This window comes from Neovison vison, chromosome 6 (assembly GCF_020171115.1).
Source record: "Neovison vison isolate M4711 chromosome 6, ASM_NN_V1, whole genome shotgun sequence".
NCBI lineage: Eukaryota > Metazoa > Chordata > Mammalia > Carnivora > Mustelidae > Neogale > Neogale vison.
In genome coordinates this window covers 134,010,810-134,154,988 of record NC_058096.1, presented here as the reverse complement: position 1 = coordinate 134,154,988, position 144,179 = coordinate 134,010,810, and the positions used below count along the sequence as shown (strand labels likewise).

The 144,179-nt window shown below is 40.1% G+C and overlaps 1 protein-coding gene across 5 annotated transcripts; it reads right to left on the bottom strand.

Annotated features, from left to right (window-relative positions):
- Positions 1 to 61,555: 61,555 nt before the first annotated feature.
- On the bottom strand, positions 61,556 to 119,540 carry MFSD14C (major facilitator superfamily domain containing 14C). 5 transcript variants are annotated; one of them, XR_006385044.1, is made up of 8 exons: positions 71,548 to 71,575; positions 70,692 to 70,734; positions 70,331 to 70,551; positions 63,353 to 63,413; positions 63,210 to 63,245; positions 63,061 to 63,130; positions 62,845 to 62,939; positions 61,556 to 61,746 (listed from the first exon to the last, which is right to left on the bottom strand). XR_006385044.1 is itself a non-coding variant. In XM_044252403.1 (6 exons), exons 1-5 carry the CDS (start codon positions 119,244 to 119,246, stop codon positions 71,566 to 71,568), a joined length of 498 nt encoding a protein of 165 aa, XP_044108338.1. In that variant the 5' UTR covers positions 119,247 to 119,540; the 3' UTR covers positions 61,556 to 61,746; positions 71,548 to 71,565. The 5 variants fall into 5 exon arrangements, 1 of the variants encoding a protein (XP_044108338.1); XR_006385043.1 differs by having other exon boundaries at positions 70,331 to 70,734; XR_006385046.1 differs by lacking the exons at positions 70,331 to 70,551; positions 70,692 to 70,734 and having other exon boundaries at positions 71,548 to 71,574.
- Between the last annotated feature and the right edge of the window lie 24,639 nt (positions 119,541 to 144,179).

Genomic DNA, 144,179 nt, shown 5'->3' with positions numbered 1-144,179 from the left:
TGTTTTTTTGGAATGTATAATCTTGGGTGGAGACCGTTCAGCCTCTAGTACATGAACGCTGGTTTCATTCACGAGAATGGGAAAATTTTCATGAAGGACTTGTTCCACGATATCTTCTAGACTTCTTTCTTTCTCCTCCCCTTCAGGGATTCCAATAATTCTGACGTTGGAATGCTTCATGGCATCATTTATTTCCCTGATTCTGCTTTCGTGGGGTCTAAGCTGTTTGTTCCAGGCTTCCTCCTGATCCTTTCTCTCTATCTGTTTGTCTTCCAGATCACTAATTCTATCTTCTGTCTCAGTTACCCTAGCTTTGAGAGAGTTTAGATTAGATTGGAACTCATTGAGAGCATTGTGGACCTCCTCCCTGGTAGCTTTGAGCTCCGCCCTAACATTGTGAACATCCTGTCTCATCGCTTTCAGTTTGGCCCTAATCAATTCTGTTTGGTCATCCATGGCTTTCTCCAACCTAGCTATTGCCTGGATAATTGTTAGCCTGAATTCTCTTTCCGACATATTGTCTATGTTGATAGCCGTTAGCTCTGTTGCAGAAGGTCCATCCTCTGTATTTTTCTTCTGTTGGGCATTCCTCCTCCTAGTCATTTTGGTGGGAGATGACTGATCAGATGTAGCTGGATGTATCAACTCTGGTGCAGTCAAGGTGCACCCTGGAACACTTCTGAGCAATCAGGATTCCCCACACAAATGAGAGACAAAAGAAAAGAAAAAAAAAAGGAAAGAAGAAGAAAAAGAAAAAAACGAAAAAAGAGAGAGAGAGAGAGAGAGGAAAGAAAGGGAAGATGAAAAAGAAGGTTTAGCCCAGATGGGCCCCAAGGTAAGATTTATGAAGTACACAGACAAAAAGAGTTAAAAAGTCTGATACAAGTATATGGCAAGAGAAAGAAAATATATATATATGCAAGTAAAGAAAGAACCTCGTCAAAAAGAACCACAAGTATAAAATTTATATGCTGTCAGGACAAACACAAGAAAAACACAGAAACACTGGTGGAAGAAGATGGGAGAGTTCCTATAAATTCTCAGTGTGGGCGAGGAAGGTTGTTTTGATTCTTCCTGGATGTATCTTGATATCTTTGTTAAAGGACTCAACTTTCCTAAGATAAAGGGGATTAAAAATTGGTTTACCTATAGGGGTAGTATTGATTGGGGAATGGAGATTATTTTGAAGTTTAACTCTATATGAATATTAGAAGATAAAGATAAAAAGGAATAAACTAGACTAAACTAAACTAAAATTTTAAAAAAGGAATTCAAAAAATAAAAATGCAAAAGAAAAACAGAGGTGTATGTATCAAAAAGTTCAGGTTAGAAACGTATTATGGAATTTGATGTACTGTACAGCTCTCTGTGATGGTAAATCAGTTAAAAAAATTACCTATGTGTAAAAAAAAAAAAATGAACCGGAATACTGGAAATGAGTGAACAATACAAGTTTTCTTATGAAATAGTGGTTGTTCTCTTGTAGTCCTTTTTTTTTCTTTCTTGGTTTGTTTTCTGGGGGTGGGGCCTGCCACGTGGGTTGTCAGTCAATGATGTTTCCTGAGTTGAGTTCTCCCGCCCCCCTCAAGGGGGTGGGCTCTGGGGAAACTGGTTTTTTTTTCAGGCTTTCAGGCATAAAAAGCAGTTTTTTTGCTTGTTCACTTTTTTCCTCTCACCTTGACCGCCTTTGATGGTTTTTGTAGTATTAGAAGAAATCAAATGGCAACCTGATCTCCCTCTCTGAGAGAAGCCTCCGTCTGGGTGCAGAAGCTGAATAAATCCCCCCTTGGCCGCCGGCAGAGCAGGTTCCAAGTTGCAGACCCTAAGGGTGCAGGATCTTTTGCTTGTACCCAAAGCCAAGGCAGTGGCGGCTGTCTGGGAGCTCCCGGCCACCAGAGAGGTTCCAAGCAGCGATCGCACACTGAGATTTTGCCACCGGCCCGGGCTGGGAGTGCCCGGCTTGCGCGCACCTCTTTCAGCGGTGGCTGTGGGTCTGGCGAGCCTCTGGGGCACTGAGAACGGGGCGCTGCTCCGTAAGCCCCAGGCTTGGCTTTTGCACGCCTCTGTGGGGGGAAGAGTTTCGCGCGCGCGGCTTAGGCTTTGAAACAATGGCGCAGGTCAAGTAGCGCCGGCTGGGCCTCTGTCACTCAGGGGAGCGTGAGGGACATGCGCCCGTATCTCGAGCTTTGTGGTAGGGCTAGCGCGCGTTCTGCCGACCGGCGCGGCTCCCATCCCCTCACAGGAGCTGGAACCCACCCATTCTCGGGCGCGCTGGTGGCTTAGGGACCAAGAGCGGTTTCTCCACCGCACTCTCCCTGCTTCCGCGCGGGGGAGGCTGTCTGGGACCGGGGACTTAAGCCCCTGTCCCTAGCGGCCCCGATTCCCACAATCTCCCCCCACAATCCTTTGCTCTTTTGGAGTGCTTTCAACCAGTCTCCGAGTTACTGCTGGTCCCCAGACACAGGGCGCTCTCGCTCGTATTGGGGTATTACTCTCCCACTGGTCGCCTCTGGTGGCTCCCTCCCCCTTTTGTTTATCTTCCGATACCAGTCCGCTGTTCCCATTCTGCTTTACCTGCCCACTGGCGTCTTCTGCCCCTGTAGAGATCCAGAGGTGTATAATTCTGATCTCAGGCTGATTTCATGGGTGATCGGAGTTCTTTGGTAGGTAGTCAGCTCACTTTGGGGTACGGCTGAAAAGGCGGCTCTTCCTACTACCCCGCCATCTTGTCCCCCCCTCTAGAGGAAATATCGGGTATTCATCCTTTCTGATGGAGGCATAATACTCCATAGTGTATATGGACCATATCTTCCTTACCCATTCATCCGTTGAAGGGCATCTTGGCTCTTTCCATAGTTTGGCGACCGTGGCCATTGCTGCTATAAACATTGGGGTACAGATGGCCCTTCTTTTCATGATATCTGTGTCTTTGGGGTAGATACCCAGGAGTACAATTGCAGGGTCATAGGGAAGTTCTATTTTTAATTTCTTGAGGAATCTCCACACTGTTCTCCAAAGAGGCTGCACCAACTTGCATTCCCACCAACAGTGGAAGAGGGTTCCCCTTTGTCCACATGCTCTCCAACACATGTTGTTTCCTGATTTGTTAATTTTGGCCATTCTAACTGGTGTAAGGTGATATCTCAATGTGGTTTTAATTTGAATCTCCCTGAGGGCTAATGATGATGAGCATTTTTTCATGTGTCTGATAGCCATTTGTATGTCTTGAATGGAGAAGTGTCTGTTCATATCTTCTGCACATTTTTTGATGGGTTTCCCCGTTTTGTGTGGATTGAGTTTGAGGAGTTCATTATAGATCCTGGATATCAACCTTTTGTCTGTACTGTCATTTGAAAATATCTTCTCCCATTCCGTGGGTTGCCTCTTTGTTTTTTGACTGTTTCCTTTGCTGTGCAGAAGCTTTTGATCTTGATGAAGTCCCAGAAGTTTATTTTCTCTTTTGTTTCCTTTGCCTGTGGAGACGTATCTTGAAAGAAGTTGCTGTGGCTGATATCAAAGAGATTACTGCCTATGTTCTCCTGTAGGATTCTGATGGATTCCTGTGTCACGTTGAGGTCTTTTATCCATTTTGAGTTGATCTTTGTGTACGGTGTAAGAGAATGGTCGAGTTTCATTCTTCTACTTATAGCTGTCCAGTTTTCCCAGCACCATTTATTAAAGAGACTGTCTTTTTTCCACTGTATATTTTTTCCTGTTTTGTCGAAGATTAATTGACCATAGAGTTGAGGGTCCATATCTGGGCTCTCTACTCTGTTCCACTGGTCTATGTGTCTGTTTTTATGCCAGTACCATGCTGTCTTGGTGATCACAGCTTTGTAATAAAGCTTGAAATCAGGTAAGGTGATGCCGCCAGCTTTATTTTTGTTTTTCAACATTTCCTTAGTGATTCGGGGTCTCTTCTGATTCCATACAAATTTTTGGATTATTTGCTCCAGCTCTTTGAAGAATGCCGGTGGAATTTTGATTGGAATGGCATTAAAAGTATACATTGCTCTAGGCAGTATAGACATTTTAACAATGTTTATTCTTCCGATCCAAGAGCATGGAATGGTCTTCCATCTATTTGTGTCTTCTTCAATTTCTTTCATGAGTGTTCTGTAGTTCTTCAAGTACAGATCCTTTACCTCTTTGGTTAGGTTTATTCCCAGGTATCTTATGGTTCTTGGTGCTATAGTAAATGGAATCGATTCTCTAATTTCCCTTTCTATATTTCTATTGTTAGTGTATAAGAAAGCCACTGATTTCTGCACATTGACTTTGTATCCTGCCACGCTGCTGAATTGCTGTATGAGTTCTAGTAGTTTGGGGGTGGAGTCTTTTGGGTTTTCCAATTAAAGAATCATGTCATCTGCGAAGAGAGAGAGTTTGACTTCTTCATTACCAATTTGGATACCTTTTATTTCTCTCTGTTGTCTGATTGCTGTTGCTAGGACTTCTAATACTATGTTGAACAAGAGTGGTGAACGTGGGCATCCTTGTCTTGTTCCTGATCTCAATGGGAAGGCTGCAAGCTTTTTCCCATTGAGGATGATAATTGCTGTGGGTCTTTCATAGATAGATTTGATGAGGTTCAGGAATGTTCCCTCTATCCCTATACTTTGAAGCATTTTAATCAGGAACAGATGCTGGATTTTGTCAAATGCTTTTTCTGCATCAGTTGAGAGGACCATGTTTTTCTTCTCTCTTCTCATATTAATTTGTTGTATCACATTGATTGATTTGCGAATGTTGAACCATCCTTGTAGCCCAGGGATGAATCCCACCTGATCATGGTGGATAATCTTTTTAATGTGCTGTTGGACCCTGTTGGCTAGGATCTTGTTGAGAATCTTAGCATCCATATTCATCAGTGATATTGGTCTAAAATTCTCCTTTTTGGTAGGGTCCTTACCTGGTTTGGGGATCAGGGTAATGCTGGCTTCATAGAAAGAGTCTGGAAGTTTTCCTTCTGCTTCAATTTTTTGAAACAGCTTCAGGAGAAGAGGTGTTATTTCTTCTTTGAAGGTTTGGTAGAATTCCCCAGGGAATCCGTCAGGTCCTGGGCTCTTGTTTTTTGGGAGGTTTTTGATCACTGATTCAATCTCGTTTTTAGATATTGGTCTATTCAGGTTGTTGATTTCTTCCTGGTTCAATTTTGGGAGTCTATATTTTGCCAAGAATGCATCCATTTCATCTAGGTTGCTATCTTATTGGCATATAACTGTTGATAATAATTTCTGATGATTGTTTCTACTTCCTTGGTGTTCGTTGTGATCTCTCCCATTTCATTCATAATTTTATGAATTTGGGCTTTTTCTCTTTTCTTTTGGATTAATGTGGCCAGTGGCTTATTGATCTTATTGATTCTTTCAAAAAACCAGCTTCTAGTTTCATTGATACGTTCTACTGTATCTCTGGTTTCTACCTCCTTGATCTCAGCTCTAATCTTGATGATTTCCCTTCTTATGTGTGGAGTTGGTTTGATTTGTTGTTGATTCTCCAGTTCTTTTAGGTGTAGAGACAGCTGGTGTGTTCTAGATTTTTAAATTTTTTTTAGGGAGGCTTGGGTGGCTATTTATTTTCCCCTTAGGACCGCCTTTGCTGTATCCCATAGGTTTTAGACTGACGTATCTTCATTCTCATTGGTTTCCATGAATTGTTTCAGTTCTTCTTTGATCTCCTTGTTGATCCAAGCATTCTTAAGCAAGGTGGTCTTTAGGTTCCAGGTGTTTGAGTTCTTTCGGAACTTTTCCTTGTGATTGAGCTCCAGTTTCAAAGCTTTGTGATCTGAGAATATGCAGGGAATCATCTCAGTCTTTTGGTATCAGTTGAGTCCTGATTTGTGACCCAGTATGTGGTCTATTCTGGAGAAGGTTCCGTGTGCACTTGAGAAGAATGAGTATTCTGTTGTTTTAGGGTGGAGTGTTCTGTATATATCTATGAGGTCCATCTGGTCCAATGTGTCATTCAATGCTCTTGTTTCTTTATTGATTTTCTGCTTCGATGATCTGTCTAATTCTGAAAGAGGCGTGTTAAGATCTCCTACAATTAGTGTATTCATATCAATATGACTCTTTATCTTGAGTCTTACTTAAGAAAACTTTCTTACTTAAGAAAACTTTAAGTAATTGGCTGCTCCCATATTGGGAGCATAGGTATTTACAATTGTTAGATCATCTTGGTGGACAGTCCCTTTATGGATGATATAGTGTCCTTCTGTATCTCGGACTACAGTCTTTAGTTTGAAGTACAATTTATCTGATATGAGAATCGCTACCCCATCCTTCTTTTGAGGCCCATTGGCATGAAAGATGCTTCACCATCCCTTCACTTTCAGTCTGCGTGTATCTTTAGGTTCAAAATGGGTCTCTTGTAGACAGCATATGGATGGGTCCTGTCATTTTATCCAATCTGCAACCCTGTGCTGTTTTATGGGTGCATTTAGGCCATTCACATTGAGAGTGATTATTGATAGATACGTTTTTATAGACATCGAGTTACCTTTGAAGTCTTTCTTTCTGTAGACTGTCTCTATATTTCTGTTCAATGCTATTCTTGAGATTTTTCCTCTTTTATAGAACCCCCCTTAATATTTCCTGCAGTGTCGGCTTGGTGGTTGCATAGTCTTTTAAGCCTTGCCGGTCTTGGAAACTCTTTATCTCTCCATCCATTTTGAATGTCAGTCTTGCTGGATCAAGTATTCTTGGCTGCATGTTCTTCTCATTTAGTGCCCTGAATATATCTTGCCCGCCTCTTCTGGCTTGCCAGGTCTCTGTGGACAGGACTGATTTTATTCTGATGGGCTTCCCTCTGTAAGTAAGGAGCCTCTTTGCCCTGGCGGCTTTCAAGAGATTATACCTACAATTATAATTCCTCAATTTGACTATCAGGTGTTGTGATTTTTTTTGGAATCTTGGGTGGAGACCGTTCAGCCTCTAGTACATGAATGCTGGTTTCATTCACGAGATTGGGAAAATTTTCATGAAGGACTTGTTCCACGATATCTTCTAGGCTTCTTTCTTTCTCCTCCCCTTCAGGGATTCCAATAATTCTGACGTTGGAATGCTTCATGGCATCATTTATTTCCCTGATTCTGCTTTCGTGGGATCTAAGCTGTTTGTTCCAGGCTTCCTCCTGATCCTTTCTCTCTATCTGTTTGTCTTCCAGATCACTAATTCTATCTTCTGTCTCAGTTACCCTAGCTTTGAGAGAGTTTAGATTAGATTGGAACTCATTGAGAGCATTGTGGACCTCCTCCCTGGTAGCTTTGAGCTCCGCCCTAACATTGTGAACATCCTGTCTGGTCGCTTTCAGTTCAGCCCTAATCAATTCTGTTTGGTCATCCATGGCTTTCTCCAACCTAGCTATTGCCCGGATAATTGTTAGCCTGAATTCTCTTTCCAACATATTGTCTTTGTTGGTAGCCGTTAGCTCTGTTGCAGAAGGTCCATCCTCTGTATTTTCCTTCTGTTGGGCATTCCTTCTTTTAGTCATTTTGTTGGTAGATGACTGAACAGATGTAGCTGGATGTATCTACTGCGGTGCAGTCAAGGTGCTTCCTGGAACACTTCTGAGCAATCAGGATTTCCCACCCAAAGAAGAGACAAAAGAAAACAAAAAGAAAAAGAAAGAAAAACAAAGAGAGAAAGAGAAACACAGGAAAAAAAGGGAAGATGAAAGTGAAGGTTCAGCTCAGATGGGCCCGAAGGTAACTTTTGTGAAGTAGACAAACAACTAGGGACAAAAAGACTTATACAAGTATATGACAAGAGAAAAAAAATATATACATATATGCAAATAAAGAAATAACCTCGTTAAAAAGAACCACAAGTGTAAAATTTATACGCTATCAGGACAAACACAAAAAAACCAGAAACACTTTTGGAAGAAGATGGGAGAGTTCTTATAAATTCTCAGTGTGTGCGAGGAAGGTTGTTTTGATTCCTCCTGGATGTATCTTGATATCTTTGTTAAAGGACTCAACTTTCCTAAGATAAAGGGGATTAAAAATTGGTTTACCTCTAGGGGTAGTATTGATTGGGGAAAGGGGATTACTTTGAAGTTTAACTCTATATGAATATTAGAGGATAAAAATAAAAAGGAATAAACTAGACTAAACTAAACTAAAATTTTAAAAAAGGAATTCAAAAAATAAAAATGCAAAAGAAAAACATAGGTGTATGTATCAAAAAGTTCAGGTTAGAAAAGTATTATGGAATTTGATGTACTGTACAGCTCGCTGTGATGGTAAATAGGTTTAAAAAATTACCTATGTGTAAAAAAAAAATTATGAACCGGAATAGTGGGAACGAGTGAACAATACAATTTTCCCTATGAAGTAGTGGTTGTTCTCTTGTAGTCCTTTTTTTTTTTCTTTCTTGGTTTGTTTTCTGGGGGAGAGGCCTGCCACGTGGGTTGTCAGTCAATGATGTTTCCTGAGTTGAGTCCTCTCGCCCCCCTCAAGGGGGTGGGCTCTGAGGAAACTGGTTTTTTTCAGGCTTTTGTTCTCTGGCGGTTTCTATGCTTGTTCACTTTTTTTCCTCTCACCTTGACCGCCTTTGATGGTTTTTGTAGTATTAGAAGAAATCAAACTGCACCCTGATCTCCCTCTCAGAGAGAAGCCTCAGTCTGGGTGCAGAAGCTGAGTAAGTTCCCCCTTGGCCACTGGCAGAGCACGTTCTAAGTTGCAGACCCTGGGGGCGCAGGATCTTTTGCTTGTACCCAAAGCCAAGGCAGTGGCGGCTGTCTGGGAGCTCCTGACCGCCAGAGAGGTTCCAAGCAGTGATCACACACTGAGATTTTGCCGCCGGCCCGGGCTGGGAGTGCCCGGCTTGCGCGCACCTCTTTTCAGAGGAGGCTATGGGTCGGGCGCGCCTCTCGGGCACTGAGAATGGGGCGCTGGTCCGTAAGCCCCAGGCTGGGCTTTTGCGCGCCTCTGTCAAGGGAAGAGTCTCGGGCGCGCGGCTTAGGCTTTGAAACAATGGCGCGGGTCAAAGAGCGCCTCCCGGGCCTTTGTAACTCAGGGGAGCATGAGAGACAGGCTAGGCTTTTGTGCGCCTCTGTCAGGGGAAGAGTTTCAGGCGCGAGGCTTAGGCTTTGAAACAATGCCGCGGGTCAAAGAGTGCCGGCTGGGCCTTTGTAACTCAGGGGAGCATGAGGGACGTGTGCGCGTATCTCAAGCTTTGTGGTAGGGCTAGCGCGCGTTCTGCTGACCGGCGCAGCTCCCATCCCCTCACAGAAGCCAGAACCCACGCATTCTAGGGCGCGCTGGCGGCTTAGGGACCAAGACCGGTTTCTCCTCCGCACTCTCTCTGCCTCAGTGCCGGGAAGGCTGTCTGGGACCGGGGACTTAAGCCCCTGTCCCTAGCGGCCCCGATTCCCACAATTTCCCCCCGTGATCCTTTGCTCTTTTGGAGTGCTTTCAACCAGTCTTCAAGATAATGCTGGTCCCCAAACGCAGGGCACTCTCGCTTGTATTGGGGTATTACTTTCCAACCGGTCGCCTCTGGTGGCTCCCTCCCCCTTTGTTTATCTTCCGATATCAGTCCACCGTTCCCATTCCGCTTTACCTGCCCACTGGCGTCTTCTGCCCCTGTAGAGATCCAGATGTGTATAATTCTGATCTCAGGCTGATTTCATGGGTGATCGGAGTTCTTTGGTAGGTAATCAGCTCACATGGGGGTACTGGCTGAAAAGGGGCCTCTTCCTACTCCCCTGCCATCTTGTCCCAGTTTTTTGTTTTTTTTTTTAATAGAAGGATAGTTGACACACAATGTTACCTTAAGCGTACAACATAGTGATTCCACAAGTTTATACATTATGCTATACTCACCACAAGTACAGCTACCATCTGTCTCCATAGACCACTTTGACTATATTCCCTATGCTATATCTTTTATCTCCATGACATCTTCATTCCATAACCAAAAGTGCCAGGCACTGTTTTAAGTGTTTCAAATATATTAACTTATTCTCACAAGAACCCCAGACTAATGGATTAAAAAGGATATATGTAAAACATACATTATTTTTTATCCCATTTCACACATTAGGAAGCTGAAATAGAGTTACCTTGGGTAACTTATCCAAGATCATAAAGCTAGGACGTGACAGAGATTAAAGGAAAACTGTGAGATATTTCAAAGGGAAAAAGAAACACAGCTTGACAACAGTCATGATATAATGGGATGAGAGAGGCATAGGCCTTTAGGTTTCTCACCCAGGAAAAGAGAAAACTGAAGAAGTCAGGGTAAGAAGTCAGTTTGTTAAGAGATGTTATGGTTGCTGGGGACAAATAAGCCTTGATGTTGTAACTGGACATCACCATAAATATTCATAGCAATTCTGCATAGACCTACTGAAAGTCTACTATAACCTACTTGTCTAGGTCTAAGGAGTTGCAAACATGGATTTTATAGGACATTTTTAAAGGTATTGGCATTATATTCTGTTGGCAAAGGGGAGTCAGTGAAGCATCGTAAACGGCAGGTAAATGTGATTTTAGTTCATTTGAGCAACCAAGTGAAAGCTGGAATTGAGAAGGACTTGGTGAAGTCAGGGACATGGGTTAAGAGTTAAAGGGTTTCTACACTTAAAAATGATTGAAGTGGTAAATTTAATATTACATATATTTTTCCACAATAAAAAAAGTTAAGAAGCTGTTTTAGGAGTCCAGGTGAGAGATGATGAAGGTGTGATCTGGGGAATGTAATAAGGAATATTTACTGAGGATATGTAATAAGGAAGGAGAAATGTAAGAAGGTCAGGGGAAATGTAATAAGGAAGATTTACTGAGTCATCCATCCCCGCCCCAGTTATTCTAGTTAGACTCATAGGAGTTATTTAATATTTAACATTTATTGACCTGGTACTAAATGCCAGGCACTGTGCTGGGGCACAAAGATGAATAACAATCGGTATCTTCAACTGCATAATGCACTCAATTGTCTAGTGAGATAAACAGATACATATGCAATATTAATAATACAACATATCAGGGCAACATTGCAGACAAGTCAAAGGCATTATGGAAGCACAGAGGAGGGCAACCTATTGGTTGTAGCAAACAGGGAGGAGTTCTGAGACATGGTGGCTCCTGAGTTGGTCTTAAGACAATAAAGAAGATTTTGCCAGGAGAAGGAAAATTGGAGGGAGGAAGGGCATTCTGAGTAGAAAAGAACACATGAGGTGTTGTTGAAATATTTGCTGGGATACATAGAGGCACAAAGGAAGGGACTGAGAGGCCTTGTCACTCAAGGTACCCATGTTACTCCAGCACACCCACTCTTATCTTGACAGGACCCATTCCTTTTGCCCATAAAAGGTGGTGAAGCCCAGAATCCCAATCACCGCAGGTGGAAAGAGCAGCCCTATCAGGCAAGGCAGACAGCTTAATGCCTTTGGAGGCAGTGGGAGGCAGCCCTTATGAAGTTCCTGGGTTCCACTCCAGAAGGCAAAGCAGGGGAGAGGATCTTTAAGACGATTTGGAGGACAGTGTAAACCTCAGGAATGGTGTAGTTATCACCAAGAGAAGATTATGACAGAAGAATAAACATTGTTAAAATGTCTATACTGCCTAGAGCAATCTATACTTTTAATGCCATTCCGATCAAAATTCTACCGGTATTCTTCAAAGAGCTGAAGCAAATAATCCAAAAATTTGTATGGAATCAGAAGAGACCCCGAATCACTAAGGAAATGTTGAAAAACAAAAATAAAGCTGGCGGCATCGCGTTACCTGATTTCAAGCTTTATTACAAAGCTGTGATCACCAAGACAGCATGGTACTGGCATAAAAACAGATACATACACCAGTGGAACAGAGTAGAGAGCCCATATATGGACCCTCAACTCTATGGTCAATTGACCTTCGACAAAACAGGAAAAAATATACAGTGGAAAAAAGGCAGTCTCTTCAATAACTGGTGCTGGGAAAACTGGACAGCTATAAGTAGAAGAATGAAACTCGACCATTCTCTTACACCGTACACAAAGATCAACTCAAAATGGATAAAAGACCTCAATGTGAGACAGGAATCCATCAGAATCCTAGAGGAGAACATAGGCAGTCATCTCTTTGATATCAGCCACAGCAAGTTCTTTCAAGATATGTCTCCAAAGGCAAAGGAAACAAAAGTGAAAATAAACTTCTGGGACTTCATCAAAATCAAAAGCTTCTGCACAGCAAAGGAAACAGTCCAAAAAACAAAGAGGCAACCCACAGAATGGGAGAAGATATTTGCAAATGACAGTACAGACAAAAGGTTGATATCCAGGATCTATAATGAACTCCTCAAACTCAACACACACAAAACAGTAAATCATATCAAAAAACAGTCAGAAGATATGGACAGATACTTCTCCAATGAAGACATACAAATGGCTATCAGACACATGAAAAAATGTTCATCATCACTAGCCATTAGGGAGATTCAAATTAAAACCACATTGAGATATCACCTTACACCAGTTAGAATGGCCAAAATTAACAAATCAGGAAACAACATGTGTTGGAGAGCATGTGGACAAAGGGGAACCCTCTTCCACTGTTGGTGGGAATGCAAGTTGGTGCAGCCTCTTTGGAGAACAGTGTGGAGATTGCTCAAGAAATTAAAAATAGAGCTTCCCTATGACCCTGCAACTGCACTCCTGGGTATTTACCCCAAAGATACAGATGTCGTAAAAAGAAGGGCCATCTGTACCCCAATGTTTATAGCAGCAATGGCCACGGTCGCCAAACTATGGAAAGAACCAAGATGCCCTTCAACGGACGAATGGATAAGGAAGATGTGGTCCATATACACTATGGAGTATTATGCCTCCATCAGAAAGGATGAATACCCAACTTTTGTAGCAACATGGACGGGACTGGAAGAAATTATGCTGAGTGAAATAAGTCAAGCAGAGAGAGTCAGTTATCATATGGTTTCACTTGTTTGTGGAGTATAACAAATATCATGGAGGACAAGGGGTGTTAGAGAGGAGAAGGGAGTTGGGGTAAATTGGAAGGGGAGGTGAATCATGAGAGACTATGGACTCTGAAAACCAATCTGAGGGGTTTGAAGAGGCAGGGGCGGTGGGAGGTTGTGGTACCAGGTGATAGGTATTATAGAGGGCACAGCTTGCCAGGAGCACTGGGTGTGGTGAAAAAATAATGAATACTGTTTTTCTGAAAATAAATAAATTAATATTTATAAAGGAGAGAAGATTATGAGTGGGGAAATGGAAGATTCCTCAGGTTAACTTTAGAATTTTGTTAATGAGTGCTCATGGGACACAGCTTAGAGATTACCCGAATAACAATAGTAGTCACCCAAAGGGAAACGAACTTCCAGGGGTGTCTCTAACAGTGGCTAAAGGCAGAAAAATGCATTGTGTACTGGATAAAAGCAGCCCTCTAAGTCAAGCATACTTGCTTTAAAATTTGCTCTACCAGCTAATAACTATCTGAACTTTTGTTAAGCTTTCTGAGCCTCTACTACTTTTTCTATAAAATGAAGATTATAATAGTATCTGCTACATGATGCTTCCATGACAACTAATAACAAGAACACCCCTGTTCTTTGTATAGTCCCTAACACACGGTAAGTAAGGTTAGTCACTACAACCATTAGTACAGTCAGAAGAAGGAGACATACAGAAATGGGGAGATGAGTGGTAACATTTTCATATTTATAAGGTAAATCAGCTATCTTTTTAAAAGAGTTAGTTTTATAGATGTTTCCCTCCCATGGAGTGAAGGATACCTATGTAGTAATTAGTCTTTTTAATGACTAAATATCTATTAATGAAGCAAAAAATGGGGGAAGTTATAGGTTCTTGAGAAATTGCTTTCAGTTTACTGGAAATACAAAATAAAATATGTCAACTATGCCTCAACCTTAACTTTGGAGTGAACTAATTGACAATAATTTTCTATTTCTGTTCTTATTTTCATAGTTTCCTTGTTTAGTAAAAACCAGTTGGTCCAGTTAATGACGTTAGTTCCATAAATAAAGCTGATGTCCTCAGAGATTCTTGGAGGGGAAGGGCTGCTGTTTCACAAACAGGGTAAAGGAGCACACAGCAGCTATTTCTGGAGCTGAAAAAGGGAACATCAACACATTTCAGTTTTTCCCCTTGGGAAATAGTTCCAGGTACACATTTTACATTTTCACATATTAGGAAGCTAAATATCTTAAAATAAAGGAACTAACTCAGTTCCAGTGCTATATATTAACAATCCTAAATCACTCTTATCCTGTAAACCCAAAAGTTAAGTGAAATGAAACTTTCTATTTTTTTTATAAAAAGATAAAAAAGCCAAGGAGGGAAATGATGCCTGCCTTCTTCAGAAGTAGAATTCTAAATAATAAAAATATAAGTTATAGGGAAAAACATAAAATTCATCTATGTGAAACTCAATCTTGTATTCATTTTGGAAAACAATACTCCCAGTACTGTAATGAAACTGATGCCTTAAAAAAAATTGAGAGTACATGGGGTGGCTCAGTTGGTTGATCGTCCAACTCTGAATCTCAGCTCAGGTCTTGATCTCAGGGTTGTGACTTCAAGCTCTGCATTGGGATCCATTCCCAGCCTGGAACCTACTTGAAAATTAAATACATACATACATACATTCATACTGGCGGTATAAAATTATCTGACAATGTTAACAATTTCTGCCTTGTCCATTGAGACAAAAGATCTTCAAAGCATGCAAACAAGTCAAATATAATTAAGAAGGAACTTAATTCCAAGATATGGAGAAGAGTGAAAGACCACTGTTTATTGGTCACAATAAATATTACCATACTTTCAGACCAAGATATATCACAGGATACAAAAGGAATGTGCAGGTGCAGTCAAGGACCCAGGTAGATTATTAGTGAGAAATCATAGAGAAATAAAGAATCTTAAGACTTGAGAAAAAAAGAGCTCTGTCTTCCAAAAAGGTTAGCCCAAGAAACTACCCACAAATAAACTTTGTATCTATACCTAACAAATCCTAAAATTATCTATGACTTGCCAATACTTTGGACACAAAAAAGTGGGTGTCCAGATGGGTTCACTAAAGGAAAGAATTGCTCAACTAAGCAGCAGTTAAGGATTTTAACAGATACCAAATACTAGGATTTTAAAAATGCAGTTTAAAAGCTTCTCAAAAACCCTCACGAACCAAGGACATATTCACATGCTTAATGTAGGTGAATTCATAGGTTGTTGAATAATGTTAGAGATGAATGAGAATCTACTTAGAGGCTTAAGGAGTTTTGATCTGATCTAGTTCTTTTCTGTAATGATGGTGAAAGGACACCAAGAAAGGACACCAAGGACACCATAAATCTCAATTGTATGATTATTTCATTGAATGAGAATAAAAAGACTTTTTAAAATTATAGAATAAATACTTCTATAGAGGCAAATAGATCTTTGCCTTTTTTCCAAGACTGGTGAAAAATTGGGTCCAAAATAACTAAGGTGAGATTTATGAAATATAAATAGAGAATTTTACTACCAGTTCAGAAGGCAAATAAGTAAAGCATTTCTAACCTTATCTTTAGAATGACCCTGTGAGGTACGTATTATATGGGTCGTGTTATAGATGACAAAACCAAAGTTTGCTGAATTAGTAATTTTCCCAGTCATATTACAATTTCTTCCATTGTAATATCTCCATTTATTCAGTCTGACTTCCTCGTACCAGGAAACTTGTGATTACATTGGGCCTGCCCAGGTAATCCAGGATCATCTCCTCATCTCAAAATCTCTAATTTGGGACGCCTGGGTGGCTCAGTTGGTTAAGCAGCTGCCTTCGGCTCAGGTCATGATCCCGGCGTCCTGGGATCGAGTCCCACATCGGGCTCCTTGCTTGGCAGGGAGCCTGTTTCTCCCTCTGCCTCTGCCTGCCTCTCTGTCTGCCTGTGCTCGCTCTCTCTGACAAATAAATAAATAAAGTCTTTTAAAAAATTCTCTAACTTAATACTATCTGCAGAGTCTCTTTACATATGTATAAAGGAACATGCACAACTTCCAGAGATCCAGACATGGACACATTTGAGGACTATTGTTCAGCCGAACCAAACTGTGCATAGTGAGCAACGTGAGGAGTGGTTGGAGGTGACTAAGAACTAAATTACATGGGCCTTGAAAGCCGTCATAAGAATCTTGGGTTTGGGGCACCTGGGTGGCTCAGTGGTTTAAGCCTCTGCCTTGAGCTCAGGTCATGGTCTCAGGGTCCTGGAATCGAGCCCTGCATTGGGCTCTCCACTTGGCGCTCGGCGGGGAGCCTGCTTCCCCCCTCTCTCTCTGCCTGCCTCTCTGCCTACTTGTGACCTGTCTCTCTCTTTCTCTCTCTCTGTATGTCAAATAAATGAATGATCTTTAAAAAAAAAATCTTGGGGTTTACCATATATTAAATGGAGAGCTATGCAGAGCAGTGACACAGCTGAACTTGTGTCTTTACAGGATCACTGCAGTGGCTGTATTGAGAAGAGATACAGGGACACATGATGCAAGAACAGTGAGAAGGTGCTTGTGGTGGTCTAGGAGACAAAGGTGGCAGCTCATACCAGACTGGTAACACTGAAAGTGGTCAGAAGTGGTTGGATTCTGGAGATAACTTTGAAGAATAGGTTCCACATGACAGATTCAATGTGCTCAGAGAAAGAGTCGTCCAAGGATTATTTCATTTCAGTCTGAGCAACTTGAATTGCCATCAACTCAAATGGAAACTTCTGTAAAAGGACTAGTTTTTGAGGGGTGGTTGAAATAGAACCACACATTCTGCTTTTTAGTCAGCATTATTATGACTATTAGACATCTAAGTCGAGATATTAAATGGAGAATTGCATTTAGGAATCTGGAAGTTAGAAGAAAATTCAGAGTTACAAATATCAATATGGGCATATAGGAGTTGTCAGCTCATAGATAAGGTTTTCAGCCATAAGACTAGATCAGATCATCAAGGGGGTAAGTGTAAGATAAATAAGAAATGATCAAGGATACATTCTGGAGCACATCCTCATAAGGAGGATGAGAAGAAAGGAAGCCATAAACAGGGGCTAAAAGAAAATTACAGTGCAAATGCAGTTTCCTGGAAGACAAGTAAAAGAATATGTATTTTAAGGATAGTGAATTATTAAATGTAACCTGTGAGATGAACCGTGAGTACTGCATTGACCAACCCACGTGATCTGGGATAATCTGATAACTCAGAGTGGTAATGGCCAAGACTTTGAACAGATATATAGATAAATCACTTAGAACAATCGCTGCATTTTTTAAATCAATCACTTGAGAATCTACTTAAAATAGTGATACCTAGGCACCAGCCCCCCCCCCAAAAAAAAACCCCACACCACTCTGGTTAGCATTTTGTAAGCTCTCCAGCTAAATCTAATGGGCAGGAAGGTTTGATACACACTATCTTAGAACAATGCCAGCATCTAGAAAACTTTTTTGGTATGGTTAAGTTGAGGAAGCTTGGTGGGAAGGGACAGGGTTTGTGGGGGAAAAAGAGTGGAAATTGTTGTACAATTGACAAATTGTAAATTTATTGCTCATTATCCAAGGGTTACCTTGGCAAGTATGATTACATTATGTTTTCCTCATTCAGCGCACCAAAACTTTCAGTTCTTATACCAAAATTAAGTAGATACTTAGCTCTGCTCAGCAAATGTTGGACAAAGGCAAAGAAAATGTGTCTAAGAGTGCGACCATACCTCCAAATAGTGGGCAATGCCAGAATGCAAAGATTAAATAAGAGCCAATGAAGAGTCACCTTCAGCCCCAGTGACAATTTGTAGTGACACTTTCTAAGCAGCTCTGAAAACAGTTTATATCACCACTTCAGACTGCCTGAAGAATTAAGATCACAGATAGATTTTATTTCTTCTGAGGCTGATGTAACCAGATCCAGACTATTTTTTTCTCCCTCCTAGAAATCTTGCAGCTGTGAGTTTTATGCCAAGTTGCGTGTTTCAGATAAAGTTCAATAAAGAAGGCCTAATTCAGATAACAAGAGACTCTCTGAAATTCTTTATACACCAGCTGTTAACTTTCGTGTTGAAATGCTGGTTGGATATTTGAGGTTTTCCTTTAATTCAGAAAAGCACTTAAAGCAGTTAGGGAAGCACTGGATTGATTTTCAATTTGGGAATCCCATGTCTACAGGGCAACTCAAAAATAGCTCAATAAAATTTTGTGAGTAAGTTTTCTGCTCTAGCAAGCAAGTAAAATGGAGTTACAATGCATTCTGGAAATACAAAAGTTTGCTTATGATGCAATAAGAAGTTCACCAGAAAGAACCGTCTATGCAATCAGGAGGGAAATCGATGCGAGCCCCCTAGAAGGAGGATTCCAAGGTTACTCGGGGGAGACAAAGATTAAGAATTGGGGTGGCAATTTAAAAGAAAAAGGAAAAAGGAATGAGAGAGATCTCTGATCAGACAGAATGGGTATATAGAAGAATAAAGAACTAATGATTAGAAATAGGAGAGACAAGAAATGAAAGAAACAGGCAAAAAAGAGAGTCCCCAGACAAGAGAGAAGAGGCATAAGAAGGTCAATTAACATGGCAAACTTTGGGGCAGGGAAAGGAAAAGGGAGTGTGCCTGCAACTAAAAGGGACAGTGGTTATGCCAGCAGCTGGGAGAAAGCCACTCATATCCTGTTTTGAAGGAGGAAAGAAGGTCAAACTCCCTATTTTCTGTCATTGCTGATGACTTTTCAAACTGTTATCCCTACAGCAAGAAAGCATCAGAGTAAAACAAAACTATCTGCAGATGACAGAAATTAAAACAGTGTGGCTGACTTATTACTGATCATTTTTAAATGTGAAAGTTCTGATGAAAGGTCATAAAAAGAGTGGTGTAACTGACAAGTAAATTTGACTTATATGTGGTATGAAAAACAAGATAATAACGTCCTTTTAAGACGCTTCAGTAAATGTCCATAAGGACCACGCATAAACCTATTTGCAAAGAAGTCAGTGGATGTTGTATCTGATTTGTAAAATTAAATGAAGATACGGAAGAAATACTTTTGAGATAGAATAATACTGAGACATAACACACATACCAACAGTATGCAAATAGTATGTTAAGAATATCCTAAGATTATCGAGTAAAGAGATCTAGTAAGTCTGGGGTACATCATAAAACTTAAAGCATGAATCTGATGTACATCCTCAACTGAGAGTCACTGGCCTAGAAGATATTAGATCCAAGTGAAGCATGCTTATAGCCAATAAGAATTTTAAGTGATAAGTGAAATCTATGAGTAATAACACTTTAGCACTTAGGTTCATGTCTAAATATCATCAGACAAAATAGCACCAAGAAGAAACATGTCATGGATAGCAAGAGCATAGACAAATCCCTAGGAACTTCCTATACAGGATGCAATTTCTGAATTATTTATATTAGCAATATTTTGTTTATAAAAAATTTTACCTTGGGGAGGATAAACATCTCTTTTGATTCAACAACTCTTCTCATGTAACACATTGATAGGAATACAGATTTCTTTTTAAACCTAATCATTTCTAGTATTTTTTACAAGGTGAATGAACAAGTCTTTGTGATTTTGCAGGGACCCCCCCTGGGAAATCACAAATAAAGTTTTAGGTGCAAAAGATATACTGTAAGTTTTACTCTTTTTTTTTTCTGATACTGAGAGCTTGGTTTGGGGAAGACAAAAATAAATATTGGCAGAGATTAGGACTTGATTAAGATAAGATCATGGGTGCCTGTGAATAATACTAGCTACCTATTTAACTGAAGTGACAAAAGATATTTGAAATACACATAGAATGTAACATAATTGTAAAAATACGAACTCTTTCAAAAGTGAAACTTCTTTGTTCTCTTTTTTTAATTGTTTTTAAAAATAATGTTGGATGTAATAAAGTCAACATAAAGCACAGAAAGTTACTCTGATTAGAGAATCTTTGTTACGTAAGCAAATAACACAGAAAGATTAACCCTTCATATCATAATGAAAGCAATAAACAGGAAACCAAGGAATCAATCCCATCAACATTGAGCAAACTTTGCCGAACTATTAAGGCATTCCATAGCTTTTCAGACTCAGTTATTATAAACCAAGGCAAATAAAATTTACATTCCAAGTTTTGCCTTTCATTGTGCTTTTTAGTATTCTACAACATACTGGGACCTTAGGACAAATCTTGCAAGACCATGAGAACTAATTTTATAAGAAACAGAATACAAGGCTTTCACCATTATTACCCTCAAATGAACCAATAAATAAGCATTTTTAAAGTTCTCCATTTTAGTTGCCAATACAGTTAAATATCAGTAGACATAACCCACATGAACAAACTCTTTGGTGTTCTTGATAAATCTTCAGGTTATAAATGGGTCTGAAGAACCGAAAAAAAAAAAAAAAGAGGAAAAGGGACAAAGAAGTACTGTGTTAGGGAAAAAATTATTATTCCTCTTGAAAATAGAAGTACATATATTGTTATATTTTCTCTGTTACTATTGCTCCTAGTAGTCTTAATCAACAATACTAATGATAATTTTTTTCAGTGTTCCAATATTCATTGTTTATGCACCAAACCCAGTCTTCCATGCAATATGTGCCCTCCTTAATACCCACCAACAGGCTCACCTGTCCCCCCATCTCTCTCCTTTCCAAAACCCTCAGTTTGTTTCTCAGAGTCCACAGTCTCTCATGGTTTGTCTTCCCCTCTGATTTCCCCCAACTCATTTATTCTCTCCATCTCCCTATGTCCTCCATGTTATTCCTTACACTCCACAAGTAAGTGAAACCATATGATAATTGACTCTCTCTCTGCTTGTCTTATTTCACTCAGCATAATATCTTCCAGTCCCATCCATGTTGACACAAAACTTGGGTACTCAACCTTTCTGATGGCTGCATAATATTCCATTGTATATTTGCACCATATCTTTTTTATCCATTTGTCTGTTGAAGGTCAGATTTAAGGCAAGGGGAACCATCTTACACTGTTGGTGGAAATGCAAGTTGGTACAGCCATTTTGGAAAACAATGTGGTGAGTCCTCAAAAAATTAAAAATAAAGCTATCCTATGACCCTGCAATTACACTACTGGGTATTTACCCCAAAAGTACAGGTGTAGTGAGAAGAAGGACCTTATGTACCCCAATATTCATAGCAGCAATGGTCACAATTGCCAAACTGTGGAAAGAACTAATGATTTTTTTTATATTTTTAAAGGTTTTGTTTATTTATTTGACAGAGATCAGAAGTAGGCAGAGAGAGAGGATTAAGCAGGCTACCTGCTGAGCAGAGAGCCTGATGCAGTGATCCCAGGACCTGGGATCATGACCTGAGCCAAAGGCAGAGGCCTTAACCCACTGAGCCACCTAGGCACCCCATGATATTTTTTTTAAAGAAGCCTTTTATTTAATTTTTTTTCAGTGTTTGAAAATTCATTGTTTATGCACCACATCCAGTGCTCTATGCAATACATGCCCTCCATAATACCCACCACCAGCTTCACCCAACCTCCCACACCTTCCCCTCCAAAACCTTCAGCTTTTTTTCTCAGAGTCCACAGTCTCTCCTGGTTTGTCTCCCCCTCCAATTTCCCCCAGCTCAGCTCTCCTCTCCATGTCCCAACATCCTCTGTGTTATTCCTTATGCTCCGCAAGTAAGTGAAACCATATGGTACTTGACTCTCTCTGCTTGACTTATTTCATTCAGCATAATCTCTTCCAGTTCCGTCCATGTTGATACAAAGGTTGGGTAGTCATCTTTTCTGATGGAGGCATAATACCCCATTGTATATATGGACCATAACTTCTTTACCCATTCTTCTGTTGAAGGGCATCTTGGTTCTTTCCAGTTTGGCAACTGTGGCCATTGCTGCTACAAACATTGGGATACAGATGGCCCTTCTTTTCACCACATCAGTATCTTTGGGATAAATACCTAGTAGTGCAATTGCAGGGTCATAGGGAAGCTCTATGTTTAATTTCTTAAGGAATCTCCACACTGTTTTTCAAAGGGGCTGCACCCACTTGCATTCCTACCAACAGTGTAAGAGGGTTCCCCTTTCTCCACATCCTCTCCAACACTTGTTGTTTACTGTCTTGTTGATTTTGGCCATTCTAACTGGTGTAAGGTGGTGTATCTCAATGCGGTTTTGATTTGAATCTCCCTGATACCCAATGATGATGAACATTTTTTCATGTGTCTGTTAGCCATTTGTATGTCTTCTTTAGAGAATTGTTTGTTCATATCTTCTGACCATTTTTTGATGTGATTTTCTGTTTTGTGTGTGTTGAGTTTGAGGAGTTCTTTACAGATCTTAGATATCAGCCCTTTGTCTGTAGGGTCATTTGGGGTTCTCTTCTCCCATTCCGTGAGTAACCTCTTTGTTTTGTTGACTGTTTCCTTTGCTGCACAGAAGCTTTTGATTTTGATGAAGTCCTAAACTTCATTTTTGCTTCTGTTTCCTTTGCCTTTGGGGACATGTCTTGAAAGAAGTTGCTGTGGTCCATAATGATAACTTTTAACCTAAGTAACTGACTTCTATTTCACAGAGAAAATTTGGTTGTGGATAATGGAGAACCGACTGCCACAAATCAGCATTTTAGCCACAAGCAGAACTCATAAGTATACATAGCACAACTTTCTACAGACACATGCTTGCTACAGCCTAATACACATTCTAAAAGTGACAGAACCTAAACAAAGATAAAGCCTATCTGTAGCATATTAAAAGCAAAAGCATATAAACATAAAAGTATGCTCAGTTATCAGTGTTTCTGTGTTCTTACTTAGAAATGATTTAGGTATCCAGGATTATTCACTGATTAGCTCATTTTAATTAATCTAAAGTTTCAAGTTCCCTTGAACTTTTTCAAGTTCCCAATATCTTTTTTTAATAATTGAGATATAATTTATATACCATAGAATTCTCCATTTAACATGTACAATTCAGTTGGTTTTGGTATAGTTGCAAGATTATACAACCATCACATTAACCAATTCCAGAATATTTTCATCACTCCCAAAGAAAACCCCATCCCCTTTCCCCCACTCTCAGTGATTGCTAACATACTTATTGTATGTCTATGTTTTACCTATTCTGTACATTTCAATAAATGGAATCCTACAACATATGACCTTTTGTTTCTGGCTCCTTTCAGTCAGCATGATGTTTTCAAGGTTCATCCAGGGTGCCATATATATCATATATATCAGTATTTCCTTCCTTTTTATTGCCAAATAATATTCCATTGTATGAATATACCACATTATGTATACCTCTATCAGTTGACAGATATATGTTTTTTTTCTACTTTGGGCTATTAATAACACTGCTATGAATGTATGTGTACAAATCTTGATATGGACATATGATTGGATTTTCTGGAATGGAATGTGGGTGTTGGAGTTTCTAGATCATATGATAACTCTGCATTTAATTGTTGAAGAAAAACATAACTATTTTCCACAGCAGCTTCATTATTTTGCATTCATATTAGCAATGTATGAGAGTTCCTATTTTTCTATATTTTCACATATAATCATTATTATCTGCCTTTGATTATAGCCATCTCAGTGTTTGTGAAGTGGTATTTCATTGTGGTTTTTAATTGCAATCCCCTAGTGACTAATGATGTTAAGCATCTTTTTCATGTACCTACTGGTCATTTGTATACATTTATGAAATGTCTATTCACATCCCTTGTCCATTTTTCAATTCATTATTTGTCTTTTTATTGTTAAGTTCCCTAAAGATCTTAGAAATTCAAGCTGGCATAGTAGAAAACACAATTCCTATGGAAATAAGGTGTTTTCTAGTATGCCAGGTGTTTCAAGATAGTGTGTTGAATGTTAATGAATTTTAAATACACAGAATCACATTTTTATAACCAATCTGTATAGGTTTACAGAAAGCACACCGAACTAGAATTTAAAAAGCACTTTTATATTATTATTGCATTGGTAAATTAAAGTAGATATCGCTGTTGTTTATCATACCAAAATTACTTAACCAGTCATATTTGCCAAAATTTTACCTTAATTATAGGAACTTGGATTCATAAATTTTTCTTAGTTTCTGTATGAGCATCTTAAAAAATAATAGCACATTGGAAGTATTAGTCAACTTATGTATATTCTTGGAATTTGGGGGATAACCAAAGTACAGATTTCTCTCTATAATTTCATTTGAATAGAGCTCCTTTATTTTTCTATTTACTCTTTCTGTCTTTTAGCATCAGGAGCACATTCTTCTCCTTCTGCCTTTATGAGTAGTCTGACCATGAAACATTGTTGCCTGCATGACTTCCCTCATTCCTCACACATTTTCTTTCTTTTTTTTTCCAATTTATTTATTTTCAGAAAAACAGTATTCATTATTTTTTCACCACACCCAGTGCTCCATGCAAGTCGTGCCCTCTATAATACCCACCACCTGGTACCCCAACCTCCCACACCCCGCCACTTCAAACCCCTCAGACTGTTTTTCAGAGTCCATAGTCTCTCATGGTTCACCTCCCCTTCCAATTTACCCAAATTCCCTACTCCTCTCTAACGCCCCTTGTCCTCCATGCTATTGGTTATGCTCCACAAACAAGTGAAACCATATGATAATTGACTCTGTCTGCTTGACTTATTTCACTCAGCATAATCTCTTCTTTTTTTTTCCAATTTATTTATTTTCAGAAAAACAGTATTCATTATTTTTTCACCACACCCAGTGCTCCATGCAAGCCGTGCCCTCTATAATACCCACCACTTGGTACCCCAACCGCCCACCCCCCCGCCACTTCAAACCCCTCAGACTGTTTTTCAGAGTCCATAGTCTCTCATGGTTCACCTCCCCTTCCAATTTACCCAAATTCCCTACACCTCTCTAACGCGCCTTGTCCTCCATGCTATTTGTTATGCTCCACAAATAAGTGAAACCATATGATAATTGACTCTCTCTGCTTGACTTATTTCACTCAGCATCATCTCTTCCAGTCCCGTCCATGTTGCTACAAAAGTTGGGTATTCATCCTTTCTGACTGAGGCATAATACTCCATAGTGTATATGGACCACATCTTCCTTATCCATTCATCCGTTGAAGGGCACCTTGGTTCTTTCCATAGTTTGGCGACTGTGGCCACTGCTGCTATAAACATTGGGGTACAGATGGCCCTTCTTTTCACGACATCTGTGTCTTTGGAGTAAATACCCAGGAGTGCAATTGCAGGGTCATAGGGAAGCTCTATTTTTAATTTCTTGAGGAATCTCCACACTGTTCTCCAAAGAGGCTGCACCAACTTGCATTCCCACCAACAGTGGAAGAGGGTTCCCCTTTCTCCACATCCTCTCCAACACATGTTGTTTCCTGTTTTGTTAATTATGGCCATTCTAACTGGTGTAAGGTGATATCTCAATGTGGTTTTAATTTGAATCTCCCTGAGGGCTAATGATGATGAGCATTTTTTCATGTGTCTGATAGCCATTTGTATGTCTTGATTGGAGAAGTGTCTGTTCATACCTTCTGCCCATTTTTTGATGTGTTTGTCTGTTTCCTGTGGGTTGAGTTTGAGGAGTTCATTATAGATCCTGGATATCAACCTTTTGTCTGTACTGTCATTTGCAAATATCTTCTCCCATTCCGTGGGTTGCCTCTTTGTTTTTTTGACTGTTTCCTTTGCTGTGCAGAAGCTTTTGATTTTGATGAAGTCCCAGAAGTTTATTTTCGCTTTTGTTTCCTTTGCCTTTGGAGACGTATCTTGAAAGAAGTTGCTGTGGCTGATATCAAAGAGATTACTGCCTATGTTCTCCTCTAAGAATCTGATGGATTCCTGTCTCACATTGAGGTCTTTTATCCATTTAGAGTTGATCTTTGTGTACGGTGTAAGAGAATGGTCCAGTTTCATTCTTCTACATATAGCTGTGCAGAAAGCAGTGGCTTTCTTATACACTAACAATGAAAATACAGAAAGGGAAATTAGAGAATCGATTCCATTTACTATAGCACCAAGAACCATAAGATACCTGGGAATAAACCTAACTAAAGAGGTAAAGGATCTGTACTTGAGGAACTATAGAACACTCATGAAAGAAATTGAAGAAGACACAAAAAGATGGAAGACCATTCCATGCTCTTGGATCGGAAGAATAAACATTGTTAAACTGTCTATACTGCCTAGAGCAATCTATACTTTTAAGGCCATTCTGATCAAAATTCCACCGGCATTCTTCAAAGAGCTGGAGCAAATAATCCTAAAATTTGTATGGAATCAGAAGAGACCCCGAATCGCTAAGGAAATGTTGAAAAACAAAAATAAAGCTGGCGGCATCACCTTACCTGATTTCAAGCTTTATTACAAAGCTGTGATCACCAAGACAGCATGGTACTGGCATAAAAACAGACACATAGACCAGTGGAACAGAGTAGAGAGCCCTGATATGGACCCTCAACTCTATGGTCAATTAATCTTTGACAAAACAGGAAAAAATATACAGTGGAAAAAAGACAGTCTCTTCAATAAATGGTGCTGGGAAAACAGCTTTTCTTTCTTAAGACAGGTTCCATCAATAATTTTGTTGATCTTTGTTGTATCAGAAACTCCCCCTCTACCTAGTCTTTTTTTAAAAATGTTGTTTATACCTGAGCCTTTTCTGTCATTACTTTTTTCCCACGCTTACTTGTTTTTGTCTTTTATCACCTCCCACTGCCACAGGCAAATGGATGGAAGGGTAGTTCTTCAATCATTTGCTTAAATATTGCTTTAGACTTTATTCTAATCAAGCTTTCTTAATCTCACTTTCATAATCCATCTGTCTCAAATTTCTCTTAATTCTCATTAAAACAATTCTCTTAATTCATTACAATGTTACAAATGGTATAATACAAACATCCATTCTCTGTCATTTGAAAAAATATTTAAAGTATTTTTTATTTACTATTTTTCCCTACCTTTTTTCTTCATGAGAGGCTTGGAGACTGGTATCAGGAAGGAAGGGGAGCCAGGAGGGAGAAGAGAGGGGAAGGCGGGAGAGAAAAGAACAAAAAGACAAAGAGAAGGAAAAAGAAGGGAAGTTTCTTCTGCTGTTTGGAATCAGCAGACCAAACTCCTTGTTCGCACCTTCCTGCATTATAATACTTTGGCTTTGCTCCATAAATTTGTAAAACATCATTGTGACATAATTACAAGAGTTTAAAAATGTAATAATAGGTTTGTCCATCAATAAAGCTTGCTCCTCAAATTGTTCTTTCATCTGAGTGAGCTAGATTCTCTTTGTGAGAGACATAGCCAAGGACAAGGGTGATGTCTGGAGCTCTAGAAAAGGGCTCCCCTGACAGCTGAATGGTCCCATGAGTACTGGGCTGAAAGGCAAGCCAACAGCTTTGTTGTTAATGGATGTTAATTGTGGACCTAACAGAACTCTAGGCACTATGGACCATGAAGATGTACACAATAGAGTGCCTGCCCTTGAGCAGTTTATAGTAAATGGTGCTACTGAATTAAGTGTCAATACACACTAGAACATAAGGGTATACAAGAATGGATGTATTAGTGCTGGGAAGGTGAGGACGGTGGACAGAAGTGGGATTGGAACAGTCTCATAAATGAGACTGACTTGAACTGTGTCTGGAAGGGATGGAAGGAGTGGCTAGATTGAGGACATGAAGGCTGGAGAGAGGTGGTCATTATTATCAAAGAAATATAAACCAACCCAGAAGAAGGAAAAGATAATACAGAGTATTAAGGAAATATTAAAGAGGATAAAAGTGGAAACGTTCTCAGGGCCTTGAATGCCAGACTGGAGATGCCGAATGTCCCTCTCTTTATTCTGTCTTGACATAAAGAAGGACAGTAATTTCTGAACAGGACTTCTTTGTCTAAGCTACAGCCTGAGCTGCAGTGGTCTTGTTTCTACCCATATTCCCCACAACCACCCTTTTCTTGCTACAGCTGTTTCCTTCTCATATTTGCTTTAAATGTCCACTTCCTCATAACACCCTATACATGTAATCTACTCCCCTCTAATATTCTATCATTGCATCTCTGACTTGTTCGCATATAATTAATTCAACCACCAAGCGCAGTTCTATGTTTATTGTCTGCCCAGCCCCTCTGGCAGTAGTACCAAGTATCACACTGAAGGTCCATATCCTCTGTATTTGCTTACAAGGTTTTCTTGATAATAATGGCCATCTTTCTCTACCCCTTCTTATTTCAGTCCAGCCAATCTTTCCTTCCCTTCCAGACCCAGCTCAAGCCAGTCTCATCCCACAAAATTGTTCCAGCCCATTTCTGTCCACAGCACATCAAGAAGAGGAGAAGGCCAACACTGCCATGAAACAGCAACTTTGTAAGCAGTCAAAAAATAGGAAATAACTCTAGGAAAGAAAGGAATAGGAGAAACAATGTCCCCAATCACAGAAAGAAGAGTTTCAAACAGGGGGTGGTAAATAGTCTTAGAAAATATACAAATACAGAGTGACAACAGAGGGCTTCTCACTTAGAAATAACCATGGATCTTTAAGATACAGTTTCATTGTGGTGGTAGGGATAGAAAACTTATTGTCAAAGTTAAGAGTGTGCTTTTGAGAAGCCTGGAAAAAAGAAAGGGGTCAGCTTGCATTTAAGGAAGGGAGAAATAGGGAGAGTTAACATGAGAAAGATTAAAAACATAGGGTCAAGAAGAGATGGCTGATGGTGCTGAAAAAAGACAGTTGTGAGGGAATCATTAGCAATGCATTGTTAAAGGAAGCTTCAGAACATTCCTTACAGAATTGCCAAGACTGCATAAGGCAGCAACCTAACATCACAATTGCTAATTTCTCACATGTTGGAACAATAGCAAAAGGCCATAAAAGAGACCTGACAAGCCATACGTCTATGTTAATAAGACATTGAAGAATGAGCATGAAACTGCAATGGGAGGGTTTTCTGTATCACAAAGCCCAGCCATACCCATTTATCTTCTCCTCCAGATATCTTTACAAAAATAAATCTACATGGCTCTCATTCACATACATAAGAAAAGGTTTTGCACAATCTTTCCCTACAACATCATATAATTTCAAATATGGAAGGTACATTAAAAATATATAATCTACAATTCAATAACAAAACCCCCAAAGAATCCAATTTAAAAATGGGCAGAACACAGTCGCCAAACTATGGAAAGAACCAAGATGCCCTTCAACAGATGAATGGATAAGGAAGATGTGGTCCATATACACTATGGAGTATTATGCCTCCATCAGAAAGGATGAATACCCAACTTTTGTAGCAACATGGACGGGACTGGAAGAGATGATGCTGAGTGAAATAAGTCAAGCAGAGAGAGTCAATTATCATATGGTTTCACTTATTTGTGGAGCATAACAAATAGCATGGAGGACAAGGGGCTTTAGAGAGGAGTAGGGAATTTGGGTAAATTGGAAGGGGAGGTGAACCATGAGAGACTATGGACTCTGAAAAACAATCTGAGGGGTTTGAAGTGGCGGGGGGATGGGAGGTTGGGGTACCAGGTGGTGGGTATTATAGAGGGCACGGCTTGCATGGAGCACTGGGTGTGGTGAAAAAATAATGAATGATGTTTTTCTGAAAATAAATAAATTGAAAAAAAATAAAATAAAATAAAAATGGGCAGAAGATCTGAATAGACATTTCTTCAAAGAAGACATATAGATGACCAACAGACACATGAAAAGATGCACACCATGATTAACCACAAGGAAAACGCACATCCGAACCACAATGAGATGTCACCTTACACCAGTCAGCATGGTTATTTTTAAAAACACAAGAAATAACAAGTGTTGGCAAGCATGTGGCAAAAAGGGAGCATTCATAGTGTTGGTGGGAATGTAAATTGATAAAGCCACTGTGGAAAAAAGTATGGAGGTTCTTCAAAAAATTAAAAATAGAACTACTCTATGACCCAGTAATTGCACTGCTAGGTATATACCCCCCAAATACAAAAGCACAAATTCAGAGGGATACATGCACCACTAATGTTTATTGCAGCATTATTTACAACCACCAAACCATGGAAGCTCTCCAAGGGCCCATCAATAGATGAATGGATAAAGAAGATGTGAGCCATAAAAGGAATGAAATCTTGCCCTTTGCAACAACGTGGATGGAGCTAGAGAGCATTATGCTAAGTGAAATAAATCAGTCAGAGAAAGACGTATACCGTATGATCACATTCATATATGGAATCTAAGAAACAAAAGAAACAAGCAAAGGAAAAAGAGAGACAGACCAAAAAACATAGGGGAGGTCGACTGGAGGACAAGGGGAGTAGGGGATGGGGATTAAAGCGTGTACTTTGATGAGCACTAAATAATTTGTATAGAATTATTGAATCACTATATTGTACACCTGAAACTAACATAACACTGTAAGTTAGCTATACTGGAATTAAAATAAAAAACATGATATAAGAAAATGAAAACACTAAGTTGAAAAGGTATGTATACCCTTATGTTCATTGTAGCATTATTTACAATAGCTGTGATATAGAAGCAACCAATGTGTCCATTGATAGATGAATGAATAAAGAATATGTGGATATATATCCAAAGGTAAAAACTTGAGCATAAAAAATAATGAAATGTGGGTACCTGGGTGGTTCAGTTGGTTAAACAACTGCCTTCGGCTCAGGTCATGATCCCGGAATCCCAGGATCCAGTCCCACATCAGGCTCCCAGCTCCCTGGGGAGTCTGTGTTTCCCTCTGACCTTCTCCCCTCTCACGCTTTCTCTCACTCTCTCTCTCAAATGGATAAATACAATCTTTTTAAAAGATGAACTCTTGCTATTTGTGACAGTAATGGACCTAGAGGGTATTATGCTCAGTGAAATAAGTCAGACAGAGAAAGACAAATGCTGTATGACTTCATTTATATGTTGATTCTAAAAAACAAAACAAAACAAACAAACAAAACCAGACTCAGATAAACAGAACAGACTAATGGTTTCCAGAGGAGAGGAGGATTTGGTGGCGGAGGGAGGGGGAGTGAAATAGGTGAAGGGGATCAAGAGGTACAATCTTATAGTTATAAAATAAATAAGCCATGGGGATATAAGGTACAACAGAAGGAATATAGTCAATAATACCATATTAGCTTTGTATGGTGACAGATGGTAACTAGATTAATTGTGGTGATCATTTCATAACCTATATGAATGTTGAATCACTATATTATACATAGGAAACTAACACAATATTGTGTGTCAACTATACTTTAATAAAAATTTATCTATTCATGTACAACAATGGGCCCAAATCAAGATGACATTTTCCTTTCCCAATTGTAGTTTCCTTTTGTTTCTCTGCAGGGTAATAATAATTTCTTTTTAAAAAGTTCACTCTTCAACTAAAATATGACAAAGGCATAGTCGATAACTAGAAATTCTCATCTTTCTAAATCTAAATCCTTTAGAATCCTCTAAATCCTCCACTGGTTTAATAATTCACTCCTTCTCAGTGCCTTAAAAATGGAATTTTTATCTTCGAATCCGTCTGTAAAGCCATTCTCTTCTCCTCCCACTTACTAAATGGACTCCATTTATCACTCATTTTATGAGAGCTTATCTACTCCAGGAGAAGTTTGATTAGATAACCTGGCCCTTAGAAAACCAGAGGAAGATTGTTAGAAATGACTTCTATTGTTTGAGAACTTCTCTTTGATCTGAAATATTGAGGGAGGCTATAGGATGTCCCCTGGGTCTCTTGTGTTTTTGATAGTCCAGGAAATGATGACCCTGGTCTCAGAGTCTGGAGAGCCTTTGCTGAACATGCTCACCGGATCCCATTATTCAGAATGATTTGAGGATGAGCTTAATCCCCAGCCAGAGACTGAACATTCCTAGTTTAATGTTGTGATAGAATATGACAGATTTATACATTATTCTGACATAATAAAATTCAAAGATATGAAGTGTTTTATTTACACAGTAACCTCCTATTTCAACAGTTCAGTCATGGTTACATAGGCTCTCTTGGTCTTGTCAGAAATGGACTCAGGATGCATGGCCATGCCTTGCAGAGCAGCCTCACCCCTTCAAAGACAGGAGATCCAGGCCATAAAGTCATGAAGGAAAAAACAACACAAACAAACAAGAAACAAAACCAGGAGACCTGGAACTTTCCACTACTCTAGGGCCTCCATCTTCCTCTGTTTGGATACAGAAGTCACAGAATAAATGTTAAATGAAACCCTTTTCAGGTTCATCATTCACTCAATATGGCTGATCATTGCTTCAGCAAACATTGTGCTCCCTCTAGCAGATATAAGGAAGTGACATAAAGGTGAAAGGGCATGCTGTTCTGCACTCAAGGAGAAGGCAGCCTTGGGAGGGAACCACATGAATATTTAAATTTAATGTGCTATGCCCTTCAGTAGACAACACACTGGTTATTAGAGAGGGGGACACAGAGAAGAGATTAAATTCACCTTTGGGTAGTCAAGAAACCTTTAGAGAATCATTCTAACTGAAAATCATTACGGATCTCTTACACCAAACTTATGACTTCAGTAGAGAAGATAAGGAAAGATATGGTACTTTCTCTTCTAACCAGTGTTCTGGACGTAATATTGGAGGACACAGAATCCTCGCCTATGAATCTTTGGGAAATTTGAAAAGTGTGTGAGCATATAGAGAGATGCTGGCTCTCACACTCTTCAAGAATAGGACCAGGCCTTGGCATGGGGCGAAATGGGAGTCACCCTAGATAACGCCATTCTTATTTATTAGAGCAAAGTATATCCTTCCAGATGGGTTTTCTGGTATCTCTGGATAGGAGCACGTAGATGAAAAAAACACGTTCTTCATCACAAACATGGAGAAAATGAGGAGATGATTTGCTCCAAGGTTTTTTACCCACCCCCCTCCTCCAGTTTTGAGAGAAAGGAGAAAAATCAGACCTCATTCTTTTTTTTTCCTTTTTTCTTTCTTCTTTTTTTCAATTTATTTATTTTCAGAAAAACATTATTCATTGTTTTTTCATCACACCCAGTGCTCCATAAAATCCATGCCCTCTATAATACCCACCACCTGGTACCCCAACCTCCCACCCCCCCCGCCACTTCAAACCCCTCAGATTGTTTCTCAGAGTCCATAGTCTCTCATGGTTCACCTCCCCTTCCAATTTACCCAAATTCCCTACTCCTCTCTAATGCCCCTTGTCCTCCATGCTATTTGTTATGCTCCACAAATAAGTGAAACCATATGATAATTGACTCTCCCTGCTTGACTTATTTCACTCAGCATCATCTCTTCCAGTCCCGTCCATGTTGCTACAAAAGTTGGGTATTCATCCTTTCTGACTGAGGCATAATACTCCATAGCGTATATGGACCACATCTTCCTTATCCATTCGTCCGTTGAAGGGCATCTTGGTTCTTTCCATAGTTTGGCGACCGTGGCCAATGCTGCTATAAACATCGGGGTACAGATGGCCCTTCTTTTCACGACATCTGTATCTTTGGGGTAAATACCCAGGAGTGCAATTGCAGGGTCGTAGGGAAGCTCTCTTTTTAATTTTTTGAGGGATCTCCACAATGTTCTCCAAAGAGGCTGCACCAACTTGCATTCCCACCAACAGTGGAAGAGGGTTCCCCTTTCTCCACATCCTCTCCAACACATGTTGTTTCCTGTTTTGTTAATTATGGCCATTCTAACTGGTGTAAGGTGATATATCAATGTGGTTTTAATTTGAATCTCCCTGAGGGCTAATGATGCAAAAATAAACTTCTGGGACTTCATCAAAATCAAAAGCTTCTGCACAGCAAAGGAAACAGTCCAAAAAACAAAGAGGCAACCCACGGAATGGGAGAAGATATTTGCAAATGACAGTACAGACAAAAGATTGATATCCAGGATCTATAATGAACTCCTCAAACTCAACACACATGAAACAGGCAAACCCATCAAAAAATGGGCAGAAGATATGAACAGACACTTCTCGAATCAAGACATACAAATGGCTATCATACACATGAAAAAAATGTTCATCAGACCTCATTCTAAAGTAAGTCCTCGCTCCGCAAACTGTGACTGATGCACCATCAGCATAAGCATCACCTGGAAGCTCGTTAGAAATGCAGAATCTTGGGACATCTGGGTGGCTCAGTTGTTAAACGTCTGCCTTCATCTCAAGTCATGATCCCAGGGTCCTGGGATCCAGCACTACATCGGGCTCCCTGCTCGGCAGGAATCCTGCTTCTTCCCTCTGCCCCTGCTTGTGCTCCCTCTCTCGCTGTGTCTCTCTCTGTCAAATAAATAAAATCTTTTAAAAAGAAGGAAGGAAGAAAAAGAAAAGAAAGAAAAAGAAATTCAGAATCTTGGGGCCCAGCCCCAAATGACTTCATCAGAAGGGACAGCTTAACAGGATGCCCAGGTGATTAGATTTTTACGCATGTTAAAGTTTGAGAAGCCCCACTCTAGACCAGCATGGTAGCTGAACATTGGAATCACCTGAATATCCTTTTAAAGCACCGATCCCACCTCAGGAATTCTGATTTAAATGGTCTGTCTGGCTTCCAAAATGATTCCAAATGTGAGTGAAGGTAGTAAAGCACACGGGAGCCTCTTGTTCCCTATAAGAACCTCTGAAATCGCAGCGGGTCTGGGTTTTGCTGACATTGAATTGATACAGAGAGCTCCCAGAAATCCGGCGAACCCGCTGCCCCTTATCCATACAAGTAGGAGCTGGGTCCAAGCCTGGCTTTTCAGATTCAAGGGCCTGACCTTATCCTTGCTCTTATATTCATGAAGGCTACTCACCATGCATCTCAGTATGTGGAATCCATGTAGAAATTTGTTATGGGAGCTCAGAACCTTAAGCCCAGAATGTTCTATGTATGCCTAAGTGTTTTGCTCATCCTCAAGCAAATCATTTGTGTTTAGGATATGGTCCTGTGCCACAGAACGTAATAAAAGGAGAAAGGTTGTCCAAGAAAGTTAGGGGCCTAAAGTCATAAAGCAAGAAACAAACAAAAAAACCCAAAAGAAGTTATCCAAAGGAAGGAGCACCCAGTGAACCCCAGCCATGAGTCAGCACAGGGGAGGCCCAGCCCCTTCTAGGGGAGCCTGGTTAAGGATCAGGCTCAACTGCTGGGCTGGGCTGTGTGTGCTGCTGCTTCTTGTCCCAACACCAAGTTTTATTGTTTGTTTTTTTTTTTCAACTTATTTATTTTCAGAAAAACATTATTCATTATTTTTTCACCACACCCAGTGCTCCATGCAAGCTGTGCCCTCTATAATACCCACCACCTGGTACCCCAACTCCCACCCCCCCGCCACTTCAAACCCCCTCAGATTGTTTCTCAGAGTCCATAGTCTCTCATGGTTCACCTCCCCTTCCAATTTACCCAAATTCCCTACTCCTCTCTAAAGCCCCTTGTCCTCCATGCTATTTGTTATGCTCCACAAAAAAGTGAAACCATATGATAATTGACTCCAACACCAAGGTTTTTTTTTCCAATTTATTTATTTTCAGAAAAACAGTATTCATTATTTTTTCACCACACCCAGTGTTCCATGCAAGCCGTGCCCTCTATAATACCTACCACCTGGTACCCCAACCTCCCACCCCCCCGCCACTTCAAACCCCTCAGACTGTTTTGCAGAGTCCATAGTCTCTCATGGTTCACCTCCCCTTCCAATTTACCCAAATTCCCTACTCCTCTCTAAAGCCCCCTTGTCCTCCATGCTATTTGTTATGCTCCACAAATAAGTGAAACCATATGATAATTGACTCTCTCTGCTTGACTTATTTCACTCAGCATCATCTCTTCAGTCCCATCCATGTTGCTACAAAAGTTGGGTATTCATCCTTTCTGATGGAGGCATAATACTCCATAGTGTATATGGACCACATCTTCCTTATCCATTCATCCGTTGAAGGGCACCATGGTTCTTTCCATAGTTTGGCGACTGTGGCCACTGCTGCTATAAACATTGGGGTACAGATGGCCCTTCTTTTCACGACATCTGTGTCTTTGGGGTAAATACCCAGGAGTGCAATTGCAGGGTCGTAGGGAAGCTCTATTTTTAATTTCTTGAGGAATCTCCACACTGTTCTCCAAAGAGGCTGCACCAACTTGCATTCCCACCAACAGTGGAAGAGGGTTCCCCTTTCTCCACATCCTCTCCAACACATGTTGTTTCCTGTTTTGTTAATTTTGGCCATTCTAACTGGTGTAAGGTGATATCTCAATGTGGTTTTAATTTGAATCTCCCTGAGGGCTAATGATGATGAGCATTTTTTCATGTGTCTGATAGTCATTTGTATGTCTTGATTGGAGAAGTGTCTGTTCATATCTTCTGCCCATTTTCTGATGTGCTTGTCTGTTTCCTGTGGGTTGAGTTTGAGGAGTTCATTATAGATCCTGGATATCAACCTTTTGTCTGTACTGTCATTTGCAATATCTTCTCCCATTCCGTGGGTTGCCTCTTTGTTTTTTGGACTGTTTCCTTTGCTGTGCAGAAGCTTTTGATTTTGATGAAGTCCCAGAAGTTTATTTTCGCTTTTGTTTCCTTTGCCTTTGGAGACGTATCTTGAAAGAAGTTGCTGTGGCTGATATCAAAGAGATTACTGCCTATGTTCTCCTCTAAGATTCTGATGGATTCCTGTCTCACATTGAGGTCTTTTATCCATTTGGAGTTGATCTTTGTGTACGGTGTAAGAGAATGGTCAAGTTTCATTCTTCTACATATATCTGTCCAGTTTTCCCAGCACCATTTATTGAAGAGACTGTCTTTTTTCCACTGTATATTTTTTCCTGTTTTGTCAGAGATTAATTGACCATAGAGTTGAGGGTCCATATCAGGGCTCTCTACTCTGTTCCACTAGTCTATGTGTCTGTTTTTATGCCAGTACCATGCTGTCTTGGTGATCACAGCTTTGTAATAAAGCTTGAAATCAGGTAAGGTGATGCCGCCAACTTTATTTTTGTTTTTCAACATTTCCTTAGCGATTCGGGGTCTCTTCTGATTCCATACAAATTTTAGGATTATTTGCTCCAGCTCTTTGAAGAATGCCGGTGGAATTTTGATCGGAATGGCCTTAAAAGTATAGATTGCTCTAGGCAGTATAGACAGTTTAACAATGTTTATTCTTCCGATCCAAGAGCATGGAATGGTCTTCCATCTTTTTGTGTCTTCTTCAATTTCTTTCATGAGTGTTCTATAGTTCCTCAAGTACAGATCCTTTACCTCTTTAGTTAGGTTTATTCCCAGGTATCTTATGGTTCTTGGTGCTATAGTAAATGGAATCGATTCTCTAATTTCCCTTTCTGTATTTTCATTGTTAGTGTATAAGAAAGCCACTAATTTCTGCACATTGACTTTGTATCCTGCCACGTTGATGAATTGCTGTATGAGTTCTAGTAGTTTGGGGGTGGAATCTTTTGGGTTTTACATATAAAGAATCATGTCATCTGCGAAGAGAGAGAGTTTGACTTCTTCATTACCAATTTGGATACCTTTTATTTCTCTCTGTTGTCTGATTGCTGTTGCTAGGACTTCTAATACTATGTTGAACAAGATGGGTGAAAGTGGGCATCCTTGTCTTGTTCCTGATCTCAATGGGAAGGCTGCAAGCTTTTTCCCATTGAGGATGATATTTGCTGTGGGTCTTTCATAGATAGATTTGATGAGGTTCAGGAATGTTCCCTCTATCCCTATACTTTGAAGCGTTTTAATCAGGAATGGATGTTGGATTTTGTCAAATGCTTTTTCTGCACCATTTCTGAACTCAATTTTAATAGGGAAAATTAAGAGTGTTTAGTTTAAAGGGGAAAAAAAGCAAATTTATGTGTGTCGTCATGAGTCAGGTAACCTGGAGCCTTCACTCCAGACTGGATGCAGAAGGCTCTTGGTTCAGAGCCCTCTAGGTGCCAAGTGCTACACCTGCTGGCTGTGGGTCCTTGGACACATTTCTTAGCCTGTCTTGGCAGAGTTTCTTCATCTATAACAGGGTATCATGGCACTATTGACATTTTTAGGCCAGATAATTTTTTGTTGCAGGGGACTCTCTCGAACATAATCCCAAGCTGTTTACCCAGGAGATTTGAGTGAATTTCCTCCAGTTAGAGGTGAATTTCCTGCCTGTGTACAGCCTCATTTCCCTAAGGTGACTGCTTACACACACATCTCCACATTGTGGGTCCCATACACCCAGGCTAAATCTTTGAGAAGAGCACTATTTCCCAAAGAATTAAAATCTACAAGAATGGCACCCTGGCTAAAAGTGGAAGTAGTTCACATTACCAAGTAAGCATGCAGTTTTTTAAATCTTACACATCTGCATTTTAATCACTTTACAATTTTCCTTAAGAATCATGGAGTGAATTATTAATATTTGGGTGAATAATCTGTTGTTGTTCATAAAAGCACAAGCACAGTCTGAATTCAAGTTTTTCTTTCTTGCTAGATAGAAATCATTTGCAGGTACATTTGAAGTCAGAATTTGCTGTAACTTCCACCATCAACAGAATGTTATGTTCATTTAGTTCATTGGTTGATTTTAGGAACTGAGTTCTAATTAAGACCTCTTGCTACACATGTGAATTTCACACTTTTCTGTTTATTTTTAAATTTTGACTGCTAATTTTAGCTTCTTTTTAAAATATTTATTTATTTATTTATTTGACAGAGACAGTGAGAGGGAGAACAAAAGCAGGGGCGGGGAGAGGGAGAAACAGACTTCCTACCAAGCAGGGAGCCCAATGCGGGCCTTGATCCCAGGACCCTGGGATCAGTGTCTGAGCCAAAGGCAGATGCTAATGACTGAGCCACACAGGCACCCTATCTCCTTTTTAAATCTTATAACTTACAGAGCCACATCTGATGGCCCATTTAATGTAAGAAAGGTCTAGACTTCACCGTTAGAGGATTTCTTTTTCTTGTTATAGTCACACTTGCCAGCTTTAGAACATCTTGAACTTATCTTTTATTGACACATCTTCTCTATCATTACTTGCCCTGGATGAATAGTTGGGCTTCCAGAGCTAAATGATGGGATAAAAAGACATGTAGAGAGGGGCACCTGCATGGCTCAGTTGGTTTAAGTATCCAACTTTTGGTTTTGGCTCACGTCATGATCTCAGTGTCCTGGTACTGAGGCCCACATGGGGCTCTGCTCTCAGTGCCATGGAGTCTGCTGAAGATTATCTTTTTCTCCCTCTGCTCCACCCACTGCTCTTTCTCTCTCACCCTTTCTCTAAAATAAGTGAATAAGATCTTTTAGAAAAATAGACAGGTAGAGAGAGTGAGTTACATATGAGATAAATATGGAGGATTTTATGTTTTTTTTTAATATTCAGCAGCACTTTTAGTTTCTAAAACACATTTTTAAATAAAAAACATGGAATTTAAAGCACAAAATTAAACATGAGTTGGGTGGCCTAAGATGCAGCTGAGGGATTCCAAAACTACTCCAAAAATGGAATCTGCAATCAGCTATTAGTTCTCCAGCCATTGCTTCAGGTGTTGAGGACAGAGAAATCACCCCTGATCTCAATTACAGAGAGCAGGAGTCCTATAGGAAGCAGAGGAGGGTATTTAAATATCTTTTGTGACTTCTGTCATTTCTCTAGGCAGACCACTTTGAACATCTCCATGTGGTCTGATCAGAGGCAGAAATAGAAAACTCTCAAAGAGGAATAGCTACTCCTCTTTCTGCTCTCATCAAGAATAACAGTATTAACAATTATAATCCAGGGGTGCCTGGGTGACTCAGTGGGTTAAAACCTCTGCCTTCAGCTCAGGTCATGATCTCAGGGTCCGGGGTTGGAGCCCCACATCTGACTCTCTGCTCAGCAGGGAGCCTGCTTCTTCCTCTCTCTCTGCCTACCTCTCTGTCTACTTGAAATCTATGTCTGTCAAATAAATAAATAAAATCTTTAAAAAAAAAGGAATGTGGGCAAATGTTGAAGGCAAGCTTGCTCATGACAGAATTTTTCTAAGGCCCACTCCATTCCAGTGCCCATGATTGCCCTCTTCTCTTCTCACTTATTAAAGTTAGAATTGTGGGATATAAAAGGCCTTCTTGGACAAGTTCCCAGGCCCATCAACCAAACTGACAATGTTCTACTGATCAGGTCTTCTGCTAACTCCAGAATTCATTGTTTGGAAGGAATAATTAAAACAATCTTATAGCCACCAGCCGCACTGAGGATTTCAGTATTCTGCAAAGGCAAATATGTCACCTGGAGCTGCCATAAAGCTTGAAGTGTGTATAACACCCCAATAAGTTTCCAAAATGTCATTAATTATTATTATTTCTCTGCAAGGGATTATATGAACAAAAAAAATGGTTTATAAGGACAGTAGCACTTCCTCTTAGCATTTGGTTCAAGATATATCTCACAAGCTTGATTCAGAGAAAAATAGTACTTCCTAAAGTGTTCTGGTAACACAATTCCAAACTATTATCCTTACAACGGAAATCTGAAATAACATTATCTCTGGAAGATAAAAGATCCTAAGTCAATAAAAAAGAGGATGTTAATATTACTGTGTATTACTACTGCACATGTACCAAGTGCTTAGCCTATGTTATCCCATCTGGGGCAGAGACTCTAGTCATCGCGTACAGCCACAATAGCTTTCTTACATACTATTAGTAATAAAGATAAACATTTTTCAAATTTTTATTTTCATTCCAGTTAGTTAACATACAGTCATATTAATTTCAGGTGTACAATCTAGTGATCCAACACTTCCATACATCACCTAGTGCCCATCATAACAAGTGCCCTCCTTAGTCCCCATCCCCTAGTGACATTCAAAGTAATGATTGATAGATATATATTCAGTAGTGCCATTTTATTACTTGTTTTGGTGTTGTTTCTCAATATATTCTCTGATCCTTCCTTGTCTTCCATGTTTTGCTGATTTGGTTTCCTTTAGTGATGTATTTGGCTTTCTTTCTCTTTATTCTTTGCATATTTTTTAGTGGTTTGGGATACATGGTTATCATTAGGTTTGTATATAACCTCTTTGAATATAGCAGTCAATAAAAGTTGATCAGTGAATTTTGAGCCCAGTTCTTTTCTCCTCCCTGTACTTTAAGCATCTTTTATTATATTTTATGTCCTCTTTTGGTGAGTTTCTTGACTGGTATTTTTTTTTTAACATTTAAAAATTTTTTTCCCCAATTTATTTATTTTCAGAAAAACATTATTCATTATTTTTTCACCACACCCAGTGCTCCATGCAAGCTGTGCCCTCTATAATACCCACCACCTGGTACCCCAACCTCCCACCCCCCCCCCCCGTATTTTTAAGAGAAATATTTATATTTTCTGTGTTTGTGTTCTTGAGCTCTATACTGTCACTTTGGGTCTCTCCTTCCCATTCAACAAGTTCCCTTTAGTATCTCTTGCAGGCCTGGTTTACTGGTCATAAACTCCTTAGTTTTTGTTTTTCTGGGAATATCTTTATCTCTCCTTTTTTTGAATGGTAGTCCTGCTGGATAGAGTATTTTCAGCTGCACATTCTTCCCATTCAGCATTTTGGATATATCACACCACTCTATTTGGGCTCGTAAGGTTTCTATGAAAAATCTCCTGCTAACCTTATGGATTGTCCCTTGTAAGTTACTGACTTCTTTTGTCTTGATGCTTTTAAAATGTTTTCTTTATCACTCTATTTTGCCAACTCAGTTATGCTATGTTCTGCTATGGACCTGTTTTTGTTGATTTTGATAGGGGTTCTCTGTACCTCCTGGGTCTGGATATCCATTTCCTTCCACAGACTGGGGAAGTTTTCAGCTGTATTTTCTTCAGATAAATTTCCTGCCCATTTTTCTCTCTTCTTCTGGAAATCCTATAATACAAATGTTATTATGTTTGAAGGCACTGGGTTCTATAAGTCTATTCTCACTCTGTGTAATTCTTCTTTCTCTCTTTTGTTCACTTTGACTACTTTCCATTACCCTGTCATCTAGGTCACTAACTCATTCCTCTTCTTTTTCCAACCTGCTATTCATCCCATCAAGTGTTTCTCATTTTATTGAGAACTTTATCTCTGCTACATCATGCTTCATCTCTGTGTTAAGGGTTCCACTTATGTGTTCTACTCTTCTCAAGTCCAGTGAATATCCTCATGATCCTTGCTTTAAATTCTCTATCAGGTATGTACTTATATCTCTTTCACTTCAATCTCTAGCCATGGCCTTGTCCTGTTCTTTCATTTGGAATAAATTTTCTCTGTCTCCTCATTTTATCTGCCTCTCTGTGTCTGTTTCTATGTGTGAAGAAAGTCAGCTATGGCTTCTGCTTTTGCAAGTAGTGACTTTGTGAAGAGGAGATCCTGGAGTGCCCTGCAATGCCCTGTTCCCCAGAGCCTGGCACTTCAGGATGGGACCCTGTGTGTGATGCTTACACTCTACTGTTGTGTCTGAGTAAGTTGTCCTTTCAATGGGTTGTCTTCCCTGACTCTCTGCCTGCTGTGGACTGTGCTTGTTCTCTGCGGTGTTAGTGGGACACAGACAGGCCAGTTCTGAGCCATTGTGCCCTCTGGGGAACACGGGAGTGGAGCACCTGTCTTATCAACTTTGTGTTGGGCCACTAGTCCTATGCCAGATCCCTCAAAGCCCTTGATAGCTGGGGTCTGTATGTGAGGGCAGTCAGAGGCATGAGGCTGGGGGCAACAAATGAGTGGTTGGGGGCACAAGGCTAGGTGTGGGTTGTGGCAGCAGCTGCACCCAATAGCCATGTGAGGCATGCACACAGCTTTAACAGAGTTTACTCTGAGTTCTGGGTGGAGGCCTGGAGGCTTGGAGTGGGCAAGGCCTCAGGACACCTTGTGAGTATGGTCCACTGCTTACAGGTTAGGTAGCAAGTGTCTGTGAAGTCTTGCCTCCTGCAGGTAGCTCTGTGTTTATGTTTTGGGATGGTGGAGGAAAATGGCCCCTGCCAGATCCCTCATTTATAGAGAAGTTCCCCAATGTGCTCTGAAATCAGTATGAACAGATCTACCTCCCATTTGCCCCGGGCGTGTGTAAACTGTTGTTTTTATTGCCTGTTCATGCAGACTGTTGTCTCTTTGAGTGTGGTGCCCCAGCTATCCCTTGCCTTCCCAGCTTGTGAAGTGCTGAGTCAGCTAATTTTTAAAGCTTCAGGATCTAAGTCCCACTGATTTTACACATGCATGTAAATCAACCCCTCTGGGTTTTAAAGCCAAATGCTATGGTGAATAGTTTTCCCTGTGTGAGCTCCCCAGTGCCAGGGCTCATTTCTCAGTCCTCTCTGCCTACACAGCTTCTTCGTTCCTGCCGGCAGCCCCCCTCTCATTTTCTGACCTTCCTAATCTTTCAGATCCAGCTTCTTCTCTCTGTATCATTGTGGAGTTTGTTCTGCCAGTCTTTTGATCATGCTCCAGTTTATTGACTTGGATGCTGATGATACCTAGTTATAAACATGGCACAGGGGAAGCTCAGGGTCCTCCTACTCTGCCATCTTCCCAAGCTTTGAGTTAAAAATGTTGAGACCAAAACTGCCTAACTGAAGGATGCAATTTAAAGATGACACTTGCATCAAAAGTGTATAAATATGTCTAATTGCCAGACAAGGGGGCAAGAGTGGAATGATGTGCACAGCTTCCAGGTCTTGTCCTTAAAGGAGAGGACACACTGATTACTTCCCTTTCACCGAGCTCCCACTGCTGGGATGTGGGACTAGGCATCTTAGAGCACTCCTGAGTAATAAATATTGATAAGTGTTAAGCAACAGGGTAGGAGCCTGGATTCTGAGGATCACACAGCTGCAACCCAAGCCTGAATTGTGTATTGGGACTTTTGCATTATAGAGAAACAAATGTCCATCTTGTTTAATCAACTGTTATTTTGGATCTGTCATTAGCACCAAAGCAACTCCCTGATAAATCACTCCATCTTCACAACAATCCTAAAAAGGAAGGGTTATTATCTCTACCTTACAAATGAGGAAATTGTAAAAACAAAACAAAACAAAAACCTACCAAGTTTCCAGAACCAGCAAGTAGCAAACCTAAGTCTAAAACTCAAACCCAGGGGTGCCTGGGTGGCTCAGGCAGTTAAGCATCCAATTCTTAGTTTTGGCTCAGGTCATGATCTCAGTGTCCTTGGATTAAGCCCCACATCTGGCTCTGTGCTCACATGGGACTCTGTTTGAGATTCTCTCCCTCTATTCCTCCCCTACATGTGCACTCTCTCTCCACCTCTTTCTCTCTCTCAACCTCTCTCAAAATAAATAAATTTTTAAAAATCTTTAAGACCCAAATCCAGCTTTCTACTATATCACTAAAACTGCTAACACAGTTTTATGCTAGATATGGCTTTTTATGGCCTTGGAATTGTCCTACTTACCCCATTTCAGCCTTAGTTGAGTTTTTGTGAAGATTAAATTAACATAAAAATATGTAAAATATTTAGATAGTGACTGATACATGGTATTATATAGGTTATCTATTAAAACTGTTATCTATCATTCTTAAGCTTCTTCTAATTCCAAAATCCTCCAATATTTATTCCTGGAGAACATAGGTAACCAACTTCAAATTCAAACAAACTGAGCTAAAAGTATAGAATTTTAGAGACACGTGTACCTTCAGTTTAAGAAATTGCAAGAACAGTTTCCCAGCAACCTCTGATATTAGCTGTGTGAGGAAATTTTGACTGTTGGAATAGGCAGGTCTGTGATGTATCTCATTTGCTGAGATTTCTAACATCCTCTTAAATAAAATTCACTGAGATTTCTGGTTGATTTTTTATTATAATAGTATAGAAGGGGCAGTTCCCCCCCACACCAATAAATATTCTCTATGTCTCTTAGAGATCGATTGTCTGATTCTTTGGCAGCTGTATGATGACCAGAAGAAACACGGCATTTCAGCCTCCTTGCAGCTAGGATGAACATGGTCATGAACAGAAATGAAACCTCACTTTACCATTAAACAGAAGGCTGTACCTTTTCCTTCCTCTTCCCCTTTTTTCTGTCTACGGTATGCTTCTTCCCACCAAAACCACCTTACAAAAGTTGACTATTAAACATTCAAGAATCTAGCAAGCCAGTTATTAAACTGTTGGTAGTTTAATATCAGCCATGAGAAAAGTGTTTACCACATGGAAATCCATTAATCCAATCAGAGCCAATGTCCCCCAGCTGGGGACTTTTTTTTTATATACAGAATAAGTGTACCAGCACCGTTTTCCTTGCTTTCCTAGAATCAGGATACTTGAGTAAGATCTGTGGGCCTGTATCATGAGGGCAGGTCCCAGAGATGAGAAAACAAGGGGTCCTAATGCAGAACAAAGCCATTGTGCCCACTTAGGCTCTCCGGGTGAGTCACACATTTATATCCAGCTCAGTGATTCTCAGTAGGGGCCAACTTGGTCCCCCTGACCCCCAGAGGACGTTTAGGAGACATTTTTGGTTATCATTAACTGGGACAGCGTGGTTACTTCTGGCATCTGTGGGTAGAACCCAGTGATGTGGCTAAACATCCTACAATACACAAGAAAGCTCCCATTTCCAAGAATTATATAGTCTAAAATGTCAACAGTGCCAAAGTTGAGAAATTCTGATCTAGAGTAAGCCACTATTTTGTTGGATTTCTATTATAGCCAGAAAACCTGTAGCTTAGCTAATAATACAAATATACAACTAAAATCCCCAATATCCTTTTGTATAAATACAAATGCATACATACACTCATATATAAATATATATGTACATGCCCTTATATAGGAAACACTTTTTAAAATAAAATTTGAAGGAAACTACTTATATAATGGGTTTCTTAGCATTTTTCTACTGTTGAAGCATTCAGTCCTTAAAATCTCTGAGCACTGCTCTGGACAACAGAAGAGGTAATTTACCAAGTGACTGGAGAGGTCTAAAAGAGTTAATCCTTCTTCAGAAAATGAGTAACTCATTCTTACCCAGAATCTTATATGGGGAGCAGGAGGTGAGGGTGTTAATATTTCCCTTCTAATAAAGTGGTAAACCTGAGGTGCTCCCTGGAATTTCCTCCTGAAATTACACCAAGGATGTTACTGAATTTGACCAATAGAGTTCCTGGGATCACATAGAAGTAAAAGTGGATTTTGCAGAAATGTCCACTGGGGAAATAAAAATGTTGACAAAGATAAAGAAATAGAAATTTAAGCTATCCATAGATGTTCTGTTGAAATAAAACTGAAAATGTATATTCTATAAGACCGGAATGAACCTGAGGAAGAAAAAGCAATAAGAACTTCCCAGTCTGTATGTAAGGGGAAAAGGGACAGAGTTCTGATTTCTCCAAAGCAAATAGATTCTTTTTGGGATTAAATATTAACAAAAGTTATATCATTTATATCATGTGACTTGTATATCTATAATGTAAATTATATAGGTGTGTATGTATGTGTACATATGCATGTAAACTAAACATGAGTTCTAAAATTTCAAACATAATTATAATAAAAATCAGTTTAACCTGATTTTATCACTCATATTTTACCTAATGAAGGAATCATACTTCTTCCAATAACAGGAACCTTTTTTCCTGCCATTCCAGACCCACCCTCTGATTTCTACTCCTTAACCCCAGCTGACTTTTTTCCTTCTAAATTTATTTGTCTAAAATTCATCCCAGTCTGTCATTTCATCTATCCCTCACCTTCTTGAGTAAAATTAACTGGTGCTCAAAGTTGTCATGTATATTGTCTCCCAACAATGTCTAATATTCACCATCATTAGAAATTATAATCGAGGCATTTCCTTCCCAGCCCCTCAATTCAAATCTTTTACTGATTTATCAAGTTTTTAAAGTTTTTATTAATCTCATCACCACGAGACTTATAGTTATTGAATAGCTTCTATGTGCTGATGTTCTGGAGGAAACAAAAATGAATCAGACAGGCCCTTCTCTACAGAAACTTACAGTCTATTAAGGGAGTTCAGACATTTTAAAGAAATTATATTTCATTACATCATGTTTGAAGAGGATGTTGTTATGGCTTAATGAATCAGCATTATATTAAAGTGACCCATAGTGCTTTATGTTCATATATTCTTGAGGGTTTTTTTTAATTTATTTTTTTTTATTTTTGGCATAACAGTATTCATTATTTTTTCACCACACCCAGTGCTCCATGAAATCTGGAGTTTTTATGCTAAATAATTAACTCTCTTTAGGATGCTTGCTTCTTCAAAGAAAGGTAAATATTTAATTTTAAAGAATATCTAATTCCTCTTCACAATTTTCTGTACAGTAATTATGACTATTGTTTTCCCCCATATATGTGCAAATTCAGCCTTATAAATGTTAACATATATGTGTCAAGAGCAAACAAAACTGCAGCCTGCATTCCACTTCTGAGTCAGAGATTGCAAACTGGCACCCGAGTCACTTCTAAGACCATATATGGTTGAGCACATATGATCATGTTTTTTAAAAAGTATTATTTTCCATGCTATAGGGAATTTATCATGCACATTTTTAGTTCTGTACCTTTTCTTCAGGTTTGGGCCATTACCTCTGCTTGGCCCTTTCAGATATGCAAATTCTTTCCATTCTTCAAAACCTGGAGACCCAAGTGCTGCTATAAAGCTTTTCTCAGTTGCACCAGTTCTCCACGATATGACTCTACTCCCTTTCTGTTATCCACATGATTTATTTATACATCCTCTTTTTATATGTGAGGTCATTCATTGAAAGTTTCATTCATTCTTCATCTCTAGAAGTTGCTTCTCCTGCAGAGACAAACTGACCAAACTCATAAAACCATATACACACATATGGTACCTGAAATAGCAAAAGGTACCATATCTGAGTGAAACCCCCATCACATATTAGTATAGGAAATTTACAACACAAATGGAGCACTACGACATTTTTTCTTCATGCATAATTTTAATTATTAACATTATTTATGGTGCAGTTTGTTGATTCTTTATACGCAATGCATCACTATTATTCTTAAATAATTCTAGAGGTCTTGCTCCATTTGTATTCTTAATTTTCTGAACTAATACGTGACTTGGATATCACCCAGGTATCATATCTGTTGTTAATTCAGGTATTATATATGAGTGTATGGTTTTGTGAATAAAAAAATCATGATCAGAATAGTTTTTCTTGACATAAAAAATATTTGTTTCATTCAAGCTTTCCTATTAGAAATTAAACAAAAAGATCCCCAGTTGAAGGCATTACCAAGAATATTCTTTTTTAAAAAGATTTATTTCTTTATTTAAGAAAGAGGGGGAGAGGGGTGCCTGGGTGGCTCAATGGGTTAAGCCTCTGCCTTCGGCTCAGGTCATGATCCCAGAGTCCTGGGATTGAGCCCCGCATCAGGCTCTCTGCTTGGTGGGGAGCCTGATTCCTCCTCTCTCTCTCTCTCTCTCTCTCTCTCTCTCTGCCTGCCTCTCTGTCTACTTGTAATCTCTGTCTGTCAAATAAATAAAAATTTAAGAATATATTATTTAAAAAAAAGAAAGAGTGGGAGAGAGAGATTGCCCTCCAGTGGGGTCGGAGCAGAGGGAAAGAAAGAGGGGAAGCAGACCCCCACAGAGGGTAAGAAAGAGGGAAGCCTGACGTAGGGTTCCACCTCCAGACCCTGAGATCATGATCTGAGCCAAAATCAAGAGTCTGATGTTTATCCAACTGAGCCACCCAGGCACCCTAACAAAAATATTCTTAACATTCTTTCACATATCCCTTCAGTGCTCAGATAAAGGAAAAACTTACCTGAATGAAAGGATAAGAATGACCATCCTTATGCTGGGTTTACTTAGGTATGTGGAGAAAAAAACAAATCCATTTAGGTTAGACAAAATAGCAAATGAACTTTCCTGTTCCATACAGGTGATGGAAATCCCACTGATGTATTTAAAATTTTTAAGAGCTCTCAAGACCTAGGGATCACTTTGCCACAATTATAGAACAAGCATAGGTATTCCCATAATTCATTGCCTTTTCCCTCAACTATTTTGCAACTAAAAGAGTAAAATGGAAGCAAAATATAATTTCCCTACTTTCATGTCAGTCTCTTGGCATTCTTATTGTGGGAGCTGATTTCAAAAGAGGGGTACCTAACCCATGGCATGTAGGAGCACATTACCAAACTTCTTGTGAATGTAAATATCACATTTCCAGAAGACGTTGAAATTTACTGTTTCGAAAAATACATGCTAGACTATTATTAATATGCCTATAAATAGCTATGAAACAACACGAATTATTTTTTCAGTCATATGCCCAACACACAGGAAAACTGAAATAAACTAATTATGCATGCATAATTTTAATTATTAACATTATTTATGGTGAAACTTGTTAATTCTTTACATAAAATACATCATTATTATTCCTAAATAATTCCTTAATATGAATGAAATATTTATGATGGCTATATATATTATAATATATATAATATAGAGGATATATAATGGGTCAATACTATATATATATAAACATTTGGTGTAGAACCAAGAAAAAAAGAATGAAACGAAACAACTTCACCTCCTCGAAAGTAAAATGAAACCTAATCCCTAGTCACATTTTAGATTAGAATTTTTATTGAAGGATTTTCATTTTTATTATTTTTAATTAAGCTTATTTCTTCCTAAGCAATATATTTGTAAATCTTTCTCAGGAGAAGAATTACTCATGTTGACAAAGTGCATTATGCTAACTACAGCATGAAAAGTATGCTCTAGGACAAATGCTCTGATTTAACATTGATAAACCAGCTAGGTCAAGCAGCAACAGAGAGACCAGATTTCATAGGCATTTAGGCTCCCTTTTTTAAAGTAAAGAGTTGAGGTGGAGAGGCAGGTGTGCAGAAGACTCCGTAGATATACACAAAGTAGGTGTGACTTTGTGGTAAGATCTTATCCATGAATGTACACCAGTACCAACCAGGGGTGGTTCTATACTGCCCGTTCCTTCTCCAGCAGCCAGAGGAAGACTGAAGACCATGTGGGATGTTGGGACCTCAAAATTGGAAGAGCTTCAGTGCCTGAATCATCACCTGGAAAAAGCTGCTTCCTGACTATGAACACAAACCCTCACTTTTACAGGACCAAAAACATTCATTTTTCTCAGCCACTAGACTTTGGTTTTGGTGTTGTTGTTTTGATATAGCAAATATAGTTAACTAAACTGTAGACCACCCCCCTTTTAGACAGCAACTGATCAACTATAATAGCAATAATGTTCATACTATTGGATTATGTTATAAAGTCATGACTTTCAGTGAGCCTGGGTGGCTCAGTTGGTTGTGCATCTGACTCTTCGTTTCAGTTCAGGTCATGATCTCATGGGTCGTGAGATCAAGTCCTGTCTCAAGCTTCCTGGTGAATGGGGAGTCTGCTTTAAGTTTCTCTCCCTCTGTACCTCCCCACAACTTGCTCTCTCTCAAACAAATAACCAAATCTTTAGAAATAAATAAACTCATGACTTTTAATGAACATCACTATTATTCATGATATTGATCAATTACAACAGAATGGAAATGGAAGTTTCCAAATGGAAGTGATTTACCCTTGTGAAAACTCACCATTCTTTAGTTACTTAGTATATAATTTAGATATGCACAAATGAATGTTTTAGTATCTCTGATGTGAAGGGTTCTCTTTTCTTCCTGTCTTCTCATTTGAAATATATTGAGCATATAATTAAAAGAATCAATTTTTTTAAGATTTTATATTTTAGATTATATATTTATACATATATAATCTTACATATAAGACTATATATAAATAAAATAAAGATTTTATTTATTTATTTGAGAGAGAGCATGAGAGGGGAGAAGGTCAGAGGGAGAAGTAGACTCCTCATGGAGCTGGGAGCCTGATGCAGGACTCGATTCTGGGACTCTGGGATCGTGACCTGACCAGAAGACAGTGGCTTAACCAACTGAGTCACCCAGGTGCCCAAAGAATAAAATGTTTTAAAGAGGTTTTTCACAAGTATGGCTTTGATGGTTAATTTTGTATGTCAGCCTGACTGGCCATGAGGTATCCAGATTAAACCTTTCTGGGTCTATCCGTGAGGACTGCTCCAGACACGATTAGCACAATCTCAGGAAAGCAGATTGCACTTCCCAAGGTAGGTGTGTATCACCCAACCTATTGGAAACTGAGATAGAACAACAGTCAGAGAAAGGAACAATTCACCCCTTTTTCCTGACTCACAGCTTGAGCCAAGGCATCTCATCTTGTCCTCTCCTGACCTTGGACTGGAAGTTACATCACTGCCTCTCCAGTCTCTCAGGCCTTTGTGCTTAGCGCTTTGGCTGAATTATACCACAAGCTTTCCTGGTTCTCCAGCCTGAAGATAGCCACCTTGTGGGACTTCTCAGCTTGCATAGCTGTGTAAACCAGTAAATCATAATCAATAAACAAACAAACAAATAAATGCACACTTCTAATCTGCTTCTCCAAAGAACCCTAATGGAATGATTTTTCTTTCTTACATTTGTTCAAATGAATTGAAAACAAAATATCATCAGATGTTTTAGAAATACATTTCACTAAATAATATATTTTTAAAACTGAATGTAATGTTTCACTAGTTTTTTATGTCACAGGGGAAAAATAATGTCAATAATCATATCAAAGATACCCTTAAAACAGTCATTTTATAAAGTTTTAAGTTACCAAATTTTAAAGAATATATTTTTTCTAAGTACTATATAATTCTTAATTTTTATTCCAACATAATATTCATTTTTTGTAAAAGACTCATAGTTTTACTCAGTAGTTCGATTTTTAAGTTTCCGAACACAGGTGAATTATAAACAAATTTTAACATTAAATAAATTACAGAATAAAGATAACATTTAAATTAGTTTTGCCTGAATATTTCTATGTATTAACAAGTGATACTAGGGATCAATGACTTAGTAAAGTTTATCTTTCTCAATCACTTCTCTAATCCTTGCTATGGATTTAATTGGTCTCCTTGAGTGTCCTGAAAACATTTCTTTGACATTGCTTCCAGAAGTCTCTGAAATGGTTCAAGATATTATTTCAGTGATATTTACTCCAAGACCACACCAAGTAAAAGCTCATGTTTCCTAAATCTGAATGTACATTGGAATCATCTAAAGTATTTATAAATGGTTTTATCCTCATATGTTCTGGCTTAGTAGATTCAGGAAAGTATCCTCTATTTTGTTAATCTCAAAGAAGTAATACTGAGACACAAAGAATAGGGTCTAGAATCACAGTTCCCCAATATATACTCAGATGGTACAATGAGAAGAAGATCAGTGTGGGGTTCATTATGCCAGTAGGTGGTTCAAGCCACTCACATGCAAATAGTGCACAATGAAGGACTGCCTACCAGTGGGATGAGTCATCTAAATGGTGTATCACTGTACTTGCTCAAGAGGCTACCTTCTTTACTTCTAGAATCACTCCCATTCTATTTCCCAATTTAAATGAGGAATCATGTCTTCCTTCCAAATTAGGCTTATCCCCTTACAATGGGCTAAGCATTTGTGTCTTCCCCAAATGCCATGTTGAAACCTTAACTCCCAACGTGATGGCATTTGGAAGTCAGCTTTTGGGGGATAGTTAGGTTTGGATGAAGTCATGAGGGTGGAGAAGGGATATGGCTTACAAGCAGGGATATGGCTAATTTACTCTTCTCTGCCATGTGAGGATATACAAAGGCAAAGCTGTTTGCAAGTCAGGAAGAGGACTCTCACCAGAACCCAACAACCCTAGCACCCTGATCTGCTCCTGCTAACATTTCAAACTCCATTGTTTTGCTCTATTTTTTTTCTGTTACATTCATTGCCCTCTACCATATTTCAGAATTCACTTACTTTTACATGTATTAGTCTCACAAATTTAACTTCATAGAAGCAGAAATATTTGTCTCTTTTTAATTTAAATCCAATTTAATTAACATATACTATATTATTAGTTTCAGAGGTTGAATTCAGTGATTCATCAGTTGTGTATAACAGCCAGGGCTCATTACTTCAAGTGCCCTTCTTAACTGCCCATCATCCAGTTACTGCACCTTCACACCTATGTCCCCTCCAGCAGCTCTCAGTTTGTTCCCTATAGTTAAAAGGCTCTTATGGTTTACTTCCTTCTTTGTTTTCTTCTTATTTTATTTTTCCTCCCCTTCCCCTATGTTCACCTGTTTTGTTTCTTAAATTCCACATGTGTGGGAGAGCATATGGTATTTGTCTTTCTCTGACTGACTGATTTCACTTAGCATACTCTCTAGTTCTGTCCACGTCATTGCAAATGGCAAGATTCCATTCTTTTGGATGGCTGAGTAATATTCCAGTGTGTGTGTGCATGTGTGTGCGTGTACCACAACCTCCTTATCGATCCATCTGTTGATAGACATCTGGTCTCTTTTCTGTATTTTAGCAATTGTGGACTTTGCTATCCCCTATAAACCTCGTGGGGCATGTGCTCCTTCAAATCACTATGTTTGTATCCTTTGACTAAATACCTAGTAGTGCAACTGCTGTTGTAGTGTGGATCTATTTTCAACTTCTGAGGAGCCTCCATCCTGTTTACTGGAGTGCCTGCACTGGCTTGCATTCCCACCAACAGTGTAAGGAGGGTTCCCCTTTCTCCGCATCCTCACCAATGTCTGTTGTTTAGTGAGTTGTTAATTTTAGCCGTTCTGACAATCCGAGCTCATTATGACCTCCTCCTCAAAGCTGGAAGACTTTTTGGATTAGAATCTCTATCATTAATTTTACTGTTTGATACCTGTTTAAAAAGTTATCTCCCTGCCTTACCATATATAACTATCACCAAAATAAAATGTTATAATTTTCTCATCGATTAAAGTAAGGTCTCCGAATTGCCTTATAAGCTCAGCTTTTCGTGTTTTGAAATTTGGTGGCATCAAAATATTCTGGGCCATAGGCACAACTGTTATGGGGTCTTGGATGCTCACCCCACACCATTCTCAGATGTTTCCCAGCCTTGACTCTATGTAAACTAAAGATAGCAATGCATTTCAAGACTCCTTGGAAATGTCCCAACCTATAATTAGGACATCACCTTGTACTTGGGAAGCTTTCATATGACCCTTCCTATCTAAGAGTGACTTGTGGGGAATAGGTAGCATAGGAAAGCGGCATCATTCATACCACTGGGACCTGCCTCATCTGAGCAAATCCGTTGTGACATTTCCAGGTGCCAGATTCACCTAGAGACTACAATGGCTTTAAGGTCCAAAGCCTCTAAGAAAAATAAAATGTTTCCCTACACATATCCTCTGTGCTAGGACGTTCTGCTGGTCCTGGCCATTAATGTATGGGTGTCCTCTCTCCCTTTTGAATCTACTAGCACACTGAATAGCCAGGGGAAATGCAGGGTGTTCAGCATATTGGCTATTTCACTCTTCCTGCACACCTGTCTTTACCTTGGAGTTGTGACTAACACTTATTACTGCACAGCTTACAAGAGTTGAATTGAATGAAGGTGAGAATAGGAAATATTAGCTAAAATGGAATGTGAGATTATCTTTAAATTCCAGTGATGTGTGCTTTTCCTCTCCTGTTTGCTTTGGTTTTGGTTTTTACTCTGTTTGATTACTACTGATGCAAAATTGTGTACAACTGGTAAGAAGAGAAAAAAACTTAACCACTAAGATACTCATAATATTGCCACGAAGACAACACCAACACTTCTCCAATCAAGAAATACAAATGGCTATCAGACACATGAAAAAATGCTCATCATCATTAGCCCTCAGGGAGATTCAAATTAAAACCACATTGAGATATCACCTTACACCAGTTAGAATGGCCAAAATTAACAAAACAGGAAACAACATGTGTTGGAGAGGATGTGGAGAAAGGGGAACCCTCTTACACTGTTGGTGGGAATGCAAGTTGGTGCAGCCTCTTTGGAGAACAGTGTGGAGATTCCTCAAGAAATTAAAAATAGAGCTTCCCTACGACCCTGCAATTGCACTCCTGGGTATTTACCCCAAAGATACAGATGTCGTGAAAAGAAGGGCCATCTGTACCCCAATGTTTATAGCAGCAATGGCCACAGTCGCCAAACTATGGAAAGAACCAAGATGCCCTTCAACGGATGAATGGATAAGGAAGATGTGGTCCATATACACTATGGAGCATTATGCCTCCATCAGAAAGGACGAATATCCAACTTTTGTAGCAACATGGACGGGACTGGAAGAGATTATGCTGAGTGAAATCAGTCAAGCAGAGAGAGTCAATTATCATATGGTTTCACTCATTTGTGGAGCATAACCAATAGCATGGAGGACAAGGGGCGTTAGAGAGTAGTAGGGAATTTGGGTAAATTGGAAGGGGAGGTGAACCATGAGAGACTATGGACTCTGAAAAACAGTCTGAGGGGTTTGAAGTGGCGGGGGGGTGGGAGGTTGGGGTACCAGGTGGTGGGTATTATAGAGGGCACAGCTTGCATGGAGCACTGGGTGTGGTGAAAAAATAATGAATACTGTTTTTCTGAAAATAAAGAAATTGGGGAAAAAAAATGCAACTAATGAATCACTGAACATTTCATCAAACAGTAATGATGTTTGGTGAGCATGGTGGCTAACATAATAAAAAAAAAAATCCTTATCAAAAAAAAAAAAAAAAAAAAAAAAGACAACACCAAAACCTTATTTCAGTTTTGAAATAACAAACAGATCTCTTGTCTTCCCTGGTCATGATCTCTCTGCTGTGAATGCCACCATTCTCTGCTGTTAGCACATCATCTTGTTCTGGGGTAAAGCTTCGATGACCCTTGTGCTCATCCCCAATGCCCTTTCACCTCTTGCCCTTATCACGCACTTCACCAGCCCCCAGAAATATGTAACCTAGAAGCCACTGAATTTCTATTTCCTAATTTCCCTGCAGTCAAAAATAAGACAAAGCCATTGCCCAAAGATAACAATCTGAAACTGAGTCCTATGCCCTCTGCTAGGGATAGATTCAGGGCGTTTTAAACAACCCAAATGGTTCCATGCAGTATTAGTGCATAAAAATTGCATAACCAAAGCTTAAAGAAATATGAGGGGCCTCTTGGTATTAAAACACACACACACACACACACACACACAAACAAAACAAAAACCTGTCCCCTAGTTTTAAAAACACCAAAGGACTCCCATACAGCTGAGTTTAATAAAACACTTTTCAACATATGCTTCATAAGAGACATTTCCAGTGTGTGTCTCATGCTATAATGCTCAACAGCTGCAACTGTAGCCCTCAATACGTTCCATGTGGGGCTGTGGTTATAATCGGCTCTTTCTGTGAAAGGCTCTCTTAGACTTCTTCTGTAATTAGGATTAAAATGTGCTGAGGGCACACAGGAGATGCGAAAGAGGCCTTTTATTTCAGTCATTATCATTTCTCTCAGGCAAGATCACCTTTCAGAAAAAAGCCCTGTAAAGTCTGTCTCCAGCCTTCACCAAAAGAGGTCCAGCCTGTTAAACTAAATAACTAAATTCCTTCCTTTCCTTCTTCTGTTTTTTTTATCTGAAAATAACTTTGAGGCAGCAAATTTTAGCAGAGTAACAATTGTTGATTGCTCCTCAAAACGATGCTGCTAGGACAATAGAGAGTTGGGGGATTTTAAGAAAATTAACAAATGTGAGCCTCATTGAGAAGAACAGACAGAAGAACCTTAGAAAGAAAACTGACAGGACATGAGGCTGGATCCCAGGATCCAGGGATCATGACCTGAGCTGAAGGAAAACGCTTAACCGACCAAGCCACCTAGGCAGCCTAAAACAGTCTTTTCTTTTTTTTAAGAAGCACTTCTGGGGCGCCTGGGTGGCTCAGTGGGTTGAGCCGCTGCCTTCGGCTCAGGTCATGATCTCAGGGTCCTGGGATCGAGTCCTGCATCAGGCTCTCTGCTCAGCAGGGAGCCTGCTTCCTCCTCTCTCTCTGCCTGCCTCTCTGCCTACTTGTGACCTCTCTCTGTCAAATAAATAAATAAAATCTTAAAAAAAGAAGCACTTCTGAAGAATTTTCTTCAAAAGACAGACTTTGATGAACTAAAAAAAAAGTACTTCCAATGCAATAAGAATGTCAGGCAGAAAGATTAGAAGGAAAGCAAATTGTTAAGAAATTTTTGAAGGAAAATTTGACAATATTTTAAAAAGTAAAATTTTACCTACCTTCTTATTGAAGGAACGTGACTGCTGACTGAACTATGAGCTGGGCCCAAGCAGGTGGAGGCCCCTCACCGTCTCCTATGTCCTTGCAGTGTACATTGTGCCCACCCTTTCCATTGTACAAGCCAGATTCAAGGATGCAAACTCAAGAGAGCAATGTGGTGTTGAGACCATCTGGACTAAGATAAATGACTGAACCTAGGTAAGGTCTTTATATAAAGTTTTAAGATCTGGCAGGTGGGTGTGGAGATCTACTTATCTTATGGCACCCAAGATGAGCCCCATATGTAAGTTCCCTTGCTTATTGAAACTGCCAGCTACCAGTCTGGTTTCTTCAGTCTCTCTTTGCCCTCCATGTGCTGGGCCAGTTTCAGATTTCATTTGGGAAATTCACACATTTACAAACCAACATTCTTTGACCCAGCAATTCCACAGCTAGGAATTATTTGCCTTTAATTTGAAGTTTAATACTGAAATTTACATAGCTGATATTTAAATCTTTTTATGTTTATAACTTAATGCATTATTAGCATTTTAATAAATAACATTCATGTTCATTTAAATGGATTCAAAACACCTAGACTGTCAATTTCTTAATACAATGTCCATATTTTCTTGAAAATAATATGAAAAAGGAAAAAAATTACCTCATAATCGTTCTCCACCTGATCCTGTTCTCATTGTCAGGTACTTTCCATTTCTTCCCTGCTAAGGACTCTGCTTTGTTATCAAGGCAAGGAAAGACAGCATGATAGTGGCTCAAATATTAGGTGATTTGAGTTAGCACCTGACACTGCCTCTTACTACCTGTGCATTTGGGGCAGTTGTTCTAGCCAAAGTTGACCAACTTTGGTTTCCTTATCTGGCCACTGGGGAATAATTATCAAATCTATGTGCTAGGACAAGTACTAGGATTACATGAGATACCATCCTGATCACTTAGCACAGAACCTGCCTTAGATTGGACACCTAATGAAGGGTAGTTCTTATATAAAATATGTGTAAGTAAATATTATGCATTTTATATGTTGCTGACATTGATGCCTTAAATGTGGCATACTAAAATACCATTGCTAATATAATTCTGACATTTAGGTCCGTCACAAATAAAAATTGCACTGTCTCATTTCTCTAATGAATAGTAATATGGAAAATCGCCCATAACAGTGAAATTTTGAAAAAAAAATGTTAAGTTCCTACAAGATAGAATTCATTAAATAAACTATTATATATATATATGTAATCAACACTATGCACCTATTAAAATTATGTTATAGGGGCGCCTGGGTGGCTCAGTGGGTTGGGACGCTGCCTTCGGCCTGGGACATGATCTCAGGGTCCTGGGATCAGGCCCCACATCGGGCTCTCTGCTCAGTGGGAAGCCTGCTTTCTCCTCTCTCTCTGCCTGCCTCTCTGCCTGCTTGTGATCTCTCTCTCTCTCTCTGTCAAATAAATAAATAAATAAATAAATAAAATCTTAAAAAAAAAAAAAGAACTACTATATTGGGCTTAAACAACTCTCCACAAAAATATATGCTTTATAAGTTGCTCATTATTATGATTAGGTGTATGACCCAAGTTTAGCATTTTCTTATACTTCAAGTAAGTGGACTTCAGAGGTGACAGTTTTTTAAAAATATATTTTATTTATTTATTTGGCAGACAGAGATCACAAGTAGGCAGAGAGGCAGGCAGACAGAGGAGGAAGCAGGCTCCCCGCTGAGCAGAGAGCCCAATGCGGGGCTCAATCCCAGGACCCTGGGATCATGACCCGAGCCGAAGGCAGAGGCCTTAACCCACTGAGCCACCCAGGTGCCCCAGAGGTGACAGTTTTATGTAGTATCATTTTATCTCTGCTTTCAATGTATATTAAAGTACCCTCCATGACTTTTTTCGTACCTTTTTCACACCAGGAGAAATAGGAGGTGGAGGAGGGCAGCCCAGCCCACCTCCTCAAAGCCATCCAAGGGCCAGCCATCTGTCCTACCATCTTGCCTGCCACCTTAGTCACCTTATTTGAGTACATACAAGCACAGACACCAGCTGTCATCATCTTCTATGCCTTTCTGACCAACTATACCCTAAAACAAAACTTGGCAAAAACAAAACCAAGAGAAGATAAAACTGTGAAGCTGATAAAGGCTTCCTTGGTTGCCTTTTCCCACTTTGCATTTCAGTGGGAAATTCTGCATTTCCTGCATTTCCTCCTTCCATCCGGGTCACGGACACCCTGCCAACCCACTCTGCCCTCATGTTATTGCCAACAGCTGAAGGTGGCCACTGGGGGATCCCATCTGGACTCCTTCCTGAAGGAGAGGTAATAGGAATAAACTTCGAGCTATATGGATAAGAAAGGTTATCTCTTCTCACATATGCAATCAAATAGTATACATTATATTTCATTTGTATCTCGTAGAACCCTGATATCTTCTTGTTTCTCTGACAAAAACAGTAATACAATTAATTGGACAAATGCATTAATATTACCTTTCTTGGAAAATAGCATCTTTTATTTTTCTCACTTAACTTACACATTAAGTAGTTACTGTGACACAGCTCCATGCTACAAAAAGGAATAAAATGTGTTTTCTGCATTTAAGAAGCTTGCATTCTAGCTAGGAGGAAGGGTACCTACCTAAACACTATTTACACACAAAAAAACAAAACACAGTGTCATTAAGTACAATGATAGAAATGTGCAAAAATTCTTATGGAGAAATTGGACAGAAAAAAGAATTGAGCACAAGAATGGACAAGAACATCTGGAAGTGAAGCTAAAAATAATGGCTGAAGGCCAGTGATGAAAAACTCCGTGTTGTCCTAACAAATTAGGGCCTTCTTTCTGACTGTAAGGGAAAATCTGAAAATTACTTTCTGAATATAACCTGACCCAGTGAAGCAACTGGTACTCCCCCATGGATGATATGCTTTAGGTCCTGTAAGTCTTTCTGAGTTACCACTGCCTAGCATAGCCTTGACCCTCCACTATCCTGACACTGTATTTGGGAAGTAGTTTGTAAGGTATCATTTTAAAATATCTTCCTGTATATATAACCCTGTCTTCTCAGAAGATTTTGGAAAAAAAAAGACATTTATACTTCTGATAGAATGAAGTACAATGTTATCTAAATGAAAAGGTTTAGGAGAAAAATATTCTTACTTGTTTGGAAACAGCGAAATCCATCAAAGAGAGCACTAAAAGAAAGTATATGACTTAAATTTAATTGACAACAGATTATCGACAGAAGTCAGATGAAACAGAGCAAAAGTGCATGGAATAAAAAGTATATGATAAAAACTATGGTTTAGAAATCAGCAATGAGTCTTTTGTTTCTTTAATATAATGCTTGGAAAACCAGCATGTAAATATGACAAAACATAGCATTTAACATTATCCATCCCTTGTGAATTTTTAAAACCTCAACACACGATTTTGACAACCACAGCTATGTACTATGGGAAAGTCAAAGCCAAAAAACACAGGAATTGGAGCCAGTGAGTGAAAGGAGGGAGCATGGGATTGATGTATGGTAAGCTTACAAAGAAAAAAGATCAGGACTTTCCAAAAAAGCACAGAACTAAATTCAGTCCCATAGCTACATAAAGAAACTCTTAACTAAAATAGATATGTTATTCAGTGTTCTGAAACCATAATTGACCTTCTAGCATTATTTTGCATGGAATTAGTCTCCTCTATTAATCCAGAAATACCAGCCCAAACCAGTGCAACTCCCTGTACCCCTAAAATTTGATAAAGATCATTACTTTATTTAGTATACATGAATTTCTCATTTCTGCTGAATGATTTCTTAAACTACATTCTAAACGGGATTACAGGCATTGGCATAGAGGAATGCTAATGAGGAGCTACAGGCATTTCCCAATTTAAAACTTGATTGCATTCCAAAAATGTATCAGAAAGTTTGACTAATTGGAACTCAGAATGTATCTTCTTGGGAAAATAAATGGTGGATAATTTCCTGAACTGACCCAAGCCAGGCCATGAGATACCTAAGCCATCATTTCCAACAGCACAACCTAAATTCTGGGTCCAGACAACAGAATCTTTTGGGAACAGGCAATACAGTGAGGTTTGCTCCTCTTTTACTCAGCATTACTGTTATTATACCCTAAATAGGTTAAAAGTGTCTTGGCTATTCTCTCTCCTCCCCCTTTAATACCACTTCAGCCCTCCTATCCCTGCTAGTGAAATGCTCCAAGCTCCAAAGGTATCTTCCCTACCTCTGCCCCAACCCTATCCCACAGTCTTCATGTCAAGAGTTCAGCAGAATGGGAGACAGTGATAGAAAGACACATTTGTCACCCTTGAGATCTGCCACTTACAAGCTTCCTCACTGGCCAGAATTACATTGTTAGCAGCCATTCCTCTAATTGCTTGTTCTGGCTTCTGGGAGCTCAAATTGTCATTAAGAAAAAAAAATCAATAACATTTCAGATGTTACAGAGACAGAACCATGAACAGTTTATTGGGGAGATACCAGGAGAGACAAAGCACAGGGGACAGGATGGGCAGGGAAAGAATTCAGACCACCAGGCAGAAACATTCATATCTTGACTAGATATAAACTCACTGGAGCCTGGTTGTTGGAGATCAAGGAAGTCTTCAGATTACAAAATGATTACCCTGTAAGGCAAGAGGATTTGGGTTAGTACAATGGGACCTTGTGTTTTCCTAAATGCTCTCTGCCTCCCATAGTGTATCTGAGGCCTTGGATGAACACTTGGGTGTGTGGCCACATCTGTGAGTCTGTATGTGATAGACAATAATTGTCTTCACATCTCACACAGAAATATCTGATTATACCTGTTCTCTTAACTATATTTTACTTCATTGTGGCTAGGACCTGACATTTAATAGAAAAAAGGGGGCTCTTTGCCTTGTCTTTGAAATGAGAATTGCCACTACCAGGGCTGAGGTATCACACTCTTAGTGTATTTTGTGGACTTAAATAAACATTTTTTTTTCAATTTATTCATTTTCAGAAAAACATTATTCGTTATTTTTTCACCACATGCTCATTGGCATGGAGCTATTTTCATTTAAACAGTGAGAATGGTGAATGGTCAGAGCCCAGATTTTTTGCCAATTATTATTATTTTTTTCTTTTTGAGAAGAGACAGAGAAAACACAAACTTGTGAGCAAAGAGGGATGGGGGAGAAGGTGAGGGAGAAGGACAATCCCAGATAGGCTCCACACTCAGCACCAAGCCCAACTTAGGGCTCAATCTCAAAAGCTTGAGGATCATGACCTGAGCAGGAATCAAGATTCTGCTGCTTAACCGACTGAGTCGCCCAGAAGCCCCTGCAGGTTCTTTATGTACTTCAACTCCTATTGCTCTAGTGACCTCAGAATCCAATATGTTCTCTCTATGACTGATTAAAATAAAAGCTGAGGCCCTGAGAAGGCCTTTTTCTTCCCCAAGACTTGACCACTGAGTCAAGGTGGGAAGGGTGCTCGCCTCCCACCTTCCCAGGATCAGCTTTTTCGAAGGGGTTAGCAGGGGGGAAGGTGTGGTGCAGCGTGAGCTCCACCTGTCACGGGGGCAAGTGTCCTTCTGCCTGGGGGCATATAAGGAAAGCACCCTCCTGTCACCCCTTCAAAGAACCTGCAGGCTTGTGATTCTCTGCAGGACACACAGCGATTACCCACAGGAACAGGAAGGACACCGTGTGGTTTCACAGCAAAAATCAGGCTGTTGCATTTCACATCGTGCTGCCTACCTTGCCACACAGGCTTCTGCAACTCAGGCCTTCCTGGCATCGGTTCCCACCTCATGGATCCCACGGGCAGCATCTCCCCTTTCATCACGCACAGTCTTGAACACAGAAAAAGAATGGACATCTCTAAGAATTACAACACCACGTCCTCTCCTAGGCAGTAAACAGCATAGCCGTCACCTCTCCAAACACCCATAAAAATGCACGTCAAAATCTCACATTTGTATTTCAGGTAGGCGTTCTCCCTGCTCTGCTGCATCATCCTTGTTTCCCAATACCGAGCCTGCATCTGTGGCAGAAAAACACACCCACCTTCAGTTGTGCCCGACTGTGCCCCAAACAAAGATGAGGAAAAGGAAAACACTTACCCAGTTAGCCAGAGCATTCCTTTCCTGAACTCCGATCTGAAAAAGCCAACACACCAGAAACCCATGTTCAGGGCTCTAAGGGCCACTACCATCACCTGCAGGGGGCGCCAAGGGGTCAGTGTGTTGGACACAGCTCAGGTTACCTTGTGGATGAAGGTGAGGTCAGACTCCTGCAACTTATTCCGCGTTTCTTCCACTTCTTGTCTGTGAGGGACAATTGTTTTCATCAGACAAAACCCAACACTGGGTGTGATTTTCAATCATCTGCCAATGTGGCCATCCTCCTCTTATCTGTCCCCTCATACAACTGATCCTGACACAGGAAACACTTTCACCTGACTATAACTGGTCTGCAGGATCAAAGCTATTCTTACAGCCTTTCCCTAATCATTTTTCCTTGCCTGCAGGATCAAAACTGACATAGCTTCCTTACCCGTTTTCAATTTTTCCCTCAGTTATCACATGACAAATGTCTTTTGTCATGAAGCTCTATTCTCCTTTAACGTCTATCCTTGCTATGGTTCCCAGGTTTGCAAAGACCAGCGCCATTAGAGCCACTACTGGGCTGATGGGTAGGATTCATCCTAGGACAAACAGTTTTCCTCAAGACACCACCCCAAGGATACTGGTATGGAGCCAGTTTCCACAGAGTCAGGCCAACACTGGGGATCCTGACATGTTTAGTAACATAATTGTTTTGTGCCTTATCTTTCCGTGTCTGTTAATTCGCTCTGGATACATCCTCTGAATTTTAGTGTATATTACTTAATTGAGTCCTCAAAATGTAAAAAGATTAACAATCCAAAGGGAGGAAGGAATCAAGATGGCGGAGAAGTAGCAGGCTGAGATGACATCAGGTAGCAGGAGATGAGCTAGATAGCTTATCAAACCATTCCGAACACCTACAAATCTAACAGGAGATTGAAGAGAAGAGCATCAATTCTAGAAACTGAAAATTGACTACTTTCTGAAAGGTAGGACCCACGGAGAAGTGAATCCAAAGCGACGGGAAGATAGACCCCGGGGGGAGGGTCTGGCTCCTGACAAGCAACGGAGCACAAAATCAGGACTTTTAAAAGAGATGTCCACTGAGGGACATCACTCCAGAGGCTAAATCGGGGTAAAGCCCATGCGGGAACGGTGTGGCCCGAAGTCCTGCAGGGTCACAGAAGGACCAGAGGTGTCTGAGTGTCACAGAACTCACAGGTATTAGAGTGGGGAAGCCGGCAACAGAGAGAGAGCCAAGGAGTGACCTCTCAAATCAGGGTTACCTTGAACTGTAATCCATGGCACAGGCCACTGCTCTGTGAGTGGGGTCACCAAAAGAACTGGGGAGATCCCCCCGGAAGAGCTCAGGGATCTAAGGGTTTCAGAGACTCCAGGTAGAACTGTGGGCCAGAGACAGAGATGCTTGGTCACAGCCTGGTGAGGTCTGAGCGCAGTCGGAGGCCAGGGAGAGGGAAATGGTTGAGCAGTTTTCTCTGAGGGCGCACTGAGGAGTGGGGGCCCTGAGCTCTTGGCTCCTCCATGCCAGAGACTGGGTGGCCGCCACTTTCATTACTGACCTCTGGAACTCTATGGAAAGTGTTCAGGGAACAAAAGCTCCTGAAAGTGAACCCCAGCGGATTACTTAGCCTGGCCTCTGGAAAGGGTGGTACAATTCCGCCTGGGGCAAAGACACCTGAGAATCACTACAACAGGCCCCTCCCTGAGAAGATCAACAAGAAATCCAGCCAAGACCAAGTTCACTTCCCAAGGAGAACAGGGGAATACCAGAGGAGGAGAGAGCAAACCATGGAATTCATGGCTTTCTCCTCATGATACTTTAGTCTTGCAAAGTTAATTTTTTTATTTTATTTATCTTCTGCTAATTTTTTTAACTTTTACCCTTTCTTCTTTTAACGTTTTTTAACTAGTTTATCTTAACAATACTTTTCATTAAAAAATCTTTTTCGAACCTTCATTATTATTGTCATATGTTATCCTTCATTGTATCTAACTAAAGTTTTTGTATACACATAGGGTTTTTTCTTCTAAAAAATTTGGGTACAACTTCTTCTAATAGATGAAACTATACCCTAAATCTACCACTGGGCTTGTTCTACTCTCCAGCCTGAGCAAATCTTCTCCAATTTCTTTTTCTTTGTTCTCCCAACCAACTTACCTATCAACTCCTTTTTTAGAAATTAAAAAAAATTTTTTTTCATCTTAATAGTCATATTCTGTCCCTTCATTGTGTTTACTCTTACATATGTTTTCCATTCTTTAAAATTTGGGGAGGTAATTTCTTCTAAGAGACAAAAATACACCCAAAATTAAGTGAGTGACCCTGTTCTAGTCACCAGTGTAATATGCGTGTGTGTATATATATATATATATATATATATATCTTCTTAATATTATTTCATTATTTGTTTCTTTGTAAATTTTTTTTCCCTGAACTTCCTTTTACCCCCTTCTCCCCCACCACGATTTGGGGTCTCTTCTGATTTAGCTCAAGCACACTTTCCTGGGGTCTTTGCCACCCTTTTAGTATTTTATTTGCTCCTTCATATATTCTTATCTGGACAAAATGACAGGCCGAAAAACTCACCACAAAAAAAAGAACAAGAGGTAGTACCGAAGGCTAGGGACCTAATCAATACAGACACTGGTAATATGTCAGATCTAGAGTTCAGAATGACGATTCTCAAGGTTCTAGCCACGCTCCAAAAAGGCATGGAAGATATTAAAGAAACCCTATCTAGAGATATAAAAGCTCTTTCTGGAGAAATAAAAGAACTACAGTTTAACCAAGCTGAAATCAAAAAAGCTATTAAAGAGGTGCAATCAAAGATGGAGGCTCTTACTGCTAGGATAAATGAGACAGAAGAAAGAATTAGTGATATAGAAGACCAACTGACAGAGAATAAAGAAGCTGAGCAAAAGAGAGACAAACAACTACAGGACCACTTGGGGAGAATTCCAGAGATAAGTGATACCATAAGACAAAACAACATTAGAAGGAGAAGAAAGAGAGAGCAGAGCAGAAGGTATATTGGAGAGAACTATTGGAGAGAATTTCCCTAATATGGCAAAGGGAGCAAGCATCAAAATCCAGGAGGTGTAGAGAACCCCCATCAAAATCAGTAAGAATCGGTCCACACCCCGTCATCTAATAGTAAAATTTACAAGTCTTAGCGACAAAGAGAAAATCCTGACAGCACCCCGGGACAAGACGTCTGTAACGTACAATGGTAAAAATATTATATTGGCAGCAGACTTTTCCACAGAAACCTGGAAGGCCAGCAAGGACTGGCAAGATATATTCAGAGCAATAAACGAGAAAAAATATGCAGCCAAGATTACTATATCCAGCTAGAATATGATTGAAAATAGAAAGAGAGATAAGAAGCTTCCAGAACAAACAAAAACTGAAAGAATTTGCAAACACCAAACCACCTCTACAAGAAATATTGAAAGCGGTCCTCTAAGCAAAGAGAGAGCCTAAAAGTTGTAGATCAGAAAGAAACAGAGACAACATACAGTAACAGTCATCTTACAGGCAATACAACGGCACTAAATTCATATCTCTCCCTAGTTCCCCTGAATGTAAATGGGTTAAATGCCCCAATCAAAAGACACAGGGTATCAGAATGGATATAAAAACAAAACCCAACAATATGCTGCCTAAAAGAAACTCACTTTAGACCCAAAGGCACCTACAGATTTAAAGTGAGGGTGTGGAAAACAATTTACCATGCTAATGAACATCAGAAGTAAGCTGGGTGGCAATCCTTCTATCAGATCAACTAGATTTTATGCCAAGGACTATAATAAAAGAGATGAGGAAGGACACTATAGCATACTCCAGGGTCTTTCCAACAAGAAGAGCTAACAATTTTAAATATCTATGCCCCAAACATGGGAGCAGCCAACTATATAAACCAATTAATAACAAAATCAAAGAAACACATTGACAATGATACAAGAAGAGTAGGGAGCTTTAACACTCTCCTCACTGAAATGGACAGATCATGCAAGAAAAAGATCAACAAGGAAATAAAGGCTTGAATGACACACTGGACCAGAAGGACATCACATATATATCCAGAACATTCCATCCCAAAGCAACAATACACATTCTCCTCTAATGCACATGGAACATTCTCCAGAATAGATCACATCCTGGGTCACAAATCAGGTCTAGTATTTACCAAGTACCCACTCTGTACCAGAAGAAGACAGAGCTCCTGCCCTGCAGGTTTTTCATATTATTTTGAGAAGATGAGGGCTGTTACATAAGTACATTATAAATTGCAATGACATGCAGGCTGCTAAGAGAGCACTGCCACCGGGTCCTCCAGTGCTAACCACCTCATTTCTGCACAAAATGGGTCAATAAGTCAGTCATTTATTCATAAGTTTTCATTTTCTTAGTCTTCACATTTTTGTATGTAAACCAAAAATTTGTACTCAATGTACAAATAACAATGGAAAAGTAACTTTTTTTAAAGATTTTATTTATTTGACAGAGATAGACCACAAGTAGGCAGAACAGCAGGGAGCCCAATGCAGGGCTCAATCCCAGAACCCCGAGATCATGACCTGAGTCGAACTAAGCCACCCAGGTGCCCTAAGTTAAATAACCTTTTATTTATTTATTTATACACTTTTTTTTCAGTGTTCCAAAATTCATTGTTGATGCACCACACCCAGTGCTCCATGCAATCTGTGCCCTCCTAGGTACCCACCACCAGGCTCTTTCTTCCCACCCCCTTCCCTCCAAAACCCTCAATTTGTTTCTCAGTCTCCTCCTGATTTCCCCCAACTCTCTTAACCTCTCCATCTCCCAATGTTCTCTGTGTGATTCCTAAATAACTCTTAAGTTCATATGATGAGCAAGAATGGGAGCCCTTTTCTAATCTCTCATTTTTCCGGCCAAAATGTGCATACAGTTAGACTTACAGCTGCTTCATTTCACTGAAGCTGCTTTTCATAATCCCACAGCATTCCAAGTTTAAAGGATCTAACAATCACTTGAATTTAAAGAAGAAAACAAGAACTTGTTTCATCATTTGTCAAAATGACATTTCTAAATCTACCATCATAATTGTTTTCTAGCCAAATGGACACTTTCTAAAACAAAAATTTTTCAATAACTCAAGATTCGGTCATTACAAACAATGGAATTAAATGTATTATCCTAGGACAATGATTTAATATATATGAACACACCTGATACATGAGTTTTGAATGGAAAATGACTGCATTCTACTAAGCTCCTCCTCAGAAAACTTGGGAAGGGCTACAGCAGCTGCTTCCGATGGACTGAGACTAATGCTCATCTAGAAATAATGCGTACATCCAAACCACGGTCACTTTCTAATTCATCTTTCCCTTCCGTGTGACGCACCCTGCAACTGCTTTGAGAAAGTACCCTATTTTCTAGTATTTCCATAATTTCATTATTTGTAAACTGCTACAGAGAAAACCTCAAACTGGCAGAGACGGAAATCTTAGTGAGAATCCTTCTTCTAAGCTCTCAAAACAGAGTTTAAGAAATGAGTTTAGGGGGCACCTGGATGGCTCAGTCGGGTAAGTGTCCGACTCCTGATTTCAGCTCAGGTCATGCTCTCAGGGTCCTTGCCCAGCACGGAGTCTGCTTCTCTCTCTCTCAAATAAAATAAATCTTAAAAAAAAAAAAAAGAGTGTAAGACTTCAGATTCGGTGTATCTGAATCAGAGCCAAAATCCCCATAAAGGAGCACAGCTGGCACAGCAGGGCACCAGCACCAAGGCGTCAGCACCGAGGCCAGGCCCGCAAGGCCTCCTGGTGCAGCCCTGACTTCACGGGCCCCAGCTAGACTGGCCGGTCCTGTAGATAACTGGCAGTAAATCCTCCTGTAGGGAGGATTCCTGTAAGGAATAGCAGCCTGCAAACTTTCTTTCTTTCCTTTTTTTTTTTAAGTTCTGTCATCTTAACATCTGACAACTTAGGGTACACATAAAGGTTAGTCACTGGTCAACATCCTGACTCCTATGACCAAGTTAGGGTTTGGGTTAAAAAAAAAAACTGATGGGAAAGGAGTATCTCAATGGGTATTTCCCATCATGTAGAAAAGCTGCACAAACATAGTGAATGAGGCTTCTGGCCCTTTCTCAACTCTGCTGTTCCGAGCCACCATGCAACCCCTCGCCTTTTTGGAAGGCTCCTAGCAGCCTCTCCCTCTGCGCTCTGGCACCGCATTCTGGAGATGGCGGCGGGAGACCATCTCAGGATGTGGTGGGAGGGACCTTCCGGGTGGGAGGGCGGGTGAAGGCGAGGGGAAAGCAGGCAGTAAGCAGGTGGAGGGGAGGTAGTGCGGATGAATAAGTTTTTAAACTAATGTCTGAAGTCAGCAAAGTGAGAGCTGCTGATGTGTTTTATGGAACAGCAGTAACTGGCCTCTATACAACTATGACTCCTCACTATCTTCCAGGAAGTAGGACTCAAGAGAAAGAGAAAGGCTTGGGAAAAGAAGAAGTAACCCGGGCTTCTGGCCTTCAGTCCTCCTACAACTTGCTCCAGAACCCAGGCACATTTTTCTTCTTCCACCTTTTCTCACTGTAAACACTTCCCAACACGGGAAGCTGAGAGAAGAGCCCCGGGCACGTGGACGGGGAGAAGGCGCCACCCCAACTACACCCCTCTGCGCACAGACTATTCTGGGTGAAGACAATGAAGACCCAGCAGGCTCAGGGAAGGTTTCCTGAGATCAGACGAGATCGGGCCTGTTCAGGGTGTTATGGCCTTAGCCTCAGGGCAAGCTTTTTGGCTTCTCTTTCAGAGCCTGAAAGAATTTAGATAGGGGGCCTACCTTCCTAGATAACTGCCAGAGATAACTTTTTATATCAGAAAGGTTTTTTGGGGGCGCCTGGGTGGCTCAGTGGGTTAAGCCGCTGCCTTCGGCTCAGGTCATGATCTCAGGGTCCTGGGATCGAGTCCCGCATCGGGCTCTCTGCTCGGCAGGGAGCCTGCTTCCCTCTCTCTCTCTCTGCCTGCCTCTCTGCCTACTTGTGATTTCTGTCAAATAAATAAATAAAATCTTTAAAAAAAAAAAAGAAAGGTTTTTTTGCAGGGCACGGCAAACATTTATTTACCAAACATTTGCTCTTCTCCTCGTCCTGTGAGCGGTTTTCTTTCCCTCTAAAGCCCCAGGCCCCACCCCCCTTTCTCCTCAGTGCAGGATGGCACACCAGCTCCAACTGCCCAACTGCCTTTGGGTCTCTCAGGTCTTTGTGGAGCTCTGTACAAAATTAAACGTTTTCCCCTGGTAATCTCTTTGATGTCAATTTAAGTATGACTAGGGTAGCCAACGAACCTAGAAGAGAAGAAGGGAAAATGTCACCCCTCAACAACTGTCACGTGCCTCAGCAAGTTCACGTCCCAGACACACACCCACAGATGCTCACAGGGCATCTCCCTCCCCGCCCCCAGCCACTCCAGTCCTGACACTCTGACCTCAAGGGCTTCAGCCTGTCCTCTTGTACACATCTGTCTTCCCCTGCAGAACCATAAAGCCATAACCCACCTCAGAAAATTAGAAATGATTCTCAACTATCCAAAATACTCAACTATCCAAAAACAAGGTCTCCTACAACTCGTGTCACATACTCAACAATCATGTGCTGAAAAAAATTCCTTTCTCTACAGTACCATCTGCCAAAGAAGCATCGAAGACACACAACCAGCAATGCAGTTAACAGTGGATTAGCAGGGCTGAGGTGCAGCATCTCTCTGACTCCAATGAGCTTTGCAGGGACTTATGTGCTTAGCACCTGTTTATTATTTATATTTCCTCAAGAGATAAGCTAAAATAAACAAATCAAATCAACTTCTGAAATAATTTTGCAGCTGACAACTCACACATTCCTGCCAAATTTCCCACCCTAAAGCCAGAGGATATATTACTAGTAATTTCTTTTCTTTTTTTTTTTTAAGATTTTATTTATTTATTTGTCAGAGAGAGAGGGAGAGAGAGTGAGCACAGGCAGACAGAGAGGCAGGCAGAGGCAGAGGGAGAAGCAGGCTCCCCGCTGAGCAAGGAGCCCGATGTGGGACTCGATCTCAGGATGCTGGGATCATGACCTGAGCCGAAGGCAGCTGCTTAACCAACTGAGCCACCCAGGCGTCCCTTACTAGTAATTTCCATCTTTTTATTTTAAACTTCATAAACCTCCTTTTAAAACTTCAATTGCTTTACATTTTCTCTTATGTAAATCAGTATTTGTAGCTTATTTTAAATCTTACTTTCCAATACATTTTTAAATAGGATGCTAATTACTTCTCTGGTTAAAAACATAAACTGTCCTCTTACCCATCCATAAGCAGTACTTCACTCGTGTTCTTGAGTGACATCAGCTACATAGGTAAATATCACAGAGAATGTGACAAAGAAGACTCCAGACACAGAAATCATCGCCAAGTACCACCTATAAAAAGATTATTTTAATTACGAAGAGAAAGGTAGTGTGCATACATTTTTATAATCAGAACCAAAGTATCATGTAAAGATTATAAACCAAAACATAAATTTAAAAACAAATACATGTATATGTATATTTAAAGATACAAAGGACAACTAATAAAATGATAAAATGGGGAAGAAGTAGAAACACACCACGTCTGTAACTGCTTAAAGGGAGTCAGTACATGCAGCTGAAAAAAATTAAAGAGTAAGGGGATATGGTTTTAAAGGCAGCCAACAAAAGAGAAATAAAAACTTAAATTTTCCTGGCTTTAGCTAAGAAAAAGACACATACAGCAAATAACTTAAAAGAGCTACTACACAGGGGCGCCTGGGTGGCTCTGCTGGTCAAGTGTCTGCCTTCGGCTCAGGTCATGATTTCCGGGTCCTGGGACTCAGCCTCATGTGGGGCCCCCTGCTCAGCAGGGAGTAAAACTCTCTTTTCCTTCTGCCCTTCCCCCCCGCTCTTGCACACACATGCGCATGCTCGCTCTCTCTCAGAATCTTAAAAATAAGTAAAAGAGCTACATAAAAGCAGAAATCATAACAATATTAATGCATTTAAGACTATAATTTCATTCACAGGCACAGATGCTTTAAAAAAAATCTAGTTAAGATATGACCAAACAAAATTCCACAGAACAAAATGTAGGGTTTATCCTGAGACATAAGGATATTTCAGTATTAGAAAATCTAATAATTATTATTAGAAAATAATTATAAAATTATTAGAAATTATTAGAAAATAATATAAGAATTATTAGAAAATAATATAAGGGGATCGGGAAAAAAATGGCAGGGGAGTAGGGGACTCTATTTCAACCAGTCCCCTGAATTTAGATGGGTATCTACCAAACCATTCTGAACACTCACAAATCAGCCTGAGATGTAAGAATATATATCTGGATCTCCACAAACAGAATATCTCCAACAATCTCAAGGTATGAAGCAAGGAGCCGTGATGCTGCGCAGATATTGGAGGATAAGCAGAAGGGAGAGGAAGCCGCCATGCGCTGGCGCTGGGAAGGTGATATAACACAGGAGCACAAGAGCGCCCTGTGCTGGGAACCAGGTACAGACTGGTGGACCTGTGGTGGCCAGGAAGAGACTTTTAGTGCAGGCCCCAGACAGGATCCAGGAGCTACAGGTGTGCCTGTGGAACTGGGGGTGGCTTGTGGTTTTAGAAGCACAAAGGGCAGAGACATGCCTGGCCCTGGGTATCACCACTGGGAGTTTTGCTGTGGGGTGCAGACTGTGGAGGACTGGGGAGGCTGTGGGTTTTAGCAGTGCAGACAGAAATGGAGACAGTGTGGCCTGGAGAGCTCAGTGAAGAGCAGACTGCGATTTCTCTGTCTTGAGACAGAGGTTTGGATGTGGTCACTACTGCTCTGACTCTTGGAAGAAACGTGGAAAGCCACCTGGGAAAACAGCCATGGAACAAAAGCCCCCCAAAACCAGTTTTCACTGAGCCCACACCCCGCACCCCAACAGGGAGCATGGCAACTCTGCCCAAGCAGGGTTGCCTAAATAACAGCCGCAGCAGGCCCATCCCTAGAAGACAGGCTGGAAGAAGAGACTGACAACCCTAAGGTTTCTATAAAACAGGTGCATCTTGCTTGGGTCGTGCTTAATACTTCGGACTCTGTACATTCCCTCAACCACCCCCCACAACAGAAGGATTAAGTGGAGGAACCCCAAACAAAGGAAAGAATCAGAGATTGTGGCCTCTGCCACAGACCTAATGGATATGGATATAACCAAGATGTCAGAAACTGACATCAGAGCAACAATTATGAAGTCGATATTTAGGTTTGAGAAAAATATTAGCAAAGACACAGAATCTCTAAGAGCAGAAAAGAGATCTAATCAGGCCAAACATAAAAATAATATGAATTAAATGCAGTCTACACTGGATACTCTGACTGCCAGGGTAAACGAGGCAGAAGAATGAACCATCTTTTGAAGCAGTGATCAAAAACCTCCCAAAAAACAAGATTTCAGGGCCTGATGGATTCCCAGGAGAATTCTACCAAATATTTAAAGAAGAAATAATACTTATTCTCCTGAAGCTGTTCCAAAAAAACAGAAACAGGAGGAAAACTTCCAAACTAATTCATGAGTCCAGCATTACCCTTACCCCCAAAACAGGCAAAGACCCCATCAAAAAGGAGAATTAGAGACCAAGAAAAACATGGATGCCAAAATACTCAAAAAGATCCTAGGGGCGCCTGGGTGGCTCAGTGGGTTAAAGCCTCTGCTTTCAGCTCAGGTCATGATCCCAGGGTACTGGGATCAAGCCCCATATCGGGCTCTCTGCTCAGCAGGGAGCCTGCTTCCCCGTCTCTCTCTGCCTGCCTCTCTGCCTACTTGTGATCTGTCAAATAAATAAATCAATCTTAAAAAAAAAAAACAAGATCCTAGCCCACAGGATCCAATTGTACATTAAAAGGATTATCCATCACAGCCAGGTGTGATTTATTCATGGACTGCAAGGGTGGTTCAACATTCACAAATCAATCAGTATGACACACTAGTAAGAGAAGAGACAAGAGGGCGCCTGGGTGGCTCAGTGGGTTTGGCCGCTGCCTTTGGCTCAGGTCATGATCTCAGGGTCCTGGGATCGAGTCCCACATCGGGCTCTCTGTTCAGCAGTGAGCCTGCTTCTGATCTCTCTCTGTCAAATAAATAAATAAAATCTTTAAAAAAAAAGAGAAGAGACCAGAATCATATGGTCCTCTCAATTGATGCAGAAAAAGCATTTGACAAAGTACAGCATCCTTTCCTGATTAAAAGTCTTCAGAGTATATAGATAGAGGGAACATTCCTCAAATTCATAAAAAACATCTATGAAAAGCCCAAAGCGAGTATCATTCTCAAAAGCTCTCAGCTTTTCCCTTAAGATCAGGAACATGACAAGGGTGCCCATGCTCACCACTTTCCTTCAATATAGTACTAGAAGCCCTAGCAACAACAATCAGACAACAAAAGAAATAAAGGGTATTCAAATTGGCAAAGAAGTAGTCAAACTCTCATAGCAGATGACATGATACTTTATGTGGAAAACCCAAAAGACTCCATGCCCCAATTACTAGAACTCATATAGCAATACAGTAATGTGGCAGGATACAGAATCAGGGCACAGAAATCAGTTGCTTTTCTATACACTGATAATATAACTGTAGATTCAGAAATTTAGAGAATCGATTCCATTTATAACAGCACCAAAACCCCTAACATACCTTGGAATAAACCTAACCAAAGAGGCAAAGGAGCTATACTCAAGGAACTACAGAACACTTATGAAAGAAACTGAAGAACACACAAAAAGATGGAAAAACATTCCATGCTCATGGACTGGAAGAATAAACATTGTTAAAATGTCTATGTTGCCCAAAGCAATCTTTCAACCCCTATCAAAATAACATTGGCATTTTTCAAAGAGCTAGAACAAACAATCCTAAAATTTGTATGGAACCAGAAAAGACCCCCAAATCACCAAGAAAATACTGAAAAAGATAAACAAGCTGGGGCATCAGGTTGCCTGATTTCAAGCTACATTACAAAGCTATGATCACTAAGACAGCATGGTACTGGCACAAAAACAGACACACAGATCAATGGAACAGAATAGAGAGCCCAGATATAGACCCTCAACTCTATGGTCAACTAATCTTTGATAAAGCAGGAAAAATATCCCATGGAAAAAAGACAGTCTCTTCAATAAATGGTGCTGGAAAAATTGGACAGCTATATACAGAAGAAGGAAACGACCATCCTCTTACACCGTACACAAAGATAAGTTCAAAATGAATGAGAGACCTCAATGTGAGACAGGAATCCATCAAAATCCTAGAGAATAACACAGGCAGTAACCTCTTCGACATCGGCCACAGCAACTTCTGCAAGACATGTCTCTGAAGGCATGGGAAACATAAGTGAAGATGAACTTTTAGGACTTCATCAAGATAGAAGTCTTTTGCACAGCAAAGGAAAGAGTCAACAAAACAAAGAGGCAACCCACGGATAGGGAGAAGATATCTGCAAATGATACTACAGATAAAGGGCTGATATCCAAGATCTATAAAGAACTTTCCAAACACCAAAAAACCAAATTTTCAAGTCAAGAAATGGGCATAAGACATGAACAAACAGACACTTCTCCAAAGATGACATACAAATGGCTTACAGACACATTAAAAATGTTCTATATCATGAGCCATCAGGGAAATTCAAGTCAAAACCACAATGAGATACCACCATACACCAGTCAAAATGGCTAAAACTAACAAGGTAGGAAACAACAGACGTTGGTGAGGATGTGGAGAAAGGGGAAGCCTCCTACACTGTTGGTGGGAATGCAAGCTGGCGCAGCCACTTTGGAAAAACAGTAGAGAGGTTGCTGGGTGGCTCAGTGGGTTAAAGCCTCTGCCTTCAGCTCAGGTCATGATCCCAGAGTCCTGGGATCGAGCCCCGAGTCGGGCTCTTTGCTCAGCAGGGAGCCTGCTTTCCTTCCTTTCTCTCTGCCAGCCTCTCTGCCTACCTGTGACCTCTGTCTGTCAAATAAATTAACAAAAAATTTTTTAATAAAAAATTAAAAAAATTAAAAAAGAAAGAAAGAAAGAAAGAAAAACAGTAGCGGTTCCTCAAGAAGTTAAAAACAGAGCTGCCCTATGACCTAGCCACTGCACTACTAAGTATTTACCCCAAATATACAGATGTAGTGAAAAAAAAAAGGGGCACATACACCCAATGTTCACAGCAGCAATGTTACAACAGCCAAACTGTGGAAGGAGCTGAGATGCCCTTCAGTAGATGAATGGATAAAGAAGATGTGGTGTATATTACAGTGGACTACCATACGGCCATCAGAAAGGGTGAACACCTACCTCTAAATCAACATGGATGGAACTGGAGGGGATTCTGCTGAGTGAAATAAGTCAAGCAGAGAAAAACAATTATCATACGGTTTCATTTATATGTGGAACATAAGGAATAGCATAGAGGACATTAGGAATAGGAAGGGAAAAATGAAGTGGGGGAAATCAGAGGGGGAGACAAGCCATGAGAGACTATGGACTCCGGGAAATTTAGGGTTTCAGAGGGGAGTGGGATGGGGGATGGATTAGCCTCGTGATGGGTATTAAGGGCACGTATTGCAATGAGCACTGGGTGTTATACGCAAACAATGAATCATGGAACACTGCATCAAGGACTAATGACTAATGATGACCAACTTAGCATAATAAAAATTAAAAAAAAGAAAATCTATTAATATAATTCTTCATAGTAACAATATTTTTCAATGCACTGAACACTCAAATGATGAAACATTACAATATTTGCTTTATATACATGAGACGTTAAGTCCATTATCACTTTTACTTAGCATTATTCATTAATCAATATAAGCAAAAGCAACAGTATGAAAATGGGAAGGGAAGAGGCAAAATCAGTGGAAAATCTAACAAAAAATATTTTAAGATATTGAGAGGACATTAAAAAAAGCCCTCATTTATTGGAAAAGCATGGAAAAGTATGACTTGTTCTCGGAAAGACTCAATAATTATTTAATAAAAATTCATCATCTCGCAGAAAATAAAAGGACCCACTAAACCAACATATTTATAATGTAACAAATACTGATATAAAATTATCATATGATCAAATAAGGATATTTTCACATGATCCAAAAAAGAAATATTAATGCATTAACACACACACACACACACACAAAAACTTTCATTTTAAGGTGTGTTCTTCACACCTTAGGACGAGTTGCTCAGCAACAAAAATTTTGGACAAATACCATATTCTGGAACCAAGAAAAACAACTAAGGTACAGCTCAGGTGCAAATTCCAAACCATCTTTGGTATTTAGTTATATGTTAAGTATTCTCTCCCTATTTATCAAGAAAAAATAAGATCAAATTCACATTATGATTTAGAACAGTCTCTTGGTCTCACTACTGTGTACTCAAAAGTGACTCATGTCTATTGATGTAAACTTTTTTCATAGATGCCCTAGAGAGCAGTGAAATGACAACACATTTGCAGTCAGCTGAGCCAAAGGGGTGACTACAGCGACAGTCAGCCCCTCCCAGGACCCAATCCTTTAACTGACCTGATGGCAAAAACAGCTGCTCTTAGAGACCTTTTTTTAAAGATTTTTATTTATTTATTTGACAGAGAGATATCACAAGTAGGCAGAGAGGCAGGCAGAGAGAGAGGTGGAAGCAGACTCCCTGCTGAGCAGAGAGCCCAATGTGGGGCTTGATCCCAGGACCCTGGGATCATGACCCAAGCCGAAGGCAGAGGCTTGAACCCACGGAGCCACCCAGGTGCCCCCTTAGCGACATCTTTATACATCTTAGAGCCCAAATCGGCTTTCAGTATTACCAAAGAAATCAAATATAAATACAAGTATCAATTGCTTTGAAATGGTTAAGAAATGCTTTGCAGACGTATCATTCACATGTGACCCAAAACAAAGCCATTCACCAAGGGCTGATCCTCATCAGTGGAATTAGGAAGCAGGTGGAGAACACAGTGCCGAGGAGAAAGGGTTTCCTCCCCCACACATCAGACAGAGTGCCTATGAGGGGGGCACTCAGAAAAGACAGCAGGCCCTGGATGGGAAAGCAGAAACAAAGGTCAAATTTACAATGTGGTCCCCCAATCACTTGTAATTCTTACTTTCTGAATGCTCCAATTTATTTCACTGGCCCCAAAACAGACTAATTTGAAACATTAAATATAAAGTGTCATTTAAAAACATTCTAATGAAATAAGTCAAGCAGAGAAAGACAATTATAATATGGTTTTAGACATATGTGGAACATAAGGAATAGCACGGAGGACCACTGGGGAAGGAAGGGAAAACTGAAGGGGGAGAAATCAGAAAGCAAGAGGAACTATGAGAAACTATGGGCTCTGGGAAACAGTGGAGGGTTTCAGAGGGGAGAGAGGGGAGGGATAGGGTAGTTGGGTGATGGGTATTAAGGAGCGCACATACTGCAACAGGCACTGGGTGTTGTATGCAATTAATCAATCACTGAACACTACATCAAAAACTGATGATGTACTACACAGTGGATAACTGAACAATGAAAAACCCTACATCATTACAAGTCAGCCCATTAGCATGGTCTCACTGCCCAGAGCAGTCAATTTACCATTACAATTTCACTTGTTTATTGCCCAAATAAAAACAGGACTGGAAATGAAAAAAAAAAAAATCCTAACGAAGTTCTAAGCATGCTGTTAGAAAATGGAAAATGGCAGGGGGGGGCGCCTATTTTTCTGGAGAAGCAGTGATATGATGTACACCTACAGATGGCCCATGAGATGAACACACACCAAGCATGCAGGAAGAGGCCAGAAACTTAATTATATGCATAGCTCCAAATCATGTGCTGCAGTGAAGACACTTTCTTGCCCACTTGGCCCCGAGCTGACCCTCCATACAGGATGTGCTCCCCTTATGAGCTGCAAACCTCCGTTCAATCCCTTCTTTAAACCCTGGTCTTGGGTGGTCTTGGGGCACCTGGGTGGCTCAGTCACTTAAGCGTCCGACCGTTGGTTTCAGCTCGGGTCATGTCGGAATCATGAGACTGGGCCCTGCATCGGGCTCTGAACTCAGTGCAGGGACTGCATTAAAGTCTCTCCTTCTTCCCTCTCTGCTCCTCCCCCTCATTCATACTCGCTCTAAAATAATAATAAAAAATCTTTAAAACCCTGCCATAGCCTCCACTGTGCACAGATTAAAATTTTTCAGTGGGTACTTATGGGTGAAATAATGAGTTTCTGAACTTAGCTTTTATAAAAAAAAATAAGTAGGGGAAAACTGAGACAGAGGAGACATGAGTAGGAAAATGTTGATAAATAATGAAACTGGGTGGTAAGTACATGGGTGTTCATTATACCTCCTGCTGCTGTGTATCTGAAATTGCTCAGCATTGCATACACACAGTACCCTCCAAAATCCAGCACCTAACGCACATTCTGTGCTTTCGCTATATGTAGTACTTCTCAGTTTTCTGATATGCCATTTTCCTTTGTGCCAATGGGACTTCGCTGTGCCCACTTGGCATACACTTCCCACACTTGAGACTTCACACAATGTTTTAAAATATGCCATTTTTAAACAAAAAAATGAGAAGGCAGGATGGCTGGGTGGCTCAGTCCCTTAAGCGTCTGCCTTTGGCTCAGGTCATGATCTCAGGGTCCTGGGATTGAGTCCCACATCAGGCTCCTTGTTCAGTGGGGAGCCTGCTTCTCCCTCTGTCTGCCACTCCCCTGCTTGTGCTCTCTCTCCCTCTCTCTTTGAAAAGTAAATAAATAAAATCTTTTAAAAAGGCCAAACATTAAAGAAATGTTTAAAGTAACACAGTTTTTACAGAAAAAAAAATGCTGTCTTCCAGATTATGGATTTTAAATGGTAATTTATCCATTAAAAACATTATTTTAATCAAATTCTTAGTAACAGTAATAGATACTGAAAACATCTTCTGGGACAACCTACCCCCCCTTTTTTAAAGATTTTATTTATTTATTTGAGAGAGTGAGAGAGAGAGCATGAGAGGGGAGGTCAGAAGGAGAAGCAGACTCCCTGTGGAGCTGGGAGTCCAATGCGGGACTCCATCCAGGGACTCAGAGATCATAACCTGAGCTGAAGGAAGTTGCTTAACCAAAAGAGGCACCCAGGCACCGGACCACCTTTTTAATTAAGATTCTAACATACAATCTCATGCAGCTGAGCCCTGAAGAACACAGTTTGGTGCAACAACACCCTCTACATCATATGGTCAAAAATCCACATATGGGGACACCTGGGTGGCTCAGTCGTTAGGTGTCTGCCTTCACCTCAGGTCATGATCCCAGGGTCCTAGGATCGGGCCCCACGTCGGGCTCCCTGCTCAGTGGGGGAGTCGGCTTCTCCCTCTTCCTCTGCTTGTGTACGCTCTCAAATAAATAAAATCTTTAAAAAAAAAACCCACACATAATTTTTGACTTCCCCATAATTAAGCTGTTGACCAGAAGCTTTATCAATAATGTAAACAGTTGATCAATGGTATTTTGTATATTATTTGTATATTTTATGTATTACATACTGTATTCTTAAAGTAAGCTAATGAAAAGAAAATGTTAGAAAGATCATAACCAAAAATACACGACAGCCAAAAGAAAAAAACAGTCTGCAAGTGAACCCATGCAATTCAAACCTGGGTTGTTCAAGGTCAACTGTACTTGGCTCTTTGGAAAACATGAATTTCTAAAAATCACTTTTACTATGCCAGAGTGATGTCTTTACTACCCGACCTGGCCCCAGATGCTATCAGGCCACATTGTGAGAGCAACAGACTGAGGGTATTTGTACCCTGACAGAATCTGCAGATGAGAACAAAATGTTTAAAAAGTAACACCAGACAGACCTCAGACCCCTTTTCTTGATCAGAAATACCGCTGATTCTCATTACCCACAGTGGTTATATTCTATAAGGTTGTGAGAAACACTGAACTAGAGAATGTGGAGCCAATGCTCCTTAGCTTTCTGTAAGGCTCTGGTCACCTAATTCCATTAACTGATCAATACACAACCATGATTTATGTGTGTTTCTCTTTAAAGACACTATCCTTAATATACATTGTTGACCGCTGAACACTGAACTCTAAATCAACAGCACCATGATTCATGCCTTGAATGAGGCTCATCTGACAGTATTTTCTCCATAAGGCACATCACAACCTCCCACGCTTAAAGATACTAGTCAGCACTGCTGCACTACCTTGGGTACATTTTAAATAGCCAAATCACCAACAAAAGACACGAAGATGCAAAAAACGTAGCACTAAATGGACCACAAGGACACAGGTACAGAGTAAAACCTCAAACAGACACAAATTCGAACTCAGCTAGAAATGAGGGGCTGGTACCTGACACTCCCCCTCACCCAGGGGGGCATGAATGACCACGGAAGCACTGTACTGATCTGGGGTCACAGATAAACTCACTGAGTAGGTGGATTTGCAAACATGAAATCCAAACATAATGAGGATCAGTGGGTACTATGCTGTCCCAGCCCAACCAGTACGAGATGCAACACGGTGTGTAGGAGTCTGGGTGCAGACAGCAATATTCACCAACAGCTCACACAGTCGTTACAGTTAGTTAACTTCCCAACAGACGTGGGTACGGTGGCATAATTAATTGGCCAGTATTTTTTTTCTTTTTTTTAAGATTTTATTTTAACTGGGGCGCCTGGGTGGCTCAGTGGGTTAAAACCTCTGCCTTCAGCTCCAGTCATGATCTCTGGGTCCTGGAATCATGCCCCATATCGGGTTCTCTGCTCAGCGGGGAGCCTGCTTCCTCCTCTCTCTCTGCCTACTTGTGATCTCTTTCAAATAAATAAAATAAAGATTTTATTTTATTTACTTGACAGAGGGAAAGGGGGGGCGTACAAGCTGGAGAAGCAGCAGAGGGAGGGAGAAGCAGGCTCCTCACTGAGCAGGACCCCGGGAGCATGACCGGAGCCAAAGGCAAACACTTAACCAACGTAAGCCACTCAGGTGCCTTGGCCAGTATTTCTGACATGACTTTTCCGCTCTAATTAGAGTTTATCGTTCAATTAAATGCAATTACCCAAGTAACATTTTTTTCCAAGTAACATTTTAAAGCATACATAGAATGACAAATAAAACTTACCTGAAGCAAACACACATGAATTTTACACTTTCATATAGCCATCATAAAAGTTTTAAGCATACGTTTTCCTTAACATATGCAGTTGGCAAATATTTGACTGAAAACAGTTGGGTCAGTATTTTTAAACCTAAGAATGTTTTTTTGTTTTCTTTCAAATAGCATAATTAACTTTACAAATGAATGTGGGGGAGCAATGGCTTCACAGAATAGAGTACAAAGTCATTTAACTACTTCTGAAAATTTTCACTTTTCCTTGAAAAGGTTCACATACTATGACAAATTTTCAGTATTCTTTAATAAGCTATGAGGAACTTGCAACATGTAGACTTGTTACCCCCAAATTAGATTTGTTCATTTTCTAGATTCTAGATCAATTTTAGATTTGTTCAATTCGCCTGGGTGGCTCAGTTGGTTGGACGACTGCCTTCGGCTCGGGGCGTGATCCTGGAGTCCCGGGATCGAGTCCCGCATCGGGCTCCCAGCTCCATGGGGAGTCTGCTTCGCTCTCTGACCTTCTCGCTCGTGCTCTCTCTCACTGTCTCTCTCTCTCAAATAAATAAATAAAATCTTTAAAAAAAAATTTCTCATTTCTTAAAAGAGCAGAGAAAACCATACACCAATGGAACTGTGTTTTTATTTGTGTAATTGACTAGAACAAATATTTTCACGCAAAAACAGTATTAACACAGGGTTACCTCTCTGACTTAGGGCCCACTGAGACCCTGCACATTAAAGAGCTTCCCTTCAGAGGGTACACATCAATCAATGCAAGAGGGCAAATGAGAAATGTGACACATAAAGTGATTTTAATTCGATTAAAGTTTGGAAAAGTGAAACTGCAAAGCTGGAGAAGGGTCAAAGAACAGTTGGTGCCAGAGCCTTCAAGGAAATAATGATACGGGCAGGAAGGCTAGGGCGTGTTGTTTTGTTCTGAGGTAAAGGAGCAAAGTAGGAAAGAGTCACTAAAAGAAAGAAGAAATAAAAAGCAGATGAAAGTGAAATTGTTTTAATTAAAATATAAGTTGACTTTTCCTACTTACAAGTAGTAGGTCCCTACTTCAAATCCTGACTCCAGGAAAGCTCAGTGTATGTTCTAAAGTAGTAACAGTAACAGCTAGGATCCACATATGCCAGACTCTTCCACACCTTCCACACACATGTCCTGATGCTGTGACTTGGCACTATAAGATTAAGTAGCTAGCCCGAGGCTCGTAAGCAGCAGAGGCAGGTTTCGGTTCAGATGTGAGGTGGCTCCAGAACCTGAGTCCCAACCCATAAGTCCACAATTCAAACCAATTCTTAATCTGTTAACATTTCAGGGTCTCCAACCTAAAGCACACGTCTTTCCCACTTGTGGGTAATCTTATGTTTATTTTATTTATTTTATTTTAAAGATTTATTTATTTTGGGGGTTGGGGGGTAGAAAGCACACAAACAGGAAGGACAGAGGATCCCAGGCAGACTCTATGCTGAGTGTGGAGGCTGATGCAGGGCTCTGTCCCCCAACTATGAGATCATGATCTGAGCTGCAGAAACTTGACATATTAAATATCCCTGGAAGAGCATCCTGGCAGAGGATCTACTTGCCATTTCCTTAATCAAAGTTGATGGTCAAGTCTAGACTGAGAAGCAGCACATCTGCATGTGAACCCCTGTGGTCACCCCATTAACTGGCCTGCTGGGCCTTCTACTTTTTCCCCTTTCCCCAGCCTTCACTGTGATGTCAAAGCTAGACCAGATCGTCACTTCCTGCTTTAGCGCCACCCTTTTCATACTGATCACTCTAGGCATAAAACCCTGGACACATGACCTGCTGAGTCTGGGACACTGATATGTGTACTTTTGTCATAAACATAAAACATAGCTGCTGAAGAAAAAAGTTTCAACAAGTTACAAGGCAGACGTCAGGTCATCAGACCAATTGGTTTTAATGTTGAAAATGATTACAGTCAGTCCACCTGCTGCTATCAACCAGCAGTCATAACAGGACTTCACCTGCCACACCTGGCTCTCAGTCTGGTATAACATTTTTTTTAAATCTTTTTTTTTAAGATTTTATTTATTTATTTGACAAAGAGAGATCACAAGTAGACAGAGAGGCAGGCAGAGGGAGAGAGGGAAGCAGTCTCCCTGCTGAGCAGAAAGCCCAATGGCAGGACTCGATCCCAGGACCCTGAGATCAAAGGCAGTGGCTCAACCCACTGAGCCACCCAGGTGCCCTGGTGTAACATTTCTGACAAAGTGTAGCTACAACTACTGTGATGCTGTCACCTTGGCTAGGCTATAGCACCCAGCTGTTTCATCAAATGTAGTGTGGGGGTTCCTGTGAAGGTTATTTTGTTGCCGTTGGTTTTAAAGTAAAGGGTATCACCCTCAACAATATGGGGAGAGGCTCATCCAGTTAGCTGATGGCCTTAAGAGCAAAAGCTGAGGTTTCCAGGAGAAGAATGAGTTCTGCCTTAGGACTGACTATAGGATCAACTCTTGCCTGAGTTCAGCCTGCCCGACAAATTTCAGACTTGCTAACCCCAAATCATCCGAGTCCATTTATTAAAGTAATTCTTTTAATGTATGTTATAAATCTCCTAATAACTAATGAAAAGAAAAAAATTGCTAATATTTATTTAGACTGTAATCTCAAACCTAAGGAAATAAAGTGTTTTATTTCCTTATAAAAAACTTATCAAGAGTCACGTGAACAGTGCTTGCTGTCCTACTAAGCCATATAACATATGATGTGCAGTCAGTATTTTCTGTGCATTGGCAAACTGTCAGATGCCTTTCTAAATCTCAATCAGCTTGCAACGTTTTGTCCTTTATGTTGTCAGTGTTATGAAATACCATCTCTGTGAGTTCCTTCAGTGTGAAGCATTTTGCTGACATCACTTCCCGGGGACATCTTCATCACACTGTTCTCCTTTATGTGCTGAGTTTATCTTAATAAGTTCCTCGGGATTTACACCCAACCAGCCTATTTCTTCTATGACTCTGCAGAGGTTCTACACGAATCTCACATCTAGCATTACCAGTAATTACTCCACTGCACTTCCACTCTTGTTGGCCAGTTCCTTTTCAATGATCCGTTTTGTAAAGTGTTATAGGGGTTTATCACTGGAGCCAAGGAGGCAACACAGTGGCATGCTTTGCTCTCTGTGCAAGAACTAAGAGATGCACAGTGACCAGTCACCAACATTCTGAAGTGCCACGAATGGTTACCGATGATGGTGTTTCACCTGTGATTTATGCAGTGTTCTGTGGACTGAGGAGCTAGCAGCAGTTCGTACTTTATGCTATTTCTCACAGTTAACAGACCACAGTGAGGGAGATTTGAGCTGTACTGTTGCAGGGATTGGTATTTTTTAATTGAACTTGAATAACTGAAATCTGTGCATACCAGAATGTGCAAAAAGAGGGCTGCCTATATTTCGTATGATTTTTTAATGTCATAGAGAAATTATTATGCTATATAATTAGTGACAGCTGATACAAGAAGAAAGATAAATTGTTAGTCTCTGTGTGAGCTGGATCTTGACTATTTAAAAATGTGTAGGAAAAGACTAGAAAGAAATATTAAGTCAACAATATTTACTGAACATGTGTCATTTGCCAAGAACTGTTCTAGGTGCTGAGGACAGCAGTAAGCAAAGCAAACAAAAATTCATGCCTTCAAGAAGGTTCTAGTCTAAAGAGAAAGGTTGAGAAGGACATACAGTAACAACATAAAGCAAAATATACAGCACATCAGAGGTGAAATTACAGTGCTTTTGAAGAAAAAGCAGAGAAGAGGGACTAAAGTGATGACAACAGGTTACATTATTCAACACAATAGTCAGTAAAGGCTTTCCTAAAAAATGACATGTTGGGGGCGCCTGGGTGGCTCAGTGGATTAAGCCGCTGCCTTCGGCTCAGGTCATGATCTCAGTGTCCTGGGATTGAGCCCCGCATCGGGCTCTTTGCTTGGCGGGAGCCTGCTTCTCTCTCTCTCTCTCTGCCTGACTCTCCGCCTGCTTGTGATCTTTCTCTCTGTCAAATAAATAAATAAAATCTTTTAAAAAAATGACATCTGGGTGAAAAGCTCAGGTTTACAGAGTGAGGCCAGTATCTGGGGGAAAAGCAATCAAGCAGAAAAAAACAGAACCTGCAAAGCCCTCAGGCAAGCACAGGCTAAGGAAGCTTTGCTTAGAGAAAGGTCGCCCCAGGAGTGCAGAAGAGAACAAGGATGATGCCAGAGGAGACAACTGAGTGGGGATGGGATTGGTTAAGACCACAGCTGGCTTCTATTTTCTCAGGATCTCTACTGAAAGGAGACCAGAGAATGTTTTCACTATAGATCTATTTTGGCGGCACAACACAGACTCTACTGATGGAATGGTTTGGGGAAGAGAAGGGAGTCAACGCTGACTCCAGGGATTTTGGTCTGAGTGAGAATGGCATGACCAATAATTGAAATGAGGAAGACTTGGGAGCGCGTCCGGCTAAAGGGGAAGATCAGGAACTCAGTTTCAGCATGGTGACCTTGAGATGCTTATCAGCCAAGGAAAAAGAGGTGTCAAAAAGGCAACTGGCTATGTAAGTCTAAGGTCTAGGGAAATATTTGAGAGCTGAAAGTGGTGAGTCTGATAATGTCATCCAGGAAGTGAGTGTAGAGATAGAAGAAATTGTTGTCCAAGGCATAAGTCAGCCATAGAACTTGCCAGAGAGAGGGTTGAGAAAGCCGTCAATTAAAACGATCAAGTTACCATATGATCCAGCATTTCTAGTACTCCTCGGTGTATTTCTAGGGTTAAGTGAAAACGTAGGGTCACAATGGGCTCAGTGGGGAGTCAGCTGGAGATTCTCTCTCTCCCTCTGCCCCTTCCCCTGCTCATGCTCCCTAAAGTAAATAAATCTTTAAAAAAAATAAAATGTCATTAAAAAAATAAAATGCCATTATTGTAAGCACTCTCAAATTCTTTTTGAAAATAGGAAAAGAATAAATGTCATTCATTACAAATAATACTGCTCAAAGCTGCAAATTCAATTTTAGTATATGTGCTGCCGAAGCGAGCACTCAAAGCTGCAAATTCAATAAATAAATAGGGTAGGGTATGCCTGGGTGGCTCAGTTGGTTAAGCAGCTGCCTTCGGCTCAGGTCGTGATCCCAGTGTGCTGGGACCGAGTCCCACATCGGGCTCCTTGCTCAGCGGGGAGCCTGCTTCTCCCTCTGCCTCTGCCTGCCTGTGCTCGCTTTCTCGCTCTCCCTCTCTCTGACAAATAAATAAATAAAATCTTTTTTTAGTAAATAAATAAATAAATAAAAATAGGGTATAATTTGAAGTGTGCTCCTCAGCTCACAGATCAAAGCCGTCTAAGCTGAGAGGAACACATTAGACACTATTCCCGTATACTAATCATACTGTAAAGTGGGACTGGAACATAACATTCTATTTTAATCTCTGATTTATAAACTTTTCTGATAAATGTCAAATTAAACAATGAATTAATAATTACATGGTCAAGAACTTAGCTTTGATTAAAACACAAGCTCTGACGAAAGACTACTACATAGCTGATGAAATCTTGATGCTGCCTTCTTCCTCAATATCAAAGTCAATCTCAAAAGTAGAAAAGAACATGATAGGCAGGGAATTAAAAGCCTCCCATAAACTCTTTATAAACTGCTGTGTACATGTTAATAAAAACGAAGTACCACTTTTACCAGTAAACCATTCTATGCCTTATGGACTTGGGTTGTATTTCATTATGACATTGATAATCCAAGTAAAAGTTTAGATTAAGGTCTCAAGAACAAATAGTGATTATTTCCCCACCTCGCATTCAAATGTCCAGAGTTAAACTACTAAGGATTCCTGTCTTTGATTCCTTGTGAACCACACAAAAACTGTTCTTACCTTTACACCTTGAATGAGACCATTCATAAGGAATGTATGTTGAGGAAATGTTTCATGTAGAACCTACAAAAAGCAAACACACATCAAGAAAACTTCGACAACAAATTAAAAGGTAATTTTTTGCCTCTGTTAATATTAGGTTAGGTAAATAAGATGAACCCTGGAATGAAAGCACTTTAAGTATCAGTGAAATATGGGAAATACCCAAAAGTATGAAAACATAAAAAACAATGAGGCAGAAATCTAAATAAGGCAAGAACCTACACAGGAGAACTCAGATGTTTTTCTTACAAAAGCATCTGCAGCAAACATAAATTGTTAATTGGCTACACCTTTCACTACTAACAATTTTAAGCAGGTACCACAAAAGGTTATATAAGCTCAATATATGAACCTGCAGCCCAGGTTCATGTGACCTAGGTAGTCTAGTAAACCCCAAGCCTTCAATTTGGATCATAGTGATTCTGAACTTGTAGCACCTCTGGATATCTAACAGAAAAAATTTAAAATCCATCCTCAAAAGGCATCATCTAGGCTTCAAATCAACCACACATATTTGTTTTTCAAATACAATGACCAGGGCATTTTAAAAAAAAAGGTAATGAGATACAAAAGGAAATATGATACCATGAGCAACAAACAGCAACAAAGAATATGTATATAATAGAAACAGACTCTCAACAACATCACATTTTGGAATTACTTAACAGAAATAATGTAAAATGAATTTTCTTAGGGCACCTAGGGAGCTCAGTTGGTTAAGCATCTGACTTTTGGCTCAGTCCATGATCTCGGGGCTTGGGATCAAGTCCTACGTCATCCTCCTCATTTAGCAAGTACTCTGCCTGCCCCTCTCCCTTTACCCCTCTCCCCACTGGTATGTTCATGCTCACTCTCTCAAATAAATAAAATCTTTAAAAATACATACACACACACACACACACACACACACACACACACACATATATATATTTTACTATGTTCCAAGATATAGAAAATAAGCTTGAAATTTTTGAACTAGAAGCTGGAAGAAAGCACACAGCTTCTAAGAAGAACAAAAAGAAATTCCAAAACAGAAAAAAAAAACATATTGACTCAAGTTAGGAACTCACTCAATGGATATGTTTAACAATTAGACGTGGCTGAGAATTATTGAACCCAAAAGTAGGTCAAATGAAACTATCCTGGGATGCCGGGGTGGCTCAGTCGCTTATGCCACTGCCTTTGGCTCAGGTCATGATACCAGGGTCCTGGGATCGAGTCCCACATTTGGCTCTTTGCTTGGCGGGGAGCCTGCTTCTCTCTCTGCCTCTGTCTGCTTGTGCGCTTGTGCTCGCGCACATGCGCTTGCTCTCTCTCTATCTGACAAATAAATAAAAAACTTTAAAAAAAGAAAGAAAAGAAAAGAAACTATCCAAAATGCAGCATGGAGAGAAAAAAGGACAAAAGAAAAGAGAAAGTAAAAGGCACAGAGGATCCTATAAGAAAATATGACACAATTTCAATTAAACTTGTCTTGTAATGAAAATGAGGCAGACACAACATTTCAGAAGCCAATGGCCGAGAATGAACTACACCAATGATGGATATCAGGGCAGAGATTAAAGCAGCATAATAAATTCTAAGAAATATAAAAAGAAATCCAAACTCACAATCAGAAAACCACAAACAACAACAATAACAAATCCTAAATGCAGCAAGAGATACAGACTGCCTTCAATTGAGCTCCAGTTAAAATGTCTTCATAACAGTTACAATGGAGCCCAGAAAAGAAGCATGCTATCCTATCATCAACATAACAGGGAAAAGACAAATGCTAACCTACAATTCTATACCTGGCTAAAATGTACTTTGAGCACAATTTTTAACCTAGCAAAACTTACAGCAGTACGTCTACTCACTTACGGACTCCACCTAATGAGATATAAAATAATGTACTTCCAGAAGAAGGAAAATAGTACAGATGTAAGATTTGAGATGCAACTTAAACAGCAAAGAAAATGGTGAATATAAACAAACAGTGATGCACACAACAAAATGATGTGTCCTGTAGGTTTTATTTTTCATTGTGTATTAGAAGACTTAATGACATTAGAATAAAGGAGGTAAATAAACAAAGCACAAAGTCATTTGTGCTGACACTGCTGTCCTAGATTAGGGTGAAGATACTGACAGACTTCAGTAAGTTCACACGGAATGCTATGAAACAATTTCACAGAAATTGTTTCCAACCTTTTTCCTAACAAGATTATTCTTAAGGTTTAGAAAAGGTTTGTCATCTCAGCTAGTGGCATTTGAACTCTACCTATCTGTACTGGAAAAATAAGAAAGCAAATAAATGACAGCAAATAGCTCAAGTTAAAAATCTCAAGTTCTCAGCAAAATCTCAAAAATAACACTTCATAGGATACAGAGATATAAAATTTTCTTTAAAGAAAACAGGATCCAAATCAGTATCAGAACTACTTCACAGTATCATTTGTTACATGCATCACAAAAATACAGTGAAACAGCAAAACACAAGAAAGTCAATGTATTTTTAAAAATGTTTCTCTGTCCCTGAGCATGCCATTGGGTGTGGGTATCCACTGCCTCACAACCTTATATATTCTTATATATTCTGTCGAATGAGGCTGAGAGCAGACAGACATTCCTCAGACTCCCCTTGCTCACAGGCTTCCTCAGTTTCTGCCAGAGCGAAACAGAAGGTGGGGAAGGGCCGGTTAATACCACACCAAATCCAGGGCTGCCTGCTTGTTGCACCAGTGTTGATCCTCCCCTGCCTCCAGTTCTGTCCTCTGACATCCCTTAAAACAACTCTACACTCAAAAGGACCAGAACATGCATTCATTTGTGCAGATGACGCAGCAGAAACAGAACACAGCCACTTAAATTTGGCAAAACCGTATCCATATATGAACAATGGAGTATGCATTTATTGGGCTGAAGGGTAAACTACAAAGATCTGACGGGGTATCTGGCTATGTGAGAGACGATGCAGGAAGTTCCTCTAAGAATTTTCAATCAGTGCTTTTCAAACCTCTTCTGCTTTTTTCTAATTGGAGGGAAAGTGGAGAAGATAGCGGTTAAATCTTACTGGATAAGGAAGTAAAACAAAAGTCAATAAAAATAAGATAAGCCTTCATAAAATAAAGCATCTATAAGGAAAAACGAGGGGCACCTGGGTGGCTCAGTGGGTAAAAACCTCTGTCTTCGGCTTGGGTCATGATCTCAGGGTCCTGGGATCGAGCCCCACGTCAGGCTCTCTGCTTAGCAGGGAGCCTGCTTCCCCCCTTCTCTCTGCCGGCTTCTGATCTCTGTCAAATAAACAAATAAAATCTTTTTAAAAAGGTAATATTCTACCCATTTTATGATAAATTTAAAAAAATTAAATACAGTATATAATTTAACTACAAAAGACAGTAACTGTTATCATAATAAATTAAATCTAACAATAAAAAGTATATTAAACATTTCTGATAAAATCAAAGCTTTCATTTTTAACTTCTTCCTATATAAAATAAAACTTAAGGAAGAAATTGCCTTTATTCTTCAAGACTACTGGAAGCATTAAATATAATGGGTTTTTTTTTAAGATTTTATTTATTTACTTGACAAAAAGAAAGCAGAAACAGGGGAAGCAGCAGAGGGAGAGGGAGAAGCAGACTCCCCACTAAGCAGGGAGCCTGAGGTGGGGCTCAATCCCAGGACCCTGGGATAATGACCTGAGCCACCCAGGCACCTCTATAATGGTATTTCCTAATAACTGCAAGTTTAGAGGGTTGAACTGACTTCTGGTACAATGAAGCAAATAACTCAATGTATGTAAGCACGGAGACATATATGTATGTATGTATTTGCTTACACATTATATACGCACAGCTGTAATTCTGCACTTTTACCTAAAATTCCACTTCTAGGAAACTACATTTACAGTATTCCTGGGAAGCTAGAATAGTGGATGACACACAGCAGACAGGAAACCTTGAAAGAGCTCAAGTAACAATAACATGTGAAGGTGGGAGGGAAAAAAAGATCTTTGAAAACATAAATTTTCCAGAGTCCAGGAAAAAAACCAAACCAAACCAAGACAAAAACAAGACCCAGAACTGGAGGAGGAGGAAAAACAGCCATAGTTTAACAGGTTTTTAAAAGGTTATAAAATGAGTTCCTGTATCTTGCTCTCAAAACTGCAATGCTCCCTAGGAGAGCCCAACATAAGAATGAAACAGCAGAGTTCTCTGAACGGAGACTACTAAATGGGTTACCTGCAGAACTAAATGGGTAGAATTAAAAAATAATAATGCCCCAGGTCCCTTAGGTCTGCCAAGAGTAGCAAAAAGCCCTACGATCACATAATAAACTACTTCATTATAGAGGGCTCTCTGAACAACCACACTGTCAGAAATCAGGAGCTCCTACAAGCAATGCCTGCATTCAGTCCTGAGGAACAGGGCCTTCCACCTGGGCTGGAGAACAATACTCCAGCTACCACAGGTGTCTAGGGCACTGGTGGCAAACTCGCAAGCTGATATTCTTTCTGATTTGTCTTTGTGTTTCCTAAAGTGCAGTAACTGTCAGTGTGAAAATTTCAGGAAAAAGTCATATACCATATGGTTTTCTAGCATGTCACAAGAAGTCAGAAGATTTGAAAACATGAGGCTTGAAGTGCTACATCACTGATTAGCTGAGTAAGCAGACAGTGGCTGCTGTGGCCAAAGCAGCACGTATTCCACCCCACTTCTGACATTTACATTATTTGCCTGGCCCCAGAAGATACTTGCTTTCACAATCTCTGATCTACCCCCTCATCTGTAAATATAAGCATTATAAAATTCAATAACAAATCTAAAAATCATTAAAAGGCACAAATAGGAAAAGACAATATACCCTACTGCCAAATAACCAAACTATGATAGGAAACAGAAGAAAGTTTTAAAATAAGTGTAAGTGTCCTCCAAGAGATTTGAAAAAATGCTACATATATTAAAAATAATGTGCTGCACAGGGACCTGCACCAAAGCAAAACAGGTAAAAAAAAAAATCTTCAAGAACTGACTACTGGAAAAAGTACAGAAATACAGAAAAAGGAAGAACATCAGAATGTGTAACTCCAGGATAAATAATGACTGTACAAAACTTTACAATGTACTGCAGTGTTTAAAAAAAAATACAGAAATTAGCTGGACAACAATGTAAAAAGTAGGAGAGAAATACATCTCTCTTCCAAGATGCCAGAACAGGTAGACAAATGATACCAGTGAATATACAAAAGACATCAAACAAAATTAACAAATTTAACATACTTACCCTGTAGAGAATACTACTACAGGGAATATTTAATGCTTTGCAGATCACATGGAAAATTTACCAGAATTAACCCTATATGAGTATACCAAACAGGCTTCAATAAATTTCAAAGAACTAAAATAATTCATAATATGATTTCTGATAATACAACTTAGAAAAGAACCCAAATGTTTAGAAATTAAGACAATATACTTACAATAGCTTATGAGCACAGGAAATATAGTGATTAAGATTGCAATAACTCTGTATGGTGACAGATGGTAAGTATTTATTATGGTGAGCATCTTGTAATGCATAGAACTATCAAATTAGTATATTGTATACCTGAAACTAGTATTATCCTGTACTTCAATTAAAAATAAAAAATAAGGGGCACCTGGGTGGCTCAGTGGGTTAAAGCCTCTGCCTTCCACTCAGATCATGATCTCAGGGTCCTGGGACCAAGTCCCACATCAGGCTCTCTGCTCAGCGGGGAGCCTGCTTCCTCCTCTCTCTCTGCCTGCCTCTCTGCCTACTTGTGATCTGTCTGTCAAATAAATAAACAAAATCTTTTAAAAAATAAATAAGTAAAATAAATAAAAAATAAGGGGCGCCTGGATGGTTCAGTCATCTGCCTTTGGCTCAGGTCATGATCCTGGGATCAAGACCCACGTCAGGCTCCCTGCTCAGTGGGAAGCCTGCTTCTCCCTCTCCCACTTCTGCTTATATTTCCTCTCCCGCTGTCTCTCTGTCAAATAAATAAATAAATAAAAATTATTTTTTAAAGATTTTATTTATTTGTCATAGAGAGAGAAGTGAGAGCAAGCACAGGCTGACAGAGTGGCAGGCAGAGGCAGAGGGAGAAGCAGGCTCCCTGCCAAGCAAGGAGCCCAATGTGGGACTCAATCCCAGGACGCTGGAATCATGACCTGAGCCGAAGGCAGCTGCTTAACCAACTGAGCCACCCAGGAGTCCCTAAATAAATAAAATTTTTAAAAATAAAAGAAATTGTCTCACACACACACACACACACACACACACACACACACACGCGCGAATATCATTCAGCCTTTAAAAAGGAAATTCTGCCACTTGAGACATCAATGGACCCTGAGGGCATTTTGCTAAGAGAAATAAGTCAAACAGAGAAAGACAAATATTGTATTATCTCATTAATACGTGGAAACAAATAAAACAAACAAGCTCACAGATACAGAGAATAGACGAATGGTTGCCAGAGGCAGAGGATGGAGGATGAAATGGGTGAAGGGGAGCAAAGGACAAGCTTCCAGTTATAAATATATGTCAAAACTGAGTGGGATTTATGCAAAGGTGGGCTAATATTCAAAAATCAGTATAACCAGGCACCTGGGTGGCTCAGTTAGTCAGGCATCTGCTTTCAGTTTGGGTCATGAACCCAGACTCCTGGGATCAGGTTCTGCATTGGGCTCCCTGCTCAGCGGGAGAAATCTGCTTTTCCCTCTACCTGCCCCTTCCTGTAATCTTTATTTTTCAAGCTCTAATAAGTAAAATCTTTTAATAAAAAAAAAATCAATATGGGGCACCTGGGTGGCTCAGTGGGTTAAAGCCTCTGCCTTAGGCTCAGGTCATGATCCCGGGGTCCTGGGATCGAGCCCCGCATCAGGCTCTCTGCTCAGCAGGTAGCCTGCTTCCCCCTTTCTCTCTGCCTGCCTCTCTGCCTACGTGATCTGTGTCTGTCAAATAAATAAAATCTTTTTTAAAAAATCAATATAACTGACCACATTACTCAAATAATGGAAAAATCTAGTTGTTATCTGGTTGTATGCAGAAAATTCATTTGATAAAATTTAATACCTATTTAGGATAACTGTAAGCGAAACAGGAAGAAGGCAACTTCCTTTCTCTGAAAAAGAATATCGGCAAAAACAAATCTATAGCAAATAACATGCTTAGTGGTGAATTTTAAATTTCAGATCACTTTCCACCAGAGGTCATCTATGAAATAAGGATGCCTACAGTGACTGCTTCTAGTCAACACTGTACTGGATGTCACAGCAGTGCAATATGAAAAATAAAAAAGGACTGGGAGGAGCTAAAAATTGTCATTCACAAAATATATGAATGTGTATGTAAAAACCTGTTGATGAACATTTAGGATTAGTAACTGAATTTATCAAAATCACTAGACACAGGGTAAAAACACAAATTGTTTTGTGTACCAGCATAATAGAAAATTAAACCTTACCCATCCCCATGAATACCCTGGCCAGGAAAGCACCAAGCATTCAGGGGCTGACTGGGAACCTGCCACCAGTCTTGGCACCCTGGCTGTGTAACAGCCCCAAGCCCTGGTATGCGAACTAAGACCTACTTAGAAAAGCAGCAATGGGATAGGGAGGACTATAAGCAGGGCTAAAGCCCGTATTTCCAATGGGAATGGCAGCCATCTGCCTCATTTAACCTAGCAGTTAGAGCCACCATTTTTTTAAAAGATTTTATTTATTTATTTGACAGATGGAGATCACAAGCAGGCAGAGAGGCAGGCAGAGAGAGAGGAGGAAGCAGGCTCCCCGCCGAGCAGAGAGCCCAATTCGGGGCTCGATCCCAGGACCCCAAGACCATGACCTGAGCCGAAGGGAGTGGCTTAACCTACTGAGCCACCCAGGCACCCTGCTACCATTTTTTTTAATTGTATCTCATTAATAGCTTTTTTAATTTCACCTTGATTAGATGTTAGTTCTTTCATTTCTCCAGAGAGGGATTCTCTAGCGTCTTCTAGGCTTTTTTCGAGCCAGCTAGTATCTCTATAATCATTATTCCACATTCTAGTTCTGACATCTTACTTATATCCATACTGATTAGGTCTCTGGCTGTCAGTACTGTCTCTTTTTCTTTTTTGAGGTGAGCTTTTCCATCTTGTCATTCTTGCATAATGTGATCACTTTTCTATTTGTAGAACTGGAGCAATTCTTTTCTTAGATCTCAGGATGAGTTCGCAGGTATTCAGAATGATTTGACAGCAATCTAGCTGAATTCCTGGGACCAGACAAAACTAGGGACTCCCACTTCTCCGCCATCTTGGAAAGTCTCCAATTCCATATACTACTTCAAACAGACCACTTCTACTGAGTGCTAGGACACAGACAGTCAGACTGGACAACATATGATTATGCAGGTACTGTTCTGCATCTCCAAATCCTTATCAGGCTGTTTTTCTCACCTGAAGGGAACAGGACAGAGTGCTGTCCACTAGTTATAGCATGGAAAAAACCCACACATGAACCATCATTCTAATAGTTACACCAAAGTGGATGATAGATGCAGGATGCCAAGAACTACTTATATGACAATAGTAAACCCCAACATAAAAGATGAGGATAAATGAACTCCTGCTGTAATGAAATAAACCCTAACTTTATCCTTTCCTTATCAAAAAACCTAACATTATCAGTTCTCTGTCCAAGCAGAAAAGGGAGAAAGTAGAGGGGATATGCCAGAGATTATCTTTTTTCTTTAAAATATGGGACTCTTCCCATATTTTAGGAAGGAACCACTCCCGCCAGAACAGAAACACAGGTAGCAAACTAGAGTGTAAAGGCTAAGTGAGATAGTACAGTAAAGGACATTTAGCTTAATTTAGCAACACCAAGAGCTCAGAAAAAAAGAGAAAGAACCCACCTCTTAACTCAGCAACACTTCTTCTATGACAATATAGTGTGTCAGAGTGATGCCAGCAACCCTGTACTCCTCACACATGTTTATTTTAACCAAATCTTTGCAAGCAGCAAAACTGCTCAGAAACTGCAAAGAGGAAATAAAGCAGAATTTTATTTGGTTTCTAAGGCTGCATTCGAGGGTCTAATGAGGACAAAGAGCCCCTAGGAAAATTATCTGCATTGGGAAGTATCAGTCTTTGGATGTATACGAAAATTAATTAATTAATTAAAACTAAAAAAGATCTGACAATCTGGTCTACGGCCAAAAAGGTCCCCAAAGATTTTAACTGTCTGGAAAGTGGTTTTAGAATTTCTAACAAGGCCTCAAAAACATTTTGAGTTGTTCTTCACTTCACTTTGAATTCTTACCAGAGCATGATTATAGGATTAACTCCAAATTGAGAAACCTGCTGAACCACTATAGGAGATTTCTGGTTGCCTTAGAAAAATACTATTTAAATGCTTAACAGGGCACCTGGCTGGCTCAGTGGGTTAAGCCTCTGCCTTCGGCTCAGGTCATGTTCACAGGGTCCTGGGATCGAGGCCCGCACTGGGCTCTCTGCTCAGCAAGGAGCCTGTTTCCCTCTCTCTCTCTCTGCCTGCCTCTCTGCCTGCTTGTGATCTCCTTCTCTCTGTCAAATTAAAAAATAAATAAATAAATAAAAATAAATATTAAAAAAAAGGACGCTTAACACATAAGTGGTGGCAGGGGTGTGAGGGGAATAGACATGGGGGATGGACACTGACAGAGTCAGAGAGCTAAGACTAAAAATTAAATTACTTATTTCCTTACAATAAGTAGCCTGGTATGTCTATACTCATACTGAAAATACGTCTCAAAGAAATCCCTCAAGGACACACATGTGACCCTACAATGCATATTCCTATTATTCAAAGAAAATATCTCCTCAGCACTTAGTGTGTCATAGGCAGTCCAAACAGTGGTGAACATAGCAGGCTTGTCAACTTAAAATGGGGACCACTTACCCCACTAACTAATAACCAGTTATCCTCTGTAGTAAAGCATTAGGAAGGAAAAGGTAGTATAATGAGAAAGAATAAAACAGAGGTTTAAAAACACAGGCAATCTTTTGACTATTCCATTCAAGCTGTCATTTTAATTAATCAAATTTCATTTTTAATGCACCAGAAGAATAAAAATAGCGAAGTCTAATGTGAGGCTAACAGCCTCTTTAAAGTACCCTATTTTCTAAAGCTAATTTTGAAACAAAGTTCATCTCTATCCAAAGGGATTCTCTGGCATGGCAACATGGTGATTGGGAAGAGTTAACCACCAATGATTTTTAAAGAACAATTTAAGACAACTGAAATATAAAAAGTGTCTTTTTCTTCAATTTAAAAATATCTTTAGTATAATTGTTCATGATTGGGGTGTGCCTGGGTGGCTCAGTCGAGTAAGTGTCTGACTCTTGATTTTGGCTCAGGTTGTGATCTCAAGGTCCTGAAATTGAGCCCTGTCTGGGGCTCTGTCCTCAGCATAGAATTTGCCTGGAATTCTCTCTTTCCCTCTGCTCCTCCACCTGCTCGAGTACACATGTATTTATATTTTAAAAAACAAAAATATTTTAAAAAACAAAATAAAATAGTAATTAAGCACCCAAAATCTACAAGCCAATCCTTTCTTACACATCTCCCTTCCTCTAACCACAACATATATCAAACATCGAGGTTCTTGCTAAGAAATTCAGTGCAGCCTCAGCAAAAAGTGGCTATAGGTAAGTCAGCTACCAAATATGGAAATCTAAACATTCTTAACAATGATCACTCTCACTGTTACAAGGTACTTACCAATCTATTTACTATGTTTTTGGTCAAAGGCCATTACATCCACACAAAGTAAGTTACAAAGTTCAACAAAACTTTGCAATAACTTCCCCTAGGGCATATTCCTAAATACCTACAGTTCACTCACAGCACTTCCAAGATTCTGGGAGTGGGAGGACCCTGCTACCCAAGAATACTTAAAGTGCAGCCCAGGCATTTTGCTGCTCAGGTAGTTCACAGTCTGTGTACACAGTGGAAACAACCCAGTGGAAGAAGCTGTTTCAAATCGCTATCAAGAGAGTCTCTCAAACACATACCTAAACATTTGGCCCTGGAGATACATGCTTAAGAATCTATGTTTTGCTTTCATAAACAAGGACCTGTTCAGCAATACTTACAGTTAACATTGGAGTTGTCAACAAGCCCCACGCAAAGAATTCTAGGAAGATGACAATAGCAGCATGGTATACACTTGGTCTGCCAAAGCCTTGTAGCTAAAAAAGAAAGTTATTATGAAAAATAGTAGCGAGATAAAAGAAATCCATTTTGCTAAAATGGTATCCAACACACAAAATAAATGCTGTATAAAATAAACTTAGGACATTGTCAACATTAGGCCCCCCCTTGCTACCACTTGGTAGTAACTGGAAGTGATGTTGACAGAAGACTGTAAACCCCTCACTATTCCTATGTTTATATTTTTAAGTCTTTAAAAGGTAGAACTAAATCTGCATCATTTCACTGGAATCTAATCATAAGGAAATGATCAGACAAATCCAGACTGTGGGACGTTCTATAATATAACAGGCGTGGAATCTCCTTAAAAATGTCAATGCCATAAAAGATGAAAGTAAAGGTCAGGAGACTCATATATATTGAAGAATGCAAGAGTCACAACAACAAAATGGGGGATCTTGGACTGGATCCTGGAGGAGAAGGGAACAAAAGGATAAAATATGAATATGGACTTTATATTAGATAATCACATGGGTGTTCTTGATGTCTACAACTTACTGTCAAATGGTTTGGCTGAAAACACAAAAACAAACGAAACCAACAACAACAACAACAACAACAAAAAGCAAACATATTTTCTAAAGCAAATGTCAAAAATGTTAACTGCTGAATTTAGATGAAGGGAATATAATTTTACTTTTAATTTTTTAGACTTTTGAAAAATTCCAAAGAGCCAAGAACAAATCTTATTAAAAATACAAACTTGTAAATTTCTAAATTTTCACAATGTCCAATGAAAAGTACTTTAAAATGCCATTAGATGAGGCAAAAACAGAAAGAATTTTACAAAATTTAAAAGAGAAAATATTTAAGCATCTAACAATTCAACCCCTCCAAAACAAAAGGCCATGAACATAACCTTCAAAAAGCACTAGTTTTCAGCAGTCCTTTACCAACAGAATAGTGAACGGAAATGGCAGTAACTAATCAGCCTCTGCCTCTGATTATGCCTTCTGAGACCCTCTGCATGAAGTCGTTCTAGCTGCTAGAGATAGAAACTTGGCCTTCACCCTTGGCTCTCCCCGCACTGCCCTCTATCTAATCCTTTACCATCTCTTTCCCAGGTTACAGAGTAGCATTCCACCCCTGTCCTTTCACCCGCTGCACAGCAGTGGCAGTGCCTCCACTTAAACGTAAATCAGATCCTGGCAACTCCTCTGCTCTGCCCTCTTAGACTTCCAGGGCATTCAGCCCCACATCCCTCTTGTCCAACAAGGTCCGACACCTCCCTATCCGCTTGTTATGCTCTTACTGTTTTCTAGAGGATTTCCAACAAACTTGATGATTCATTTTTCTCTACTGCCCATGGAATGGTAATTTAAATGCTAGGAAGGAAAAAGGTTTTGTCTTTGTTCAATGATGTATCCAAATAGCCCTCCTTTTGCCCCACTATAGTACTAAGCACTCCACAAAATATAGGAGATGGAAGAAGGATCTCTTCTTCAGAGACTAATATCTTTTCTCAGAGCCTTTAAACAGCAAAGCCCAAAATGTGGAAAAATTTTTAAAGCAGATGTTCCAGTTTCTTCAACAAGGAAATGGTATGGGCAAAGAAAAAAAGAAAAAGGAGGGAGAATGATGTTAGTATACAGATTAAAAGAAATTTAAGAAATATTAACCAAATGCAATACTGTGTGACTCTGGGGTTTGACTCAAACTACCTGAAAAAAGACAATTCTGAGACAATTTGGAAATTTGAAAATGGACTGGGTATTAGCTGATACTAAAAAATTATACTCTTTGTAATAATGATTTTGAAGTAAGGTGTGTTTTTAAAAGATCCTTATCTCTTAGAGATACACAGTAATGTATTTGTGAAATGAGAGTATGTTTGGAATCTGTTTTAAAAATCTACAGAAAAAAGATGTAGAAGTGGTAGCAAAAAATAATTTTTAAAAAGTAAATGAGCCTATATGCATTAACTAATAATTCCCAGCTGTTTGGGTAAAAATTCTGATAGTCACCAACCACACACTATAAAAAACAATCGCTTTTGTACACTGGGCGAGAATGTCAATTGCTTTTGAATCATTCATTTTATTTATTAAGCATCATGCATATAAGAATCTCATGAAACTCTGAAAATGCACACAACAGGAAGCCAAAGAAAGCAGCTCTATTTCTCATTTGCAGCTTCCACGGTTTGGTGTTTTTTCCTAAGCAATGAAGCTCTATTTATGGAGACCACTGGGATAGAAATCCATGTGATGGCAATGCTGATTAAACATAAGAACAGACACACACTTTAAACTGTGTGATATATATTTTAGGATATTATGCTATTTTAACACCCTGCAAAAAACCAGACAATGGAACCTTTTTGTTTACCTATTATATGCTTAGATGTAGTGATTAGAAATTGTCTAACAAACACCTCTTCTTTTTTTTCCAATTTATTTATTTTCAGAAAAACATTATTCATTATTTTTTCACCACACCCAGTGCTCCATGCAAGCTGTGCCCTCTATAATACCCACCACCTGGTACCCCAACCTCCCACCCCCCTCACTTCAAACCCATCAGATTGTTTTTCAGAGTCCATAGTCTCTCATGGTTCACCTCCCCTTCCAATTTACCCAAATTCCGTTCTCCTCTCTAACGCCCCTTGTCCTCCATGCTATTTGTTATGCTCCACAAATAAGTGAAACCATATGATAATTGACTCTCTCTTCTTGACTTATTTCACTCAGCATAATCTCTTCCAGTCCCGTCCATGTAAGCTGTTTAACAAACACCTCTTCTAAAATAAAAACGCGTTCTTATTCTCACCTCTACCTAAATTACTTTAATTGACCTATCAACTATTACTAGTCAATACCTGTGATACATAAAAGAAATGTACTATGATAGGCAGGCAGGCCTTGGTATGGTGTGGGCAACTAGACATAAGAAGGTAACAAAAATAAGTCTGCCATCCATCCAATTCTCAAGCTCTTGGTGGCCAGTATGCTGATGAAAAAAAGTATCACAACGTTCTCACTTAAATTATCTGAGGTGATGAGAAAAACTTTAACAAATTTCCAGTTGAGCCTGATCTAGTGCAGCCTCTCTGGATTAGTTCAATGGCTTGTCTCTCCATTTGCCCTTTTATAAATCAGTAGGGAACAGGTTGAGATGTTTAGAAGATAAGTATGTGGTGATGTCTTTATTCATTCCTACTACCATCTCTCCCACAGATGACTGCAATGGCCTCTTCACTCTACCTTGATTTCTCTACCCTGCCTTCTCCAAATCTTTCTGGATACCACATTGTGACCATTCTAAAATACATATGTCAATATATGACACCTGCAGAAGACTACAAAAACTGAGCTACAAATTCTGAATTTCTGTGCACATAATAATCTTTTTGCAATATGACTGTGCTGTCTATGCCATAATAAGGTAGAGTCTATTTCTCCACTTCCCTCGATCTGGGCTGGCTTAACAACAAACCAACAGATGTCAGGTGAAGTGACAATATGGACTCCAGAGGCCTTCAAGACCACATGGAAATGCCTTATAGGCACAAGAGGAGGAAAGCATATGAAGTCCTCCCTATTGAGGCCACCTGGACCAACCAGCGTGAACAGCCATTACCAGCTGCCTGGCAGAGGAACAACGCTAAGATCACCCAACTCCATCAAGCCTGAAGATGACTATGGAAGCATGAGTGACTCACACAAATCCAGTGAAGAACCCCTTAGCCCAAAGAATTGTCATAAATGGTTGGTGTTTTAAAGGCACTACATTTGGGGGTCGTTTCTTATGTAGCAATCATTAAGTGATACAACCTCCTCCCCTTTGCCCTCATGATTAAGTTTAAATTAAACTTTCTTGAGATCCCTTTGGTAATTCTCCAGTCTCATCGCTCAGTCCACACATAACTGTGAAAATCAATATAGGGAAACTGTTCTAAAATGGAGCCAGAAGGTCCTCAGTGAGAACTAATGATTTTCCTAACATACTGAAGTTAGCTTGAAGGTGAATAAAAAACATGGTCCCCAGCATTTTGTGTAAAGACTGTATACTACACATAATAGGAAATAATAAGCACGGAGTAATTTTTTTCTTAATTTGAGAAATTAACATTGTGTTGCTTAAGAAGGAAAACAACATCTAGACTCAGACCTGTTAAATAAGCCTATCATAATTCTCCCCCAAAGAGAACTGAGTAGGGGTTTAACATCACCCTGGCTATTCAGAAGTTTATAACTAGTTATCAAAAAAAAAAAAAAAACACTGTGCAAAACAAGTATTCCCTGGGATTTCATTCAAAGTAGAACAGAGCAACAACCAAAGATTCACTCAACACATATTCCTAAAAGTCAGCTCATGATCCTGAATACAAAGAAGCAAAGTATCAAATTTATGAAAGCCAGTATTAAAGGAATACATAACTGCACTTAGCATTTCTCTTCCATCTAATGTTTTAAAAGCAGGAGACGAATCTCTTTTTGCGTTATTTTATATTTAATATATATACTTAAGAAATTACAACCGTTACACTAATATATGAACATTGTAAAACCTTAAGGCAATATACATGTTCTAATTTTCATAGGTATTCACAATGTTAGAAATCTGTCATATTTTTATGCATGTACATTCATAGGTAAAAACATACTATTTCATAACTGGTAATACAATACACATGTTGCCTTTTTTACCTTTATCTATTTCCATGTCACTGCATGCAAATCTTCATTCTTTATAATAGCTACACAATATTCCACTGTACAGAGGTACCATAATTTTAACCATTCCACTACTGATGTTTACTAGAGAGTTTCCACTTTTAATATTGCTGCAATTAATAATTTAATAATTATTTTTATTTTTAAATGATTTTTTAAAAGATTTATTTTAGAGAGAGAATGTGCAAGGGGCGGGGGTGGCGGAGGGAGAAAGACCCTGATGACCTGAGCCAAAACTAAGACTCAGACGCTCAACCAACTGAGTCACCCACTCTGTTTTTTTAAACAATTTAAAACCCACAGAAAAGTTACAAAACCAGTACAGGGTTCCAGTATATCCTTCACCAAACTTCCCCAAATACTAATGTCTTAGATAACTACAGTACAATTATCCAAATCTAAACATTAACATTGCTATTCTACTTTAAGCTAATTTATATGTTATTTGAATGTCACCATTTTTCTCACTCATCTTTTCTTTTTCCTGGTTTAGGATCTAATCCAGGATTTAGCACTGCATTTTGTTCTCATGTATCCTTGGGTTTTTCCAACCTGAGATACCTACTAAGACTTTTATTTTTTACTTTCATGATCCTGACACTTTTGAGGACCACTGGTATACTCTTTACCAGTTATTGTGTAGAATGCCCTCCCATTTGAATTTGTTTCATGTTCTCATGATTAGAGTGATGATATGCATTTTTAATTTTTTCCTTGAGCTATAAATCACATTCTATTAAATTAGCCATTTCCAAGCATACAGTGTTTATTAGTATATTCACAAGGTTGTAAAATTACCACCACCATCTAATTCTGGAATATTTTTATTACCCTAAAAAGAAACCTCATATCTAAGAGCAGTCACGCCCCAATCTCCCCTCACCCCATTTCCTAGCAATGACTAACATACTTTCTGTCTCTATGGATTTGCCTATTCTAGAATCATATATAAATGGAATCATCTAGCATGGAATCATGCCTTGCTTCATCCATTTAGCATGTTTTTAAGAATCATCCATGTTCATCATTCAATTTTATGGCCCAATAATATTCCATTATGTGGATATACCGCTTTCTTTTTTATTCAACTGTAATCAAATTATAATTAAAATTCAACCAACTGGGGCACCTGGGTGGCTCAGTGGGTTAAGCTGCTGCCTTCAGCTCGGGTCATGGTCTCAGGGTCCTGGGATGGAGTCCCGCATCGGGCTCTCTGCTCAGCAGGGGGCCTGCTTCCCTTCCTCTCTGCCTGCCTCTCTGCCTACTTGTGATTTCTCTCTGTCAAATAAATAAATAAAATCTTAAATAAATAAATAAATAAAATTCAACCAACTGTAATCAAAAAGCTGTACAGGGGCACCTGGAGGGTTCAGTAGATTAAACATTAGATTCTTGGTTTTGGCTCCAGTCATGATCTCAGGGTAGTGAAACTGAGGCCCACATACAGCTCCACAATCAGCACAGAGGCCGCTTGAGATTCTCTCTCTCTCCCGCTGCCTCTCAGTCTGCTCATGCACACTCTCTAAATAAATAAAATCTTAAAAAAAAAAGCTGTTCAAACTGTGAGTGAAAAAACTACTTCAACTTACTATGTCAGCTAATCAGCTAACAGCTCTAACATTTAAAATGTTTCTAGAAAAATCGAGAAGACTAACAACCCAACAAAAAGATGGGTAAGAGATATTAACAGTTCATAGAACAGCCCTTCAACAACTTTATTACAAGAAAAATGCAAAATCAAGCCATACTCATCTAATTCCTCACTATTAGAATGGTAAAAATTTCAGAAGTTTGACAAAATGATCTTACACTGCTAAAGGGATGAGAAATGGAACAATGTGGCAATATCTAGCCAAACTACTTATATATTTATCCTCTGAAGCAATAACCCCACTGTAGTGATTTCTCACACAGACAATATGGCAAAAATATGAAGTGTCATGTGCACAAGGCTATGGGAACACTACTGCTGCCAAACAAATAAAACACCAAAAAAGCAAGGTCTAGAATAATGGGCAATGTTAGCACCTTTTTCATGTGAGAGAGGGCTGAAGAGTATGAATACGTTTGCACACACATTTATTTGAGTAAACAAAACACAAGATGTCAAGAAAAATAAGCTTCCAAGCAATTACATACAGGAAGGAGAGAAGGGAATGAAAGTGACAGGATGGAAGCTAGATTTCTTATGTTGGTTCATACATTTAACTTTGGAACCAGGGAACTGCTTCAGCTAATTCTAAAACAAAATCAAATCCAAATTAAATTCGTCAACCTACCCATGTATCAAGAGTTGTGGTTTAGTTGCTTTAAAACACAGAATTTGAATGAATATTCTTAGAAGCTATATCCTAAGGGTAAAAAGAAAATGAAATTTTAAACTGTTTTAAGTAATCATGAAGGTAGTAATAACTCTTTTTATTTTTTGAAACTTTCAAGTGTAAGTAGAATATACTAAGTTACCATGCTATTGTCACTAGGGAACGAGATTTTCATTGTAAGAGAAAAGATAAAATATTAAATCAAAATAGTAAAACTCTGAAATTCTAAATTTGGTTTAGAAAAGTATACACATTATGATCTGCATTACTTTAATGAAAAAGTTAGAATTTTGTAGTTTGAGCCACTGAAAAGACCTAGAAAAAAAATGAGCAACCCTACAGGAGTGAATACCACCCCCCCAGGGCCCAAGACTATGGTCTTCAAATATCATTTCCCACTTTTAAAAAAATGGAACTTTTTGGACAAATAGCTAATTCCAGATTTGGGGTAAAAAATACAATTGAGGGGTGCCTGGGTGGCTCAGTGGATTAGGCCGCTGCCTTCAGCTCAGGTCATGATCTCAGGGTCCTGGGATCGAGTACCATATCGGGCTCTCTGCTCAGCAGGGAGCCTGCTTCCCTTCCTCTCTCTCTGCCTGCCTCTTGCCTACTTGTGATCTCTCTCTCTCTGTCAAATAAATAAATAAATAAAATCTTAAAAAATACAACTGACTCTGGAACTTACATTGCCAAAAGCCAAGATGTTACTGAAGACTACAGTCATACTGAAAGGATTCAGGAGCCAACCTGAAGTTAACTCCCACTGGGAAAAGACTGAGTAAAGAGAGTAATGTCTGCCATTGATTAAAACATTATTATATGTGTTCAAATTTCCAAGTCCAGAGATCTTTGGAGGATGCCAGAAAACTAAGCCATTATTCTGAGAACTGCTAAATACGAAGGAGAGTGAAAAAGAAAGCATTTATCCTGCTTTTCTGCATATTAGCATAACCAAATATTTGACTAAGAAAAGTTTTTTTTTCTTTTTTTAATTTGATAATAGGGCACCTGGGTGGCTCGGTGGGTTAAAGCCTCTGCCTTCAGCTAAGGTCATGATCCCATGACCTGGGATAGAGCCCCGCATCGGCCTCTCTGCTCAGCAGGGAGCCTGCTTCCCCACTCCCACCTGCCTCTCTGCCTACTTGTGATCTCTGTCAAATAAAAAAAAATAAAAATAAATTTTTGATAATGAATGACAGAATGATTAACTTAAAACCCTGCCACTTTGTAATCTAATATAGTCCATCTAGGCAACAACCATTAATAGCTGTTAAAACCATGAGGTAAAAGCTGATGAGGCACTTTATAAGGGAATAATCAAGCTGATAAGACCTGAAACCCGATCAATTAAATCATAAAGTCAAGGGTTATTTGATGTATCATGCAACACATGAGAAACAGACCACTTATAAAGTATTCTTGCCAAAATGAAACAAACACAAAGCTTGGATTCAATTTAGCTGGTATGTGAGGACCTGCTTAATGAAAACGCAAGTAAAATAAGATTGGTCTTGTGTGTTTTTAACTATTGAAGTAGGGTGATGAATATGGGGGAGTATTCATAACAAAACGGAAGAAAATTAAAAAGCTTCAAAGAGGTTGCCAAAAAAAAAAAGTTTAAACAGTCATCTACAGGGGCGCCTGGGTGGTTCAGGTGGTTGAGCAACTGCCTTAGGCTCAGGTCATTATCCCAAAATGCTGGGATCAAGTCCCGCATCGCATTGGGGTTCCAGCTCCGTGGGGAGTCAGCTTCCCCTTCTGACATTCTCCCCTCTCATGCGATCGCTCTCAAATAAATAAATACAACCTTTATCTTTTTTAAGATTTTTATTTATTTGACAGAGAGAAATCACAAGTAGGCAGAGAGGCAGGCAGAGAGAGAGAGAGAGAGAAAGAGAGAGAGAGAGAGACAGACAGGAGGAAGTAGACTCCCTGCCAAGCAGAGAGCCCGATGGGGGACTCGATCCCAGGACCCTAAGATCATGACCTGAGCTGAAGGCAGAAGCTTAACCCACTGAGCCACCCAGGCACCCAATAAATACAATCTTTAAAAAAAAAAAAAGAGTAACCTATAGTATCAGTAACAATGTTTGAGAATAAAATAAAATGCAATACAATATCTGAATCTCCCCATATTCTAAGACTACATACTTTTTGCTAATTAGACTTAATGGTTTTATCATTTTCTTTTGCATTTCTGTGATTACAAGTGAAACAGAACTTCCTGTGCTTTTTAGAAAGCTGTATATGCCTACAAATTGTTCATTGCTCTGCATATCTTTACAATGGAGAATGAATCTTTCATGTTGACTTACAGGATGTCTTTATAGTCAATATCAAAGATATTTATATGATGTAACAAATCATTCGTGCTCCCTCACCTACTGGCACTCATACCCTTTAAAAATAAAAGACACAGGGGGGACAAGATGGCGGGGTACTAGGAAGAGGCGTCTTTTCAGCTGGTACCCCAAAGTGAGCTGATTACCTACCAAAGAACTCCGATCACCCATGAAATCAGCCTGAGATCAGAATTATACACGTCTGGATCTCTACAGGGGCAGAAGACGCCAGTGAGCAGGTAAAGCGGAATGGGAACAGCGGACTGATATCGGAAGATAAACAAAAGGGGGAGGGAGCCACCAGAGGCGACCGGTGCGAAAGTAATACCCCGATACGAGCGACAGTGCCCTGCGTCTGGGGACCAGCATTAACTTGGAGACTGGTTGAAAGCACTGCAAAAGAGCAAAGGATTGCGGGGGGAAATTGTGGGAATCGGGGCAGCTAGGGACAGGGGCTTAAGTCCCCGGTCCCAGACGGCCTCCCCAGCGCGGAGGCAGAGAGAGTGCGGCAAAGAAACCAGCTCCTGGTCCCTAAGCCGCCAGCGCGCCCCAGAGCGCGTGGGTTCCGGCTCCTGTGAGGGGATGGGAGCTGCGCCGGCCTGCAGAACACGCCCTAGCCCCTACCACAAAGTTTGAGATGCCCGCTCACGTCCCTCCAGCTCTCCTGGGTTTCTAAGGCCCGGGGGCGCTTCTTGACCCAGGCCATTGTTTCAAAGTCTAAGCCGCGCGCGCGCGAAACTCTTCCTCGGACAGAGGCACGCAAAAGCCCAGCCTGCGGCTAACGGACCAGCGCCCCGTTCTCAGTGCCCCAGACGCGCGCCCGACCCACAGCCACCTCTGAAAAGAGGTGCGCGCAAGCCGGGCACACCCAGCCCGGGCCGGCGGCAAAATCTCAGTGTGCGATCGCTGCTTGCAACCTCTCTGGCGGACAGGAGCTCCCAGACAGCCGCCACTGCCTTGGCTTTGGGGATGAGCAAAAGATCCTGCGCCCCCAGGGTCTTTAAATTGGAACCTGCACTGCCAGCGTCCAAGGGGGAATTTATTCAGCTTCTGCACCCAGACGGAGGCTTCTCTCTGAGATGGAGATCAGGAAGTGTTCCAGGGTGCACCTTGACTGCACCAGAGTTGATACATCCAGCTACATCTGTTCAGTCTTCTCCCACCAAAATGACTAAGAGGAGGAATGCCCAACAGAAGAAAAATACAGAGGATGGACCTTCTGCAACAGAGCTAACGGCTATCAACATAGACAATATGTCGGAAAGAGAATTCAGGCTAACAATTATCCGGCAATAGCTAGGCTGGAGAAACAGAATTGATTAGGGCCAAACTGAAAGCGACCAGACAGGATGTTCACAATGTTAGGGCGGAGCTTAAAGCTACCAGGGAGGAGGTCCACAATGCTCTCAATGAGTTCCAATCCAATCTAAACTCTCTCAAAGCTAGGGTAACTGAGACAGAAGATAGAATTAGTGATCTGGAAGACAAACAGATAGAGAGAAAGGATCAGGAGGAAGCCTGGAACAAAAAGCTTAGATCCCACGAAAGCAGAATCAGGGAAATAAATGATGCCATGAAGCGATCCAACGTCAGAATTATTGGAATTCCTGAAGGGGAGGAGAAAGAAAGAAGTCTAGAAGATATCGTGGAACAAGTCCTTCATGAAAATTTTCCGAATCTCGCGAATGAAACCAGCGTTCATGTACTAGAGGCTGAACGGTCTCCACCCAAGATTATACACTCCAAAAAAACATCACGACACCTGATAGTCAAATTGAGAAATTATAATTGTAGGTATAATCTCTTGAAAGCCGCCAGGGCAAAGAGGCTCCTTACTTACAGAGGGAAGCCCATCAGAATAACGTCAGACCTGCCCACAGAGACCTGGCAAGCCAGAAGAGGCTGGCAAGATATATTCAGGGCACTAAATGAGAAGAGCATGCAGCCAAGAATACTTGATCCAGCAAGACTGACATTCAAAATGGATGGAGAGATAAAGAGTTTCCAAGACCGGGAAGGCTTAAAAGACTATGCAACCACCAAGCCGATACTGCAGGAAATATTAAGAGGGGTTCTATAAAAGAGGAAAAATCCCAAGAATAGCATTGACCAGAAATATAGAGACAGTCTACAGAAAGAAAGACTTCAAAGGTAACTCGATGTCAATAAAAACGTATCTATCAATAATCACTCTCAATGTGAATGGACTAAATGCACCCATAAAACGGCACAGGGTTGCAGATTGGATAAAACGACAGGACCCATCCATATGCTGTCTACAAGAGACCCATTTTGAACCTAAAGATACACGCAGACTGAAAGTGAAGGGGTGGAGAAGCATCTTTCATGCCAATGGGACTCAAAAGAAGGCTGAGGTAGCGATTCTCATATCAGATAAATTAGACTTCAAACTAAAGACTGTAGTCAGAGATACAGAAGGACACTACATAATCCTTAAAGGGACTATCCACCAAGATGATCTAACAATTGTAAATATCTATGCTCCCAATATGGGAGCAGCCAATTACTTAAGAAAACTGTTAATCAAGATAAAGAGTCATATTGATATGAATACACTAATCGTAGGAGATCTTAACACGCCTCTTTCAGAATTAGACAGATCATCGAAGCAGAAAATCAATAAAGAAACAAGAGCATTGAATGACACATTGGACCAGATGGACCTCATAGATATATACAGAACATTCCACCCTAAAACAGCAGAATACTCATTCTTCTCAAGTGCACACGGAACCTTCTCCAGAATAGACCACATACCGGGTCACAAATCAGGACTCAACCGATACCAAAAGACTGAGATGATTCCCTGCATATTCTCAGATCACAATGCTTTGAAACTGGAGCTGAATCACAAGGAAAAGTTCCGAAGGAACTCAAACACCTGGAAGCTAAAAACCACCTTGCTTAAGAATGCTTGGATCAACCAGGAGATCAAAGAAGAACTGAAACAATTCATGGAAACCAATGAGAATGAAAACACTTCGGTCCAAAACCTATGGGATACAGCAAAGGCGGTCCTAAGGGGAAAATATATAGCCATTCAAGCCTCGCTCAAATAAATTGAAAAATCCAGAACACACCAGCTGTCTCTACACCTTAAAGAACTGGAGGATCAACAAAAAATCAAACCAACTCCACACATAAGAAGGGAAATCATCAAGATTAGAGCTGAGATCAATGAGGGAGAAACCAGAGATACAGTAGAACGTATCAATGAAACTAGAAGCTGGTTTTTTGAAAGAATCAATAAGATCGATAAGCCACTGGCTACAGTAATCCAAAAGAAAAGAGAGAAAGCCCAAATTCATAAAATTATGAATGAAAAGGGAGAGATCACAACGAACACCAAGGAAGTAGAAACAATCATCAGAAGTTATTATCAACAGTTATATGCCAATAAGCTTAGCAACCTAGATGAAATGGATGCATTCCTGGAAAAATATAAACTACCAAAATTGAACCAGGAAGAAATCGACAACCTGAATAGACCGATATCTAATAACGAGATTGAATCAGTGATCAAAAACCTCCCAAAAATCAAGAGCCCAGGACCTGACGGATTCCCTGGGGAATTCTACCAAACCTTCAAAGAAGAAATAACACCTCTTCTCCTGAAGCTGTTTCAAAAAATTGAAGCAGAAGGAAAACTTCCAGACTCTTTCTATGAAGCCAGCATTACCCTGATCCCCAAACCAGGCAAGGACCCTACCAAAAAGGAGAATTTCAGACCAATATCACTGATGAATATGGATGCTAAGATTCTCAACAAGATCCTAGCCAACAGCATCCAACAGCACATTCAAAAGATTATCCATCATGATCACGTGGGATTCATCCCTGGGCTACAAGGATGGTTCAACATTCGCAAATCAATCAATGTGATACAACAAATTAATATGAGAAGAGAGAAGAACCACATGGTCTTCTCAATTGATGCAGAAAAAGCATTTGACAAAATCCAACATCCGTTCCTGATTAAAACGCTTCAAAGTATAGGGATAGAGGGAACATTCCTGAACCTCATCAAATCTATCTATGAAAGACCCACAGCAATTATCATCCTCAATGGGAATAAGCTTGCAGCCTTCCCATTGAGATCAGGAACAAGACAAGGATGCCCACCTTCACCCCTCTTGTTCAACATAGTATTAGAAGTCCTAGCAACAGCAATCAGACAACAGAGAGAAATAAAAGGTATCCAAATTGGTAATGAAGAAGTCAAACTCTCTCTCTTTGCAGATGACATGATTCTTTATATGGAAAACCCAAAAGACTCCACCCCCAAACTACTAGAACTCATACAGCAATTCAGCAATGTGGCAGGATACAAAGTCAATGTGCAGAAATCAGTGGCTTTCTTATACACTAAAATGAAAATATAGAAAGGGAAATTAGAGAATCGATTCCATTTACTATAGCACCAAGAACCATAAGATACCTGGGAATAAACCTAACTAAAGAAGTAGAGGATCTGTACTTGAGGAACTACAGAACACTCATGAAAGAAATTGAAGAAGACACAAATAGATGGAAGACCATTCCATGCTCTTGGATCGGAAGAATAAACATTGTTAAGATGTCTATACTGCCTAGAGCAATCTATACTTTTAAGGCCATTCCGATCAAAATTCCACCGGCATTCTTCAAAGAGCTGGAGCAAATAATCCTAAAATTTGTATGGAATCAGAAGAGACCCCGAATCGCTAAGGAAATGTTGAAAAACAAAAATAAAGCTGGCGGCATCACCTTACCTGGTTTCAAGCTTTATTACAAAGCTGTGATCACCAAGACAGCATGGTACTGGCATAAAAACAGACACATAGACCAGTGGAACAGAGTGGAGAGCCCAGATATGGACCCTCAACTCTATGGTCAATTAATCTTTGACAAAACAGGAAAAAATATACAGTGGAAAAAAGACAGTGTCTTCAATACATGGTGCTGGGAAAACTGGACAGCTATATGTAGAAGAATGAAACTCGACCATTCTCTTACACTGTACACAAAGATCAACTCAAAATGGATAAAAGACCTCAACGTGAGACAGGAATCCATCAGAATCTTAGAGGAGAACATAGGCAGAAATCTCTTTGATATCAGCCACAGCAACTTCTTTCAAGATACATCTCCAAAGGCAAAGGAAACAAAAGCGAAAATAAACTTCTGGGACTTCATCAAAATCAAAAGCTTCTGCACAGTAAATGAAACAGTCAAAAAACAAAGAGGCAACCCACGGAATGGGAGAAGATATTTGCAAATGACAGTACAGACAAAAGGTTGATATCCAGGATCTATAATGAACTTCTCAAACTCAACCCACACGAAACAGACAAACACATCAAAAAATGGGCAGAAGATATGAACAGACACTTCTACTATCAAGACATACAAATGGCTATCAGACACATGAAAAAATGCTCATCATCATTAGCCCTCAGGGAGATTCAAATTAAAACCACATTGAGATATCACCTTACACCAGTTAGAATGGCCAAAATTAACAAAACAGGAAACAACATGTGTTGGAGAGGATGTGGAGAAAGGGGAACCCTCTTCCACTGTTGGTGGGAATGCAAGTTGGTGCAGCCTCTTTGGAGAACAGTGTGGAGATTCCTCAAGAAATTAAAAATAGAGCTTCCCTGTGACCCTGCAATTGCACTCCTGGGTATTTACCCCAAAGACACAGATGTCGTGAAAAGAAGGGCCATCTGTACCCCAATGTTTATAGCAGCAGTGGCCACAGTCGCCAAACTAGGGAAAGAACCAAGATGCCCTCAATGGATGAATGGATAAGGAAGATGTGGTCCATATACACTATGGAGTATTATGCCTCCATCAGAAAGGATGAATACCCAACTTTTGTAGCAACATAGACGGGACTAGTAGAGATAATGCTGAGTGAAATAAGTCAAGCAGAGAGAGTCAATTATCATATGGTTTCACTTATTTGTGGAGCATAACAGATAGCATGGAGGACAAGGGGCGTTAGAGAGGAGAAGGGAATTTGGGTAAATTGGAAGGGGAGGTGAACCATGAGAGACTATGGACTCTGAAAAACAGTCTGAGGGGTTTGAAGTGGCGGGGGGGGTGGGAGGTTCGGGTACCAGGTGGTGGGTATTATAGAGGGCACGGCTTGCATGGAGCACTGGGTGTGGTGAAAAAATAATGAATAATGTTTTTCTGAAAATAAATAAATTGAAAAAAAATTTTTAAAAAAATGGGTCAAAAAATGTTAGTCAATATTGCAATATATCGCAATGTTAAGAGAATTTATTAAATCAACTGTATTTCAACATACTGGCAACAAACAACTATAAATCTGAATTTTTTAAGAGTTCACATTTTTAATACATTTACACTGCTATGTACAATAGCATCAAAAAATATGAACTACGGTAAAATCTGACAAATGACATGAAAGAGCTATATACTGAAAACTATAATACAGGTGGGAAATTTAAAAGACCTAAAATAAATGGAGCAGCACCTCCTTCACAGATGAGGAGACTCAATGTTGTCTTTAATTCTTCCCAAACTGATCAGCAGAGTCAACAAAATACCAATGAAAATACAAGCAGGGATTTGGGGTTTTTTGGTATTAGCCAATAATCTGATTCTATACTTCTAAAATGTAAAGGACCTAGAATAGTCAAAATAATTTTAAAAGAAAACAAAGTTGGAAGCCTTACGCTATTTGTTTCAAGTATTAGGTACCTCTAGTAATACAGATTAAGTGGTACTGATATAATGATAAATAGATGAAACAGAGAATCCAGAATAGACTGACACATATATGGACAACTGAAAGTGAATTTCCAATAAAGTGCAAAGACAATTTAGTGAAAAAAAAGGTCTTTTCAGGGGCTGTACGTGACTCAGTTGGGTAAGTATTGGAATCTTAGTTTTAGCTCAGGTCAGGATCTCGGGGTTTTGGGACTGAGCACCAAATCAGGACCTATGCTCAGCACTGAGTCACCTTGAGATTCTCTCTCTCCTTTTCCCTCTCTCTACCCCTCCCCACCACAGGCTCTCTCTCTCAAATAAATAAAATCTTAAAAAAAAAAAACCTCTTCAACAAAGCATACAACAATCAGTTATCCATACACAAAAAAAGAACTTCCATCCACACTGCACCATATTTTAAACTAATTCAAAATGGTCATAAACCTAATTGTAAAAATCTAAAAAACTTCTAAAAACACAGGAAACAAGCACTTCTTAGATGTGAAACCAAAAACACTATCCATGAAAGAACAAATAAATTAATTAAATTTCATGAAAATTAAAAACTCTGTTCCAATACATTAAAATGAAATCAAGTCATGGAGGCTGCAGAACATAGCTCCTGGAAGTGATACCAGACAGAAAGTGCAAGCAGGAAAGACGCATAATTTAGGTTGCCAGGATACAATAGGAACCTACGTGATTAAAGGCATTCATTTGCCTTCCCAGCCACCACACATTCCAAAAAGCACCATGGTCTGAACTGTGCCACCTGCCCGTGCTAATCATTTCACAAGTACAGCGTCAGAAAACACGGTCCGTATCTGCTGCAGTTTATCAATACTGACTCCATGCACCCTCAGAGACCAGGAAAGACTGGACAGGAATGTACTTGTGTCCAAATTATCATATGAGCATCAGGGTCCACAGGAAAAGGAATCAGGGAATAGTGTGTCTACGTGTCCTTAAGTAACCATCCCTCAAACGTTCTAGCTCTAGGGGCACCTGGGTGGCTCGGTGGGTTAAAGCCTCTGCCTTCAGCTCAGGTCATGATCCCAGGGTCCTGGGATCAAGCCCCACATCGGGCTCTCAGCTAGGCAGGGAGCCTGCTTCCCTTCCTCTCTCTCTGTCTCTCTCTCTGCCTACTTGAGATCTCTCTCTCTTCACTCTGTCAAATAAATAGATAAAATCTTTAAAAAAAAAGTTCTAGCTCTAAGCACGTAAAATTAGGAACTTTAATTTTTAGTAAGTGACTGGCAGGGATCACCTATACATACTGACCAATCATTCATGCCAAAAATAATGAGAATTGGGGCACCTGGGTGGCTCAGTGGGTTAAAACCTCTGCCTTCCCCTCAGGTCATGATTCCAGGGTCCTGGGATCTAGCCCCACATCTGGCTCTCTGCTCGGCAGGGAGCCGGCTCCCCCCACCTCCCACTCTCTCTACCTGCTTCTCTGCCTACTTGTGATCTGTGTCTGTCAAATAAATAAATAAAATCTTTATAACAGCTAATATTTATTGAGAACTTACTAGGTGGAGGGTTGCAGTAACCCTCACAATCCTCTGTGGTAAATACTATTATTAATTCGGAGATATTATGTAACTTGCCCAAAGTTATGCAGGTAATAAAAGGTGGGAACTGGGATTCCAAGCATGCTCACCTAATCACTATGCTATAATGCTTCAACCTGCCAGGTTATTTTTCTATCCAATAAACCAAGGGAGCGAATGAAAAAATTTCAGGACAGCAGTAATTATCACATTTACATGTTAGATCACACTGATCAACACCGTGGACAGCAGACCAATGCGAGGTAAGCAAGGGTCCCCCCAAATAAGTCTAAGCACAAAATGCTGAGGAAATGAACCATAGGGATGCAGAGAATAAAAACCTAAAATCTCGGGCGCCTGGGTGGCTCAGTGGTTTAAGCTTCTGCCTTCAGCTCAGGTCATGATCTTAGGGTTCTGGGATCAAGCCCCACATCGGGCTCTCTGCTCAGCGGGGAGCCTGCTTCCCCCTCTCTCTCTGCCTGCCTTCTGCCTACTTGTGATCTCCCTCTATCAAATAAATAAGTAAATAAATAAAAATATTTAAAAAAAAAACCTAAAATCTGCGTCTGGTAGAATTACCTAGACTTGGTAACGTACTGGAAGTTGTAAGCATGGCAAGGGATGAAGGAGGCTACCTCTTACATTACTGGCATTGCCTCTGGTTAGTAATTACTACGGTCTATCAATTCAAAGACAGAAGGAGGACCTGGCAGTTTGGTTTAGTTTGGGGGGGGTGAGATGAAAAGTCTACTTTTTAAATAACCAAGAACAAAATGAGAAAAAACTAATTCTCTGGAATTTCCTTCCCTCGAACACAAAACTCTCTTTATGGAAATCTTGTCTTTGGAACGAGGAACTCCTAATGCTTTTTCAAAAACTAGAATTCACTTGAGCAAGGAGGGTCCCTCAACATTCCTAAGCTCTCCTGCTACAGAGGAGACACTGAGTGTCAGGGTTGTGTGGAGACCTTGTCTAGAGAACCAGGACGAGAAACACGCTCTTCTGGCTCCGTTCTACTTACTGCTCCTACTTCACCCACCCTCCCAATTCTCCTAATGGAGACTCACCTCACCAAGGAAGAATCATGTAGCGTTTTTTAAAAGTAAATACAAAGACCTAAGCTCAAATGTGAAGCCAACTGCATACACTTAATTTTCCTAAAATTTCTAGTTTTCTTTGTGTTAGTTTCTAGTCACTGTAAGGCTTCTGTATTTCCTGTCCTAAATACACTCCCCCCGCCTCCAAAAGTCTTTAAGAAATGACTGGCTCTCTGCTAAGTATTCCACCACAGCAAACCAAAGCGCCACTAACAAAGCCTGCTCTGCCGAATCTGGGCCACTTAGGTCAGGGCCTGGAAGCCGCCTGAACTTGGCGTAAAACTGGGGCGCGAGCCCGGCCTGCACACGCTCCGCAGCTGGGCCCGGGCCTCAGCAGCTGGCTGCGAGATCCTGCCCTGCAAGGGAGCGACAGCGGGGAGGAGGAAGAAGCGGCAGAGGTGCTGCCCAGCCTCCACAGCCAACTTCCCGGTTGAAGCCCCTACACGTCCATGCAGGCTCGGCCAGGAAACGCACCACGGAAATCTCATCGCCAGGCACACATCTGGAAATTCTTGAAAGAACTACATTATTTGTACTCGGGGCCCTGTGTCTAGCGCTCTTTGAAACAATAACCCCCTCGAGTTCGGTGTGGCCAGCAGTGGCGCTGGGAAAGCCCAGTGGTGAGGAATCCAATGGTCGACCCCGGGAAGGACGGGCTTTCCGAGAGCCGGAGCCAAAGCCGCCGCTCCATGTCTGCCCCAACCGCGGGGGACGCAGGACCCTGCCTGCACCGCGCAGCCCAGCGCCAGGGCCCCGCCCAGGCTCCCCTGACCAGGGGCCTCCGGCTGAGCACCGCGGCCGGAACCCACGTCCGCGCTCACCGAGAGGCCGCCGGCGTTCTGCGCGCCCGGGCGCTTCTCTGGCATGGCTCCCGCCGCGGGCTCCGACGCCGCCTGGTCCTCCGGCTCTGGCGGCGGCGTCGGCTCGGCACTCATGCCGCGGCCATGCCCGCGCCGGCTTGGGACGCTCTCGGACGACGGCGACGCCGCAAACGCGGCGGCAGGGCCCGCGCCCTCATGGGCTCCGCTGCCCACGGCGGCCTGCCCGTCGGGCGGCAGCGCCAGTCGTGACGCGGAGGGCTGGAAGGGTGGCTGCGGCTGGAGTCGCTGAGGAGACGGCAAAGGCACCGCAGTAGCTACTGACGCCGCTGGCCGCAAAAACCGCCACTCTCACGGCTGGCGGCTGCCGCCCGGGAGGGTCAGGACGCCCTGCCCCGCGCCTAAACTCCCGCTTCAACCTCCGGGCCAGGGCCCAAGGCCTTCTTCAGCAGCGCCTCGCCCACTTCGGCCCGCCTCTGCGTCTCCAGACCTGCCTCGCGCCGGAAGTACGTCATCTCCCAGGACCGCCCCAACCCAACTTTCTGTTTTCTGAGACACCGCCCAGTGTGGCGAGCCTACCTAGAGGCGCGGGATTTTTGTAATTACGGCAGCTCTGGGATGATTCCTTGTGTCCTCGTCAGGTACAGAATGGACACGTTCTGACGCGGGAAAAACTCCCCCCACCCCGGTCGGGAATCCAGAACTGGGAAAGTGCTGTATGCACTGTATCTAAGATATCATGTTCCTCCCCCAAATCTACAGAAGCTGCTGGGGAGCTCGGTGAGGCTGGGGGATGCGTGGGAAGGACAGTAGGAGGAAACGTGCAAGCCCCTGTTCCAGTCAGTAGCTACTTGATGGCTCCAACGAGGCGGATATGAACCGGTTACTCAGAATCACAGAACTTTACGTCTGAAATAACGATAATAGCCTGTTCTGGGCAAGGTGATGATGTATAGAAATAAACAATACTAAGCCGGGCTTCGTAAATGCTGCACTCGTGATTACTGGCCATAAAGGACCTTGTAAGATACCACATCTCTGTTTTGCAGGTGCCAACCCAAGCTTCAAAAGGTAAGTGACTTGGGAGTTACAAAGCTAAGGTAACAAACAGGTAGGACTATTGCACCAATTTGGAGTACAGATAAGGTCAGAATATTTTTTCCTGCTAAAGGGTTGAGCATTCAATGCCTCCTTGAAAGAAGAGGAATTAGCTTGAAACCCTGAAGACCTTACATCTTTCTCCTTATTAGGGAAGCCCAGGTAGACTTAACTAACAATAAAATATGTCCAATCAGTCCACCGTTGATTTACAGCTTGTGTTATTACTATGAGAGTTAGTAAAAGGAAATCAGAAGCTTGAGCTCCCATGCCAGAACATCATTTGTAGACCCAGCAGAGAGAGACTCCCCTTGCAAGTCTATGGTGCTTTAGCTACTGTCTTATTCCAGCAGGAGGAAGAAGGGTTCTCTCCCCAGTTCCACCAGCCCAAACAATGAAAAACCATTGTACCTCAAACCCTTGGTTTACTCCAGTGGACTTTTTCTTCATAACAGCCCTCCCAACTTTCTCTGTAAGAGAACCTTCCTCTCTGGTTCTTGGGGCTTGTCTGTGGTTTTAACACGAGCTTCCTTGCTTGCCCTGGATTGCAATTCTCTGATATTTCTGAATAAACCCATTTTTGCTGGTCAAATAACTGGCAGTTTTATTTTTAAAGTTAACATTTCAAACAGTTCGTGCACAATCTTAAAGATTTTTGTGTGCTCTGACACAGTCTGCACACTGGCTTAGATCCCTCCCAGGCCTTGAGCTAGTTTAACTTTGGTGTCTTAGTTCAGGCTGCCGTAACAAAATACCATAGGGTGGATGGTTTAAACAACAGAAACTTATTTCTTACAGTTCCAATATGCATACAATATTGTAGCATAGAAAGATTGTAAAACAATAATGTTTGATCATTTTAAAAAACATTAATCAAAAAAGAATGAATATTTTTTAATAATGATTGGCTCTAGGATTAAAAATATTTTTCATATACGCTTCTGATCTGGGGCTATGAATATGTAATAGTATACTTTTATAATCAGAAAAAGAAAACAGACCAATTTCCCAATCTAAAAAAATATAATGAATTATACTTTTCTAGTTTCCTATTGTTACATAGCAAATTACCTCAGACTTAGGGGCTTAAGTCAGCACCAGTGTATTATCTGAGTGTCTCTGTGGGGAAAAAGTCTGGCAGATTTTAACTGTCTTTGCTGAGGGTCTCACAAGGGTAAAATCAAGATGTCAGCTGACTACATACTCATCTGGAAGCTCAACCAAGTAAAGGTCTGCTTCCAAGCTCTCCCAAGTTATTGCTGGAATTCATTTCCTTGTGGTCCTATGATGAAGGGACCCATATTCTTGCTGGCTGTTAGTCAGCTACTCCTCTCAGCGTCTGGAGGCTGTTCTGTTACTTGCCGAGTGGTCCTCTCTGCAGCAGTTTGCTCCTTCCCACATCTCTCTGAGACTTCACCTTCTTTGAAAGAGCTTAGTTGAGTAGATGAAGTCCACCCAGGATTATCTTCTTTTTGATTTACCCAAAGTCAACTGATGAGTAACCTCAACACAGAAGTGATATCTCATGTATTCACGGGTCCTGCCTGCAGTCTGGTGGAAGGGTAATGCAGCATGTGTACACTAGAGTACAACAATCGTGAGGACCATCTTAGAATTCTGCCTATCATACCAGACACTTCTTTAGAACAAGGAACTTCTTTCACTTAGCTTTGTAGTCCCATGGCCTGGCTCAGTGCCCAGAATGTAAGAGATGGTCAGTGAATGCTTGTAGGAGAAATTAAGCCAGTTAATACTGTTTCAAACAGGGTGAATTTAGGAAGAAAAGCCCCATGGTATGTATTGGAAGTCTTTCCTACGTCATTCTACTGGATTCATACAGTATATTGTGTGTTGCTAATCCTGTTCTGGAAGGCAGAAATGTTCATAGGGACAAGTGGAACAAGTGACATACCAGAGAGTTATAAATAAGTGCATTCCTCTTGTTTTTACCTGGTATGTCTATGTCAAGTTTTAGAACTTTAGCTGGAATTGATAGTTGAGGCTTGTGTGGATCAGATACTTAATATAAAACACACACACACACACTTGTGGTTTTTCACTGGAAACTCTTAAGAAATAGACAAAAGGGAGTGGTAGCAGTAGTAGTTGAGAGACCAACTTGAGCTGGGATCTATTTCACCAGTTATTGCTTGTGTGACCTCGAAAAAGTGTTTTAAAGTCCGTAATCCTCGTTCTCCCCATTTACAAATTGTGGGTATTTAATACCCACCCTCTTGGGACTGTTGTGATGATTACAGAGAGCACATTATATGATTATATGTATGTAGAGATCATTGAGATAATTAGTTGCAGTTGTTATGTAAAGTTCTCAGTTATTTTCTCTTTCTGGATATTGTCTTTCCTCATTCAGTGCCTCTGGGAAGAGTTGAGTAACATGAAAATATTACACACAGAGACCTTGCAGAAGCCTTTGACTTTGTTGCCTCTTTTAACGTGCTATTTACACTTCCTCTCTTGTTGAAATCGTATTGGGTGGTCCCAAGTGTACTCCTCAATCCCCATCACCTATTCAACACTTTCCTCCACCCACCTCCATTCTGGTAACTGTTAGTGTGTTCTCTAGAGGTAAGAGTCTTTTTCTTGGATGCCTGGGGTAACTTAGTTGGTTGTGTTTGCCTTTGGCTCAGATCATGATCCTGGAGTCCCACGATCAATTCCCGCATTGGACTCCCTGCTCAGCGGGGAGTCTGCTTCTCCCTCTGACCTTCCCTCTTCTCATTCTCTTTCTCTCTCATTCTCTCTCTCTCAAATAAATAAATAAAGCCTTTTAAAAAGAGTCTAAAATCTTAAAAACATGCTTTTTTGACATCGCTTCATGGAAGTGTGCTGTAAAGATTTTCCGGCGAGATAAGCACAACACCAGGCAAAGTGGGTGCAAGGCAAGATTTATTAAAAACACTCTCCAGCGAAGTTTCGGGGCTCAGGAGAAGGGGAGCCGGTAAAGTTGTGCCGGGAGGAGGTGGGCACCCTTGGGCGAGGGTCCAGGACTCTGGAAACCAGAGTGGCGGAAGTCGTGCCCAAGGCAGGGAGGAGGGGACTTTTAAGGGGTCTCGAGGGGAGCTCAGGGGTCTTCTGGCAAGTTTCCCTTATTTGGATATTTTGCCTGCTCGTCGGGGTCCCATTGGTCCACTGGAGCCCGGGCCAGGGGGTCTCAGATTCCTGCTTGTCAGGGTCCCCTTGGTCCATGGGAGGCCGGGCGGGAGGGTCTCAGATTCCTGCTTGGGCCTTTGTTCTCCTGTCCAAGCTCAGGTCTTGTGGCGGGAACTTTCACCATCTTGGGCCTTTGTTCTCCTGTCCGAGTTCAGGTTTTGTGGTGGGAACTTTCGCCATCTTAAGTAGCCCTTTCCGCCAGCCCAACATGTACAACAATCCAATCTATCACCAATTACCCATATCTTCTCAAATATCTAAATATTTCCAAAGGATGTTGCCCCAGGGGCTCAGGTATACTGATTTTAATTTGAGAAGTCAATCAGAAGTCAACCTGTGTTGAAACATTGTTCTCTCCTTCTTGACATAGCAAAGAAGTGAATTCCTCTACCATAATTATAAGCAGAAAGTTTACATCTTACAGAACACTGAGCGGGAAGTTTCGGCCTTTGAAACATTTCCCTTTGGACCAGGAGGCATAAAACACGGAGGTGGAAGGAGCAGAAGGTTTGAAGATGTGAGTTAGATTGCAAAGACTAAGAGCTCCTCAGTCCTATGCTCTCCCAGGCATCTGGGTGGAAATGAGCCAATGCTCAAACTCTTTTGTCTTTGCAACAACGAATAGAAAAAAAATTCAATTTCTGAGCGATGTCTCAGATGTCTCTTTCACTCAGTTTTGCCCCTTCTGGCTCTAAAATGAACAAAACGTTTCCAGAGCAGGCTTCCAATACGTCAAGCTGAAACTTTGAAACAAAGTTCCTGCCAGTTCTTTCTATGAAATCTTGAAGTTTTTTGACACTAGTTTTATTATACTGCTCTACTGGGCTCAGTGTGAACAGAGAATCCAGAAGCTGAGCAGGGAGCAAATTTAAACCGGGGATGGAGGATGGGGGTAGGAGACTGCAGGGCTAGTACAGGGTGAGCACCTCAGGTGGCTTTAATATCAAACAGCTGCTAGAGATCGTAACCCCGCTGCTCGTTCTCTACCCCCTGCCAGAATCCTGTGTTTCAAAGATTATTGTAACTAAAGGGACTTCACTGCCATCTAATCTGAGTAATGAACTCAAGCTCCAAAACAATCAAGGATTTTTTTCTTTTAACTAAACGTACCTGAATGTAGTAGCTGACTTCAATCCCGAAGCCAAAGTCTTAAGATCTCAGGAGCAGAAGAGAAGAGGGTAAAAAAAATTACACAAGGCAGCCGGGAATGGGGTAAAAAGAGTGAGGAAAGGTGGGGTAAGCAGGGATTCCCGGGACAAGACCCTTCTCCCATTGGAGCTAACTTTTCAAGCCCGCATATGTCCAAGGCCCTGGCAAACTTATTCCGTGTCCAGGCGGGAAACAGTCCCCGGCCGGGGTCCACGCGCGGGCGAGTAGAGTGTCCATGCGCGGGTTCTTGGACCCGCGACGCCGGGAGCGGCGCCCGTACCCCCGCAGACAATGCCGTGCACCCGCGGCTGCTCTGGGATCCGCGCCCCGCGCCGCCCGCCACACCCTGCGTCGCTGCGCGGGGACACACTGTCAGACACCAGGAGCTCCAGCGTGCCCACATAGTCCCACTCGGTCTTCTGGAGCTCGCTGAGCACGCACACGCGCAAGCAAGCTGTTTTTCCAGGTCCTTGGCGCTCTGGGCGCAGCCGTCCCAGCGGCTCCCGTGGGTCATGGTGGGTGGCGGGACGCAGAGCTGCTGTGCTGCGCGCTATTCCCCGAGCCGACTGGCGCCCGGCCCCGCGCCGGCCAGAGGGGAAAGTTGCTGCCTCTGAGAAGCCCGAGGAGGTACGGGCGACATTACAGGCTGGGGAGAGTCTGGGGTGTTGGGAGAGGAGAGGGCGCTCGCTGGAACTCAGGCGCGGGATGCGCGAAGCTCTGAGCAGACAAATCCCGGGAGAGGCGGCCCCGGCCCGGGACCTGCACGCCGTGCCCCGCGGCTCCAGCCTCATGCGGCCGGGGCTGGAGGGGAGGCAGCTCTGACAGCGAGAGCGGTGACTTAAACATTAATCAAATGCTTTGTACCATGTGGCTCCAACCCTTTACCCTTCGCCAGATCTCAGGAAAAATGAAACAACCCGGGGGAAGTGTGTTGCATGCCAGCTAACTAAACACACACACACACGGAGTCAGCACTTGAGTTGGAACTAATTGGAGTTTCCCAAACCTAGGAGGGCGTACTCCAAGATACAGCTCGAGGGTTGCTTCTATGACTCCCACCTATTGTTTAGCTTTAATGTGTTTTGTACAAATCCTGAAAACAAAGACACAAGTCCCCACGGTTACATAACTGGATGGGAACAAAACAACCATGGTATTGACCCTCCCATCTTTGAAAAGAAACACATTGGTTTTTGGTTTTGTTTGGGCACAAAATAGGTTTACTTTTTAAAGGCCCCCCAATCGAGAATAATTCACTAGGCAGATACCCTCCTGCCTGCGCTTGGAAAGTCAATTAGCATAATAAATGAAGACACTATAGGATAGTGACAGCCCTGGCCCAAACAACAGACTCCAGATAGAATGAGCATCCCCATTGCACTGTGCTGTTTTGGAGGGATGCTTTTCATGCCTTTGATTTTTTTTTTCAATAGCAAGATGATATGTAAATTTAATCACAGGCAAAAATACTTGTGCCAATTTTGTTTCTAAGAGCTGCTATGATTTAACACAGTGTCACTAAATGAGCAGCTTTGTCTAAAGTTGTTATTGAGTGGTTATCAAAAGATATGTGTATCTATATACACATAAAGGTATATAGATACAGATATATTCTTAGGATTTGAAAAAGGAGAGAAACACAGAACATGTCCTGATTGGAATATGAATGTTTATTGCCTTTTCTCACTTGGAAACAGAATCAGAAGCTAATGACCACTGAACATTTAACAATTCCAAGCAGAATAATCCATATATATTTTTGTCTTTATATTATCCACATTGATTTTTCAGTGTCATTTTTTTCCTACTTAGAACTTGAAGCACTCCACACTAACGACATTTAAATAAACTGAAGAGTGAATGGTTTTGATGAAAGAAAGTAGCATATTAATTTTTTCCAATAGTTGAAAGCATTAGCAAAACTCTAAAAATAAAAGATATTTTCCACATTACTTACATTAAAATAATTATCAGAGATATCTTTTCAGATCATGATGAATCCCTACGTCCCTCAAAGAGCAAAGAGGGAGTGAAATATTCTTCTTTTATTAAGGGTACAGCTTTTGAATGTGTGAGGAGCTGATGGACAAGATATGATTTTCCTTTGTTTTGTGCATGCCTATCTACAGGTAGCTCTGAGCAAAGGACAAATAAGCAAATGGCTTCACACCTTGTGGCAGAAGAACAAAGGAGGAGGGGCATTAAAGAGCAGATCTCATAACCCCTAGTTAACAGTACACAAAAGAAACAAGGGGAGGACAAAGGAAACACACAGCAATGAATGGGAAAATCAAACATCCTTTACCCTTTTCACAATGTACCACAAACAGCAAGGAATGAATGCATTTCCTCCTCCTTACATCCATCCTTCTGCAATGTAAAAAGTGAGTAAATAAATCACGCTTTCCATTCAGGCACTCATATATATATATATATATTTATATTTATATATATTTATATATTTATTTATATATATATTTATCTATAAGAGTACCTGAATGGAAAGCGTGATTTATTTACTCACTTTTTTTTCTAGCCAATTTCCCTCCCCCAAGTTTGAAAGCTGTTTATGCCATTATCCTTCTATCAAAAATAAGTAGTTTATATACAACCCACTAGAGCTTCAGCCTCATCTCTGAGAGTAATATATTGAACTTGAATCTCCAGTGGGGTTTTACCTACCCAAACCATTTGCCTTGAATCTACAAACGTGTATTGAGTACCTCTATGTACATTGCATGGACCTATGGCCTGAGTACTACAGAGACTTGAACTCTAGGCAAGTATTTCTGAAGGTATTTCACAGACCATTACACGGAGGTCTTGTTAAACATTTCTGGGCCTCATCCTAGATGTATTGAATGAGAATATCAAAGATGCAAACGCTAAACTCTTTTGACAGGTTTTCCTATTATTCTTAGTCCCACTAATATTTGAGAGCCACCATTTTAAGGAACTGTAATTGAGTAGGAGAGTGTTATAAATATAAGTAATTCTGTTAAAAAGTGGCGGGGGGGTGGGAGGTTGGGGTACCAGGTGGTGGGTATTATAGAAGGGCACGGCTTGCATGGAGCACTGGGTGTGGTGAAAAAAATAATGAATAGTGTTTTTCTGAAAATAAATAAATTGGAAAAAAAAGAAAAAAGAAAAAAAAAGAAGCTGCAAGGCATGCTTTGAAAAAATAGTGCAAGGACGTTAACAGAAAAATATTCAAGTGTGCACATCCAATTGTCTCTCAGAACTGCCCATGTGGAAATTATGATATTAACAGTTTCTCCCCATTCTTCTGTTCCTCGGTGTAGTATTCCTCAACACCATTTGTAATTGTAAGGACCTATTTATAAACTGTCCCTGCCCCCCTTCCCCCAGGGGTTTACAGGTAACAAAGCCCAGATACAAAGGTGGGTCAGGCAAGATGGAGACATCCGATCACTGGGGGGCATGCATACTGTCTCCCTGGTTACCAAGGAGTGTGGGCCCAGCCCTTTGGGAACCCTTTTGGCGCCAATCCCAATCAAGGTGTAATAGGCTGGTTCAAATTTCTACTAGGGTAAATTGTAACTCAATTGGTCACCTAGCATCACTGTGTAGTTTCCTGTGTGTGTTACAATCTCATTGGCCACTTGTGCGTGGCCAGGCCTGACCGCATGGCCTTTGCCCTTAAAAGCTAGCCTGTTAAACCGAGAAGGGTCGCCCTCTCTTGGGAAGAGGTGCGGCCCCGAACGTTCGGGTAGATTCTTGATGCTTGGCACGAAATAAAGCTTTGCTTGACCTTCGCTTTTTATGAGTCTCGTTCCTTTAATCACGGACCCATTATTGGGGCATAACAGTAATAAATGAACAGCTTCAGAACACCATGTAGTGCCTTCTGAAAGGCACCTCTCAGTGTCTTTTGTAGCCCTGGCAGGAGTTCTTAATTCTTATCAAAGACTTAAGAGCATAAGAAAACAGGGCCAGAGTATCTGGAAACCTTCACTTTATGGTAAATAAGGTCTTTCATAAACTCTGAATGTGTTGTATCCCTCCCCACTTCCTCTATTGAAACTTAAAGCTCTGTCTGCCAGGAAAAGGAAAGCAACAACAAAAATGACAGACAGGACCCAGTTTTTTTCTGAAATACTAATGAGGTTGAAGCATCCAATAAAAAAGGGATGGGAAAAAAGAAGATAGTGAGAAAAGGCTAAGTGGTAAACTAGCCCAGCCATTAGGTTTATTTCATATGCATGCACTTGTTCAAGTTAGAATCTATTATTATACGGTTCAAAGAGCCAAAGTACAATGCACAGTAGGTTTTCTTTGGTCAGACTTAGAGAAGAACAACTCCTGGACAGAAGAACCCAAGATGGTCCTTTAAAAAAAGAGTTCCCAGCTTGTATTTCTGATAGAGATCATTTTAGCTTGCCTGCCATTCTGGTACTAGTGTTTGCCCAGGTGAAATAGTAAATCAGATTTGATGTGCAAGTCATTAAAAGACAATAGCACTGGCTAAAAAAAAGAAAGAAAGATCACTTCATTGCACGGCCATCTTGTTAAAAAGAGAATTATAGGAGTCAGACTTTTTTATTTACAAGTAAAATTGATTCTGGCATTTCCTTTACTACTCTAGCCTATGATAGATGATTCTAGACTATACTAATATAAAAATATAGGTATGTTGGAGCTGTATAAAGCATAATAAAGAGTCTTGGACAAGAAATAATTCTAAAAATACTTATTACTTTAGGATTTCAGAATGTGTATTACCTAAAAGGACAAAATATAGTTTCACATCCATGTTTTAATTTTAGATACAATGTCCATTGATGAGGGAGCACGAGGCTGGCTGAAGACAAAGCAAAAGCTGGTGCCTTGCACCCCCCTCTCCACCTGCTCCCCTCCGTAATATGTGTAGCATTCCTCAGGCACCCCTGACTGCCATAGACAGATAGTTAACTTGCAGAGATCACAATCCGGCAAGACAGGAATCTCCCTTGCTCTACAAATGTCCTGGAGATCTACAAACAGAGAGGTTACCTTATCAATAGCACAAATTTCCAGAGGTAAATAACTCTCAGTTCCTCAAGCCCTAATGTCTCCCTCCCCATCATAAACGAAACTGGAGGAGGCTGAGGTAGAAGAGAATGTAAATGATAGCAGGATCATAATACCCCACCAAGAATATCCCAACTATCTTGATGTTAATACATTGATCAAGCCACAAGGGCAAGGCCTCCTCCTGGCACCTTGTAGGGCCTCTTTAACATATGAAAACTCCGTTGAAACCTCCCTTCCCCTCACCTTCCCCCAACCGCAAGGTATATAACCTGCCATCCCTCACAACCCGGGACAGCAGCTCTTCCTGCCCACGGGTCCTGTCCCCGTGCTTTAATAAACCACCATTTTGCACCAAAGATGTCTCAAGAATTCTTTCTTGGTCATCGGCTCTGGACCTCAGCCCACTGAACCTCACCTAGGTTCTAGAACTTCATCATCCATGGCATAGCAAACTAAATAAATGTTTGAATAGGATTCCTTTAGGAAGACTCTGAAGTTCTTAAAACTGTGGTCCTTTCTACTAACTAGCTTGATCAAACCCAAATCATCCTCACAGCCATAATCTAACATGTAATGGATAATCACTTTCCTCATTGTGGAAACTTAACCTACAACTGTTAGGTCTGTAATCAAAGGAGCAAGACTGATACAAAGTGAAAGTCAAGCAAAGCTTTATTTCATGCCAAGCATGAAGAATCAAACCGACCGTGCGGGGCCACCTCTTATAGAGAGGGCGACCACCCCCAGCCTCAAAGACCAACTTTTATAGAGCAAAGGCTATGTGGTTGAGTGTGGCCATGCACAGGGCCAATGAGGTAGCAACACACAGAGAAAGCTGCACAGTCATGCTAGGTCACACACAGGTGGCCAATTGAATTACAGTTCACCCCATAGTAGCTATTTGAACTAGTCTATCTCCTTGGTCAGCAGATTTGGTGCCCAAAAGGCCCCAAAAAGGCAGGGCCCACACTCCTTGGTAGCTAGGGAGACAATACGCATACTCCACTGATTGGATGTCTCCACTTGACCTGACTCATCCCTGCATTTGGGCTCTGTTATTGCCACCTGATCTGACCTGCCCTTGTATTTGAGCTCTGTTATCAGAAACTGGTCGGCCATATTTTACTGGTCTCCCAGACTTGCTTTTAAGTAAGTTCCCCTTGGTGGGTGGAGGGACACGGTCAGTTTAAGTTTTACTGCATAAACAGCAAAATGGCTGTTCAACCAAGGTGGCGCTGCTCTGGCTAAATAGTCCCTTACACAACCATGCCTGCAAAATAAACAGCCAGTTTTTGTCTATGGTTAATCTCAGAAGAATATCATTCTTATATCGTACCATCTGCCTGCTTAGCTCCCTTTAAAAATCCTCTCCAACCTCATAAACCTGAAACTATACCTTATTTCTATCCTTCCCATAAAAACTTCTACCTGGTTGTCTTGTTGCCTCTATTAACACCCTCATCTGTGTCCTCCAAGGTTTTCATTCTAGTATATATAAATGTACATGAGGTATATAATATATTATATGTAATAATATTTTATTATTATCAATATCTATATGTAATATTATATGTAATTTATAAAAATTATATGTCTTTCATGTCATTGCCTGTGTGTCTTATCCTGGTTTTCTTAGAAAGCAAAGAAGAGACAATAGCTAACATGAAGATAATATATATGGTAATGTGATCCTAGGGCGGTAAGAGTGAGGGAAGAAAGAGTGAAACGGAGAAAAAGGGAAAACCAATACAAGAATACAAAAACTAGATGCTCTCTTCTACAGGAACTTCTGAGTAGTCTTATGAAATACATCTCAGAACTATCCTGGGGAAAGAAAGAGGGAAGCATTTATTTATTATTTCTTATTCCCACGTGGTCAAGGATTGCTCCATAAGGCATTCGTAGGACTTTGTACTTGCATGGTGCCCTTGCATGAATGCTTAGAGGTTTTCACAGATAAGACTGGAGTCAGGAAGCAAGAAGGGTGAGGCACTTTTAGATTCTTCCTGTATGAAGTTGGTGAGAGCATTTGAGGAACTGCATCCACGGTCATCAAGAATAAGAGAGGAGGTCAAGAGAGTTTTTCCTGGAATACAAGAAGGGTTTGAATCTGCTTCAAATCCCTCAGGATAAAGGCAAATGTCATTTATGACCCAGCCTCTCAGGGTTTATTTCATGCCACTCCCACCTTGGCAGACGAACCCCAGCCATGCGGGAGTAATTTCAGAATTCTTAAATGCCAAGATCCATAGCACAGTCCTTTTTCCTTATCATAGCATCTGCTATGTTCATTATAATTGCCAGATCACTTGATGGAATTCTTTACCAGAGCACAGTATCTTGAAGGAAAAGAGAGTGTCACCACAGCTTCTCCAGAATCTGGCATACAGTCTTGTTAAATAGATATTTGTTGATCAAATGAATGAATGAATGAATTGCACTGGAACTCTTTAACCATTCTCTCTAAACAAAAATGGTCTTTGTTTAGACTTGGCTTTTTAATACCCACCACCTGGCGTTTTGTTTCTCCTCTAACATTTCTTCAAGAGAAAGCAAGATAGATACCCTTTTATTTTCTCAGAGAAAAATGGTGTATATGTAAATAACTGTCACTGTGACTCATGAGCCTGTTTAGAGGACAAGAAGAAACTACAAATATTACATTTCTTGTATTCTCAAAGAAGTACCATTCATCTCACCTGAAATGTGGCAATCACATAATTAAAATCCAAATACACTATTCCTAAACCAATCATGGAAAACTGAAAGAAATACATGATAATAAATTCAGGAAAGGAATCACATTACCAAAGCAGAAAAGAAAGTTTACTGAAAACAGATATATAATGTATTAGGCTAGAGAGTTCCTATAAACCCCCTTATATTCCACATTCCCAACACAGATTTTCTTATTGTAAACATCTTACATTAGTGTGATACACTTGTTACAATTAATCAGCCAATATGTATAAATTATTATTAATGAAAATCTATAGTTTACATTAGAATCCACTCTTTGTCTTGCACATTCTGTGTGTTTTAACAGATGTACGATATAGGGGCTCCTGGGTGGATTAGTCTGTTAAGTGTCTAACTCTTAATTTTGGCTCAGGTCATGATCTCAGGGTCCAGAGACTGAGGCCTGCATCAGGCTCTCTGCTAAGAGGGGAGTCTGCTTCTCTGTCTCTCTCTCTCTGCCCCTTCCACCATGCTCTTTTTCTCTCTTTCTCTTCAATAAATAAGTAAAACTTTTTTAAAATGGATGACATATATCCACCATTACAGGTCAGAAAATAATTTCTAAAAGTGCCCTGCTCTCTATGTATTTACTCCTCTCTCTGTTTCCTCATCCTGGCAATTACTGATCTTTCTATTGTCTCTGTAGTTTTGTCTTTTACAGAATGACATATAGTTGGAATCATACATTATGTACATTTTCAGACAGGCTTCTTCCACTTAGCAATCTGCATTTAAGTTTCCTCCATGTCTTTTCATGCCTTGATAGCTCATTTCTTTTTATTACTGAATGAAATTCCATTACCAGGGTGTACCAGCTTATCAACTTACCTGTTGAAGGACATCTTGAATGTTTCCAAGTTTTGGCAGTTAGGAAGAAAGCTACTATGAGCATTATTGGGCAGGTTTTATACAGATAGAACATTTCAACTCCTTCGAGTAAATACCAAGGAGCATGACTGCTGGATCACAAGATGAGAGTGTATTTCTGCCAAACTGTCCTGAAGAGACTGTATCATTTTTTATTCCCTTCAGCAATGAACGAACATTCCTGTTGTTCCACATCCTCACCAGCCTTTGGCAGTATGAGGATTTTGGATTTGGGCCATTCTAATTGGTATGTAGTTGCATCTTATTGTTGTTTTATTTTATAATTCCCTAGTGCCATACAAGACTGAATATCTTTTCATAGGCTTACTTGTCATCTGCATATCCTCTTTCATAATCTGTCTGTTAAGGTCTTTGGTCTATTTTTAATTAGGTTGTTTTCTTATTATTGACCTATAAGAGCTATTTGTATATCTTGTACAATAGTACTTTTATCAGATGTGTCTTTTGCAAATATTTTCTCCCAGTCTGTGGTTCATCTTTTTATTCTTTTGACATTGTCTTTTGGCAGAGAAGATCTTGATTTTAATGAAGTCCAACTTATCACGTTTTTCTTTCATAGATCACATTTTTGGCACTCTATCCAAAAAAATGTTTGGATTTATCATTGTCACACCCAAAGTCGCCCAGATTTTCTCTTAGGTTGTTTCTCAGATGTTTAGCTTTGCATTTTACATTCAGGCCCATGATCCATGAATTAATATTTTTGAGAGGTGTAAGGTCTTTGTCTAGATTTGTGGGGTTTTTTGGTTTGTTTTTTGCATTGGTTGTCCAATTGTTCCTGCATTATTTGATGAAAAGATTATCCTTTCTCCATTAAATTGCCTTTGCTCCTTTCTGAAAGATCAATTGATTATGTTTGTGTGGGTCTTTTTCTGGACTCTTTATTCTCTTTCCTTGATCTATTTGTCTGTTCTTTCCCCAGTACCACACTGTATTGATTACTCTAGATTTATACTATGTCTTAAAGTTACTCCTCTGACTTTGTTCTTCGCCATATTGAATTGGTTATTCTGGGTCTTTTGCCTCTCCATATCAACTTTAGAATAGTTTTTTCAATATTCACAAGATAGCTTGCTGAGATTTTGTTTGGAATTATGTTAAATCTATATGTCAAGTTAGAAAGAACTGACGTACTTAATATGGAATATTTCTAGCCACGAACATAGAATATCTCTTCATTTATTTGGATCTTCATTGATTTCTTTCATCAGAGTTTCATTATGTTTCTCACATATATATTACATATACTTTGTTAGCATTATACCTAGGTATAATTTTTGGTACTAAAAATAAGAATGAAGCTGCTATAAACTTTAGTGTGCAGGTTTTTGTGTGGACATGAGGTTTACCAGTAAATGGTCTTGTGTTTTTTATTTCAAATTTTAATTATTCATTGCTAGTATAGAAGAAAGCAATTGGCTTTTTATATTAGCCTAGTATCCTTCTAGCTTGTTTTAATCGCTTACTAGTAACAGGAGGGAGGTTTTTGTTGCTATTGTTTTGGATTTCCACATAGACAATCATGCCATCCTACAGCCAGGACAGTTTTATTTCTTCCTTCATAATCTGTATACTTTTTATTTCCTTTTTTTACTTTATTGCATTAGCTAGAATTTAATACAATATAAAATAGAAGTGGTGAGAGCACATAATTTTGCCTTATTCTTAAAGATTTTTATTTATTTATTTGACAGAGAGAGATCACAAGCAGGCATAGAGGCAGGCAGAGAGAGAGAGAGAGGAGGAAGCAGGCTCCCTGCCGAGCAGAGAGCCCGATGCGGGACTCGATCCCAGGACCCTGAGATCATGACCTGAGCTGAAGGCAGTGGCTTAACCCACTGAGCCACCCAGGTGCCTGCCTTATTCTTGATCTTAGTAGGAAAGCATCTAGTTGCTCACCATTAAGTATTATATTAGTTGTAGGTTTTCAAGGATGTTCTTTATCAAGTTGAGAGAGGGTATGCCCATTTTTGATAGTTGCTTTAATTCTTATATTGGCAACATCTAAATAAGCAGCACACTTAAAATACTCCTTCCTGTTACAGAAAAGTTACACAATGTCTCCTGACTACCCACTGTATTACATGAGACTATTAACAATTCGGCCTTTCTTTCTTTGACTCACCACCTACCACCTTTACCTTTTAATCAGTATCTTTAGTTTTGTACTGTCAGGATTGATAATATTTATCTTGTATTCTGTAACTACATTTAAGACACCCACGTTTCTTTTTAAAAGTTTAAAATCAATTAACAGTGAGGGGTTTGGAGTGGCGGGGAGGTGGGAGGTTGGAGTACCAGGTGGTGGGTATTATAGAGGGCACAGCTTGCATGGAGCACTGGGTGTGGTGAAAAAATAATGAATACATTTTTTCTGAAAATAAATAAAAAAAAATTGGGGAAAAATCAATTAACAGTGTGTATATTATATGACTACTTAAATAATGCTCATTGCATAAATAAGTAGTACAATAAAATTGTACTTCCTTCTCTTTAGGTCCAAATTCATAACACTCAGGACACTCAGGGACCTCTTCTAGGTTAAATGGATTCTGTTTCATAACACACTATCGATTGCTGAAAGACCTGCATGACATTGAGTTTCTTTCATATCTGAACCATGACTTTATTACACAGTCTGTTGGGTTTTAGTTTTATTTTCTATTTTTGGTAGAGATTCTAATTTTCTGTGAAAAGAAGGAGTATATCCTTTCTTTGGAAAATCATTAATATTCTCCAGCCCCTTAGGTACTATCTGTTGCTCTGTTTTGTTTTTATTCTGTTCATTCTTCTTGGAGTCCTTGATTTCATTCCCACACTGAACTGATTGATTAAGTACCTGATCAAAAACAATCATCCTGGGATTGGTCTTCCAAGGCCTTCAGGTGAATTCCACCATCTCTCTTTTCAGAGTCTTTTCTCTTGGTATATTCATTTTCTAGGGCTACCATAACTAAGTTTTAACATCTCACAGTACTGGAAGCTGAAAGTATAAGATCAAGAGGTTAATAAGGTTAGTTTCTACTAAGGTCCGTGAGGGAGAATCTGGTCATCCCTCTCTCCTATTGTTGGGTATCCTTAGATACTCCTTAGCTTGTAGGTGTGTTCTCCCCATGTCTTCACACTGTTTTTTTTTCTGTGCATGTCTGTGTTCCCTTTTTAGAAGGACACAGTCATATTGGATTGTGGTCTCTCCTAATGACCTCATCTTAAATTGATCTGAAAAACTTTGTTCTAAAGAAGGTCACATTCATAAGTACTGGGGACTAAAATGACAAAATCTTTTGGGGGCATACAATTCAACTGACAACACTTGATATATACACCCATTTTACTGGATTATATCTCAAATGACTTCCTTTAGAAGAGTGCATGAGATATAAATTTTCTGAGTCCTAGGATATCTAAAATGTAGTTATTTTACCATGATGCATTTGCTTCAGAATTATTATCCATTAGAACTGTAAATACCATTGCTCATTGTTCTCTTACCAGTTGTGTTGGTGATTAAAAGACCAGTGTGACTTTGACTCTCTATCCTTTGTACATGACCTGTTTTATCTATGTGAAAGTTTTTTGGAATTCTTTCTTTTGTGTTCTGACAGAAAGATTTCAGGCATACATTTACATGTGGATTTTCTCTTAATTTGCAAGAAACTTGATAGGCTCAAACAGAATAGTGTTTTCTGACCTCTGGGAAAGTTTTTTTGTAGTATTTCTTTAAAATTTCTTTCTCTTAGTCAGGCACCTGGGTGGCTCAGTTGGTTAAATGTCTGACTCTTAATCTCAACTCAGATCTTGGTCTCAGGGTTGTGAGTTCAAGCCCATTGAACTCCATGCTAGGCATAGAAATTTTTTAAATTAAAATTTAAAATTTAAATGAAAATTTCTTAACCTTTCTTAATGTATGTCCATTTTTCTGGAAATCCTGTTAGTTGAGTTGGATCTCTTAGAATTATACTCTGAATATCTTATCTATTTCAAGTGTTCAATCTTGTTTTGTTGTTGTTGCCTCTGTTTCATTCAATCTCTTTGGTTTTTATCTTTATGTTGTGCGAGAACTACTCACATTATATTCTAATCCTTCTTTAAATATTTCATTTGGTATATAATTAAATATATAATAAATGTTCCAATTTGTTCTTTGACTGTTCTTTCTTGTAGCATTCTACTCCTGTACCCGGGGGTACTACCTTCTCAAATCTTTCTCTGAAATTTCTTTGTTTCTCCTAGCAACAATTTTTCTGTTGTTGGTGGTATTTTTGTTTGTTTGTTTGTTTGTTTGTTTTTTGTCTTGTCTTTCTTTTATCCAGACCTTTTGTGATGTTGACAGTATATTCATTCCAATTAAGAAAAGGGAATGGGATTGTTTCTCTTTGCAACAGGGATGTGTTTCCTCTATTTATGTGGGTTTGTTTTTCTACTTGGTTTCTCTCATTAATAGACATTTATTGAGACCTTTATGTAGGTGTCTAGGACTTGTCTAAATGAAATGAATTATTTAATGGGTACAGGCAGATAACAGGTCTTTAGCTGTGGAGGTTCCAACTGCCAAAATGGGAGAACTTTACTCTGGGGTGCTGGCACCAAAAGTTCCAATTCTGCCTATATTGATGCTTGCATCTTATTAGGGAAGAATCCTTAGGTGTTTTTAGTCTGAGACTGATGCTTGATTTTTACACTAAGCATCAGAAAACACAGAGAAGGGAAGAAAAGAAATGAGCATGTCAGGAAGAAAACATTAGGCTGCTGTGCAAATAGCCTTCTCAGATATGCCATTCTTCTTACTCTTATTGCCTTTACACCCTCCAACTTTCCTCTAGGACGACCTTCTCCTATTTTCTGCTATACACCTGCCTCATTCTTTTCCTTGTTGAAAATCTTCCATCCTCTTTTTATCGTTCATAAATGTGTTGAAATCTCTCCCCTGCTCATGTTTCAATTTCATTCCCTTTGTGGAAATGGGTGTTTTCTTTTACTCTTACCTAACGTTGGTACGGGGGTTGAAGGGATTAAGGAAAAACACACACCCTCTGCCCATTATCTTGTAACATCTATAAATACAAATTTCGAATTCTATGTAACACTGCTGCCAGTGGAACATTTAAATAAAAAAGTCTGTATTACCAAAAAGAGAAAACTAGTGGTGACTTCATATCTGGATTAACGACATGTATACATATACTTAAATAAGTGTACACACACAAGATGTGGTAGAACAAATAGCCAGTTCTAAGAGGAAAGTTATGGAACTGAAATACACTAGGTGGAAGAGTTTACATAATTTTAAAAAAATAGTAAATGGCTCTTTTTTTAAAGATTTTGTTTATTTGTTTGACAGAGAGAGAGAGATCACAAGTAGGCAGAGAGGCAGGCAGAGAGAGAGAGGGGGAAGCAGGCTCCCTGCTGAGCAAACCCAGGACCCTGAGATCATGACCTGAGCCAAGGGCAGCGGCTTTAATTCACTGAGACATGCAAGCACCCCTACATAAGTTTTTAAAGATAATACTAGATAGTGGGTTACAAAACATGTGGTATTTTACAGCATGACTGACCTCATTCAACCATTGTAGATACATAATACCCTTTAATGAATTCCCTATTATCACATCATTTAGTAATTTCACAATTTGGTTGCTCCCACTAAGGGATAGAGTCTTTTTTTCCCACTACCTTAAGTCTTAACTGACCTCGTGATTGCCTTTTTCAAAAGAATGTGATAGAAGTGATGATCTATAAGTTCCAGAAATTAAGCCCTTAGAAAAACCTGTAACTTCCATTTTTGCCCTCTTGAAAACCTGAGATCATCATCTAGACAAAAGCCCAGAGTAACCTACTGTAGGATTGGAAGCTACACGGAGAAAAGCCAAAGTACCTTAGCCAACAGTCATCATCAGTTGTCAGACATGAGAGTGATACCATCTGGGACTCTAGTTCCAAGTGAGCTGTCACATGACTGCAACCATATGAATGAGCTCAGGCAAGACCAGAAGAAGAAACACTCACGTGGTCTACTCACAAAATTAAGAAAAATAATAAATATTGATGTTTTAACTCACTAAGTTTTAGAATGTATTTCTTTTTTCTTGAGCAATGGATTTTTAAAAACAACCTCTAACAGAAGTTCTGAACTTTGTGTCTAATTGAACATTTTTTAGGGGTGGGGGAGGGGCAGAGAGAAAGGGACAGAAAGAATCTTAAGCAGGCTCACGCTCAGCATGACATGGGGCTTTGTCTTACAACCCTGAGATCATGACCTGAGCCAAAATCAAGAGTTCAATGCTTCGCCAACTGAGCCACCAAGGTGACCCTCTTATTGGGCCATTTTAATGGTACAGATTCATTCCTTCAGCAATCAATGTGACTAAAGAAATTCTGTATACTGATTGGCTTAGGTCTGAATTTTTGCTTTTCCTTGAACTAGTTAGTGTAGCAAGAAGTTGTCATGAGTGGCTTAGGTCAAACCAGGTCATCCCTAGCACTGAGGGTGGGTTCAGTCTCATGGAAACCAGTGGAGTAGGAGTAAAGGGGATGCTACAGAGGCAATTACAATGTCTAGGACAGGTGGGAGGAGGCTAGTAACTCACTTTGGAAGTTTCTGTTCATGACCATTGTTCATTATTGCTTCTCTTGAAACCAACATTATCAGTATGGAAACTGCTGGCACCTTTGCCCAACCTGCAACTATTAGAATTGTCACCTTTGAGTCTACATAATCACTGCTGCCATTACTTCAAGCCATTGTTGCCAACATTATAAAACTACTCCATAGCTTCAGTAATCATGACTTTCAGCTTGAGCTGCAGCTACTGACAAAGTGCTGGACTGCGTTCCAACCTAAACTGAACTGAGAACAGGATATAGAGAAGGTCTAACCAAAAGGTAAAGTTGGAAAGACAGAAGACATGTGGCAGAAATAAAGGACAGAATGGGGAAGAAGAGGAGAGTATCTGGCCCCACCTTGTTTTCAAAGGCACAGAATCCACAGATGGTCTGGAAAAGCCTATGTATCCCTGCCATTAGAAGCATAGCAGCTTTGGGGGTGACAAGAAGAGCTTTGACTGCAAAATCATCTATAAAATGGAGAAAAGTCAATGTCCAGTCGAGGAGCCAGAATTTTAGGAAGTACTCTGAGTTCTAGGACACTTGCCACAGCTGCCACCCAGACTGATCTGTGGGCCTGCCTTGGAAGTCAAACATCTGGATCCCTGAAGAGTGTCTCATTGCCTCCAGGATCTCATTCATACATTCCCTCAACAGCTGCCAGAGAGGATTTTCTCACTTTAACAATTGTGAAGCCCTAGGAGGTTCTGTGTATTCCCACTTCTTATGTTTGGCTGCTGCTTTGAAAGTGCTCTGCAGCTGCACCCAAGGTCAGGTTGACATGTGTAGTCTGTGAGATGAGGGGAGAGTGAAAAAGAAAAAGCTGGAAGGGAATATGCATAGCCCAGGAAGATTTCTCTCAGCTCTTACATTCTGTCCTCTCACATTTGTATGCATTTGAGTCATATTTTATTTTTTAAATGTGGTGCCAACTTAATGGGTTCTACTTGATCATATTTTCTTTTTGAGTGTGCATCCATATTCATAAAAGCATTGGATGCCTAGTTTTCCTTTTTTGTGCTCTCCTTAACAAGTTTCATTATTAAAGTTAACCTGAATTCTTACCATAAATGAGAAATCATCTAGAAAAATCTGTGGTCTGGAATAGTTTAAATTGAAATTTAATTTAATTTAATTTAATTTAATTAACATTGAAATTATCTGGATTAAACATGTGAGCTGGAAGTCAGTTATAAGACAACCCATCCAATTGTAGTCGCTATTTAAATAGTAGTGGTTAACTTAACTTGCAACATCTATTTATATTCTCTTATGAAAAAATTTGGTAGTTTATATTTTGCACAATAATCTTTATTTCTCCCTAGCTTTTCATTTCGTTGCCATATAATTGAATACAATAATGTCATATTTTAATCTCTTCTATATCAGTGTTGTGTCTTTTTTATTTCTAATATTTTATTTTATTTATTTTTTTAAAGATTTTATTTATTTATTTGACAGACAGAGGTCACAAGTAGGCAGAGAGGCAGGCAGAAGGCAGGGGAAAGCAGGCTCCCCACCCAGCTGAGAGCCTCATGCAGGGCTCCATCCCAAACCCTTGAGATCATGACCTAAGTCTAAGGCAGAGTTTTAGCCCACTGAGCCACCCAGGTGCCCCTATTTCTAATATTTTATATATTTGTTTTGTGTCCTTTTCTTCTTAACCAGGTTTGTGAGAAGGTTTTCTGTTTTACTAGTCTATAAATTGATCTAGCTTTTGGAATTTCTAGTCTTTATACATTTTTTCCTCTTTAATTATTTTTACCTTTTTATTAATTTTATTTTCTTATTTTCTTCACATTTCTCTTGCTGCTGTTTTTTCTCATTTCCTAAGATAATTACTAAGATACTATACAATCAATAATTTTTCTTTAATGGTGAAGCTATTTAAGGCTATACATCTTCCTATGCACAGTTTTTGGTTTGTTTGTTTGTTTTTACATCTCAATAATTTTAACTCTCTTCTTTACCCTGCTTCCTTAGCAGTTTGTAATTTCTATTTTGAGTTCTTCTTTGATCCAAGTGATTTAGGAGTGTTTTTTTTTAAAGATTTTATTTATTTTTTTGACAGAGAGAGATCACAAGTAGGCAGAGAGGCAGGCAGAGAGAGAGAGGGGAAGCAGGCTCCCTGCTGAGCAGAGAGCCTGATGTGGGGCTCGATCCCAGGACACTGGGATCATGACCTGAGCCGAAAGCAGAGGCCTTAACCCACTGAGCCACCCAGGCACCCCTAGGAGTGTGTTTTTTAATTTTCAAGTCACTAATTTGGGTCATATATTTCATATTTACTTTTACTCTTAAAAAATTATAATTAGTGATCTCTGCTTTTAAAAAATACATTCAGGGTGCCTTGGTGGCTCAGTGGGCTAAAGCCTCTGCCTTAGACTCAGGTCATGATCCCAAGGTCCTGGGATCAAGCCCTACATTGGGGTTCTCTGCTCACCAGGAGCCTGTTTCCCCCCCCCTCTCTTTCTGCCTGCCTCTCTGTCTACTTGTGATCTCTGTCAAATAATAAATAAATAAATAAATAATAAATACTTTAAAAATATAGTCAGTATTTATTTTTCTTGATTTTATTTATTTGCCAGAGAGAGAAATAGTACACACAAGCAGGCAGAGAGGCAGGCAGAGGCAGAGCGAGAAGCAGCCTCCCTGCAGAGCAAGGAGCCCAGTGCAGGACTTGATTCCAGGACCCTGGGATCATGACCTGCACCAAAGGCAGCAGCTTAACGAACTGAGGCACCCAGGCATCCCTTCATTCAGTATTTATTTGTGGCAAACTATATGATGACTTTTTATAAAAGTCGTGCCCCGATTATGTGGGAAAAAAAAAGCATATTCTCAATATAGAGTGTTATATATACATAAAATTAAGATTTTATGGATTATTTAATTGCATGATATCTTTAACTAATTTTTCTTTTCTCATTTTATCAGATTCTGAAAGAGTTATATCAAAATTCCCACTATAATTAATTATATTTTTATGTTTTTTTTATTTTTTATTTTTTATTTTTTTTATTTTTTTTAGGATTTTATTTATTTACTTGTCAGAGAGAGAGAGACAGCACGAGCGAGCACAGACAGACAGAGCGGCAGGCAGAGGCAGAGGGAGAAGCAGGCTTCCTGCCAAGCTAGGAGCCCAATGTGGGACTCGATCCCAGGACACTAGGATCATGACCTGAGCCGAAGGCAGCTGCTGAACCAACTGAGCCACCCAGGTGTCCCTATTTTTATGTTCTTGCACCCTTTTGCACTATGCAGTATTTTTTATTGTTGGCTTTAAGAGTAATTCTTGAAATCAACTTATTTCTAGGGTTTTTTCAATCCAATCTAATAGTGTCTGACTTTTAATAATAGAATTCTATTTAATAATAGAATTTAATAATAGAATTTAGAAATAGAATTTAATAATAATACCAGAATTTTAATAATAATAACAGTAAAATTTTACACTATGTAATAAAAACAGAGTAAAAAATTATCAAGTAGGATTTATTTTAGGAATGGAAGGGATTCAACATCAGAATATCCCAATTAACATAATTCCCTAATTAACACATTAAGGAAAAAAATGTTTTCTTCATTTCAATACATTCTGAAATAGCACTTGATAAAAGGCAGCCAAAATTGTAATAAAAACTCTAAGAAGGCATTGAAATAAATGACTTAAATATGATAAAGCTGTATACTCCAAACCAGCAACAAATATTATTTCAAATTGAAATATTAAAGCAATTTTATTAAAATCAAGAACAAGAAAGAAATGCTCTCTCCTATCATAATTAAACGTTAATTCTACAATGCTAGGGAATATGTTAGGTAAGAAAATATTGGTAAATATTGAAAAAAGAGATTATCTTTTTGCTGAATGATTTATGCTATCATTAACAAGAAGATTTGATTCCTTTTTAAAAAGATAAACATGCAACAACTAGTAACTTTATTCTGTATTGGGAATAATAAGCAATAAACAGAAATATGAAATATATTCCATTTATAATGTGGTTAAAAACCGTAGATTTATTTCTAACAGTAAGGATAAAGTGCCAATTAGTTGAATATAATTAGAAGTTATTTGACGTCATATAACAAGGTCTACAAAAGGTAAGTCTTTCTAGCATTAAAAAATATCTGGGAGCAGTAAAAAATAATGTATGAAAAGTAGGGGAGAGATTTGCCTTGCAAATATTACAACTTAACATAAAGCCACCATAGTCAAAAGAATGATATTAGCAAATGAATAGGCAACTTTAACAGAGAATAGTCAATAGATACATTATAATATATGTAGAAATTCAATATCTAAAAAGGGCAGTATTCAAATGTAATAAGGGTGTTAACTAACTGGAATTTAAATAAAAACTT

Coding starts and splice junctions, on each gene's coding strand:
- MFSD14C (XM_044252403.1), bottom strand. CDS start 119,246: ATGAGTGCCGAGCCGACGCCGCCGCCAGAGCCGGAGGACCAGGCGGCG. Junction 99,557..119,132: donor AGAACGCCGGCGGCCTCTCG/GTGAGCGCGGAC, acceptor TTTCTTTTTTAG/CTACAAGGCTTTGGCAGACC. Junction 88,354..99,460: donor TGACAACTCCAATGTTAACT/GTAAGTATTGCT, acceptor TGCTTTTTGTAG/GTTCTACATGAAACATTTCC.